The sequence below is a fragment of the Heteronotia binoei genome, chromosome 15, assembly GCF_032191835.1.
Source record: "Heteronotia binoei isolate CCM8104 ecotype False Entrance Well chromosome 15, APGP_CSIRO_Hbin_v1, whole genome shotgun sequence".
Taxonomy (NCBI): Eukaryota; Metazoa; Chordata; class Lepidosauria; order Squamata; family Gekkonidae; genus Heteronotia; species Heteronotia binoei.
The window spans coordinates 24,468,271-24,579,082 of record NC_083237.1 but is presented as its reverse complement, the minus strand read 5'-3'; the positions used below and the strand labels follow the sequence as shown (position 1 = coordinate 24,579,082).

Here is a 110,812-nt window from a genome sequence, read left to right as displayed (position 1 = left end):
TCTGTACTCTGGAGACGAGCTGTAATTCTGGGAAGCTAGCAACCCTAAGCACACCACTGTGGTTTGGTAGAAGAACCATGTGGACAGTGCACATGACTTAATTCCTTCTAATGTCAGTACCCCCTTCCTGGATGGTGGGGGCTTTTGTGGAATGGAGCCTGCCCTGAAAACCCTATGGGTCACCATAAGTCAGCTGTGATTTGATGGAACTTTACATACACACACGTTGATCCTCGATCCAACGCAAATGGGAGTAGTGTGGAACTGGACCATCAGAATGTGGCTCTCATGTTGCACTGCAGGGCACAGGCAATCAGTGGTGTGGAGCGACTGCAGTTAAGATTTACATTTTTAATTTGAACCTCCTTGAAGAAATCAGACTGAATTAAACTGTATCTTTTCAGGGATCAGACGTCCAAGTCCAAAAGTCGACTGAAAAACGCACTGAGCTCAGGTAAGGGAAGATTCAGGCTATGTTATTTATGTAATTGCTCACTCCTTGAATTCCCTGTGCAGATTTCTGGTGCCAGCAGTAGTTGGCACCAACTGTATGTACCTTGTGTTAGGTGCCTGGGACAAGCTAGGACTTCTGTTCACTTGCTATGTACTTAGTTTACTAGCTAAATTGGAAATGGTGGTCTCTAGATAGTGGTCTGCTAGGATGATTATCTTGGAGGAATTTATCATTCATGTGGAGGCCCCTTGTCTGGCCAAGTTCAGCTGTTCATACCTGGCATGGCAACTCAGGGATTGTTCCAGGTTATAATGGCAGCCATTTATAACATCACTCCTCAAACATCCCCTCTCCCTTCAAGCAACCTGTGACCAACCGGTTTGCTGAGGGAACTAAAGAGGGTGAGGAGACATTGTAAGTGCTACTAACAGATGACTCAAACCAGATCAGACAATGCCAGAGAGTTCGTTGGAAAACTTATAAGGGTGGATTTGAAAGCAGTGAAGAATCCCTCCCCCCTCCTTTACCACTACAACTGCAGAAACTGCTGTAATTAAATCATTCAGAATTGCACAGTTTATTATTTTTTGTTTTGTTGAGTATTGTGTGTGTGTGTGTGTGTGTGTGTGGGAGTGTGTGCATGGTTGACTTCTAGTGATCCCTAGTGGGGCTTGTACATTTCAGAGGGGTGGCATGCTACTGCCTGCCCCAAATCCTGGCCTTGGTATTCCTTAGAGGTCTCCCATCCAAGTTCTTGCCAGGTTTGACCCTGCTCAGCTACCGAAATCTGGCTTGCCTGGGCTATTCAGGTCAGAGCAGGATGGTGCACTGTTTATTGACAACTAGGATGGAATTACCTGGAGGCAGTGATTTGACAAAACACTGACATTTTTGCAAGGTTATCTGCAGTTTTAAACAGAAATCCCTCTCTGATCTGACTTGGAAGTTATCTGAGTGTAGAGGTGTTGATAAGGATAGATTCAGACTGATTCTCTGAAATGATTTTGAGAATGTCTTGGGGATATTAGACCTTTGTTAAAATCCTACCTTATTAGGTCAATATCAAACTTACCATGCCGGGGGGTAGGGGGAGGGATATTCTAGTTTCTATTTTTTACTTATTAATGAAAATATTTGTATCTCTTCCTTCTTGATGACTCAAGGCAGCTTGCAATACATAATTTAAAACAAGCCAGGGCTCTTTCCATCCCTACTTTGTGGGGATGGAGCCCTTTTGTTCTTTGCAAGTACTAAGGCCGGGAAAATAAGAGAGCAGAGGAGGGGCACGCAGTTTGTTTAGGGGCCTGTAGAATTTACCCCTTGGTTCAATTTTGTTTGAAACCTGGAGGTTCATTAACGGACAGGTAGAAGTCCTCCTGCTACAATTTTGGTGTCAGTTTGGTTAAAAAACAGCCACACCAGTCCCACAAGAATGCCCCCAATGAATAATGACAGACCAATGGGAAGGGACTGGGGACTGAGCAAAGGAAGCTACTTTTACTTTGTGAAGGGACACAAACAGGCTACAACAAGGAATGACAACAGCAGGTAATTTTTTAAAATTATACATTAGTCACCGCAAGAGTAGGAAGATGAAATGAATGCAGTCAGGGTTTTGTTGTTTTGTTTTTAATGCTGTGGTGGTCAGCTAGACCACTCCTGCTAGGCCGCTGCTTGACCATCACCTTAGGAATCAGTAGAAAGAAGTGAAGCTACACAGAAGGTCACTTACTTGGGGGGGGGGTCTATAAAATCAAGCCTCTTTGTTTGATTTGTTTGAAATTTAGGGGGTTTTAGATTAGAGGGAGAGCTGTGTTCTACGCAAACCTGGTGCCACATTTATAAACAGATGCCTTGGAACTTCATACACATTCCCCATTGAAAACAATGGTCCTGAACTATGGAACCTGAAAAACCGCATGGATTTTAGTCCTGAGCCAGTAAGATCCTACCTAAAGATAAGCAATCATGGTCAAAAGCCCTCCCCCCCCCCAAGCCTGGATCCAAAATTATAACACTCCCTCTCTTGATGTATACCTCAACTATAGTCAATGTCATACAATCTATTTTTATAGGTAAACAGACGTGGTGCCTCTCTGCTGATTTTGTTAGAGCTAATGGGTGGCTTTTGACATGATGTGTTGCTTTATTAAACTGTTGGAGGAGATAAGGGTGATAGAAGTGATACTTTGATAGCTTCAGCAGTTTTGTCTGTTGGACTCAAAGAGCTGTCATCAGAGAAACCAATGAGCTTTGAGCTTCCTGGAAAATGAGTTGAAAGATGTCTTGAGGCTTTGGTCCTCTCACCTACGTTGCTTAATATTTACATGAGACTACTAAATGAGATTATCACTAGCTTTGTGGTTAGGTGCCATCAATACACTGATGACCGCCCCCCCAGGTCTATATTTAATTAACAAAGCCTCTAGAAGCAGCCATCTCTGTCTCAGGCCATTCCTTGGATGCCATGGTCAGCTGGCTAGGGGAGAATAAACAAGCTCAATACAGATAAAATAGAGGTGATGCTGGTCGGAAAGGTTAATGGTGTGGAGAGGCTTTTACAGCTAGCTTTGGATGGGGTTGCTCTACATTGGCAGAATATTTCATCTATTTATTGAAAGACTTTTAACTTGCCTTGTTCTCAGGATCTAAGGCCCACTTCAGAGCAGAAAGCAAGTAGGACACATATTTTGGAATACCAAGAATTTGTCTAAAGAATGAGGCTTGAATGTCCTCCACTTTCCTAGTAAATGCTGAGATCAATATAGGGATACCATAGAGAATTTGGGCTAGCGTTTTAGATCTGAATACTTTAATTGCTGCTGGGACTAATTAGTTGCCCCCTGCAAAGAAAAATTGTTTGATTTGAGCAACCGAACATTTAGCCAAGTTGATGGTCTTGTTACGATGTGATACCCATCTTAGCTTGTGGTTAAAAGTGATCCCCAAGTATTTAAAAAAAAATTGTTTGCTCAATTGTTGAGTTGCCAATAAACCATCTCTGTGGGCGCCAGCAACTTGAAAAGACAACTACTTTAGATTTGGCATAATTAATAGAGAGTGAATTACAGTTACAGTAGTCCTAGAAGGCATTCAGATACCTTTGCAGGCCTTGTACAAGAGAGGATGGTAGTGTCATCGGCTGGCATAAAGTAATAAGGGGACCTCTCGGCCTGCTAGTTTAGGCGGATGACCATTAATAGGGTTAAAAAATTGTGCCAGATCAGTTAAAAATAAATTTAAAAGATGCAGGGCCAGCACGCAACCTTGTTTAACCCCCTTTAACACTGGGATTTTACTAGTCAGGTCACCACTAGAAAAAATTTGCAAAAAGTATTGGAATGAAGTTTCTTCAAGAGAAACAGCAAACAAGGGTCCATTCCCAGGTTTACTAGCTTAATCCATAGTTGGTCTCTATCTATTGTTTAAATTTGTATATTCTGTGTATTCAATTGCAACTGTTATGTTTGGTATGGGGGTATGGCGATCTAAAGCAGTTTATAAAACAAGCTTCCAACCCAACCATATTATATCAAAATACATTTTAAAAAATCAGAGCAGTGTCAGACATTTCAAAAGCAGCACAGCTACGGACACACAGTATACAACTATGACATCCCCTGGCTCCGCTTATGAATCTAACTCTGCTGATGGAAAGGAAGGTTGGTGCTATTGCTAAATACTCTGTTCCAGTGCATAAAGGCTTTCTGCACCAGGTTTTTGATGCAGCTTGGCTTCTTAACTGCATTTCTTATGAACTGTACTCCTCTCATTGCTCACCCATTTTGTCTTTGATGTTTCCCCATTTTTTGAAGCAGCTTCAGGGTGATAGCCAGGATTTAATGTTTTGTTTGGTGGGGGGGGGCACAGCAGCATTTATTATTGGGAGGGGGGCAAGGAGCCACTCACTTTGGCCTTAAACCATTTCTCTGCTTCTCAAGTAAAGTGACAGCCCCCCTCCCCCATTTGCCTAACTAAACCTTCCGGACTCGGAGGGGGCGGGATCCGGCTGCAAGTAGGCTTCTCTCTCTACCCCATGCTGATCTGAAGCCCCTCCCTGCTGGTTTCTCTGGCCAGGCAAAAGCGAAGCCTTTTCCCCACCCTCCTGGAAGGAACTGACCCCTCTCGGATTCCAAGGCCCCCACTGCCTCTGGCCACCGAGGATCCAGCCAACAGGAAGGCTTCCTTCCCCAGCACTTGGAGGGTCTCTCTTTCCTGGCATTCTTCTGCATCAGCATGGCATGGTGATCCCAGGAGTGAGTCCTGACCCTGGGGCATGAGCACTGGGGAGGGCCAGCTGCCATAGCAGCCACAACAGATGCAGTGGCCTGGTCGGAGCATGTCCAGAGTGCAAGCCAGGAAGAAAGTGCTTTTTGATCAGAGCAGTAGTAGCAGCGGCAGAAAGGAGACCGGCAGCAATGCTACAGTAGCAAAGCTACACTTATCCTGAGCAGTGGTGACTGGCGATGAGCAAAGGGGGCAGATTGCAGGCCATACAGATGGAAGGGGGGTTTGAATGGAGTGGTTTGCCCCCCTGGGCCTCACTGTAGCTATGAACCTGAACAGCTTTGCAGTGGTCTGATAAAACACAGAAAAAACTTGAGATGGGAGAAGGAGAGCAACAACCAGCAAATGGCCCAGTGTATTAGGGAGGGGAAGAACAATTCAGCTAAGAAGCTAAACTGCAGCGGAAACTTGGCACAGAAAAGCCCCATCTCACTTCTAAGATTCATGGATCTGTGGTACCAGAGGCCCCCGGAGGGCTATCAGGCCCCTGAGCAACTGGCTGTCATCTACTTCCTTCACCCTATATCTTGCTTCCTTCTGCATAACAGCTTGCTTTGCAAGGCTTGCTCAACTGTATGGGAGCTACAGAGCAAAACCTCTATTTTCTCCATTGGCTGAGGCTCCTCCCTTGGGGAGGAACGGGGGGAGGAATAGCTTGCTTTGCTAGGCTCTTTCAATTGCACAGTGGAGCTACTGAGCCAAGCCTCCCTTCCTTTTATTGGCTAAGGCTCCCCCCCCCCTCCCAGTCCCCTGGAGAAGGAAGGAAAAAGTCAGAACTTCCTTTGCCCAGTTCCCTGGATCCCATGGGAGAAATACAAAGAAGGAAGAAATACAAAGAAAGACCAATGAGTAATAACGTTGTAAGCATGTTTTAAGTTTTTAAAAAATGTATTTGTGTTTTGTGTTCTTTATAAAATTTGTATCTCTGCTACCTTGTCTTAAACACATGGCCCGGCCCAACAAGGTCTCATTTATGTCAGATCTGTCCCTCATAACAAAGGAGTTCAACACTCCTGGTCTAGAGGTATTTTAATGTATCAGTCAAATATTCCCCAAATGCCTCCTGCTGGTGCTAGCTTTGTTGGGAACCATGTGCCTTACAATTTCTCCATTTATCTTACAGCCAAACAAAGGAGCAGCCTGACTTTTGTCACCATCTATAGTGTTCTGTCCTCATCCATGGAGAGAATGAGACACTCAAAAAGCAAGGAAGATGCTAAGGTATAAGACAGAGTGAAATCAGAGCTAGCCTAATTGCTATCACTAGTACTAATGACTATCACTTGATGAACAATGGCTGAACATGTATCTTTGAGGGGATGCTGGGGCCATGGAATTTCTGCCTTTGTTGTGAGATCTGTGGCCCATGTATGTGTGCAATTCAATGCTGTGGTCATATATGAACTTGGAATAGGACTCCTTATTTATTTATTCACAAGATTTATATTCCAACTTTTGTCCCAGTTTGGCAGCTAATAAATAAAAACAAAGAGTATAAAAACATATCATAAAACAAGTTAAAATCCTAGCTTTTGTAGAACCATCAATTAAAGCATAAGGCATTAAGGAGGGATTGTGGAGGGAATGGCAGACAAAACAGAAAAGTCATCACCAGCTTGTAGAAGACAGCTATTGAAGAGGACAGGCAAATATCCATGGGGAGGGAGTTCCACAACTTTGGCACCATAACTAAGAAGGACCAATCTTGGGTTGCCACCTGTCTAACCTCAGAAGACAAGGGAGGCACCCAAAGCAAGGCCACAGAAGATGACCATATTGGTCAGGTAGGTACGTATGAGAGTAGGCAGTCCTTACGTTATGCTGGTCTAGACAGTACTGGGCTATTAAGTGTCAAAGGCAGCACCATAAATTGGGTCTATAAACAAAGTGGGAGCCAATGTAGAGATAGGCCAAGAACGGAGTGATAATGTTCCTACAACCCACTCCAGTCACATCACAAGAAGACATTTTCCAGGAGTTTCTTCCTGCATTTCTGCATGAGTGGCAAACCAGTACAGGCTTCTGGGCTAGGCCTCTTGTCTGAGTCCTTCTTTCTCTCTCTTCCCTGCCCCCTCAGCTCCAAGAAGAGCAGCTGGAAAATATAACTCCAAAGCCCTCCAAACGTGTAACTATTTCAGGAGTGATTGGACCCTCTGGGAAAAGTTTCCAGACAGATGAGCCCTTCTTCTCTTCTGAGATGATGGCAGATGGAGCCTTCAGTACCACAGCTACACTGGGGTCGGAACCAGGAAGCCTATCAACTCCACATTCCTACACAGGAACCTCTCAGCCGACTGTAGTTGCCAGCAATATGGAATACTCTGCTTCTCCTTCTAATTTAGACAGGCCCACATCCAGTCAGATACCGCCTAGTTCTGGACTCTCTGAAAAATCTGCATTTAGCAAAGAAGCTCCTGTAGGCAACGAGGTGCTTCGCCCCGAATCCAACAAATCTATAGGCATGGGGACTTCAACAGCAGATGCAAAACCTACACTTGCTGGTTCCTCCACTTCACCCAACTGGAGAGAGCAAGGGCAACCCAGTGTGCAATCCCAGCAACAGAGCAAAATGCAGGATGGCTGGATTCCAAATCCCCAGCCTTCTGCAACAGCCGGACCTCCAGACAGATCCCAAGTTTCAGTAGGGGTGGGAAGTGCTATAGCAGACGTTAAATCTGAAGCAGTTGGTCCCTCTGTCAGAGGCAGCTTGAGGGATGCAGCGGCAGGTCCCTCCGCCACAGGCAACTTGAAGCAGCAAGGGGAATCCCGCATCCAATCCCGGCAACAGAGCAAAATGGGGGATGCCTCGAGGCCAAGTTCCATGCCCTCTGCACTAACCAGGCCACCTGACAGATCCCGCAATTCCATAGGGGTGGGTCATTCTGCAGTAGAAACTAGATCGGCAGCTGTTGGCCCCTCAGTCATAGGTGGCTGGAAGGAGCAAAGGGGATGCAAACTGCATTCCCAACCACAGAGTCAATGGGGGGATGCCTCGAGGCCAAGTTCCATGCCCTCTGCACTAACCAGGCAACCTGACAGATCCCGCAATTCCATAGGGGTGGGTCATTCTGCAGTAGAAACTAGATCGGCAGCTGTTGGCCCCTCGGTCACAGGTGGCTGGAAGGAGCAAAGGGGATGCAAACTGCATTCCCAACCACAGAGTCAAATGGATGACAACTGGAGAGTGTGTTCAAGCCCCTTTTCACCACCTGGACCACCTGACAAATTCTGTAAATCAGTGGGTGTGGGTTGCTCAACCAAATCGGTAGGTGTGGGACGCTCACAGAGGAAAACAGTTTCTGAAGGCATTGGTCCTTCAATACCAGGCAGCAAAATCACTGCAAGAAATTCCCGAGAACCAGACACAAGATTACAGGAGCATGATATATTCCAGCCACAGGGATGGCTTGGTACTGTGGAGATAGAAGATACACCTGCATTAAGGACAACTGCTGCTACCACTCCTGGTCCCAGCAATCGTGCATCCAGAGTTACAACACCTTCTGGTGGATATGGCAGTCAGGTAACCAAAGATGCCTCAGCCAGGTTTGAATTATAGGAGACTTGGAGAGGGCAAGGGGAAGACAGACTAACACTAGGGGTGACATGAAATTTGCCTGTGTTTGAGAGGCACCAATATATCTGAATTGGAAACCTTTTCGAATGTCATTTTTGAGGGGTGTGTTAAAAACAAAAATAACCAATAAACCCTAAATTGCAAACGGAGCTGCTGAACATTACAGCAATAATGTTAACTATGAACTTGTCAAAATGCAGTATCTTTTTTGTCAGAAGCTTAAAAGAAAAACGCTAAACCCAATGTAAAAATATGGAAAATATACATTTGCAGTTTTTACAAGCAAATTTGAGTTTACAAGCTCAAGATTCTCTGTCCTCTTCAAAAAAACAAAACACCATTTGAACTCTACACAACTCTATCTTTCCAGGTATATGAATGTAGAGATGGCAGGAGGCAAACAGAAGTGATCAGAAGATCAGTTATAGGAAAGTTAAAGCCCGAGAACTGAGATTTAAGAGTTTTTGGCTGCTTAATTCTGTATCCCGCATGGGAAACCTGCACTTGCTTGGAACTGCAGAATCAAGAATCCCTGATTGTGATGTGTCTGTACACAGAGATATGAAAGAGGGCAAGAATGTGGGGAAGGGGGGATGTAGTGCTGGGAGGGAAAATATTATCTAGAAAGGAACGAATCCGAGACCAAGCACTGAATAGCAGAAGGACACAGGATCCAGGGGGATTCTTGCTAAGCAGTCATCTCTTCCATAATGGCTGTGACTACAGCACCTCTTGGAAGGCCAAGGATAATCAATGGCATTCCATATCCAGCTGAAAGGTGGTCTCCATCTCTCTTGTTCCGAAAATGAAAGTAGTCCTGACCTCCCATCAGACAGATTTCACATATCATCTAACCCTATTAGGTTAAAACTGTAGATGTCAGCTGCTGGAAATCCCGAGCTCTTTTGAGAAGACTAATTTCATCAAGTTAAGAACCAAAACTTCTGGCTTGATTGTAGTGGAATGGAGGGAAATCTATTGAACTGCAGCTGGGAATGTTTGTTTAACATATTTCTCTGCCACCTTTGCACCAAAAAAGGGTTCCCAAGATGGCAAACATTAAAATATCTGAGGCATTAAAATATTGTTTAAAATAAAGTATATACAAAATTGAAGAGCCCCATGGCACAGAGTGATAAAGCTGCAACTGCAGTCCAAGTGTAGATGACTGGGGAAGGCAATGGCAAACCACCCCATAGAAAGTCTGCCATGAAAATGTTGTGATGCAACATCACCCCAAAGTCAGAAATGACTGGTACTTACACAGGGGACTACCTTTACCTTAATATATACAAAATATTTAAATAATTCGGTAAAACACACACACACACACGAGACAGCAGTGAGGAGGGAAGTAGCAATTACTGGGGGAACATCAGACAAAACAAAAAAGTCTTCATCAGCTGATGAAAGACAGTGACAGAGGGAGACTAATAAGGAAACTAATGAATGCCCCGGGGAGAGGGGAGAATGCCAGAGTTTTGGTGCCACAACCAAGAAGGCCCTTTCTTGAGTTGCCACAGCCTCAGATGGAAGAGGTACGTTACAGGCACCTAAAGCAGGGCTTCTGAAGATGGCCAGTGTAGATGGGTAGGTTCATATGGGAGTGGGTGGTCCTTCAGGTATGCTGGCCCCAAGCTGTGTAGTTTAAAGGTCAATATCAGCACCAGGAATTAGGTTCAGAAGCAACCTGGGAGTCAGAGTAGATGGAACAAGAGTGGAGTGATATGATGGTCTCTATGACCCACTTCAGCCAACTTTCTGGCAGCCACATTTTGTACTGACTGTAACTTCTGGACAAACTTCATAGGCAGATGGTGGTAGACTGGCAAGTTATTTTCTCAGAGGTAGCAGAATCAAGGACTTGTGCGGTTGTTGTTGTTACTTACTCTTTGGGAGAAAAATTGGGTTAGAAAGTCCTAAGGGAACAGTGAAGTGGAATACACAACCAGGTTCATATGCAGCTCATTTGTCTTTCAATGGGAAATGAGATTGTGCTGGAATGTGCCCTACATCCATATCCTGTTGGGATGATGGGCAGCTTAGGTCCCAGGGCAAGGGAAGTAATAGGACAGAGCTACAAAACACAAGCCTGCATCTGAAGGGATTTCAAGATGCCCAGTAATCCGAAAGCCTCACGGTGGTGGTTTTACTGTATCTGGATTATGTTTAAAGGACTTTCTCCTCTACACTGTAAAATACCTTTTTTTTTGCTTTTGTTTTTAGAAGTTACAACTGAGCCAGATTTGAAAGGACCCTGTCTAGATGAAGTCTGCACCACTTTTGCTTGCAGTTAATTCACAGCCCGTGTTGTGAAGCAAGCCAAGTTTCAAAATAACCAGGAATCGCATGTTGAGAGGAATAGGAGCAAATGGATGGTTTGGATATGTGGAGGATCAAAGGGCATTCTTAATAAAAAAAATTTCACTAAAATAGTGTCTCTTTTTTGTCTTCTCTGGCTGGGCCAAACATAATAATCAGAAAACACAGATTGTTGGCAGAAGGCTTTTATACCTGTGACTTTGGGCTGGATGTTTCTGCTTCCACACTTTAACCTTACAGGCTAGCTCAGGGGTGGCCAAACTTGCTTAAAGTAAGAGCCACTTAGAATAAACGTCAGATGTTTGAGAGCCGCAAGTCATGAATGTCACATGTTTGACAGCTGCAAGACAGAAAGGAAGGAGAGAGGGAGGGAAGGAAGGAAGAAAGGAAAAAAGGAGGGTGGGTGGATTTGTGGGTGGGTGGGAAGAAAGATGGAAAGAAAACAGATGGGGAGAGGTGAAAAGAAAGCAACTTCAAATGCATTCTCCAAGCTGGTTTGGCTTGGAGAAGTGATTTAAAGAGACAAATGCCTTCTTCAAGACAGCCAACTGGGCAGTGGAGGCTTTGAGAGCCACACAATATGTGTGAAAGAGCCACATGTGGCATGGCTCCTGAGCCACAGTTTGGCAACCCCTGGGCTAGCTGACGTGCAGTCTGTGATGTCTTTAGATAGCATCAGCACAGCCTTGAAGATGGGGATCCCTCCAGTAGGTGAACATGTGTACAAGTCCTTCTGTTATTTTTACAATGGAGCCAACAGCCATATTTTGAGGACATGGAAACATAGAGGTCCCTCCCCTTCCCTGGATCCAGTCCCAATTTCCAGGAATTTTCCAGTTTGGAGCTAGCAACCCTAGACTGAATGGGAACAGTGGAGCTGTGAGAGAGAGAGGGTGTTGTGCCATTTTGCCTATGAAATTTCCATTCACAGCTCTTGTTGGCTTTACTGGCTCTCCCTTCACACCCTGTAGGTGAACTATCAGCTTGGGAGGTGGTGAAAACGGAGTAGTGGAAGAATTACATTCTTTTCCTCTCAGTGTTGCATTCTGTGAGGCCCAGCTACAATTTATACAGGTTTATGTGAAAAGATCCCTAGTTTTATCTCTCCACCTCCAGTTAATGCATCAGGGCTAGCTAGTTTAGGAAAGACCTTTCTCTGACAAAATAGATAGCCCAACAGCCTCATCCAGTATAAGGTAAGATCTATATATTCACAATGAGACACATTTTCAGTCGGAAATACATTGTGATATCCAGTCAGGTATCCTCCATAGGTTCCATAAAATATGCAGTTTAGCTATTATGCCTTACTCATGATTTATTAGACAATAATATTAAGTATCAATGAGCCAGATTTACTGTTTTACGTATCTTGGATCAGCAATATCTGTTACTGGGAATGTTGGGGGGGGGGGGGAGGGAACCCACAGCCTGATGAAGAAAGGGGAAAAAATGCACACAACCCCTTCCCCCCTTCTTGTCAGCGGTAGTATTTTCTTTGGTTGTTTTGTTGATAGATATAATTTACACACAGAGAAATAGAATAAATAACAGAATACATGTGGAAATGCACACTGACCTGTTTTCTCTGTTACCCTGGAAGAGGTAGAAACTCCTGGTCCTGATTGGCTCATGGTTTCAAACAGCCCCTTCTAGGGTTGCCAGGTCTGTGTTGGAAAATACCTGGAGACTTTGGGTGTGGAGATAGGAGGGGGAGGGGGTTTGGGGGAGCAGAGGGGAGGGGCCTCAGCATGGTACAATGCCACAGAGTCCACCCTTCAAAACAGACATTTTCTTCAGGGGAGCTGCTCTCTGCCAGCTGGTGATCAGTTGCATAAGCGGGAGATCTCCAGGCCCCACCTGGAGGCTGGCAACTATAGACCCTTCCCTCCCTGACCTCTCCAGAAAATTCCAAGGCAGTTATTCCCAGCACTTAAGCGCCAGGGTTGTATCTGCAAGCTGATTGGCTGAAGGGCAATTCTTCCAAGCAGGAAGGGGAAATGCCAGCACTAACCCCCTGCCTAGAAAAATCTGTGACAGTTCATCTCGAAGTTCATTGGCTGGCAGTTTACTCTAGTGACTGTTCACCCAATCAGAGGCTGAGGAAGTGCCACATTTCCCTGCCCCCATCCTCCTCCTCCTCCTCTGAAGTGGCTTTTGGGATCCAGTCAGACCAACTGAGTGACAAAAGTAATGACCTTGAGAGGGGGGGGGTGTGGTGAGGGGGGTGAGTCTGATGATGATTCCCTGCTAAAGCCTTTCCTCTCCCAAAATTATGCCCTCCACAGGCTCCACCCCCAAATCCAAGCATTTTCAATCTACAATTGGCAAACCTAGGTTGCCAACTAGGCTTCCCAATCCCCAGGTCCCAGCAGAGGATTCCCTGGTTTTACAGGCTTCCCCTGCCCCAGCCAACTGGCCGTTGGGGAAAACCCCGCCCCCACAGCCACCATGCAGCTCTAGAGCTCTGGCAGGTTTAGAAACCTGCAAACAGGTCCGTTTCAAAATGTGTGTGTGTGCCTTTAAAACTGAGCAGAAAGTACTTCATGGGAAGGGTCAGCAACACAGTCCCTCCATTTGTTTTGCTTTTGTTTAAGAGCAACTAAGTGTGTGTGTGTGTGTGAGAGAGAGAGAGCAGCTTAGCCCCTGTTCTTTTCATATGTCGTTGTGGAGGAACCAGATCCAGTAAGTGTGTGTGTGTGAAAGAGAGGGTTGCCAATCCCCAGGTTTGGAGGCCCTCCCGCTGCTTTAGGGTCATCAGAAAGCAGGGGAGGGAGGGAAAAGTCTACTGGGAAATTATTCCCTATGGAGAACAATTCCCATAGGAAATAATGGGGAATTGATCCGCAGGTATCGGGGGCTCTGGGGCGGGGCTCTTTTTTGAGGTAGAGGAACCAAATTTGGGGCAAAGATCTGGTGCCTCTCCCCAAAATACCCCCCAAGTTTCAAAATGATTGGACCAGGGGGTCCAATTCTATGAACCCCAAAAGAAGATGCCCCTATCCTTCATTATTTCCTATGGAAGGATTTTAAAAGGTGTGCTGTCCCTTTAAATGTGATGGCCAGAACTCCCTTGGAGTTCAATTATGCTTGTAATACCCTTGCTCTTGGCTCCACCCCCAATGTCTCCTGGCTCCATCCCCAAAGTCCCCAGGTATTTCTTGAATTGGACTTGGCAACCCTATTGCCAACATTTGAACTGGGCTCTTTAGGGTCTTTAACAGGCATTTAGCCTACAGGAATTAATGGATGGGGGGAGTATGTGTATCTCCATGCTGCATCAAAAGTCCTTAGAGTAGAGAAGATGCCAGCTTCCAGGTGGGACCTGGGGATCCCCCAGGTTTACAGCTTAACTCCAGACTACAGTGATCAGTTTCCCTGGAGGAGATGGATGCTTTGGAGGGTGGACTCTATGCCATTGTACCCTTCTGAGGTCCCTAGCTGCATCCCCAAATCTTCAGGGTTTTCCCAGCCTGAATCTGTTTTCCCTACACCCCCATCCCCCGTCAGTGGACAGGGGAACCTTGCAACCCTAAACACCTGATTATTTCTGCATATCAAGTGCTAGAGCAGGCCAGGTTACGTTTTCCAGTCAGTTGTTAGTGCTAGTTTAGCCACCCAATAGGATCCCCAACTCCAGATTGGGAAATTCCTGGAGATTTGGTAATAGAGCCTGGAGAGGGCAGGCAATCCTATCTGAGAGTTATGAGGTTGGCAGGCAGCCATGAAAGACTGAAGGGGAAGCCTTGACTGTGACCAAACTAGGGTTGCCAGCGTTCATATGGAACCTGGAAATCTCCCAGAGTTACAGTGATCAGTTCCCTGAAAACATGACCGCTTTGGAGGGTGGACTCTGTGACATCAAATTGCTGCTGAGCTCCATCCCCTTCTTAACTCCTGCCCTTTCAATGCTCCCCCCTCCCAAATCTCCAGGATTTCCCAAGCCTGCATGCTACCACCAGCTGGATCCAAAGGCACCAGGAGCACCCAGGGAGGTGATGGGTGAGCCTATGCTAGGAGGGTGAGTGGGTGGGTGGGGGTCATCATTGTCCATTGCAAGCAGAGCAGTCCCTGCCAGCATTGCAGGGGGTTACTCAGCTTCCGCTTACTTCTGGGCAGCTTTCTTCCATCTTGTCCTGATACAAAGATCACCTCCACAAGGTTAAAGGTAAAGGTTGGATTGGGTGGATGGCAAGGCTGAAGCAAGAGCAAAGATTTATTAGCTTTGCAGAGTCTCTTGGGCCATTGAGAAACCGGAACTGGGATAGAAGCTCTTGGGGTGGTGATTCTGTATGAGCTAGCACCCCCATGACCCCTCGGAAGAAAGCTGGAGGCTGGGGTGGGTGTTTGTGCTGGAGTACGGCAGGTCACCTTTCCGCACTTATTCCTCCCTTTCAGAAATGCAGAATTTTTCAGCTGCCTCGTCGTTGGAGGAGTTCAGCAAGACCAGGAGACAAAAGGGAGACAATTATGTCACAGCCCCATTTGACCCACGCTTCCCAAATGCCAACCAGACCCGCAACTGCTACCAGAATTACTTGGGTTGGTGAAGGAGAGCATGCAGTTCCATGGGGGTGGGGGCAGAGAGAGTTTGGGTTGGTTCTTATTTGCTGTTGAATTGCTCCTGAGTGGGATTGCCAATCTCCAGGTGGTGGCTGGAGATCTTCCAGAATTACAGCTGACCTCCAGAGTCCCAACTACAGAGATCAGTTTCCCTGGAGAAACTGGCAGCTTTGAAGGATGGACTGGATGGCTTCATGTCCCAGCTGAGCTCCCTGGCCTCCTCAGATTCCAGCTTCCCCTGGCCCTACCCCCAAATCTCCAGGAATCTCCCATCCTGGAGGTGGCATCCATACTCCTGAAGTACTGTAAGGTGTGGGAGGCCAAAAATATAAGTTTATTTTCTTTTTAAACTTCTGCACATTATATATATAGTGTAAAGGTAGTCCCCTGTGCAAGCACCAGTCATTTCCGACTCTGGGGTGACGTTGCTTTCACAATGTTTTCACAGCAGACTTTTTTATGGGGTGGTTTGCCATTGCCTTCCCCAGTCATCTACACTTTCCCCCCAGCAAGCTGGGTACTCATTTTACCGACCTCAGAAGGATGGAAGGCTGAGTCAACCTGAGCTGGCTACCTGAAACCAGCTTCCGCCAGGATTGAACTCAGGTCGTGAGCAGAGAGTTCAGACTGCGGTACTGCAGCTTTTTTAATATATATATATATATCTTAAATCTTCGTTCGCGAAGTCAAGCCGAGATATATATATATATATATATATATATATATATATATATATATATATATATATATATATATAGCTGCAGTACTGTTAATATCTAGTTAATAAATCTAGTTAATAAAATTATATATATCTACTTAATAAAATCTAGTTAATAAAATTATATATTAACTAGATTTTTACCTGGCTTTTCTGCCTCTATAGGGTCATCAAGTTGGCTAATGAAAGATACAAATTAAAACATTGTCTTAAAAGCCATTAGAACTATTATTTTAAATGGGTTTTTTAAACGTTCAGATGTTTCAGTGTTTACTGCCTTGGAGACCCTATTTTGGTAGAAAGGCAGCATTAAAATGTTTTATATAAATAAGCTCTGTTACTCTATGAATAAAGGGGAGGAGGAATTGCTGTGAGTGTGAACCAGTTTAAAAAAATGCTCCCTCGGGTGCTTCACTTTGACATCCTTTGAATAAAAAGGAAAGAATAAATACAGAGCAGCAGCAGAAGATGAAACTGCTGCAGCAGGTAACTGGAATGAAAATTTTGCCCTTGTTTCTGATCCCTGTCTGAAGGTTATGCCATGACAGTAGAGCAGTGCTTCCCGTTTGCAGGGTCATGACCCGATACCAGGCCACGGAAGCCTCACTACCAGATCACAAGAAAAGCCAAAGCTAGCCCTGCCCCCAGCAAAGCTAGCCCCGCCCCATTTCTGTATTGTGCAGAGAGGAGCTGGGCTGCCTCTCCTTCCTTCTCTTCCGCTCCCAGTGTTTGACAGAAAAGCTGGCATCCACTGGCACTTTAGACTCATGAAGTGTTCTTCAAGGTATGAGCTTTCATGTGCCTTGTAGTATGTTCTTTTGGGGAGATTTCCCCGGGAGGCCTGGGCGGCAAAGAAGGGTGTGTATGTTTTTTTTCAGTTGGGAGGGGCAGGGAGTGGGCATTCCAATAGCTGGGTTTTTTTACCAAATGACCCCTGGGCAGAATTTTTGCTGGCTGGGGTCATCTGATGGTGAGGAAGGCTTTTTTTTTCCTTTGCCCCCCCCCTTCTTTCTTTCTTTCCCTGCAAGTGATGCTCTGTCTGTATTCTTGGTGCTGGGGGGTGGGGGGGAAGCAACAGTGGGAGAGCTCCTAGTGCCCTGGCCCCACTGCTGGACATTCTGGTGCTTTTTGGGCATTGTATGAGGGAATTTTGGACTGGATAGTCCACTGGTCTGATCCAACATGGCTCCTATTATGTTTATGTTCTCTCTTTCCATGTCTTTCTTTTCTTTTCCTTACCTTCCATTTCATTATTTCCCTTTCTTTCCCTTTCTCTTTCTTTCTTTCCTTCCATTTTTGCTGGATGAAACTTTTCTGTTCATCATACTGTTGTTGCAGACATAGGAGCTCTGCCAATGAAAAGCTGGCACCCCCAGCTGTAGCCAGGTGGCCTTCTATGAGATTTCTGTGTGAGTGAGTGAGAGTAAGAGGTGTGGGGCAGAAAGAGATTATTGGAGATTACTGTGGTATATCTCAACAGCACTGGAAGAGATGGTACTATGAATTTGGTACCATTTTACTGGTCCTGCTTTTAACAGCTGTCTGACACCAAAACTAAACACCTCCTGTAGATATTAAAAAGGATGAAACTAGTTCACTGGCTAAGTATCTGCACAACAGGTTGCTTTTAAAGGCATGGGAAACACAGCCAGTAAAAAGCTGCAAGCCCCTCATAAATATCCTTTTTGGGATAACTGCAGAAAAGCTTGTATGAACTTCATGTAACTTGAAATTAATTCATTTGTTGCATACAATTCTGTGCTACCTTTCACAGCAATTTCCCAGTGTTTCAACCAAAGAAAAGCATGAAAAATAGCTGTCAAAAGATTTTCTTGAAACCAAGCAAGCTTGGTTGTAGCTCGAGGCAGGCTTCCAGTAGTAGCAGCTGAAGGAAGGGCCTACTAAATGTGTCAGCATATTTTGAGGTAGAGCAACTGCCAGGGCCCAGTGTGGGTGGTACACAGTGCTGGCATTCCTGATGGCAATGGCAACAGCACTTCCAACTGCATACATTGGCCAGTGCTGTTGAGGAAAGGATGTGTAGGTGGTGCAGGCAATTGAACATGGGCATTAGGAGTGCTTGCAAACTGGAAAAGAATACACAGATAGGTGCCTGCAGGTGTGGGGGTGAAAAGAGAGGACTGCCCACTCTCCACCCCCATTTTGGCTCAGCATGAGTTTCAGAGAGATTTTTCTGAAAATGAATTTACTTCCGAAGAAGAGGCAGGTTTGGGGGAGTGCCCTGGAAGTGACATCACAGGAAAAGGTGGAGTTTTGGTTCAGTGTGCCCCGGAAGTGACATCACTTGGTCCTTGACACCACAGGAAATGACATAATTCCTGTCTCCTAGCTCCACTCCCAAATGTTAGTGGGTCACAAAGGAGAAGTGTAAAAATAACCGGGCCATGGGAAAGAAAAGTTTGGGAAACCCTGCAGTAGAGGGATAGCTTAGAACAAGGGTGTCAAACATGCAGCCCGGGGGCTGAATCAGGCCCTCAGAGGGCTCCTATCAGGCTCCCAAGCAACTGGCTGTCATCTGCTTCCTTCTCCCTCTCTCACTTTCTTCTGCATTACAGCTTGCTTTGCCAGGCTTGCTCAATAGCACAGAAGCTACAGAGCAAAGTCTCTATTTTCTCCGCTGGCTGAGGCTCCTCCCTTGGGGAGGAAGGAGGGAGAGGGAGAGCTTGCTTTGCCAGGCTCTCTCAATTGCACAACAGAACTACTGAACCAAGCATCTCTCCCTTCTATTGGCTGAGACTCTCCCCCTTCTGGAAGGAAGGAAAGAGCCAGAACTTCTTTTATCCAGTTCCCTGGATCCCATGGGAGAGATACAAAGAAAGCGCCTTTAAGACCAACGAGTGCTAATGTTTTAAGCATGTTTTATTTTAAGGGTTTAAAAAAACAAAACAAAAAAACCTTTGTGTTTGTCTGTGTCCTTGATAAAGTTTATATCTCTGCTACCTAATCTTAAATAGGTACACACATTGTCCGGCCCAACAAGGTCTCATTTATGTCAGATCCAGCCCTCAAAACACCCCTGGCTTAGAAGATGCTGAACCCCCAAGGTGTGCCCAAACTGGTAATTTCTGTGAAGTTACTGGGAAGGGCGAGGAGAAGTTGAGCTGTTGTTTCTCCTTCTTCCCTGCAGACTACTACCGCTGCACCAAGATCCTGTCAGCCAAAGGCAAGGACCCCAAGCTGTGTGAGTGGTACCGCAGGGTTTTCACATCCCTGTGTCCTGTTTCCTGGGTGAGTGTAAGCATCAGGTTTGCCGGGCAAACCCAGCTGGCCTGCTGCACATGTTCCCTTCAGACGGCAGACAATGAACTTTGTGGTTTCCATTTTAATTTTGCTTTTTTGAACATGGGCTCTTTTCCTGCTTTTTTGCCTTTCGTTTGAACCTTTCTTCCTCTACCTTCAGAAATAACCCTCAGGGGGAATAAGTTCTCCTGCTTAGTTCTCGTAGCCCTTTCTTTCATGCCCAGGGAAATGCTGATCGCCACTTTGGGGTCAGGAAACAATTTTTCTCCAGGCCAGTTTGGCAAGGGATCCTGGTAGGCTTGCCAATCCCCAGGTCCCAGTGGGGGTTGTCCTGCTTTCCCAGGCTCCTTCCCACCCTCAGTCAGGTGGCCAGCGGGGGGAAGCCCCGCCCCCACAGCCCCCATGTGCCTTTCCACCTCCGGAGGCTTCCTCTTGGGATAGTGTGTCTGTGTTACTTTAAAGTAGTAGGCAGCAACTCATGAGTAGAGATGCCACTTCAGAGTCACCAGAAACGGAGGGCGGGGAAGGAAGGGAAATGTCTGCTGGGCACTTCATTATTCCCTATGTGGAGATCGATTCTTATAGGGTATAGTGGGGAATTGATCTGGAGGTATCGGGGGCTCTGGGGGAGGTATCGGGAGCTCTGGGGAGAGGTACCAAATTTTCAGTATAGTATCTAGTGCCTCTCCCCAAAGTACCCCCCAAGTTTCAAAATGATTGAACCAGGGGGTCCAATTCTATGAGCCCCAAAAGAAGGTGCCCCTATCCTTCATTATTTCCTATGAAAGAAAGGCATTTAAAAGGGTGTGCTGTCCCTTTAAATGTGATGGCCAGAACTCCCTTGGAGTTCAGTTATGCTTGTCACACCCTTGCTCCTGACTCCGCCCCAATGTCTCCTGGCTCCACCCCTAAAGTCTTCTGGCTCCATCCCCAAAGTTCCCAGATATTTCTTGAATTGGACTTGGCAACCCTAGATCCTGGAGGTTTTTGTCATCTTCTGGGCATGAAGCAGGGGTCACTGGGGATGTGTGGGTGGGTAGGGGGAGGAATTTGTGAAGCTCCTGCATTGTGCAGAGGTTTGGACTAGGTGAGCCTGGAGGTCCCTTTCACCTCTATTCTATTCTATTCTATTCTATTCTATTCTATTCTATTCTATTCTATTCTATTCTATTCTATTCTATTCTAGCCAGCAGCTGTTCAAAGTTACAGGCAGGACTGGAAACCACAACATTTTGTCATGATCCTAACCACAGCCAACACCTTGCTTCTTTCCAGTGCCTCCCTCAGGGGACTGTTCCCTTTATGTCTGAGACCCATTTTGGAATCCTGTAGTACATATTGGTGTCATACCAGCAGAATGTAATCTGCACCAGTCCCGTCTGCCAAATAGGGTTGCCAGCATCCAGGTGAGGCCTGGAGATCACCCAGAATTACAACTCATTTCCAGGCAACTGAATTCAGTTCTTCTTGAGAGAGTGGCTGTTTTGGAGGGTGGACTCTGTGGTGTTATACCACACCAAGGTCCCTCCCCATAGCCTGGCCTCTTCTAGGCTCCACTCCTCCATAATATTCATCACAAAAGATATTTTGGTGGCAAGAGATGGTCCCAAGAGCATAACTGGAAGAGAGCAACATCCAGTTAATTGTTTGTGGGGAGGGTTCACTTAGATGTGTTGTTTCAAGAACCTTCTCTGAATGTCCTTCTTACTCTCCCCTCCTCAGATTAAGCGCTGGGATGATCAGCGAGCAGATGGAACTTTTCCTGGCAAGATATGAGCTTCTACTTTGGCTTACATGAAAAGACCCCCCGCACAGCTTTTCCAGCCCATCCCAAGTCAGCCAGATCCATTGCTGGATACTTCAGCAGGTGTAACTTTGAATTATTCAGTTGTTGTGTGTTTACAAATTGCAGGGCGGGGAAGTTAATTCTTTCTAAAAAGGAAAATGTTTCCTAATAAATTTTTCCTGGAAACAGAAATCATTGTCTCGTTTTTCTTTACTGGTTGGGCCAGTGCTTGTTAATTTCCATTGAATTTTTAAAAATTCAGAATGTTCACTGATCTAAACAGCAGTCCTGTGCCATAAGATGAGATCTGTCCGATTATTTCCCACCAGCTTTTGAAAATCCTCCCCCCTTTGTTTCCCCTACTACATTTTTAACTTACCCTCCGTCCAAGGATCTCAGAGCGGGAAACAAGGTGTTCCCCTACATTTTATCCTCACCCTCAGAGTAAAATTAGGGTGGGAGGCAGCAACAGGTTCATAGCACACGGTGAGATTCATGTGGGGAGGGGGAATCCCTGGTCTTCAAGTACTAGCATGGCACTCTTACAGTTAATTCCTGCTTAGGGCTGCCAACTCCGGGTTGTGAAATACCTGGAGATTTTGGGGGTGCAGCCTAATGAAGGCAGGGTTTGGGGAGGGGAGGGACTTCAATGGGGTATAATGCCATGGAGCCTACCTTCCAAAAGGGGCCATTTTCACCAGGTGAACTGCTCTCTTGCCTGGAGATCAGATGTAATCCCAGGAGATCTGCAGCCACCATCTGTAGTTTGACAACCATATTCATGCTGGCTCTCATTTCCCACCCTCCTCTGAGTCTAAACACATAAAAACAGAACTCCCCATCTGAACTCTCCCATTCTTTAATATATCTGCCAGTGAGGACATGTTCAGATCCTGTCTCAAGTGGATGCTGGATGATGCATATGAAGAGCAGGGCCTTTTCACTTGTTGCCCCAACATGATTTCTCTTAAAGGTATGCTTTCCTTTGTCTCTAGACCCCAAGGCAGGCAAAGACTTTCTTCTGTCCCTCACATTTGATATGAGACCTTAGATCTGTTTCAAAAGTATGCTGACTGATCATATTTGCAGGAGGCTTTAGAAAATGTTGTTTTAGGGTTGGGATCCCCAACATGGTGCCCACTGACATCTTTCCTGGCATCTGCCAAGTGTTTTTAGAAAGTCGGTGGACCAAGTGGGGCTTTTGCCCAGCAAGGCTTCTGATTGGCCATTGAAGTTTTTTTTAAATGTGGTTTTTTAATGTTGCATCGGCAGCAGCTGTCAGCACAAAAAAGATCTACAGCTGGCTCCACCTTCCCTGGCAGCCATTTTGTGCTACACCCGCCATGCTGTGCAAGAATTCCAAAGGTGCTTGCAGGCTCAGAAAGGGCAGGGTTCTCTGTGTTAGGGCTTTCGTTTTGCATTGTCAGCTGCTTTTAGGATAAAAGTTTGTATAAAAATGTGATATAAATTACTCACACCTCTCTCAAAGGTAGGTAAGATCATTTCCAAGGAGATCAATGAGATTAAAGTTCTTAATTAGGTCTTGTGGCACAGGGAAGATCCCGCCCCATATGGGATGCATTATTCATCATGTGGAACATACTGGACTTGTAGAATCACAACGTTCAAAGATCAGCTAGTTCTTTGTTTTAAGAATGGATCCTATAGGCATGTGCTGAATGCATACCTAGCAGGCACTGGAAATAATTAGTGAGGGAGGTGTGGAGTCAAGGTGTAGATGCCGCTACTTTACACACCCACACCCAGGCAAAGCTAAGTGAGGGGAAAGGGTGTAGGGGAAGTACAGGTTCACATACTGAGCGAGCTCACACCCAAAGTGATGAAAAGGTGGATCAGATTATACACACCCTGCCAAGGAAACCCAAAAAACTGCCTGCGAAAGGGAATATGGCACAGGGACAACAAGCATCCGCCCAAAATAATGACTAAGGAAACAGGTGTAGGAAGCGTACATAGGCGGGCATGTAACATTCAGGGGCCTGGCTGCATCCTTCTGGCTACTCTTCAGCTGCACTTCACCCACACTGGGCTGTTGCACGCAGTCACCCTGCCAAAGAGGCACAAGTGTGTTGCCTGCCAAAGGCGTATGCATCCCAGGCCAGGCACAAGCTCTGAATGCTGACAGTGTGTTCCTGCCTCCCAGCTTTTGCATTTATGGAGACCTGCCTTTTTGACAGCTCCAGTCCTGAAGGCAGCTTACAATAAGTGCACAAACAATGAAAGTGGCAATGGAAAATGTGGTCAAGTCACAGCTGACTTATGGCAATACTCTGGGGTTTTTGAGGTAAGACAAGAATGGAGGTGGCTTGCCATTGCCTGCCTCTGTGTAGCAACTCTGGACTTCCTTGGTGGTCTCCCATCCAAGTTTTAACCAGGGCTGAACCTGCTTAACATCTGAGGAGATCAGGCTAGACTGGACCATCTAGGTCAAGGCGCAATGGAATTAGCACCCCTCAAACTACAAAAAGTAAAACATCCCATATAATGAAAGGAAACCACAGTATATCATCAGCACCGTATTTTACAAATTTTGACACACATCCCAAAGTGTGCCACAACAGCTACTATCTCTGCTTGCCTCCTGTACTGGTAGGGGTGGGGAGATAATACCACTGGCCTACCTTACAAGGTCATCAGAAGGATTACTGAGTATATATGAAGCATTTGGAACACTTTAGGTCACTCTAAATATGCTCATTAATATTTTCTAGACTATGCAATTTTTTTTAGGAGGGGAGGTTGGGAAGTTGCTCCAGTCTGAGCATTCAGAGCTAGTAGCAATCTATTTACCTGGGATAGCCCAGGTAAGCCAAATCTCAAGGTCGACCCCAACAAATACTTGGATGGGAGACCTTCTTGAAATACCAGCAGTCAGGAGAACAGGGGCAGGCTTTATTCAGCCACCTCTCTGACTATCCTCCAGGCCCCCAGTAGAAGTCAGCGACCAGAGGGCACCATGACTTCCAAGTGCAGACACACACACACACACATATACAATACAAAAAAAAAATCCACCCTCAAAATAAAAATGTAATGAAGCCAACCATTATGATAAAACAAATGTAGAGTAAGTGTAATAAATAGTAAATCTAAACCTTGGGCTGCAAGCTATAGAACATAAGAAAAATCCCACTGGATCACACCAAAAGACCCTTACAAATCCAGCATCCTGTTTCCCACAATGGCCAGTCCGGCATAGCCAGAAAGCCCACCAAGCAGGGAATGAAGGAAACTGCCTCTGCGAGCTTTTGCCCCTCCCCCAATCTCATGGCACTGAATCCCGTAAATTAATCTTACATTTTTATGAATAAGTCCTTCCTTTACACTTTCTTGAATTGACTGCCCATCAGCTTCATTGCGTGAACCCAAGTTTTAATGATGGGAAAGGGAGAAAAAGTTCTCTTTGATTAAGGTGCAATCAATTAAGCAATGCCATCAATTAAGTAGTGGGACCATCCCCTGGAAAGTACTTTTACACAAATCCTGTTGAGTAGGAACTGCAAGTAGTGAATTGCAAGTAGTGAACTGCAGATAATGGTCATTCTTATATCTTCATCTGTTCAGCTGAATGTGTGTTAAATGCCATCAAATTGCTTTGGAGTTGTGGTCACCCTATGAATTAATAAATAGCTTTACTCAGGGCTTTTTTTCCTGCAAAAAGAGGTGCTGGAACTCTCAAGAGGGAAATGAAGGAGAAAGGCACTGCAGCCCCTCATGAGCTTTTAAACACTTTTTGAGAATTTTGTTTCCACAAAGAGATTCCAGAACTCTGTTCTGCTGTGTTCCCCCAGAAAAAAACCCTTGGTTTTACTGGATGAAATCAGTGCAATTAATCAGCTACAAGAGGTGCAATTAAACTGGAGCACAATTCCTGCACAAGCCCTACTCAGTCCAATGTGGTTTGTGCAAACTCCTTGCAGATATTTTTATTTAAATATTAAAACTGACCCCCCTGGTTATTGTCCATTGGGGAAGGGGGCAACAAGTCACTATTATTTAATTCCTTTATACTCTGCCTTTCTCTCCAGTAGGACCCAAACCAGCTTATATGATTCTGTTCCCCTCCATTTCATCCTCACAACAACCCTGTGAGGTAGGTTAAACTGGATCAAGGTTACCTAGCGAGCTTCCATGGCAGAGTGGGAATTTGAACCTGGGTCTCGCAAATACTGGTCAGACACTAACCACTGCACCACGCTGATTGTCGTTTTCAAACTGTTGCTTTTTTAAAAGTATATTGTTATGCTGGTTGCAGACATGTGCTGACTTCTTCCTCTATTCCACATTTTAGGGTTGTCCTCTGACCTGGAGAAAAGCATTCTGTCCCTTTAAGAGAGATTTACTGGGTGGAAATGGGCAGTTGAAGCTTTTCATAACATCACCTGAGACATAACATTTTGTTAAGTCTCTGTTAAAGGGATAGGACATTTTTCTCTGAACCAGGCCCACTAGGGTTGCCAAGTCCGTGTTGGAAAAAACCTGGAGACTTTGGGGGTGGATATAGGAGAGCGTGGGGTTTGGAGAGGGGAGGCGCCTCAGCATAGGGTTGCCAATCCCCAGTTGGGGGCAGGGGATCCCCTAGTTTGGAGGCCCTCCCTTCCTTCAAAGTAATCAGAAAGTGGTGGGGGGGAGGGAAATGTCTGATGGGAACTCTATTATTCCCTATGGATACTTATTCCCATAGAAAATAATAGAGAATTCATCTGTAGGTATCTAGGGCTCTGGGGCAGGGGCTGGTGTTTGAGGTAGAGGCACCAAATTTTTAGTATAGCATCCAGTGCCTCTCCCCAAAATACCTCCCAAGTTTCAAAATGATTGGGCCAGGGGGTCCAATTCTATGAGCCCCAAGAGAAGGCGCCCCTATCCATTATTTCCTATGGAAGGAAGGCATTTAAAAGGTGTGCAGTCCCTTTAAATGTGATGGCCAGAACTCTCTTTGGAGTTCAGTTATGCTTATCACACCCTTGCTCCTGGCTCCACCCCCAATGCCTCCTGGCTCCACCCCCAAAGTCCCCAGATATTTCTTGAATTGGACTTGACATCCCTACCTCAGCATTGTATAGTGCCATAGAGTCCACCCTTCAAAGCAGCCATTTTCACTTGAACACTGTGCAGCTGTAGGCACATCATCGCAAATCCAGTTTGTGGAGTGTTTGAAGAAGCATTCAAGCTGGCGTCTGACAAAAGAAATGCCCTGGCCCACTTCTGTGTCTTTAATGGCAGCCTGGCCAATAGAAATCATCCAGTATAAGCATGATCATTGACTAATGTTTGCAACCCATGCTCATGGTTATGGTGGCTGTATAAAAAGCTAGTCATCCGAGAAGAAGAAGGGATTGGATTTATATCTGCCCTTCACTACCCAAAAGAGTCAAAGCGGCTTACAATCTCCTTTCCCTTCCTCTCCCCATAACTAGTCACACAAACCCAAAATGCTGAATCCTATACAAGGCGGTGGCTCATTATCTGGGGTGGGGGCTGGTGTTTGAGGTAGAGGCACCAAATTTTTAGTATAGCATCCAGTGCCTCTCCCCAAAATACCTCTCAAGTTTCAAAAAGATTGGACCAGGGGGTCCAATTCTATGAGCCCCAAAAGAAGGTGCCCCTATCCTTCATTATTTCCTATGGAAGGAAGGCTGGCTTGTCTCCTGTCCACATCAAATCACTATCCCATCTGTGGGCTTTGCTCTTTGGCAACCATCACTGAGCATGGGGGATGAATCCGTGGGGTGGGGTGGCATGGGATACTCTCTGATTGTCCACCCCTTTATTTTACTGCCTTGGTTTTCCTGCCCTTGCTAGCTGAGAGGCACGAACCAGCCTGTTCCACTCCCTAGTTCTTGGGAGAGGCCCTACTTCCCAGCCAGTTTCCTGCCCCCCCTCCTGCCATCTCCTTTTCCTGCCGCACCTCCTGTGTGTGAATGACCAGAGGCACGGGAAATCCTTGCGCAGTCATCGCTGGACTAAGTCACAGCACACACAGAAGCCCCAGACAGTGCGTGCTGGACTCCAGAATTGAAGATGGCGCCTGCCCTGTGTGGTGCTTGAGAGTGGAGCAGGGAGCCTGCAGCCCCTGGGGCACCCGTTGGAGCAGGTAAGAATGCTCTCCCAGTGCTACAGCATCCTGTAGATTCCAAGTACAGAATCTAAAAATGGGAAGAGATGGTATGCAGGTAGGAACTCATGGAGGGTGGGGTGGCATTGCTCCCCAGGGGCTCTGCCCCACCACATTCCACCCAAAGAAGATCCAAGGAGATCTGGCATCAGGTCTTCTCTTGTCCACTTGACCATCCTTCCAGAGAACTGAGGTGACCTGGTTCCTGGCTTGCCCTGTTTGTTAGCTCTCCTTGACAGACGTTGATGCTTTTTAGGGTTGCTAACTCTGGGTTAGGAAATTCCTGGAGATTTTGGAGGTGGAATCTGGGGAGGACAGAGTTTGGGGAAGGGAAAGAGCTCTGTTGGATATAATGTCCTGGTGTCCACCCTCCAAATCAACCATATTGTCTAGGAGAACTGATTTCTGTATCTGGACATCGGTCATAATTCCAGATCTCAAGAAACCACTTGGACATTGGCAACCTGCATCCGTTCACTGGTTTATTAGGTCTCAAAGAATTATTCTCTGAGAAGGACCTGCAAAAGAGAAGTCACATTCATTAGGCAGGAGTGAAGCAGGTGGCAGGTACAATTTAAAAAGCCCTATGTTGCCATTCATGGGTTTTATTTTATTGTGGAGTTGTTGGGTGGGGAGGCACAATTTGGATTTTCTTGCTCAGGCCTTCTGTGGTTACAGTGTATGGTACTGGGAACCAGAACCCCAGAGTTTTCTGAAAAAGAGAGTACTGTGTTATGAGGGGCAGAAAAGAGCCAAGAAACAGAGATCTAGCAGCTTAAAGAACGAGGACTCAATATTTAGGGCTTCTGGAATGAGATCTGGTGGTTCAGGCAGACCTAGTGTCTGGAGAGGGGGTGGGTGAGGGAATCCAGATTGCAACTTTCTATTTTGTACTGTTTTCCTGATTTATTTCCCCAAGAACCAAGCAGCATGTGGGGTGTGGCTCCAGCTATCGGGACCCCAGAGCTTGTGAGACCTTTTCTTTTCCTGTTGACGTAACTGTTTGATTCAAGGCCTCTGACTCACCCTCCTGGCTGGAACAGAAGTGCAGGCTTAAGTGTCCCTGCCTCTCTGGTCTGGGTTTGAATCCCATCTAGCAGTTAATCACCTGTGAAGAACCGCAATCAAGCTTGGATTCAACAGGCATGGGAATCTGTTGGTTTAAGTGAGGACATGAATTAGAGCAATGGAGAGTCTAATAGGGTTATCAGCTCTGTTTGGGAAATTCCTGGAGAATTGGGGTGGAGCCTGGGGAGGGTGGAGTTTGGGAAGGGACCTCAGCAGGGGATAATGGCATAGAATCTGCTCCTGAAGGCAGCCATTTTCTCAAGGGAAACTGATCTGTGTCACCTAGAGATAAGTTATACAGTCCAGGAAATCTCCAGGCTCCACCTCAAAGTTGGCACAGTCCTATAATCAAGGCTTTTCTGGGTAGGATGTGTCTACAGGTATACAAATCTCTGTATCTTCAATTCTATTCTGCTCCATGTCATACAGACTAATTTACAAACTGTAAGGATGTTTGGATAGTGTTGCATTTACCCTTTACTGAGAGACTCTGCTTCAATGTTTGTTGGTGTTTTGGACCTATGTTCAGAAGAGGTGTGAGATATGGACCACAGCATGGAGGTATTTCAAAGCTTTTCTGCTCAGCTGCTGTTCCTGCCATGTCATCACATAGGGTTGCCAATCCCCAGGTGGGGGCAGGGGATCCCCGGTTTGGAGACCCTCCCCCTGCTTCAGGGTCGTCAGAAAGAGGGGGGAGGGAAATGTCTGCTGGGAACTCTGTTATTCCCTATGGAGATTTATTCCCATAGAAAATCATGGAGAATTGATCGGCGGGTATCTGGGGCTCTTGGGGGGCCCCTGTTTTTTGAGGTAGAGGCACCAAATTTTCAGTATAGCATCTAGTGCCTCTCCCCAAAATACCCCCCAAGTTTCAAAAAGGTTGGAACAGGGGGTCCAATTCTATGAGCCCCAAAAGAAGGTGCCCCTATCCTTCATTATTTCCTGTTGAAGGAAGGCATTGAAAAGGTGTGCCATCCCTTTAAATGTGATGGCCAGAACTCCCTTGGGCATTCAATTATTCTTGTCACAGCCTTTATCTTGGCCCCACCCCCAATGTCTCCTGGCTCCACCCCCAAAGTCTCCTGGCTCTACCCCCAAAGTCCCCAGATATTTCTTGAATTGGACTTGGCAATCCTATCATCACAACTGAGGGGATGGGGAGGCTGGGTGTGGCTGCATAAGGCTGAAATGAGGCAGAGAGGCAAGTCTATGTCACCCCTGACCTGGAAATGCTTCTAGGCACCTGGCCTTATCGCACGTCCTGCTTGGGCCTATTGGAATTCAAGATGGCGAGGGTCCATTCTGAACATTCTGTAGTTTCTTCTTAGGCCGGTGGTGGTACGTTCATCCCTCCTCCTCATAGTCTTACCCATGCTGCTTCTTTAGAAAAAGGAATGCAAACTGAGATTCTCTGGAAGTTGAATTCTGTCTGTTGAATGGACTTGCGCACCACAATGCGGCCACAGTGGTGACTGTTGAAAGAAAGACACATTTTTAAATCTTTTAGTAAATCCCTATAATTGAATGCTTTTGAGTTTTAGTATCACAACATGTTTTTTGTAAACCTCTGTCATCTACTTCCTGTCACTTTTCTCTCTCCCTTCTCAAACACTTTCCTCGCTGGGAAGATATTCCAGCCCCTAGGCCTGGCCCATGTTGATTGCTCATTTCTACGCCATTCCCATCACTAATGTATCTTTGTTGAAATGGGGTGAGTAGTACTGTGTACAGCAGATTCTCCATATACTTATGAAAGGGTATTACTCTAGTGGTGTGGGATGACATGGGTCTGGGTCAATGTTCCTTCTAAACTGAGTTAGTGTGAGCGAGCTCACAGTTTTTTAACCTCCAGCTCACAAATTTTTGTCTTAGGTCAGGAAGGATGGCCCCAGAGCAAATTAATTTATGCAGTGGCCAAATTGTTGACTCACAACATTAATGCCAGTAGTTCACAAAGTAGAATTTTTGCTCACAAGACTCCACAGCTTAGAGGGAATATTGGACTGGGTCAGTGGTCCCTCTAAGCTGCGTTAGCGTGAGCTAGCTCAGTTTTTTAGCCTCTAGCTCACACATTTTTGTTTTAGTTTTAGAGCACAACAAGTTATGCAGTAGCTCACAACTTTAATGCCAGTAGCTCACAAAGTAGATTTTTTGCTCACAAGACTTTGCAGCTCAGAGGGAACATTGATCTGGGTGTAATGAAAGTCACCAGAGGTGGACGCCATTGGGTTGAGAATGGTCATGCTTGTTGAAGATCAGCCTTTAATGTTGTGTGTGTCTCTTTATATCCATCTCTCAAAAGTGCCGGATCCTTCTGACCATGTTCTCAGACGAACGAAAAGACGGGAGCCCCCGATTTGGGAAGCTTCACTTTCCTGTTGGCCTTTGGATCAACTCTCCAAAGAAACACTTTGCCAAGCTTGGCCGCAGGTGGCCCAGCGTGGGGTCTGTCAAGTAAGTGACTGTCTCATAGTAGGCCTGGCTAGGCTGGAATCAGCCCCGATTAGTTCTGCCTCTTTCACCCCTACCGGAAGTACAGCCCACTGGAATCCTTATCAGGTATCCCCCTTGATTCAGTTTAATAAGCCCATTGACCTAGCAGTATTTACTGCTGCCTTCAGTTTGGACCCACCATGTATGGTGTATCATCTCCCAATTAGGATCATATAAATGGGTTTTCCTTTCCCAGTGCTAAGCCTTCTTTGGGAACCGAATTAGGTCATCTCTGTCCAGCACTATCTGCCACTAAAATCTTCTGTTGTCATTCAGATCATGTGACACCTCTTATTAAATTGCCTACTCAGGTTTCCCATCCAGTCCTGAATTCTTAACCTGGGGAAACAGGTGTGCTGATAAGCATGTGCCTACTTGTAAGTTTCCCCAACAAGGCAAATGAATAGTGGCCACCTGGGGCTATTTCAGGGCAGAAAAGCAGCCAAGTGGGAAAGTTTCATCCTCTTCTCCCCATGTGCCATGATCTCAATCCAAATCAGACCCCAGCACCTGGGAATTAAATTTCAGCACAGAGTTTCCAGCACACATCTGATTGAAAGGACCCTGAGCAGGCCCTTAATCAATGTATTAAGAACATGATAGAAGCCATGTTGGATCAGGCCAGTGGCCCATCCAGTCTAACACACTGTGTTACACAGTGGCCAAAACCCAGGTGTCATCAGGAGGTCCACCTGTGGGGCCAGAACTCCAGAAGCCCTCCCCTCAAACACCAAGAACACAGAGTATCACTTGCGTAGTTGGCCCTTCTCCTGGCCTACTTCAGAGGGTTGTTGTAAGAATAAACTGGAGAAAGGGAGGGCCAGCTATGCCTCCCTGAACTGCTGGGATAAAAAGGTAATAAAAATTGGCATTTGCTCCACCGCCTCTACTAACTGGCAATCTGTGTTCCATGCTGGCAGTTAAAAAAATTGTACAGCCCCTAACAGACATTTGCTTCAGACCAAGCAGTGTGAATGTGCAGCAGCTATTGTCTGGTTCTGTAGCACTCTGGGAACCACGTGCTCTGAGCCACTGGCATTTGATGAGTGGCTCTTACTAAAACATTTTCCCCAAAAAACCTATGCAACCAGAAAGCATATAGGATATTTATTAAGCCAAATGGAAGTGTGAGACTGGTGCTAATGAAACTGCTTCGGAACACATCTGAGCCGGCAAAACAGAATGTGGGGAGACGAGGTTTTGATTAACATTTTGATTAAACAAGAAGTGCAAACAGGACTGCAGATTCTGGAGGGACTTACTTACTCATAGGTCACGTTTCCATGGGCATTCCCATGTGTGGTGGGCATCCATTTATAATCACTGTGTTCCTTAATTCATCTTATCTTCCTGGAATTTCTGTGAGGTCTGTGAATTTCTGTTCAGCTGAGAGGTTGTGACTTGTGGCTTCATGGCAGAGCAGATATTTGGCCATAGGTCTCCCACATCTGAACCCAGCAGTCTAGCAGCTGGTATCTTCCCTGCTGCCTCTCCCAGGCCTTTTGTCCTATTTCTAGGTCTACATCCTCAGATACTGCCAGCCGTGGCAGTGAACCTGTGGAGATGCGCCCAGCCACCAAGAACAAGGCCAGTCGACACAAGAGGCTCTCAACACTCTTTCAGCGAGGGGGAACTGGAGGGCCGACTGGTGGGAGTGGAGGACGCTGGGCCAGTGAGAAGAAACTGGCTGACTTCATTGAGCCCCTGCCTGAAGACCGAGTCCAGCCCCCGTTGCAGGGGGAAGTTCCAGGAGTCCTGAAAATCTACGGAGGGGACATCTCCACAGGTGCCAATTATAAGAGCGTGCTGGCAACCGTGCGCTCCACTGCTCGGCAGCTGGTGATCGAAGCACTAGAACGCTACGGTGTGACGCAGCCCAATGCGGAGGATGCCTATGTACTGTGTGATGTGGTGGGCAGCGTTCATGGTCCTGACAGCTCCTGGCAGGCCCAGTATCTTCGGGCGGTGGGCGACTCTGAACGTCCGCTTGTGCTGCAGGATGTGTGGAAGCCCAAGACCGGCTGCACTCGCCGTTTTGAGATCCGCCGGCGCTGTGATGTGGAGAAGATGGCAGAAGGCGAGGATGATGATGGTTCTGGTAAGTGAAGGGTATTGAGCAGTGGGCGGCACTTTCAGGGAACTGCCAGAGGAATTTGTTCTAGCAGTCTTTCCCTGCTGTGTCGAAGCTGGTTTTCTGAATGTCATGAGCTTTGCACATTCTCCAGAAGCTCTTTTGCTCAATTGAAAAATAAGTTCCCAGCCCTCATGACATTAAAAAAAATTGAAAAGTTCAGCAGTTGATTGATTGATATGAATTTTACTTTATTAATTAAATTTATCTAAATTTGCATATATTTCTGGAAAAGGGGCATACAGTTCCCTCCTTTTTACATCATGCTCATGCATGCCAAAAAGTCCCCTAGAAGAAGCAATCCACATGTATGTGAAAGGAGGAGGCCTGCTCTTCTAAGATAACACTGGCAACCCATACTTAAAATTAATGTTTTTAAAAAATCCATCACTCAATTAATCATGGCTCCCTTTTAATCAATTAAAATATTTTTAATCGATCAATCTAAACCTTTCCTTGGCTAATGGTAATCCTAAAATGCAAAAAAGCGAGTGATTGGTGAGTGATCATCGCATAGTGCACAGATTGTGGAATTCCTTTGCTTGAGTTGGAGTAAAGGCTGTTAAAATTTGCACGCTTTCATAAGAATTAGGCATCTTTATGGGGAAAAAGTGTCAATGCCTATTTGCCATGTGAGCTGAAAATGGAAGATCTGTGTTGAGAGGCAGGATACTGGATACTGAGAGCACACAGCAGGGGACAGTGCTGTCACATTCTGCTTGTGGCCTTCCCGAGGACACCTGTCCAACCACGGGCAGACACAACATTCCACCAGTCCATCTTTGATCTGGTCCAGTAAGACAACTGTTGCATTCATATGTGCAGGACGGTATTCTGCGAAGGCTGAAAACATAAGAAATGATTGCATAAATTCTTCACTCTGTCCTCTGTTTGCAGTATTTCCTATTCTGAAATTTTGGCATGCTAAGTGTCTCCTCCTGTTGCAAATACATCCAAGGTGGGTTGGCCTATGGTTGACAATCAGGGTCAATGGAATTCCCAAGATATCAAGAGGATGACAATTCCTCCTCTGGCAGGTGTAGCAAAGGCAACAGCCCAATCTGGGTGTAGCCCATTATGTCTTTCCTATCTATCCATCTATACATCCATCCATCTATCTATCCATCCATTTATCCATCTATCCATCCATCTATCTATCTATCCATCCATTTATCTATCTATCCATCCATCCATCCTATGGCAGAGTTACACACAGGAAGCATATAATATAAAATACATAACCAAGTTGATACGGTGGGTTTGCAGACCAACTGGGCAATCCCTCTAAATACTAATATCTAAATTTTCAGTCTGCAGCTAGGGAGAGTTCAAAGAGCTCGGTCACATCTCTCTGGAAAGCACGATGCTCATGTTCCTGTGACAGATGGAAAATAGTTTGGCAGGCTGCACCACAGTCACATTCGGGTCCTGGTATTTTGCCCCATTTAAACAACAGGTCTGCACAAGTGCCAAAGCCTGTTCATATTCGCCGCCTTCCATTCTTTACGTGGCAAATCCTGCAGGATTCTCATTGGTGTTTATCAAGTTATGGATATTGGGTGGAACTGATTGCACCCAAGTCTGCAACCATTCATTCCCTAGATTGAGATTTTGTGATTGCAGGATTTGGGCAAGTCATTGCTGGGTGCTGGGATCATAGTCTGGGCTGGCGTGTGTCAGCCATGTCTTTGTGGATAGGCAACTCTCTGTTTTCAATTACCTCTCTATATACATGCCTTTCCTTTCTTGCTTTTTATCATGCTAAAATGATCCTAACGAGCAAACAAAGATTTATGTAAGTCTATTCAGTTTCTCTCTTTTATTCATCAGTACTTACAGGGCTTTTTTTTTTGAGCAAGAACACACAGGAACGCAGTTCCGGCTGGATTGGTGTCAGGGGGTGTGGCCTAATATGCAAGCTAGTTCCTGCTGGGCTTTTTCTACAAAGACCCTTTGTGCTTACATAAATTAGGTTTTATGAGGGGTGTGGGGGGGGGTGTTAGGAGCATTTTGATATGAAATGACTCTCCTTTTAAGAGAACAGCAGCAGCTTACCTTCCTAAGCAGAGTCACCTTGACATCCATCTTGTTTCCCAACTCTTCCTGTCTTGCAGGAATCAACTCGCAGACCCGCCGGCAGCAATCTCGCCGTTCCCGTGCCGCTTCAGGAGGCCATGTAGCCCCCAAGGAGAGGGCAGACAACCTCTCACTCCGGCGCAGCATCAGTGAGATGAATCTCAGCACTAAACGCCGCAGGGAACGCAAAAATGTGCTCAGTATGGCGGCCGGTGAACCTGCTGAAGGAGGCCCAGCTGAGGAATCACGGGTCAAAGTTGCTGAGGGCACCGAGGGCCTGTTGGCTGCAGCCTCTGAAGAGACCACTGTGGATTCGTCCAATTTAGAGCAGCTCTCTCAGTGCCTCATACAACCGCCAACAGAGCACCCTTATTTTCTGCAGTTGTTGGGCTACAATGAAAAACAGGTAGGGATGATGGAAGTTAGGCAGCTCTACATCATTCTTTTCCCCCTTAAATGGAAAGGGGGAAGATTGACAGAAACCAAGGCTTGGAAGGCTCAGTAATACCGTTGTGGTTGCCTAGAAACTCTGAAAATGGCCACTGAGATCTCAATCTTACAGTGAGCAATTATCTCTTAAAATTACAGATGTTGCTTCTGTTATTTGGAGGGGGCTGCTCCCCAATGATTATTTGTTATATTTCACTTTTTTTTATCCTGCAAACCTGGGGCTTCCCTCAAGTTTGTGGAAAAGTCTTCCCTGTCTGTCCCTGATCCATTGTGTAGATCTAAGGCCCAATTCAGAAATAGAAAAAAATATGACATGTCATATAAATAGTAGTAACATTAAAAAAAAACCCTTTAAAACAGATTATACCAGTAGTGTGGTGGAAAGGTCACATCATTAACTGTTTTAAAGTAAATGAAAATAAGTAAATTAATTCTCAATAAGAGCCCTAAAATATGTCTTCCCGGCCTTTATGAGGCAAAGATTATCCCTTGAAGTTTCTCAGTTTCGTCCATGAGGCATCCTAGAGGAAAGGGAAAGAAAACCCCAACTCCACAGTTGACGTCAGATGGGAGAGGACTATATACCTGAGGTTTGTGTGAGGGATTAGAGATATGTTCAAATCCCAGCTCTCCTTTGTGGCTTTAACAGGACTGATACATCCTTTCATGCTCTGCTAGAATGCAGATTTTTTTTGAGATTATGAGGGATTACTATATTAAGCCTTTATTCAACCAATCATCCCCTCTCATACTCCAGAAACCCTGGCTCTTTTCCTCCACGATAAGGATCTTAAGATCACTCTTGCAATTGTGAAATATGTCTCAGTCCTTTTAGCCTTTGCATTAAAAAAAATGAGATAAACGTTTTCTGCTGCTCAAGATCTGTGAATCATTGAGTTTCTAAGGGTACAAAGTAAAGGAAATCCTGGCTCTGCCACAAAGCTCACTGGCCCTGAGCTAATTACCCTCTTCGAACTTCACCCACTTCACAGGGTTGCTGTGAGGGGGACATGGAGGAGGAAAGAACTGTGATTGCTGCTTGGTTCACCTGGAAGGAACGGGATGGGAGGATAAAAATGTAAGAGATGCCAGTATAAAAATCTCTCTCCTGGTGCCCTGGAGCTTTGTTACTGCATCAAGCACTTGTGGGCAAAACTGGCTATAGCAGCCTGAACTACTACTTTGTGGTCTCTGTGCCAGCCATGCACACAGCAGCTCCACCTTCACAGACCAACATTTGGAACTTTCTAGATGCAAGCCCCGCAACATGACGCTTTTAAGTCCTGCCCCTGCAAGGGACAAATTCATGCTCAGTGTATATGTCTCAAAGAGCAGGAAAAGCACCTCCCCGCTACTGCATCAGCCCAATGGATGTTTCGTTTACTCCTCAATCAACGAGCAAAATGGGCAGCTGCCTGGCTACAGCAGAGATGCGGAATGAGGCTGTTTATGGCTGATTAAAATGCCAGTGTGTGAGCCAAGCACCCCACTGGTTCCATGTATGAGTTCTAATTTAATTTTTAATGTTTGTATCCCACCTTTCTTCCCTCACAAGGGTGATCAAAGTGGCCAATGCATTAAAACATACAGAGTAAAGTCACATTTTAAAACCAACCAAAAAACCCATCATTAATTAATTAAACAGAACTAAAGCATTTGTTGCTGTTCAGTTGCACAATCGCATACAAAGACATTAAAAACAATAAAACAGTTGGTAGGAAAGAGGAATCACCAAAGGAAACAAAACCAAAAAAATCTGTACCTGAACCAGAGAACCGTAGTAGGATCATAGAGCTGGAAGGGGCCATACAGGCCATCTAGTCCAACCTCCTACTCCAGGGGTGGCCAACGGTAGCTCTCCAGATGTTTTTTACCTACAACTCCCATCAGCCCCAGCCAGCATGGCCAATGACTGGGGCTGATGGGAGTTGTAGGGAAAAAACATCTGGAGAGCTACCGTTGGCCACCCCTGTCCTATTCAATGCGGGATGATTGCAGGACCTGCTGGTGGAAGACAGCAACAGAAGGGGGACAATCTCCCTAAGGAGAAAGTCCTGGAATTTTGGTGCCATGACCAAGAAGGCCCCCTCCCGGGTTGCCACCTACCTAATTTCAGAAAGCAAAGCTTGGCCTCCGAAGCAGGACTTCCCAAGATGACCACAGTGGTTGGGTACATTCATAAGATAGTGAGTTGACCCCAATATGTCTGTTGTCCCTAGGAATCCTGGGTGCTGTTCTGTTGAAATCACTCCATTTGTTTTTCTCCTTGCAGGAGTTTGTGATCCATGTGATGACACGTCGCCGACACATTTTCGGACGCCCAGAACGCCGCCAAGCTGGAGACCAATCCAGCTATGTGGACACGTTCCTGAGTGCCCCAGACATCCTTCCACGCCACTGCTGCGTAGTGTCTTCAGTGCCCCCTGCAGACCCCAGCCAGCCCCGGGGCTCGGCTATGGTGCGGCCCTTCCGTGGGGCGTCCATAACCCACAACGGTGCCCCACTCCACCGCCAGGTGGAGTTGGCCCCTGGAGACTTGCTGGGGATGGGGCAGCATTTCCTCTTCATGTACAAGGACCCTCGAGCTGCACCTGCACCACCAGCATGGTTGCCCAAGGCATGGGTCTCCCCAGGGTTGGTGGGAGCTTTGGCATGCCAGGCCTGCGGTCGATCCCTGCAAGAGCGGCAGGAAGCGTTCCGGGCTTACCTCAAGAGCAGAGAACCTCAACTGCGCTACCGGCCCCAAGAGCAGGAGGCCCTCCTGACTGAGATTGTGCGGCTCCAGGAAGCCCCGGGCTGCCGGCTGGGTCCTGCCTTCCTCTTTGGGCTCTGCCTGGAACACGCTGCTCGGGAGCTAGAACCAGGTCATCTGCCCAGGTTGATCGCCAGGATTGCTCAGCTGGTCAAGGAGGCCGTTTGGGTAAATGACAAATGCAACTCTTTCCATGCAGCTCTTTTTATTTCAGTTTGGAGACAACAAACCACCACCACCCCCGGTCCTAGGATGGTCCTCTCACACACTAGGGTTGCCAGCCTCCAAGTGGGGCCTGGAGTTCTAGCTCCCTCCCCTTCCCAAAGTCTGCTTTCCAGCAGAGCCGGCCCTAGACTATCCAGCACCTTAGGCAAGGCTATCTTCTGATGCCCCCCCCCTGCACTGATAACGTCACCAAGTCTCATGGGGGGCACCCAATTTGGTACCCCCCAAAGGCCAGCGCCCTAGGCAGTTCCCTAGTTTGCCTAGTGGCAGGGCTGGCCCTGCCCTCCAGGCACCGTCCCCAAATCTCCAGGAAGTTCCCAGCATGGAGCTGGCAACCGTACAGCCTTGCTGATGCTCCAGATGCAAGACGATGTGCATGCATACAGTGTATGGATTTCACATTCAGCCATGCTCTGGAATTCAGTATTCTGAGCATCCCTTCTCTCTTTAAAAAAAGAAGCAGCAGCATTTGAGCCCTTAGGAAAGGAGGAAAGCTTGGAAGCTTCTCCATCCCCTTCCCCTTCTTTTGCTCCTCGCTGCTACCTACTTCCTTAATCATGACAGGAGCAGATTAAATGAAAAGAGTGATTATTTTAAAAAGGTACTTACTTTGCTGTGGTAAACCATGTAGGTTTCTGTGATGCAGGGTTTGAAATTTGCACCAGGGAAGACTGCCATCTAAGCTAATGTACTTGCTTGGATCAGACCCAGGAGGACCTATTCTTGGGCAAATTTCAGATTGGTGCAGCACTGATTGGCTGGTGCTTGTTCGTGGCTGGAGCACCAGACCAGGATATGGGTGACCTAGGTTCAGATCTCGCCTCTGCCAGGGAACCATGAGCCAGTCACGTGCGTTTAGCCTTAAACTGTCTCACAGGGTTGTGGTGAGGATAAAACAGAGGAGAGGAGAATAATGCCAATCTCTTTGGGGAGAAAGGTGGGGTATCCGTGAAGTAAATAAACTTTTCAGCAGGGCTGTGCAGTGCGCTGATGGGTGGTCGAACTTCCACCTCTCAATGAACAGCTTCTAAAGTGTTTGAAACCTTTAAAAAAAAAAAGCTGTACCCCCCCCCTTAAAGAAACCCAGTTTTTTAAAAGTATGCTTAATGCAGCAAGCAAACATGATGAAGTCAACATGCCAAGAACGTGAAGGGAATAAAAGAAAATGGGACAGTGGGAGGAAAGCAGAGTGGGAGTCAGTTCAGAGACTGTGGATATATCTTGCAAAAGTAAAGGGAGGGGGAATGCAGGGTTCACCCCAAAGCCAAAAACTCTCGTATCCACTTCTGCCTATGGACAGCAGACAAGTGAATAGATTTCCCTCATTAGCTCTTCCAAGTCTTATTTTTCTGTAACTGAGGTCTGGCAAGGATGTAAAGATGCTATGTTGGTTCCAATTTGCCCAGTTAATATTTTTTCCCCTTGATATCCTTCCTAGGACAAGATAAAGGAGATTGGAGATCGGCAGCCAGAAAAGTGAGTGAGAGATGAAAACTTGCCTTTGGAGGCGGTGCTGTTCTGCAGTGCACAGCATCATAAGTAGGATTGCCAGCTCCAGGTTGGGAAGTCTCTGGAGATTTTGGGGGTGGAGCCTGAGGACAGGGTTTTTTTGGGGAGGGGAAGGACTTCAGTGGTGTATAATGCAACAGAGTCCACCTTCAAAGCAACCATTTTCTCACACTGAACTGTTCTGTGTTGCCTGGAGATCAGTTGTAATAGCGGGAGATCTTCAGCCACTACGTGGAGGTTGGCAAACCTATGAGGAGACGCTGTCTTTTTAGAGTATACATCACTTCCAGTTCAGTCCTAAGCAGAATTACACCCTGGAGTCAATGGGCTTAGAAGGTGGTGATTCTGTTGGCCTTGACTTGGATAGATCTTGGAAACTAAGCAGGGTCAGTACTTTGTTAGTACTTGGATGGGAGACCACCAAGGAAGTCCTGGATTGCTACACAGAGAAAATGGCTGACCGCCTTTGAATGCTTCTTGCCCTGAAAAAGCTATGAGAGGTCACCATAAGTTGGCTGTAACTTGTCACTTTCCACCACCAATTCTGCTTAGGGTTGCACTGTTTCTGCCCAGCTGCAGAGAAACAGCGCAGTACTATGGAAGTCCTTACCAGCACACTGCTGGTGTGAAACTGAACATGTGGCCACCCTCATTGCCAATGTCAGGTATATTGGGGTTTTCACCATGCAGCTGTGGGCTAGAGCAATTCCCCTGTCAAAATCCACAGATGGCTGCCATTTTCTTTGCTGCTCTTGTCTGTGCCTGGGGAGCATCTCCCACCTTTCTGCATGCGCATGGGAAGACCAGCAGGTCTCTGAGGCAAGCAGCTCTGCTATAGAGATGCTTTGTTTCTAGCATGGGTAGGTTCAGAGACTGCCCTCCCTGCAAAAGCCCTTTCATGCCTTCTCTCTCCACATGGCCATTGCCAGTTAGTCCTCCAGTGTGCCACACAGGCTTGCAGGGCCGGACCACCACTCTACCAATGAGATCATAACTGTGGCTCTTCCTTTGTCATGTGCTTGCAACTCATTGGCTGTGATGGTACTGAATAACAGATTATCCTTACAGGAGAGAAGGACATTCTGGAATGGGTTAACTCCCCCCTTTCTCTCCCCAAGACTGGACTATGTAAGCCCCTTTGGTGTAGTGGTTAAGTGTGCAGAATCTTATTTGGGAAAACCGGGTTTGATTCCCCACTCTTCCACTTACAGCTGCTGGAATGGCCTTGGGTCAGCCATAGCTATCGCAGGAGTTGTCCTTGAAAGGACAGCTGCCGTGAGAGCCCTCTTAGCCTCACCCACCTCACAGGATGTCTGTTGTGGGGGGAGAAGATATAGGAGATTGTAAGCCTCTCTGATTCAGAGAGAAGGGCAAGGTATAAATCTGCAGTCTTCTTCTCAATACAGACATAACACAACACTGTGGTTTATTTTAACAATGGTTAATTTGTGAAACTGGGATTTGACCCACAGACAATCATTAAAGCCCTCTGTTGCCTCCAGAAAAGCTGGTTTCACTGATTTCAGTTGTTCTCCTGCCTCTCCCATAGAGACCCATCAGGTATCGGAGCTTGGATTGCAGGGAGGACAGCACCAGGAATTAAATCTAGATGTCCAAGTTTGCATGTCACAAGAAACTGTAGTTTAAGACCATGTAGTTAAGACAGTTAGGAGCCCAGTGGTGCAGAGTGGTAAGCTGCAGTATGTACTGCAGACCTGAGTTCGATCCCGGTGGAAGCTGGGTTCAAGTAGCCGGCTCAAGGTTGACTCAGCTTTCCATCTTTCTGAGGTCAGTAAAATGAGTACCCAGCTTGCTGGGGGTGAAGTGTAGATGACTGGGGAAGGCAATGGCAAACTACCTCATAAATAGTCTGCCAAGAAAATGTCCTGATGGGACATCACCCTATGGATCAGTAACTTTACCTTTTATTTTAATTTTAGCATATTCACAAGTAACAACAACAACAACAAAATTTTATTTATATCCCGCCCTCCCCGCCGGGGCAGGGGAAAAAAAAGCAAAAAGCAATTCTGCAATGTCCTTTGGAAACAAAGTTCACAAAAGTCAAGAAACTCTGAACTCTGTGTGAACTCTGAAAATGTGTGGAATGGATAGAATTCCAAATATCCAGCCCAGCTGTCATTGTTACACCCCAGCCGAGAGGCAGCTGCTTCTCAGGGGCAGGTGGGAGCACCCCCCTGTCACTCGCGCCTAATCCTCCTTCCTTCTGTCTGATCCTCATAGCCAGCAAGACAAAGACGAGGCAGGCAACCTCAGCATCGAGGAAGTGGCTGCTGACTTGCGCCCCCTAATGCTCTGGATGGCCAATTCCATGGAGCTGCTCAACCTGGTACAGAAGAGGGTCTTGGACATTGAAAAGGACCTAGACTTGGAGGGTGAGCCCAGGCTTCCTGCATTCTGTAGGGTCATAGCAGGGTAGAAGGGCACTGGGCCATAGGGTTGCAACTCTAGACTGGAGAATTCCTGGAGGTGGCACCTGGGGATAGAAGTGTTTGGGGAGGAGCAGCCATTTTTTCCAGGGGGACTGAACTTTGTAGTCTGGGGATCAGTTTTAATTCCAAGAGATCTCCAGGCCCACCTAGAGGCTGTAGGGCCAGTATGCCATTAAGAGAGAACACAAAAGATGTTTTTTAGTTTCTCCAGAAGATAATGGAAGTAAAGGGTTAGGATTCTTGAGTTTTCTGGAAAGGACAGAAGAGCAAGGGAGCTTGTGGGCTCCCTACAGAATGGGGGACTGGAAAGAAGGCTGCTCTAAGGGCATCTGTACAATATTTTCAATTCTATGTCAGTTTTATAGCACTGTGGCTTTCCCTAAGAATCCTGGAGATCGTAGTTTGATGCAGATGTTCATCATTCTTCTAGCAATCCTTAGCCCAGCTTATAGAACTGAAGTTCTCAGAGTTTCCCGTTGAAAAAGAATGAATGTCAAACCAGTTTGAAGTGAAAATATCCCTTTGGATTCTCTCTGCTATTGTTCCTGCAGGAGTTTCCCACAATGCTTTACTCTCCAGTGACCTGGAGACATGTGATGAGGCGATGGCTGTCTTGGACGAAGTCATCATGTCCACATTCCAGCAGTCTGTGTACTACCTCACTAAGGTGAGTGGTGTCCCGATGATAACTGGAATCCCACCTTCTCCTCCCAACTCACCCACTGGCCTGCCTTTTGCCACAGTCTGCATTTCTAATCTTTTTCTCCCCCTGCAGACTCTGTATTCCGCTCTCCCTGCATTGTTGGACAGTAACCCCTTCACAGCCACAACTGACTTGTCCCACGTGCTGGAGCTCAGCAGCATGCCGGACGGGATCCGTGGGACTCTTGCCATCTACCAGGCGACGCTTGAGTTGACCCGCGATTGTGACCTGCATCCTGACCTCGTCTCGCAGACTTTCGGATACCTCTTCTTTTTCTCCAATGCCTCGCTCTTCAACACCCTCATGGAGAGAGGTAGACCTAGATCACAGTCTTCCTGGGATGAGGGCAAAATTGGGACGAACAACTTGGCAGTGAGACACCTCAGTTCTTTGAAAATAGACCAGTTTTTAATGAGACAGAGATCATAGAGTAAGTGGAACCAGGATTCCCAGGTGATTATGGGTAGTACTGGGGCCTAGAGAGATGGAGAGCTTTGTGAAGTGAAAACGTCTGCTGGGATAGAGCAAGGAATTATGAAAGTCAGGACTCCTGGGTTCCCCATATGTGGAATGAGGTATAATATGCCTGGATGGAGATAGCAGTTTCATTAGGCTTTTGAGAGATGCCTTAAATTTTTAAAAAAGCAGGAGAAAGATCATTGGAAAGATCATTCTGGGCCACAGAGGTTTGACAGCTCCATTAGAACCCAGCAGAAGCAAGATTGACTTTAAGCCTCTTGTGCAAAAATGGCTAGAGAATTAGAAGGATCGGATTCTGTTCTTTGCTCCTGTCCAGTGGAAGAACAAGAACCTCTCAGCATCCCTCCTCCCTTCCACAAACACACACTCACTCACACACACACTTCCTCCTATTTTCTGTTCTGGTCTCTGGCGGAAGCAGGCGGCTTCCTGCTTGTCCCAGAGTTCAGGGCTGCCCTGAGCAGGACAGGAAATCGCCAGGCGGAGCTGGCTTCTCATCCAGCAGTTAGTGAACTGGTGGGGGTGGGAGCCCAGGACCCAGAGAGTCACTGGCAGGAAAGAATTGGGGAGGGGGGGCAGTAAGAAGTTGGAACTAAGAAGCATAGCTCAGGATTTGTTCTCAGAACTTTCCTTCCCTTTTTTCCAGGCAGTTCCCAGTCCCTGTTCCAATGGGCCAAGGCAGTGCAAATCCGAACTAACCTGGACCTGGTCCTGGACTGGCTGCAGGGAGTGGGCCTGGGGGACATCGCCACCGAGTTCTTCCGCAAGCTGAGCACCACGGCCAACCTGCTGTGCGTGCCCAAAAGCAGCCTGCTGCAGGTGAACAATAGGTCTTGGCCTTCCTGGGCCTTGAAGGGAATGGGAGCCCAGATGTGGAAACAGCTGGCTTGAGCAAGAACATAGGTCGTGGGTGTTTGCTGCCCTTTTTCCTCCTGAAGCACACAGTTCAAGGGTCTGATGAAAGGAGACTGTGTTGGCAACCCTTATTATTTATTCTTTCATTCATCCTTTTATTTGACACTTTGCCTTTTTGGCACCAGGGCCCAGCTATGGAAAGGAAATAAAGTGGGACCTGGAGAGCTCCCAGAATTACAGTTGATTTCCAGATGACAAGGATCAGTTTCCCTGGAGAAAATGGCAGCTTTAGGGGATGGACTGTATGGTATTATACCCCACTGAAGTCCTTCCCCTCCGCAAACCCCACATCCCCCAAGCTCCACCCCTTCAGTAATTTTCCAAACTGGAGTTGGCAACCCTAGAACCAAAACAGGTTCACTTTACTAGAGGTGGTAAGGGGAATGTGATCTTATTCCCTATAAAAAGTAAATTAGATCCCCTGCCCCCTTTCCGGGCAGAAGCTAGGCAGTTAGCTGCCCTGATTGTTGTTGGAAGTGAAGGGGGAATCCCCTGCCTCAGCCTCCCAAGTGCGTGGCAAGCGAGAACAGATAGCTAGATGGACACACTGACCTTTCCTTCCTGTGTTTACTCTTCTGCCCCTGAACCCTTTGAAATGTAGATGGTGCTCTCAGGGACAACTTCCTTCCTTCCGTTCACCCCTTCTCCCGGCACACACCAAGAGGGACGACATGCTGTCCTCTCTTAGCACCATCTGCTTCCATCCTTAACTAGTAAGTTAGTACTCTATCCTATCTGTCCTCTTTTCTATCTAAAGCATACTTCTAAAATAGAGAAACATTTCTCTTTTAAACTTGCAACGTCGCTCTGTGTAGCTTCGTAAGCTGAGTAACCTGGTGAAGTCTCATGCCTAAGACCGCCCCTGCTCAAGTAAAAACTCACATGCTTAATCCAGTATGTTCTTTTAATTGGGCGTCAGCCCTGCTTTCTACTTCTGGGGCAGAAAGTACAGCATCTGGACATTTCAGCTTGAAGGGCTGGGTTAGGAGGGGCATTTTTGCTAACCGCTGTTCTGTTGTGTTCTGCTTGTGCACAGGCATCTTGGTCCCGCCTGAGAAATGACTATCCTGTCCTGCTACCAGCCCAGCTCCAGCACGTGCTCAGGAATTACCAGCTGGGGCCAGGCCGCCTGGCCCCCGAGTGCTGGGACCCACCGAAAGAGGAGAGAGATGAGATCGCACACAGTGAGTGTTCCCAAACCCACACGAACTTTGTCACCCCGCCACTTATAGTTGCCATTGGTTTTATTTCTGGCAGGGAATCTGTGCCTTTTATGGCAGACAGGTGAAATTTTCCTTCTGTAGGGATTCTAGGGAAACAGTCTCACAAGTACTTGTTTGTGCCCACATGGGAGTGAGAAAGTTCTGTAGCCATCCCTAGTCACCTGTCCAGTGAGGCTTCTCTTTCTCTGCTCCCTAGTTTCTCACACACTCTGGGTATCACCACTGCCAACTAACCAGTTCTTTCCTGCCTGAAGGTTAGCCCTGCCGCTTTGCTGATTAGCTCTGAGTTCGAGTCTCCTTCTCTTTTACAGTTGTTGCAGAGGAGCCTAACAGGCTTAGTTGCACATTTTAGGAGGGTAGGGTAACTGTCTTTCCTCCCCCTTCTCTCCTGGCAAGTATGGACTGGACATGAGTTTTCAGAAGCATCACAGGGATCAGACCAGCTACATTAAAAATGTCAAGAAGTCTAATAGGAAAATTAAAAATACGCGCAGTGTAAGCAAACACAATGGACTGAGCAAAGATCAAAGAAAAGGGGATATAAATTGCTCTCGATCATAAATATTCCTGACATTGGTAAATAAGGATATATTCTTGAACTTGCAATTGATTAGAGCTCATCCATTACCTTAGTGTTAGCCTCTGAGGTTTCCCACTTTTTGATTTCAGCACCATGTAATGTAGCACTATGTGGTAAGGACAGGCTGTTCCCTTCTTGAACTTGCAGTTAATTGAACTCATCCTTTTACTTGGTGTTGGCCTCTGAGGTTTCCCACTCTTCAGTTTTAGAACCATGTAGTAGCAATGGCTGCTTTCTGTGGACAATGGATTCCTTCCTTCCTTCCTTCTTCTTGTCTAAAACAGTCAAGAGAAAATGAACCCTTTCTTCCACGTGCTTAGAGGTTTTATCATCCCCCTTATGTCCCCTTCCTTGCAGACCCCTTCCTGTCTGCATGTCTACACTTTGGCTTCCTTCAACTTTCTATAGATTTAGGTGTGATATTGCCTGCCTTTTGTCCTTCACTAGCCAGGGTCATCTGTGTTTCTGTGTCACTGCATGATTCTGTGCCTGAATAGTGACCCTAACCCTCCCCAGCCAGCAAAAGGTACTTCCAAAATATCCCTTTTAGATTGTGAACCTTGGCATCAGTCTTGAGGTGTAAGGATTTTACCACATTTCCCATCATCATTGTATTCTTCCCTGCTGGGAAAGAATCCCTTCTATTCTAATCCAGTTCCCCTGCTTTCTCTTTTGAGCTCCCCTATCTCTCTCCCACCCCAACAAATGTAACAGAATATGAAAGCATTTGGTACCTCTTGCAAAAATGGGCTCCTAATGCCTCCTGTAGTACTTACCGGAGGGTGCAGCTAGGGTCAAATGAGGGTAGAACTACTGGCACAGCTGCCCAGGACAGCAAAGTCTGAGAAAATGGAGTTTTGGAATTTATTTTATTTTTTAAATTTTGCAACAGGAACAATTGTTTAAGTCTGCTCAGAATGTCAAAACATCTAATTGTGACTCTGGCTTTATATGTATAAACCAAGAGCTGGCTCTCTGGTTCTCTCCTACACCCCAGGCGATATATTTGAGAGCTTCACCGACCACCCACCCCTGATTCTTCCCTGTGATGGTTTCCGCTTGCGTCTCTCAGAGTCCGTGTCCGACGATGGCCTCCATCGACAACTTGTACGTCTGCGTCGGTTCCTGTGGGAACTGGAACGTGAATCTCTCCCAGCCAACCAGAGGGCAGTCTATGGTCTGGATTCCAGCCAATGAGAAGGAGGGAATGGCACCAACATTCAAGTTGGCTTCGGATCCTCAGAAAGCCCTTGTCAGAACATTTCCCCCCTGTTGATTCTGGAAGAGGCAGAAGAACCTCAAACCATTCAGTTTACCTGTTAATAGGGCTGCCCTGAAGTTCAAAGGTCATTTACCATGTCCAAGGTAAAAGAAACCCGACTGCTGTTTGCTGTTTCCACAACAACTCTTTGTGACTTGATGTCAGCTGCTTATTTGAGAGACTGCAGTGTTTTTCCACCTCACACTCGGCTGCCCTTTCAGGCCCCAGTTCACAGTTTGTCACAAAACTATGTATTCTTTTCCTCACACCAATAAAATTATTCGTTGAGACCAAGACCGGGAATCTCACTGTAAAGGGAGCTTCCAAATTCTACACATAATTCTCAGAAAGGTGGAGCAGCTGCCAGAAGACAGGACAAGAGTCTCTTGGAGAAGAGGGATAGAACTGGCTAAATTTGTCTCTGTAGCATGCACTAATTTGGTGTACATTGCCCGTATGTGGCTCTGAAATACCAGATTGTATGGGGGTTGGGAGCCGGGACTACTGGTGTCTTCCATACAGGCCTTTAGTGTCTCTGGGACGTGCCTCTTTCCATTGTCCCAGACCACAAGTGCTATCTTTGTCGACAGCGTCAAGCCCACGGCTGCTCCTGGAATTAATCTTTGAAATCTGAGCCTGGGAAAGACCTATGAGCTCATTCAGCCCACTACTTACCACCACTGCTGTGTAGAGCTCCCAGCAAAAGGGATCAGACCCAGAGGCTGGTTTTGGAGCAGTCCAGGGGGTTTTGCAGCCAGGCCACAAGAATCCAGGACTTGGGAGACTGCAGAGGGGCAAGGAAAACATCCCTAAGAGACATGAATCGCAAGCCTCCTCTTCCCTGACAAATGTATTGCATGCATACCCAAGTTCCTGGAGTGATAAGCTAGGCACCCAGAGATTACCATTTTTCACTTTAAAGTGGAAACAAGCCATGAGCAGGAATGATCAGGGCCTCACTTGTGTGAACTTTAGAGGAGGAAAAGTAGGGATTTATGAGTGTGCATATCTGTGACTACAAAAATTCTCACGAGACGTAGCCTTGTGTCTCATAGAAAGCTGGTGATTTAAAAATTGGCACATTGGAAACAATCTCTGGCATTCACACACCAATGACACTACATGCTAATTCTGCTTAGCTCACTTTCACAGCCCTGCCAATATCCCAGTGGTGGGAGGGGGGTAAGTAAGTATTTCTCCCACCCACCAGGAGGGGTCAGTGTTGCTTGTCTAGTGACACTTAATCCGCTTCTTCACGCAGACTGAAGCGCAGTTTAGGACACGTCTGCATTTTCAGTCTCTCTCACACACACCCATTTTGCTCTGGTTGGGCTCCAGATGAAGGTGGGATGGGGGGTGGTGCCAAGGGGCAGGGCTCAAAGCAGGGGGCAGGGCAAGGGAGCATGTCTGACTTTAAATACCCTGGTCAGAACCTGATCCGCCGCGTCAGTGAAATCCAGCGCGGGCCTTGGACGGCTGGCAACAGGTGACACCTGTTGTGCGAAGAAACGCTCCCTGTGGCCCGACAGCAGCCGCAGGGAAAGGGCAAAGGGGACCCAGCGAGTGCCCACCTCAGTCTCTCAGGGTCTCTGTCATGTCTGGCACGAGAAGGCATCTCGCATTGAGCACTAGGGACCGTGGACTGGCCAGTTGGCCTTTCAACCTAGGACAATGACACAGGCTGAGAATGCCTGTGCTCAGCCAGGATAACATTTCCTGACCAACAAATATAACCAGAGACTTCTGGTGAGGCCCCAGGCAGCAAAGACAAAAGAGAGTGCCTCTGGGCATGTGCTGACAAGAACAGGTGGCCTTCAACCCTCACCCCAGGCAGAGGAACTGCCTGTATCCAAACAGCTGGTTCAGAGGGCTCAGACCAGTGTTTCTCCAGAGCCACATGGGATTTGCTGAAACCTGGTACCCAGGGCACTCTTTCAAGGGATACTAACCCACCCTATTGGGACACCCTCAGGGGTGGAATTCTAGCAGGAGCTCCTTTGCATATTAGGCCACACATCCCTGATGTAGCCGATCTTGGAGGAATGGCTACATCGGGGGTGTGTGGCCTAATATGCAAAGAAGCTCCTGCTAGAATTCCACCCCTGGACCCCCTCATCAGTTTTTAAGCCAGTACGGAACAGTAAAAAGTGTTGGACTGCTGGAGATTATATCCCCACACCTACCACACAAAGTTTGGGCCAGTCAGGCTTTCTCAGCTTAACCTACCTCACAGAGTTGTTGTGATGATAAAAATGAAGGGGTGGAGAATGACATAAGTCACTGAGTCCCTATTGGGGAGAAATGCTGGGTACAAATGAATACAATAAAATAAATTTTAAAGTTCCCTCCCCATATTTCTGTCCCCCCCCCCCCACCTCAGCAGCTGTATGCTTCTGAGCGTGCCTTGGGACTCACCACCACCCCATTAAGGGTCTAGCAACAGCCAGGGCTAGAACTAAAGAGAAAAAATCCCGAGAAAAGGTCTAGTAAAGGCCCATCGCAGTGCCTCCGAGGGTAGGTTGTTTTCCCAGTCCAGGCGCTCAGTCTCTAAGCCTTTACCAAGCAATTTCCTAAATCTCTACAGGCAATGCGATTTAAATTCCAGTTTGAGCTGCAGGGCAACAAGACGCTGCGGAGTGCGCCTCGGATGTGGATCGCAGACCCCTTCTAAAACCTCTGCCCAAGGGGCCTTCTCAGAGAACGAATGGAGTCGTGGCCCCGGGAAGGCAGAGGGGGGTGGGCTGGGGGCATTAGGGTGCTGAAAAGTGGGGCAGAAGTTGCCTCCCCATGGAAAGCGGTTGGGGGCAGAAGTTGCTGTGCCGGAAGAGGAGTGGCGTCTCCCCGAAGAAATGGCGGGAGCTGGAGATCAGGAAGTTGGGGGTCAGGCTCTGGGGTGGGGGTGCTGGAAGCTAGGATTCCTGAATTCCCCAGGGGAGGAGGCAGAGGCTAGAGAGCCGGGCTTCCCTGGGGAAAGCGTGAGATCTAGCGCCGGGGGTGGGGTGGGGTGGGGAAGGATGCCATCCAGGGCTTCTTGGAGCCAGGAGCCCTCCTGGGTTCCCCGGGAAGGGCGTGGGGGTGCGGCGGGCCAGCAGGAGGAGCTCTGGGTCCTGCAGTGGGGAGGGCGGGGGGCTGCCCTGCTGAGCCAGCAGCGCGTTCCGGGTGTCGGGTGTCGCGGCAGGTGGCACCCGTGGGGAGGGGCGGCGAGCATGGCAGAGGCGCAGGGACATCCCAGCTGCCCGGGGCCGGGGAGGGGGGCACGGTGGCGTCTGACCCCCAGGCGGGGGGCACAGCCCTCGGCCCAACCCTCTCCGGAGCTCCGTGCGCTCGTCTCCTCCGGCTGCCCTCCTCACCTGGGCACAGGCAGCTAGGGAAAGAAGGACAGCCCTCCCCTTCGGAGAGGCGGGCACACCCTCCCAGAGAAGCCGTCGGGGGAACCAGCGGGGCTTCGGACGGGCGGCCAGGGCAGCGATTGCCAGAGCCCAGCGGCCAGGGGAGCTCTCTCTCGCTTCCATTCCGGTGAGCAGGATTGCCTGGGTTCTTTGAGGGGGAAGGGTTGGCGGCGTCTGGGCAGGGGGGTGCAGCTCCGGGAGGACAAAAGGCAACGCAGATGGGGAGCAGCTAGGGACCTTTGGAGGAGCTGCGGTGTGTTGATGGAGGAAGGCAATGCATACTGGATAGTTGCCCTCCCTAGCAGTGTTCCTGTGCTTATAACAGCGGCCCGACAGGCAGGCATTCAGCGGGTCCTACCTTCCCACCTTCGCTCACATTTTATCCTGCCCCCCCCCCAACAAAAAAAGAGTGTAACAGAGTGCGAGGCAAGTTACTCAGAGAGTGTCTGGGCCCAGGTCACCTAGTCAGCTGGATGAAACTAAAGAGGGAGGAAGGGCCCCTTTAGACCACCAAAAATGCTATGCCAAGAGTTATGGAACCTGTGGGAATAAAAGCCACACAAAGGAGGTGGGTGGGTTGACAGTTAGGAAAAGGTGTCACATAAGATAGAGCAGAAAAGGTGGCAGGAGCCACCCCGAGGTCTCCCAGGCCCTAGTCCAGTCCTCTAACAATAATCTACTATCCTTCCACTTAAGTTTATATTCTTCCTGATATGTGCTCTACCTGTTGAATGTCTGCCTGACATGTAGCTCTTAAAAGCCTAGGAGTGCTGCCAGAAAGGAATTCCTTCTGGATTCTTTTAGAAAAAAGCAGGGAATCTGGCGGGGGTGGGGAGGGGGCACAGTTCCCACTTCTTTTGCACTTTTGTTTCTTTTCCCCCCTGTTGAATGTAAATAGAGCCTCCCTCAGATTTGGGTTTGAAACCAAAGACACTTCGAAGATGACGCTCCTTGCTTCTGAGCGATCAATGCTTATCCGGAGCAAATTCCGCTCTGGTAAGTAGAAGCTCAGCATAGGGTGGGGGTTGTACTGTTTCACATAACTTGTAATGAGATGATGATGATGATGATTAGAATTGTCACAGTCATATATATGACTAGTAGATGGTGTTCTGCAATTCAAGATTTATCCAAGTTCTTGGTAACTGCAGATGTATCTCTTGCTGTTCCAAGCAACACTGTCTTCTGGAGCTGAGCTTATGTTATTTGCTGAATGCCCAGAATGTCCAGGTGTTTCTTGAAACTTCTAGGCACTGCTCCAAGGGTTCCAGTGACAACTGGCACAATGGTAACCTTCTTCTTTCAAAGACAATCTAACTCTGAAGGGCTTGGTATTTGTGATCTTCTCTTGTTCTTTCTTTTCTGTTCTGCTGGTTCCTGGGATTGCAATGTCAATGATCTAAGCCCTATTTCTCATTTTTTTGACAATTGTGATATCATGGAATAATAATAATAATCAGACCTCGGATTCAGTGGGAGCTCACAGGAGTTAAGCTCCTGGACCTTTCTGAGAGTTCCACCTCCTTCTGAGAATTCCACCTCCTTGTCCATTGAATAGTATGTGCAGCTGCATAACAATCCCTGGATGAGCTCCACCACCTATTTTTCTACAACATGACTCCTAATAATAATAATAATAACAACACTATTTCTAGAATAAAAACCAACTAGATGAACTATTAAAGCATTGTTCACATTTATAGACCTTACCTAAGGTTGTCAAAATTTATAAGAACTTGTCACTTTTTTATAAAGCTAATTTCATCATGAACGCTAGCAGCTCCATAATTTGTTTTGCAGTTAGTATAAATATCAGACCTCCCAATGATTACATTATGTTTTGTTTTAATAAATACCTTAAAATGTGATTATTTGATGGACAATTGTCAGCCTGACTGTCCTCTCCATAAGAAAACAATTCAGTAATAACTATGCATAAATGAACAAAAATCTGTAGCAAAGAAAACCGGATTATATGAATAAGCACATCTATGTCAATTTACTTAATTGCATATGCAATTATGCAAATTATATTGATTGTCTTGTATTGTTTTAATTTGGGTAATTCTCTCTGCTTCTGCCAGATGTGTGGAAGGTCAAAGGGGCATGTAGGGTCATGCTCTTTGACCTGTGTGAGAGATCTTTACAGCGGATTGTGTCCCAAGGGCTTCATGGCTGCTACCCTCCATAGTAGCCAGAAGTCACTGTTGTAGGATGCTGTGACCTTGCTTGATAGCAAGATGGTTTCCCTTTGTGCAGGAAAACCTTCTTCACATTCTTTTGGATCATGTACGGAGTGCATTTCTCACACCACTGTTTGTTGGGGTTAAGGAGTAGGGCCTAAAAATCAGAAGGAGGGGTTTCCATATGGGCCATCTTAAGCATATTAACTTTTGCAGATCTGCCACAGGAAAAACCCTCCCTCCCCACCCCTGCAAATCTGCAGCCTGCCTGAGACAGCCAATTCCTGTTGCGTCATGTTAAATGCTGGCCTTGACAACTTGTCCTTTGATGAATCAGCTATGCATTCATTCACCACCACATTAGGCTATATGGACCTAGCTGCTATGCAGGGCTGAATGCAACTGACAGCTTTTGTGTTTAAATGGGGAGAAGATATCAGGTCAGTTTCTTGGGCATTATGAACACCCCTTTGAAGATACTTTGAAATAATGGGTCATGTAAGGGGATAGGTTTGCACACACACACACACTCCTCCATTTTTCAAAAGTTCCAGCACCTTTAGCTGAACACTTCTGACCACATGCAGAGTTCAGTTCTGACAATTGGCCCCAAATGTGGCTTCCTTTGCAGTAGGTTTCTTCAGCCCCAGCAGAACAGGGAGTGGATCAGCCCTGTTTCTTGTGCTTTTGAATTAGGAGGCTGAAAAAATTGTACCTTGGAGGTTGGCTTTGGAGCTTGCAAAGCCAAGCAATTTGCAGCTTCCCTGCCTACTGGCAGCCCGAGAGAAACATTATCTGGCTCTAAAGTGACAGCGCATGTGCGTTTTCTCTCTCTCTCTCTCTGTCACTCACACACACATCCCAGCATGCATATGCCAGGCTTATGAAATGGTACTGCTGCCTTTCTCTGATAGGAAAGGTATTGGTGGTAGGAGATAGCAGGAAAAGGCAGGCTGGATGTGAAATGGAAGCAGCAGGAAGGGAAGGCCACTAATTTGGGAAGGAGAGGGTCAGTGAGAGATCTCTGCAGATACTGCCACTCTCTAAAAACCTGGTCTGGCCAGCTGTTTTGCTGTGGCCCAATCTGTTGACCAGGCTGCCCATACTGTCCTACGATGTAACAGGCATTCCTTGGAGGCTATTGGGGTGGTCCAGAGCATGACCTCCCTCAGCAATAAATGTAACATCTCCCTTCAACTATAAAGCGAAGGTTACCTGATGAAAATGTCCTCCTAAGCCTGTTTTGCCCTCTAGTCCCCTAGTGGAGGCAAGCTTCAGCTTAAATAGTAGGAGTGTCTAACATGTGATTTGTCATAGTGATCAGTTGTTTGAAGTAGTCAGTTGGGAAATATGTCCTCTTTTTTGCTTTTCAAAATATAGTAACCCTAATAAAGCTGAGTGATTTTTGGCCAGTCATTTGTCAGCCTAACCTTCCTCACAGGGTTGTTGGATGAATAAAATGGAGGAATAATAAACCTTATATGCCACCCCTGGAGGATAGAAATGTAACAGACAGATAAATCTGCCATGCATTACACTTTTTAATTTTTAAGCTGCCTTATAACATGTTTCACGTGCAGGGCTTTTTTTGAGCAAGAACGCACAGGAACGCAGTTCCCGCTGACTTGGCAACAGGGGTGCGGTCTAATAATTAAATGAGTTCCTGCTGGGCTTTTCCTACAAAAAAAGCCCTGTGTGAAACAATGGTGATGTCAGGGGATGTGCCCTAATATGCATATAAGTTCCTATTGGTTTTTTCCTACAAAAAAAGCCCTGTTCACATGTAGGTCTAAAAATTAGACCTGCCAAGAAAATCATTATCAATGATTAAATGAGGAGAGGGTGTTTTTAGTGGCAAATCTAACTGAAAAGCTACAGGTATCCCTGTTTAATTTTTGTGGATATTTCAGTTCTGCTGGGCTCCTGTAAACCTTTGTTTTTTAAAACCTGTTTTAAAAACCTGTTCCCTGGTAAAGGCCCTCTGAAGTTTGGAAGCGAATGTATTTATATTCAATGACTGAAATAAATCTGTATCAGAAAAGCATCTGAAATTAACTGATGTATCAATTGAAAAGCAACTGTTTTAATCAACAGAGCATCCTTTTAGTGCAGTCCTAAGAATGTTTTCCTGGGAGTAAGTTCCACTGAATAGACCTGAGAAAGAGTCTGAGTAGACCTGCTTATGATTGCTGTCTTAGCTGACAGTCTTTGCAAAAATGTTATATATTCTTATGATAGGTACGGGCACCCAGAACCTGCGAAAGGCTACAATTCCCCCCAAGGTGTCTGCAGCAGAATTCATGTGTGAAAAAAGCCTCCATCTTGTATATCCAAAGGGCTCTTGCAGCCACTGGCCTGGGAGTTGGGGGCATCTTGTATTTCCATCTCTCCAAATAAATAGCTAATGGCGTCACCCCAGCTGCTGCTGACAACGGGACAAATGCCCAGGCAGGCGGGCAGGCAGGAGAAAAGGGGGCACAGGAATAGAAACGCTTGGTGCAGTCCCACCCTCCAAAGGTATGACGTGCTTGCTTTGGGATGGCAGTGAGGGCCCACCCCATCTTGCTCTTCCTTAGACAAGGTGACTCCAGGGAGCCATTGTTAGGCCTGCTCTGCACACAATACATTCTGAGAGCTCTCAGACTGGTTTTTTTTCAGAGCAGCACAACAAAGCAAATGGAGGCTCCTGGCACAGTGAGGGGCCTTTGTCACCAATTCCACCCCTTCAGATAAGGCCTCTTCCCTCCCTGTGTGCTCATGGGAAGAGGTCCCTCATTGTTTCGGGCCTAGTTCAGCCAGCCCACGTTTCATTCCAGAACTAGCAGTAAGTGAGAACTGTGAGGCCCAGCCAGTTGTCATCATTCTTAGGCCAAAAACATAAATGAGTGTGACTGCCATGGCTTCTGCCTCCCTCACAGCTAACCTTTGCCATTATAGTTTTTTATGTATGCTGAGAATTCTGTTTCAGGTTTGACCCTTTAGACCTCTTCAGGGATTCAAAGATTACTTGGCCTCTGGAGGACAGGCTGTGGCCTAGTAAAATGAACTGAAATTTGTTGCCTGAATGTATTCATAGACCAAGCAAAGAAGATTCACAACTCACTTTCCCAGGGGACAGTGACCTTCTTAGCACTGTTATAAATATACAGTTACAGAATTCTCTGCTTGGGTGTGAAAGGCAGGGAATACCAATTAAATCGGTTTACAGTGCATGAGTGCCTTAAAGGTTGTTGTTAATGTCTTTTGACTCTGGATCCGGTCAATAGTTAACCATCCTGATTGTTAAACGGTTTGTTCCATCTGGGTCACTCCTAGTTCAAGATCAGATTACAGATCATTAAACCTCAGCTTCTTTCTTAGTGATTTTGTGATCTGTCTTAGTTATTTCTAATTTTTGTTTTAGCTTGCTGTTTTCTGTCAGGTGATGTTTTGGTTTTAATCTCAAATTGGACATTTATTCCTATACTTTACTGGTGAAGATGAAGAAGAAGATGTGTGTGTGAGAAAGAGAGAGAGCGAGAGAGTTTGCGGATTCTGATTTTGGAACTGACAAGCAGTATTTTTCTTCCTGTTTTTTTAAATGTCTGGTTACTGATAGGAAAAAATCCACTAGCCTTAACCTAACCTTATCCCCCTCTTCATAGTTCTCCAGCTCCGAATGCAACACCGAAGATCCCAAGAGCAACTCTCTGAACGCCACCTCCTTCCAGGTGATGTATGTCTATGCTGGCAGCCAGAGCTGGGGGTTTTTTCACACCTGCTGCTGAATTTCAGACATGTCATTCTTTTTACTATTGCAGCCAGCTCCCATGTTGTATCAGAGCTATACTGCCTTTGACAGATTTGTCTGCACCCCACAATATTTAGTAAACAGCCTCTGCTGCAGTATTAGTACTTTGTCATGACATTTCTTGGGAATGTTACTCTAAATATAAGTAAGTAGACAGCAGTTTGGGAGCCTGAAGGCAACTGAATATTTAATGTATATAAAATGGCATTGTTTGCCATCTTCTAGTCTGGCTAAGCTGCTCCAGAACCAAAAACACAGACCTTATGACACACCCACCATATTTAGGGAGGGGGGGAAAATCAGTTCTCACTTTATGGCAATGCCAGAAAAGTCAGGGATAGATTTGAAGCAGGATTGCCTCCTCCTTTACAGAACTTTGACTTCAGAGTAACAGGCCCAGATCCTCAGCTAAAGGATGTCCATGTAGGGAGAAAGTCTGTTGCATTTTGCAAAAACCGAACGCATGGAGAATTCTTCTTTTTATATAGAGTGAGTTCTGTGGCTGCCCTTTTTGAGGGTGCGAAAGAGACAGACTACAGAGATCTAATAAGGAGAAGCGTGTTCAGCTAATGGTTGTGTTTTTAATAGGAAGTGTATACTCCAATATTTGGTTTTATGCCCGTGAGGATATTAAAAGATGCCTTAGTCAGGGATGCAGCCCACTCCATTGCTTCCCATGCTAGCAGAGGCTATATTCCTGTGCTCTTCAGGGGCTGCATGCAATGACAAATGGCCACACGGCTCTGTGCTAGAGCACATGGTTTGCCTGAAAGTTTAATTCCAGGCACGTCCAGGTAAAGATCAGGCAGCAAGTACCGGTACTGGGAGAGAGCTCTGACCAGGGAGTTTTCCTGCACTATTGCTCAAGAGCTATTAATCAGAGAGGTTGTCCTATGCAGACAAACATTGTTCTCTATCACTGAGCCATGATAGCCCTCTCCATAATACATGAAGGCAAGTATCCACAGTCAGGTAGTGGAGATGCGGTGTAAGTGAGCCACTGGAACAAATTTTTGTGGAGCACTCCACTGGATCTATTAAAAGAGATTTTGTCAGGCCTACATATTTCTAAGTTTTTCTCAACCATTGTAAAGGGCTAGAAATGTAAGTCTTTTAGAAAGAACACAGAGAACCTCAGGGATATTGAACTCTGTGTGTTTCTGAGGTACCAAATTCCTCATAAAAGGGAAGAAATGGTAGACATTTGGGATATAGCCAGCCTTCATTTTGTAGAATTGAAGGTGAGACTCAGTGACTTTCCTCAGGCTACCTGGTGGATGATATAATCCACAATCTGATGGGAAACCACTTCTTTATCAGTGTGAGGTGGTTCCTTGGGGGTTTCTTACATATGTTCTGCCAGAGAATACATCTGCAGAAGTTGATGGAAAAAATGCTCCAGTGATCATGCTAACAAATGTCCTGTGTTGCTCCTCCAGCGCTCAGCAAACCCCTTGTGACTTTCTCGCATCCCAATGAGCCACAGAGCCAGAACAAGGTGAGTACCAATGGAATGTGGTATAAATATTGGCAATGTTTCCCTCCACTCACAGTGACTTACCTCATCATGTCCCCCTTGTCCATTTTATCCCCACAACAACAACCCTGTTGTGTAGGTTAGGCTGAGAGACAGTAACTGGTCCAAGGTCAGTATATGAGACATTGCAGGGACAAGACTTTCCCCAACATGGCTTTTTTAAAATGAGTCATTCACAGAGAGAGGCTTTTTAACAGGGCATCCTCTTCTGCACCAGCTGCCACCTCTGACTGCCATCCGACCTGCTGTCTGTGCATAGTTCTTGTAATGCCACCCCTTTCCCACTGTCCAGAGGAAAAACTGGGTAATATTCCTGCTGTAACCCTCTAGTATCAGATGAAGCTGCTTTCTACTGAGTCAGGCCACTGGTGCAAAGCAGCACAGCCTGCTCTGGCTGGCAGCAGCTCTATAGGGTGAAGAAAGGCCCCACTATCTGAGATCCTTGTAAGTGGGGGTTGATCTCAACAAAGGCAAAGTACATGTTCTAACACTAAGCCTCCATTCCATGTCTCCCAGCTGGTATTTTAAACTTTATCTATCTGGGGATGCTTGTTTTCTTGTGGGGGTGGGGGAATTTGAGTGTGTCCCAATCAGTGGCCACAACATCCATCCTTTCTAACTAAAGCCAAACTCTGCTTCCTTTCCAGGGAACTAGAAGTCCTGACTTCAGCATGACTTTTCATTTCCCCCAGTGATAACGCTGTAGGCTATTTCACTCATGATGTTAAAAAAAAAAATCCCCCCCCTTTTTTGAAAAAAGTTCCCACATCTTCAATAAAAAAGCTGTATTGAGCAGAATGCAGATCTAATTTCAAAATATCTTCCTCTTGCTTAACGTACAGTATCAGTGACATTTACAAGCGCTGCATTCGAAGTTCAACAGCTCTGTCCAATGTTACTGGTAGAAATGCTGTAAGGGCCTGTCTAGGCAGCAGGTCCTTGAACTCCATGGTTGGGTTCTTCTGTAGGAGGCTCTGGGGAAATGGTGATTTCTTTCACCCACCTGAAGATCCTTGTCTGTGGCTTAGGAGCATTGGCCATTCTTATTATGTTATACTAACAAAGGGCTTCTTTCATACCCTCTGCTTCTCCTCAGGCCAACGATTTGGTAAAGCTGAAAGCCTCTCCCCGTCCCCACAAGACCAGCACTGCCAAGGGCCAGGTGACAGAAGGTAAGATGCACCTTCTGAACCCCCTATTGAAGGGCAACAGAGCTCCTTAAAATACAGTTATAAATCCCAGACACTCTGGATCCTGGCGTCTACTGTTCTGCCTCTCTTCAGTCAGGCCTATTGGGCTTCGACCATTTATTTAGTCCCTAAATTCCCTCCTAAATGCCCAGGTGGTCCTGGCTCCCTTCATCTTTGCCCCACAGATAAAGCAGATGATGCAAGAACATAAGATGAGTTTGCTGGATCACATCAGTGGCCTATCTTGTTTAGCATCCTGTTTCACACAGTGGTTAACAGGTTAGCCTGGTAGGCCAAGAAAGAGGGCATAGAGGCCGAAGCCTTCGCCTGATGTTGGGTGTGGGTTGGGTGAATCCTGCCCCTATCCTACCATACCACTGAGCTAAGTTCATTCATTTATTTAAATATTTATACCCTACTTTTCCTTTTGGCTCAGGGTTGAAGTCTTCCTCCAATGTGTTTTTTCCTCGAGGGACATTTAAGTTAGAGAAAGGTTTGGAGGAAGGTTAGCTCTATCAGGGTATCTGGATCTCCCACACTGTTATGCCAGATCTCCAAGCTTAGGAGTGAATGTTGCTGGAAATGCAGGGTTTTTTTAAAAATTCCATCATCTTATTCTGGTACTGAGCAATGGCTTGTTCCTGCCAGTTGTCTTTGGGCTTAGTTAAGATTGAGTTATCAGGGGCTTGTAAGCATTCATCTTCCCAGTTGATTTGCTTCAGGGAAGCCTGAAAGAAGATTTTCTCTTTTGGGGTTCCCTTGATCTGGATCCCTCTACCAGAACTGCGGAGGAAAGCCTCATCCCTCCCTTTGTTTAAGAGGGGCTGTAGAACTTCCTTGCTTAGAAGGACCTTTGGGGAAAACCAAATTGTCCCTGCAAATGGGGAAGGTACCTTCTCTTTGGAGCTCATTGGCTAATGTAATGTACATAAATAGAGGCTTGTAGTCTGAGGATTGTTTGTTGATTGTTTTATTCTGGTTATTGGATTAGGAGGATGGAATATGCTTAAGAAAAACTGCCTTGAGCAAATGGGGAGAGTAATATATAAGTAGTTGCCTTGATAACAAACAGTCTGGTTGAGAAAGGCACTTCTGTTCCCTGTCTCTTCCACTCCAGCACCTCCCGGAAACCCTACTGAGCTGCAGGACAAAAAGGCTCGCCTGGCCGAAGACCTGAGCGAGAAGATCCTACACCGCCCTGGACCACTTGAGCTGGTGAAGAAGAACATCCTCCCCCTGGATCCGGGCATCAAGGATGCTGTGACGGGTAATGGCCTGGGATGCTTCAGCACACCAGAAAGGGGAATGTTGCCCAATAGGACACAAGCAGGGACCTGTAGGGAGAGAAGGATCCTCCTAATGGGCCTTTTACTCTGGAAGGTTGACACAGAAGGACAAAGCAAGTCCAAACAGGGACGAAAGAGTTTAGTGTGGATAACTGGGTCTGGCCCCCACCTGGATGGCCCAGGCTAGTCTGATCTCATCAGATATCAGAAGCTAAGCAGGGTCGGCCCTGGTTAGTAACTGAGTGGGGAACTACCAACAAAGTCCAGGATTGCTGTGCAGAGTTATGCAACGGGCTCTGTACATCTCTTGTCTTGAAAATCCCATGAAGGGCAACATGATGGCATTTTCCACCACCGCCACCAACTAGGTATGAGTCTCACCTTTGTCCTAGACTTGTCATGTGGTCTTGCCATCTGCAAAATGAGAACATCAGGAACCAGTGCGTCAATAGGGTAGCTGGCTGGGGTCACTTGGGCTTGGTGAGCTTTTGGCAAGAGATTCTTGGGTTCAGGTCCCTGTTCTGTTAAAAAGGTAAAGTGTGCCCAGGGCAGGCCCTGCCACTAGGCAAACTGGGTGATTGCCTAGGGTGCCGGCCTTCTGGGGGCACCAAATTGGGCACCCCCGGGCCTCGGATTCAGTGGGAGCTCACAGGAGCGCAGCTCTTGAACCTTTCTGAGAGTTCCGCCTCCTCCTTCTGAGAGTTCCACCTCCTTGTCCATTGAATAGTATGTGCAGCTGCATAACAATTCCTGGATGAGCTCTACCACCTATTTTTCTACAAAACTATCCCTGGGCACCCCCCATGTGACTTGGTGACATTATCGGGGGGGGGGGGGAAGCAGAAGTTAGCCTTGCCTAGGTGCCAGACAATCTAGGGACAGCCCTGAGTGTGCCATTGAGCAACAACCATTTTAAGGCAATTCCATGAAGTTCTGGCTCATGGGGTTTTCAAGGCAAGAGATGAACAAGGATGGTTTGCCATTGCCTTCCTCTGCTTAGCGGCCCCTGTTGTCTTTGGTGGCCTTGCAGCCTAAGTACTAACCCTGCTTAGTTTCTTGAGGTCTGACAAGATCAGGCTTATTAGGACTGCTACCCTGTCCTGTTAACAGTCATCAAATTGCATTCTCTCTCTCCCTCACTCTGATCTTCCAGTCTAATCCCAATTATGCAGATGACACCCAGCTCTATCTATTGATGGGCGGCCAGTCCGAATGTACCCCAGAAAATCTAGACCTGGCCCTTCAAGCCGTGGCTTCATGGCTGAGGTTGAGCCGACTGAAATTGAATCCGACAAAGACGGAGGTTCTTTATCTGAGCCGGGGTGGTCCGGGGGGAGGGGTTCATCTGCCGGCTCTTGACGGGGTGCCATTAATACCGGCCCCTAAGGTCAGGAGCTTGGGCATGCTCCTTGAGTCCTCCCTTACAATGGAGGCCCAGGTAGCAGCCACAGTTAGATCCGCCTTTTTCCACCTTCGGTGGGCATGGCAGCTGGCCCTGTTCCTGGAGCACGACTTAGCAATGGTGATCCATGCTACGGTCACCTCAAGAATAGATCTCTGTAACGCTCTCTACATGGGGCTACCCTTGACGCTATCCCAGAGACTACAGCTAGTGCAGAACGCTGTGGCGCGGCTGTTAATGAGACTCCCTCGATGGGAGAACATTCAGCCAGTGCGAAAGAGCTGCACTGGCTTCCTGTTGTGTTCCGAGTTCGTTTCAAGGTGTTGGTGTTGACCTTTAAAGCCCTTTATGGTCAGGGACCTGTCTATCTGTGGGACCGCCTTTCTCCGCATATTCCCCAGAGAGCACTGCGTTCAGGGTCGAAAAATCTATTGTCCATCCCTGGACCAAAAGAAGCCAGGTTGCGTACGACACGAGCCGGGGCCTTCTCGGTGGCAGCACCAGAACTCTGGAACGCTCTCCCGGAGGCCATAAGGGCCCTGTGGGATTTGTCTACATTCCGCAGGACCTGTAAGACTGAATTGTTCCAACAGGCCTTCGACATTTAACTGAGAGAGAGCTGCCACTGGACATCATTGGAGAGCCAGTTTGGTGTAGTGGTGAAGTGTGCGGACTCTTATCTGGGAGAACCGGGTTTGATTCCCCACTCCTCCACTTGCACCTGCTAGCATGGCCTTGGGTCAGCCATAGCCCTGGCAGAGGTTGTCCTTGAAAGGGCAGCTGCTGTGAGAGCCCTCTCCAGCCCCACCCACCTCACAGGGTGTCTGTTGTGGGGGAGGAAGGTAAAGGAGATTGTGAGCCACTCTGAGACTCTTCGGAGTGGAGGGCGGGATATAAATCCAATATCATATAGAACTCCATGCAGAGTACCGATGGTCACCATCGAACTTTCAGAACCACTATACTGTACTGTATTAATACAGCACCATGAAATGTTTTAAATAATTTAAATATGTAATTATGTTTTATATGTTTTATTGGTTTTTAATGGAAGTAATGTGATGTTGTGAGCCACCCTGAGTCTGCTTGCGGAGAGGGCGGGATATAAACTTAACATAATAAATAAATAAATCTTCCATAGCTCAGTGGTAGATTTGAATGGAGGTGAGTCCAGGTTTGATCTCCAGTTAATAAAAGCTCTTAGGTAATTGGACTTGGAAACTTTGCCTGAAACCTTGGAGAGCCATCCCCAGTTGCAGAACCAAAGGCATCTTTGTATCTCTGCCAGGGGTATTCTAAAGATTAGACGTATCCCATGACCCTTGTATCTTCTATTAAAAATCCAGACATTTTTTTTCTCTGTTTCCTTTCCAGAGGCAGTTCCGGCTGCACCTGATTCCTTCACCTTTGAGGAAGATCTCAGTAGCTCCTCTTCCTCTTCCTCCCCGTGTTTTGCACTGTCCCCAGGAAATGCCCTTGGGAACCTGCCCACGGCCTCATCAGGGGCAGCCTTACAGGTAAGTAGTTGTGGATAAGCGTTAGTCTTTGTAGATTAAGTAATGTGAAGGAGGGGAAAGTACCACAACTGGAGATGCCAGGAACTGAACCTGCAACTTTCTGCATGAGACGCATGTGCTTTCCCCCTAAGCTGTGACTTCTTTCAAAGCAGAGATAGTCATTGGGCAAGAATATAGTAAGCAGGGTTACCAACCTCCTGATAGGGCCCAGAGATCACCTGAAATTCCAACTGATCTCCAGAGTACAGATATCAGTTCCCCTGGAGGAAATGGATGTTTTGGAGGGTGGCAGCACATCTCCAATGAGCTCCTTCTCCCAAACTCACCCTCCCCTGGCTCCACTTCTAAATGGTGCTGGCACCAGTCCCTCTCCCCCAGTACAGTCTCCTCTGACTGGCAGCGATTTTCCATGGCCTCAGGAAAGAAAGTCTTTCCTTTCTTTTTTTGTTTTCTTTTGGTATTCATGTATTTATGTGTGTGTGCATGCATGCCCAGAAGACATAGTGGCTTACGGCGACCACTGCTGGGGCATGGAGGACATTCAGAGAAGTGGCTTGATACAGCCTGCCCCTGCCTCCAGGTCCTGGTATTCCAAGGAGGTCTCCCATTCAAGTATTCACCAGAGTCAGCCCTGCTTAGCTTCCGATATCTGACGGCATTGGGCTTGCCTGGGCTATCCAGGTCAGCCCTCAGACTGAACTAGCAGCTCTTCCCAAAAGATCTCATAATATCCCCAAATGTCTTGGCTTAAAAGATATCCATACATACAACTCAGCAGGAAATACTTCTGAGATCTCTCCTCTCAAATGATAACTCAGCAGGGATATGATGCTTGGAGTCCACCCTCTGAAGCTGCTGTTTCATCCAGGGGAACATCCCTGAGGATCAGTAGCAATACAGGGAAAACCCCAGCCCTCACCTTGAGGTTGGCAACCCCAAGCAAAGCTCCCAATCATCTCAAGGGAGCTTGTGGGGAAGAATTTTTGGAAGCATAATACGTGCATTTATCAACCACCAAGACAAAGGGAAATGCAACTGAGAAAGAAAGTGCATTCACAGGAAATAGAAAAGAAATACAACTTGGAAAGAAAGCGCATTCACGGGAGGATGATTGGGACAGGATCCAAACTTCATTCGTGGTGTTTGAGTTCCAGCAGATGCATCTGTTTAATTAATGCATTTGTTTGTTTATTTTTTTAAAAAAAAACTGTGCTGCCTTTCCACCCACCTTAGGGTCCCCGAGGCAGTGAACCATCCAAACAGTGTTTAAAATAGAAAGAGAAAAATGTTTAAGCAATTAAATAAAACATATAAATACACAAAAACACAGTTGGAGCATCTGCTGCCTAGGCAAGAGATATGCAGAAGGGGTTTGCCCTTGCCTGCCTGTCCGTAGCCAACCTGGACTTCCTTGGTGGTTTCCCATCCAAGTTCTGACCAGGGCTGATGCTGCTTAGCAGCTGAGGTTTGACCAGATGGGGCTAGCCTGCACCACCCAAGTCAAGGCCACTGTATGTTGTTGGTGGAGGAAGCGCCATCAAGTCACAGCTCTCCTCTGGCAACCTGGTAGGGTTTTCAAGGCAAGAGATGTTCAGAGGTGGCTTGCCATTGCCTGCCTCTGCGCAGTGACTCTGGACTTCTTTGATGGTCTCTCATCCAAGTACCATCAAGGGCTGACCTGGCTTAGCTTCTGAGAGCTGACAACATCGGGCTAGCCTTGGACCATCCTGTACGTTAGCCAGTATTTAAAGGCAGAACTAGCAGTTCCTTAACTTAGGAGGTGCAAGGCCCCTTTGAAAATGGGCCATCTTCAGGAGCTGATGAAAGGCTATCTGGGCTGGTGCCACCTGGGAAGGTAGTCCAGAAACCCTGCGGAGTATGTAGGACTAGAAATCTTGGAGAAACAAAAGTGATCTTGTGTTGGGTGTTAGTGCGAGTACAAAATAATTGTGTGTGATCTTGCTGCCCTCTTCTGGTTAATGTGAACATAGCAGGCCGAAGATTCAGGGAGATGAACTTTCCTGGGCACTGTTATACGATATGTCACAGGGTTGCCTGTTTCAGGTTGGGAAATTCCTCCTGGATAGTTTAGAAGCAGGTGGAACTTTGGGAGGGCAAAGTTTGAGAAGGAGAGGGACTCCATTGAGGTACAGTGTTCACACAGTCCAACATCCAAGCAGGGTTGCCAGCTCCAAATTGGCAAATACCTGGAGATTTTGGGGGTGGAGCCTGAGCTTTGGGGATGGAGAAGGACTTCATTGGAGCATAATGGCCATTTCTCCAGGTGAACTATTCTGTCGGGAGATCTCCAGCCACCACCTGGAGGTTGGCAACCGTACATTTAAAGCAGCTATTTTCTCCAGCAGCAGGGATCTCTATGGTCTGGAGATCAGTTGTATCCTGGGAAATCTCCAGGCCCCACCTGAAGGCTGGCAACCCTATCTGCAACCTTTAATCAATCAGCTGATTTTACAAATCATCATTAGCTCAGAAACTTAATCTCCATTTACCAGACGGCATAGTTTTAATTTGTAAAAATTACTTCTTTTTTTTAATGCAGCCACATCAAAAGATGCATGACCTCTCGGGTGAGCAGTAGGAATGTGCATCTTCTAAGAGGGTGAAGGTGACTAGTCTGGGGCAGAGGTGCCTGAGAAGCCTGAACATCTGAAATGAATGAGGCTTGGGTTGAAAAATACAGACACACACACATACACAAAGCAGTTTAGGCCCTTCTAGATGAGAGCAGCAGTGCAGGGGCTGGGCGCCAGGGTAACTGGGTCCTGTTTTCCGCTTGCTCTCCCTGCAGCTGGAGCTACCCCCGCTCCTAGCAGATCAGCAGCCCGCCAGGTCGACGTCCACCGCTGAGTCCGAGTTCCCTCTCCCAGGGGAGAGCTCCCTTGCCAAGCCCTCGGTCTCGCTTCTCAAGGTAGGGATGGCTGCTGGCAGGGTGGAGCAGCGAAGGGCCTGGTGGGAAAGGCTGCTCTTTGGTAGGGAGGGGGGAAGAAGTCCTTTCCGCCATTTTCAGGAGAGCCAGTGTAGAGGAGTGATGAGAATGTTGGCTTGGCTAGTTCTTGACAGTTTTTTTAGGTCAAGTCTCAGACACGTTTCAGAGCTCTGTGCTTCCCAGGTGTGCGTGGGCCTGAATTGGATTGGGCACCCAAAGGGAGAGGACTTACCCACTCCTCCTGCACCATTTTTCTTGATCCTAAATGGCCCTGGGGAGCCCCTGTCTGCCGCCTGGGAGGTTTGTATATTGAAGTGGTTACATGTCAGATTTTTCCAGTCACGCAAATACTACTCCCAAACCCTGAACTGTTTTAGGTGAGGAAAATGAAGCGAAGCAGAGGAGGGCCAGAGGAGAATCTCCGTGTGTGCTGAGGTCAAGGTCTGAACCGGGCCCACGTGTGCCTGGGAAACACAGCATTGTGTCTGTGACTTGACCTGAGGTGTAACTGAATAAAATGTAATTTGCAGCCAAGGTGTCAGAAACCCAGATTCAGATCTCTCTTTTTTTTTTTGCTACGTCTGGTCACAGCCAACTGACAGCTGCACTGCAGGGTTTTCAAGGCAAGAAACTTCGCAACCCAGGACATCCTTAGTGGTCTCCCATCTACAAACTAACCAAAGTTGGCCCTCTTTAGCTTCCGAGATCTGACTAATCTGGGCTGTCCAGGTCAAATCCCTGTTCTGCCGTAAAGTCTCGTCACCCTCAACCTCACGGGGTGGTTATGGGGGGGGGGGGGTAAATAATGGATGAGGGGTGAACCACATGAACCCCCGTGCTCCTTTTATTTATTATTATTAAATTTTTATTGATTAAATTGAATTTTTAAAACTCCCTCCCCTATAAAGGTGGACTCAGCCTTCCATCCTTCCGAGGTCAGTAAAATGAGTCCCCAGCTTGCTGGGGGGGGGGGGGTGTGGGAAGTGTAGATGACTGGGGAAGGCAATGGCAAACCACCCCCTAAAAAGTCTGCTGTGAAAACGTTGTGAAAGCAATGTCACCCCAGAGTCAGAAATGACTGGTGCTTGCACAGGGGACTACCTTTACCACTATAAAGACAGGACTCCAGGCAGTGTACAATAGAATATAATAAATACGTAATTTAAAAAATAGGAATACAGTTTGAAAAAAACATAACTATCAGCCTAAACAGATGATGCTCAGAACTCCCAGTTGTTCCACTGCCTGAAAAGGGGAAAGGCAGGGTGGTGGGAGTGCCAGGAAGATGGAACTGTTGCTGTCCTCAATAAACGCCTGGTGGAACATCTCTGTCTTACAAGCTCTGCAGAACTTCATAAGGTCCCTCAAGACCAATGTCCCCTCTAAGCTTGTGAGCCGAAATTCTACTTAGTGAGCTACTGGCATTAAAGTTGTGAGCTACTGCATAGATTCGTTTGCTCTGGGGCCATTTTTCCTGAGCTGTGTGTGAGCTGTGTGAGCTGGAGGCTAAAAATCTGTGAGCTAGCTCACGCTAACTCACCTTAGAGGGAACACTGCTCAGAACATGGATGTTGTTTGGCAAAGAGTCCCACCAGGTTGGAGCCAGGCCAGAAAATGCCTTGGCTCTAGTTGAGGGCAGGCAGATATCTCTCAGGCTGGGACCACCTTGGAGAAAAGACAGGATAAAAATGTGACAGGTATATAGAAAAGTAGCGGTCATTCTCTCTAACCCTAACCATCTTCACAGGGTTATTGGGGGATCAGGCAGAAGTAGAGAACAATGTTGTAATGTGCTTTGGGTGCCATGGGGGAGAAATGCAGGGTATAAATCAGACTGAGCACCATGCCCAAGGCAGTAGGAACCCTTGCCATCAATGAGCTTCCTGTACTGTCTTACTGAGCGGTCTCTGCCCTTTGTTTCCCAGGCCTCACCCAAGGTTCCCGAGGCCAGGAAACCGCCACGGCCCAAGAAGGTGAAGGAGCCCCGGCCCAAAGTGAAGAAGCTGAAGTATCACCAGTATATGCCGCCGGACCAGAAAGGGGAGCAGGCCCCGGTGCCCATGGATGCGGCCTACGCTCGCCTCCTGCAACAGCAGCAGGTCTTCCTGCAGCTCCAGATCCTGAACCAGCAGCAGCAGCCAACGCCGACATCACCAGCAACCTTCTGTGTTCAGGCCCTCCATACTGTCCCCGCCAGGTAACTCCCCACTGGTAATCACAGTGTCTTTGTACTGACCATTTCCCAGTGTGCTGTGCCTCTACCACTGGATGCTGGGTATTCCTCTACCACTGACTGGTATGCCTCTGCTATGAATGGGTTGACCCGTGATAGTCTGACATTAATGACCAGCTTTACTGCACTGTTATTGTTAATATTTAAGTGCAAGAAAGGCCAGCCGCTTGTAAACTGGGTAATTGCTTTTGAAACACCCAAGGAGGTATTGCCTTGAAGCCTGAACAAGCTTCATCTCTCACAAAATGTCAAAAGCCAATTTTGTTCACCTTTAAAGTGAGATGGTGGACAGAGCTTCTGCAGCTATCTTGATTAGATTTGGGATAAAACCCTGATAAAAGTACTTCTTGGATCCTGTCTGGTTTATGAGCCACCAGTTGGGCACCCTGGTTTAGGAGAAGAATTTTCTCACACTGCGTCAACCCAGAGGACCCTCTAGCTGAACTATAGGAAGAAGGTGGACCAGGGTTCCTTGGTGGACTGCTTTTCAGTGTCTGGTGGAGCACTCATGCAGTGTTTGAATATCCGAAGAGTATTGTTGGATCAGAAAATCAGTCCATCTACCAGCATCCTGTTTCATATAGTGACCAACCAGTTCCTCTGACAGTCCAACACCAGGGCATAGTGGCTGAGGCCTTCCCCTGGTGTTGCCTCCTGGCCCTGGGAGGTCTACTACCTCTGTAGATGGAGGCTACTATGGCTGGTAGCCATTGAGGGACCTGCTGGATATTGACAGACTTCAAAGAATGCTGGACAAGATGGTTGTTGATTTGATCCAGCCTAGCTACAGTCCACACTCGGGATCTCTTGACGCAGAGCACTAACATTCCTCCTGCAGCAGCTGGACGACTACAACACCATCCAAGGTGCCCAGATTGGACCACCTCGGCCATCTCCTGCTTCTCCTCCATGGTGAAGCGCAGCCAACATTGGGATTCTTGATGGCTCAGGATGGAAAGGGCAAGCAGACATTCCTCACTCTCTCTTTCTCTCCCCCACCCCCCATGTACAGCAATGCCCCAGAACAGCTGCTCAGTTTCTCCGGGACTTCCACCCCACCAAGTGGGCCCCCTCCTCCTCCTCCGCTCCCTCTTCCATCTCCAGCCACACCAACCTCCCCTTCGCCTCCCAAGCCGGAGCTGTTGCCTGCCAACCTGGAGGAGCTCACGGTGAGTTGGGGCTGGTGCCACCACATTCCAGATTCTGCATCAAGACAACTGAAACACTGCAACTTGAATGGATGGTGCAAAATCAGGGCCATTTGCACGCAGCTGCTTCTTTTCTTTTCTTTTGCATTATTTATTCTGCTTCTGTGTTCAGAGAACCCAGAATTATACGGCAAGGTCTAGGAGAGAAAAGATAGGTTGAAGGATCTGAAGAGAAGAGGATAGATGGGGGCCATGAAGGATAAGGGAATGGCAAAGTAGCAAAATAGCACAAAAATAAAGGGTGGCCTATGCTGATTCCTGAGCTGATGTGATCCAGTTGTGGAATTACAGAATTCCTATGCCCCTGCCCATCATCTCTTGGCATTGATTTATTTTTGGGGGGAGATTGTAAATTTTCTAACTTGTGTTTGAAGCAGCTTACAAGAACAGAAAAGGAGGGGAGTTAAAGTTCCAGTCTTAAAATAAGCTAAAAACCCAAATGAACAAATATATAACAACAGGGCTTTTTTTGTGGCAGGAACTCCTTTGCATATGAGGCCACACACCCCTGATGTAGCCAATCCTCCTGGAGCTTACAGGGCTCTTAGTGCAGGGCCTGCTGTAAGCTCTTGGGGGATTGGCTACATCAGGGGTGTGTGGCCTCACATGCAAAGGAGTTTCTGCTACAAAAAAAGCCCTGTATACCAAAATAAGTTTTAAAAAAACAAATATAATCAACCTGTTGAGAAGATGGGGCTAGTGATTTGCAAATGGTTTTGGATGTGCGCCTGGTTTCTTAGAGGGGATGCTATTTGTGGAGTGTTTGGGGATGCTTTCCTCTCTGTCCTTAATTGCGGCTGTTGGTTCCCAGGTCTCAGAACTCCGCCAGCAGCTCCGTAAACGGGGCCTCCCTGTTTCAGGCACCAAGCCGGCCTTGCTAGAGCGCCTCAAGCCTTACCAGGTGGCCCGAAGCAAGCCCCCACCAGTCCCGCTCTCCAGCACCCGCTTGGCATCTCCAGACCTGGAAGAAGAGGCCCAGGCCTTGCGGGAGAAGCAGCGGGTGGCTGAGAACCTGGCCCTGAAGCTCCACCGGGAGCCAAAGCAGCACGACCATGATGACCTCCGGGTGGAGCTGGAGATGCACAAGCGGATCAAGAATCGCCGCAAGGGAGCGTTGCAGTCGCCTGGCCAGCCGGGAGCGCCACCACCTTATATGCCAAAGAGGGAGTGCGCCAAGGAAGGGGGAGGCCAAGAAGACAACTTCATGGTGAGCAAGTTGATGTTCTTGGTTCACCCGAAAAGGGGTGGGGGGAGTCACCCTTGTTAAGTTGAAGGGAAGAAGCTGTGCACCTACATCTGTTGGGTGTCGGCACAATCTGGGAGAGGGGTGCATGTAGCCCACCTAGATGCTGACCAGTGAACACAAAGCCTGTTAAGAAGTAGCCAGTCTGCCTTGGGGAAGGAACCGCAGTGGGCCAAGAGCAACATATCAGAGAATCTCTGGGAACTGCTGGAGGCAGAAGAAGCTTGAGAGCCAGTTTGGTGCAGTGGTTAAGTGTGTGGACTCTTATCTGAGAGAACTGGGTTTGATTCCCCACTCCTCCACTTGAAAGGGCAGCTTCTGGGAGAGCTCTCTCAGCCCCACCTATGTCACAGGGTGTCTGTTGTGGGGTGGAAGGAGATAAAGGAGATTGCAACTGCTCTGAGACTCTGAGATTCAGAGTGAAGGGCAGGATATAAATCCAATATCATCATCTTCTTCACCTCCTCCCTGCATTTCTCCCATCCTCCCACCAGGTCTTGTGCCCTCCATCTTGCGAGCCGATTAATTCTGATATGGAGCTGCCCCTTGAAATCACAGCGAGCCCCGTCGACCCGGCCCCAGGGACCCGCTCCCTCGAGGAGGAGCTCCAAGAGGCCATCCAGAAAGCTCAGGTATTTTTTTTTTGTGGGCGGGGGGCAGCATGCCAGATGACTGACTACTTTTTCTTTCTCCGAATGATTTTTGACTGCGTTTATAGAAACAGCGTCTTCAAAAGCTGTTTCGTACATTTAAAAGTTTATGTGATATATATGTGGCCACCATGAGGGCTTCAGCTCAGACATGTGCCTGGAGTTCTGTACTGGGAGCAGCTCAGTTCCCGGGTGTGCAGGGGCTTGCTTCAGATTGGGACTGCAGTGTGTGGGGAAAACAGGCGAGCCCTCCTCTGCGCTGGCATTTTTCTGCCCTGAAGCAGCTCTAGAGAGCCACCGTTTGCCTTGTTGGGGAGGAGGGAGGGTTACACGTCAATCCTGAAGAATGACAACTTAAGCATCCCAAATTTTAAGAAGTATAGCAAGCTGTCCTCCAAACAGCAAGAACAAGTTCAAAGCATGGGTGATGAGTTACCAGAATCAGGGACAGGGCAAAGTATGTGAAATAAGCAAACAACAACAACAGTGGTTCTTTTCCCTTCTCTTTGGGTAGTTGGTGCCAAGCCAATCCATTGAAGAAATCTTAGAAGAGCCTCTGGTGTGTTCAGGTGAGAAAATGAGCTTTGGGACCTCAGCGTGCCATTGGAGCGGGGGGCGCCCTTCCACCAGGATTAGCTGAAGGCGAAACTCATTAGCAGATCCAGTTGGGAGAGGTACCCGGAGTTTCCAAATTGGTAGGTAGGCACTGGGGCTGACCTGCTCCTAATGGCTCTGCCTTAGCAGCATCGCACATAGAGACACTGACGGGTAAATGACTCATTAACATGACGGATCCATCATGGGATCTCTCAGTGAGTGCTTTAATTATGAAAAGAGGCAGCAGGGAGTAGGATTTAAATTCTGGCAGTGGTGGTAGAGCATGAAAGAGTTCCTGCTTTTCTCCCCATGCTGTTTTCCTCCCATAGAAACTGTCTTCCTGTTAGGTCCAGTGTGGGGGGGAGGAGAGGTACAACACAGGTGCCTGCCTGTTTCCTTTCCAAAGTGTAATAGCAGCTTAGGAAGGCCTTGTTTTTACTGGGGAGATGGTACAGGATGAAGATGTAAGTGACCCGACACCCCTGCACTGCAGCCTTGTGCTATACCTCCCCCTGTGGCTGCTTCTTAAGATTACAGTAGATATTGGAAGACCCAATCATGGATTCCCAGCATCACCTGTCATTTGGCTCTGAGAGCCGTGGGGTGTGCATGCTCCAGAGCACTGTCTTTACATTCACATGGTCCACTGTTAAGTCCTTCCATTGAAATCAGGTTGTGTGCCTAAGCTGAGAGAGCCCCGGAGCAAAATGGAGCTCTTGGTTGGGATTAGGGTTGCCAACTTTCAGGTGGCTGGAGATCTTCTGGGATTACAACTGGAGAAAATGGCATCTTTGGAAGCACCAGGGCTTTCTTTGGCGAAACAGCCCAGCAGGAACTTATTTACATATTAGGCCACACCCCCTGACAGCACCATTGTTTCACACAGGCTTTTTGTGGGGAAAGCCCAGCAGGAACTCATTTGCATATTAGGCCACACACCCCTGACGGCACCATTGTTTCACACAGACTTTGTAGAAAAAGCCCAGCAGGAACTTATTTGCATATGAGGCCACCCCCCTGACACCAAGCCAGCCCAAACTGCGTTCTTGTGTGTTCCTGTTCAAAAGAAGCCCTGAGATTCACTATGGCACTGTACCCCGTTTAAGTCCCTCCTGTCCCCAAACCCTGCCTTCCTCAGGGTCCACCCCCAAAATCTCTAGGTATTTCCCCCCCTGAAGCTAGCAACCCTAGTTAAGGTCCAGTAGATGGGGATAGTGTGTTAAGAATACAACCTCTGTTTTCTATTCCTTTGCTTCTAGGTGACCTTCTCCAAGCACCTGCCTTGACTCCAGAGGTCCCCTCCAATCATGTCGCTCCATCACCCCTCATCCACCAAGAAGCATCGCCACCAAAGAAGCCCCGCCCCAGCAGCGAACCTTCTTTGGTGTCCTCCGCCATCTTTGATTTCCCTGGACCATACGATTTCCTCTCAACCGCTTCTTCCTCATCAGCATCTCTGGACTCATTGTCCTCGGTTTTCTCCCCTGACTCTCTGGAGATGCCACCGTCTCCTCCAGACGCCTGGCAAGGGAGCAGGGCCCGTACAGGATTCGACGCTGTCGATTGGCTGGAGGCCTTGACCTCAGGCTCTGCCTCGGGTCTAGGCTCCACCAGTCCCGTTGGCAGCAGCATCTTCTGCACGGACTTCTTCGATTCACCAGACCTCAGTGTCAACCACATGATAGACCTAATGGTGGAGCAGTGGTAGTCGAGGCACCAGGAAGCTGTCTGCATAGCCAAGGCCTGAAGGGAAAAGGGGGAAAATCCTCCTTCTGTCCTGCAAGGTCATGGCAACACTGGGCAACTGTGTTGCATGGGCAAGAATGACAGTGTTTTTGGGTGGTCAACATCATGCTTCACCTGGATGGTCTTGTTTCCATTGATGCCAAATCCAAATGCTCCCTTAAGAAGAATTAAATCACTGGCCTTTGGGTTGGGCCAATGCCATGCCTTATCTTGAATGGCCGGGCAATCCCAGAAACCTTTGTGGTTCTCAATGATGTGGCTATCCGGAGATAGATTAAGCTAACATTTGGGAGGACAAGAATTAGCCAGCTGCATTGGATGGGTAAAATCATGATTCAGGACAGCATTGTCTTCAGTGGGCCCTCATAGATAAAAAAAACATGGCATTTCCTGTGATGGCAGTTCTTGACATCAGTAAAAAAAGGCAAAGGTTGTCCCCTGTGCAAGCACCAGTCATTTCTGTATGAAGCATCTAAACCTAAAGTATGTAGCAGCACCAGTTCTGGAAACTATCTGGGAGGGAATCAACAGTTGACATCTGAATTCTTAACAGCTTTAGATGCTATCATGGATTAAAGCATTGACCGATGGGTTGTGCTGGTTCTACTTTCTACTTTGAGCATTCGATGTCTGCACCACGTCAACTGGAGAACTCATGAACAGACTGGGAAACACAGTGGTCAAAGATCTTGGTTTGGTGGAACAATGAAGACTGCACCCGCTAGGCAAACATCTGGGCTCTCCCCCTTGACGTGCTGCCACTGAAGACAAAAGGTGGAGATTCTTACCTTGCTTGAGGCATGTCCTCTTGTTTAATCAAGCCAGACTGAAGAAGGGAAGTGATAGCACTAAAACCCGTTTGGATTGTACCATCTCAAAACCCTAGGGGGACAAGAGGAGGAGCTACAGTTTCCTGAGCCACCCTGAACCTTCTGTGGTAACCTCTTGTTATGTTGTGTACAGAGGAACGCTTGCTGTATTTGGGACTGTACCATCTTTCATAGCTGGCCAGAAAAGAAATGCGGTTCAAAGAGAGGTGCCACCTTTGAAGACTCTTAATTTGACTCTTAATTTTTTTCTTATTCTTTTTACTTGGTGTTACAATGGAGGGAATGTATGGGCATGCCAAATGCATATACATACGGCTGCAAACCATTCTTTGGACTAGGGGTGCGACAGCTTCCTAAGGGAGCTGGACTGGGGGAGGGGTGGCACGTTCACTGGGCAATAGCCATGGTGGGTCATGTCCAAGCAACCAAAGGTTGCTGGGAGATTTAGACCAGTAGAGTTACAGGTGGTTTGGGACACACCTCTGGGAACTCCAGGGGGTTTTTTGTAGCAGGAACTCTTTTGCATATTAGGCCACACACCCCCTGATGTAGCCAATCCTCCAAGAGCTTACAGGGCTCTTACTAAAGGGCCTACTGTAAGCTCCAAGATGATTGGCTACATTAGGGGTGTGTGGCCTAATATGGAAATGAGTTCCTGCTACAAAAAAAGGCCCTGTGTAACTCCATCACTCAGACTATGTAAAGACCTGGGCTTGCAAAGGTTTCATCACAGTTCTCACACCACCCCCTGAGAACTGTAGTTAGAGCAGATGGGGACCTCTAGTAGAGAATTTCTGTCTCGTTACCATGACTACAATTCTGGGGGTTCATTAGGAGAAGCTAACAGTGAAAGTGACTTATAAAAACTACAGAAGTCTGGTAGTATAGATATGCTCATATACTTTCTTTAGTACGTGTGCTCTCAAATTAATGGACAGTTTGGACATACATAAATACAGAAGCCACTCAGCGTTGGAAACAATATTTGCCCTGTTTTTGTCCCACATAGAGACCAATTTCACACTAGACCTTTAATTCTAGTTTAGCCCTGTCCCCAAGCTGACATTCTACACAAAAATCATAGAATCATAGTTGGTATCTCTGATTCTAGTGTAGAATGTCAGCTTGGGGATAGGGCTAAACCAGAATTAAAGGTCTAGTGTGAAATTGGTCATAGTTTTCCCTGGAGGACTGCTCACAGAGGAAACAAACGTGAGCAGGACTGCCCAGAGCACCTTATTCGCTGGCTGGGTGCCTCTGTCATCACGAAACATCTTCCCTCCTCCCCAGATCAGTTTTTCAAACTGGAGATACAATTCTTTTGAAGAGAAAAATCAGACACATAGGATTTCCTCAATGTATAATCAATCAAAGAGCATTTTAAACAAAGATAAAAAGGGGGAGGGGGGTGGAGGATAGTTTTGTTTTGGCCTCTTCCTTCATGCTTCTGGTGAGCTATTCACCCTTGGAGTGCCGGGGGGGGGGGGGGGGAGTTGTCTGTATGTCATTTGAAGAGCAAATACAGCTGTGCTCAATCTACAGGAGCAAAAAAGGGGGCAATTCCTGATTTTTCCCTCCTTGTATGTCTGTCCAAACTGTTTACAGTAGAAAAGAGCAGGACCAGATCTACATATTTTTGAGTGGGGGCAAAACCAAAAAATGGTATCCCCACACAAAAAATAAGCCACGGGCAATCTGACTTCCCTCCATTTAAACACCCCACCGGGCTCTCTGACTTCTGTTTTGACCTTTGCAAGCAAGGAGCTGCCTTAGAAAGAATCAGTGGATGGACATTGCACCAAGGGGTGGTGGTGTCCTGTCCCAGCAGTGTACCAATCGTCAGGTCCACTCACCACTCCGTACCATCATCTTCACATCTCCTGTCCACTCCGAATAAACATCCTTTCTCACTGCCTCAAGCACAGGTGCTGGTGGTGGTTTTTCTTTTTCTTCATGTTGGTCAGAGGCACAGCACAGGCCCCGTGGCTGAAGGAAGTTCAGTATTCCCTAAGAAATCTATGCTAGGATCAGACATGATTCTAAGCAAGAACATCTTGCTCTGTAGCCCCTCTGCTGCTATGGTGAGCCACAGAAGAGGAGGATAGAAGGGATTGTATTATCCTCCCAGGTCCCCGCATAGCTTGGGCCCCTCTACAGGGTCTTCTTAACTGGGTCTCAGCTATAAAAGTGTCCAGGTCTGGCCCAGGTAACAGCAATGGGGCTCCCGCGCTAGGTATCTTACCCTGCCTCCTTTTCCTCCTCCCTCATCCCAGTCTCCTGCACCCTGTAGTCTGCCTGCAGCCTGTTTTCAGCTGCCATGTTTGATGTAGTGGTTAAGAACACGGACTCTAAACTGGGAGAACCGGGTCTGATTCCCCCCTCCCCCCCCACATGCAGCTACTGGTGTGACCTTGGGTCAGTCATAAGATCTCTCAGAGCTGTTCTCTCAAGAGCAGCTCTCTCAGCCCCACTTACCTCACAGTGTGTCTGTTGGGAGGGGAAGGGGAAGGAGATTGTAAGCCACTCTGAGTGAAGGGTGGGTTATAAATCCAGTTTCTCCTCTGAGCTTTGGCCTGCACTCCTCTGGAGCTCTCCACCCACCTCCAGTCTCAGTCCTCACTGCTCAGCTCCCTTCTGAGGCCTAATGCTGATGCCCTGCCCCTTAACCCTTCACAGCTTTCCCTTTTCAAAGATCCTGGCTCCCCATCCCCAGGGCTTTTCTTGAGCAGGAGCACACAGGAATGCAGCTCTCGCTGGGGAGGCATCAGGGGGTGTGGCCTAATAGGCAAATGTGTTCCTGCTGGGCTTTTTCTACAAAAAAAGTCCTACCCATCCTCTGCTCCAAAATACAGCCCACCATGACTTGTTCCCCACTTCCAGAGAATGCAGAAGCACATGACACATACACACATAATACAGCCCCAACAGCTGCTGTTTCTGAAGACAATACATTGTGTGTGGGGGGGGGGGGGTTGTTTTGAACTGAGAAGTGACAGGTGAGTGTGTCACTCGTTACATGCCAGTTCTTTCCTGCTCTGTTCCTACTGGCATTTTTCTACATCTGAAAAGCCACAGAAGGAAGCTCTATATGTGTTTGTGTGTGAGAGGGAGAGAGATTGGAAGCAAAATGTGCTAGAGCAGAAAAGTTTGCTTTGTTGCCTCACTACTCAAGCTGTGGTCCCTTCTGAAGCTATTTGTCTTCAGAAAGGCCCACTAGGAGGCTTGGTATCCTACACATTTGCCTGAGCCCTGGGTAGTGCTTGGATGGGAGACCATGCAAGTCCAGGGTTGCAATGCAGAGGCAAGCAATGGCAACTCACCTCTGTTCATCTATTTCCTTGAAAACCCTACAGGGCTGCTCTAAGTCAGCTGCAACTTGACCACACCTTCCACTGCTACCTGTTTGCCCCATCAGGGTCTCCCTGCTCCCCATTTTACCTAATTGAGCTCTCCCCACAGGGCTTTTTTTGAAGCAGGAACTCCTTTGCACATTAGGCCACATTCCCCTGATGTAGTCAATCCTCCCAAGAGTTTACAGGGCTGTTCTTACAGGGTCTACTGTAAGCTCTTGGAGCATTGGCTACATTGGGGCGGGGTGTGTGTGTAGCTTAATATGCAAAGGAGTTCCTGTTACAAAAAAATGCCCTGCCTCCCCAAAAAACACATTGAGTGCTCTGACTGCTAACTTCCGCTGTAATCTCCTGCATCTCTCCCACAGACCTCAAGAGCTTTTATATAATAAAGAATATCCACTATATGTTTATTGCTTTTTAAAAAAACTAAAGGTTAGACAAGAGTGTAGAAGATAAGGAGGGTCCGGGGGGGGGGGCAGGATTCTTGACAAGGAGGAACAAGAGAAGCTTCATTTCTCCGCCTAGTCTGACGACTCACTTTCCTCTTCGTCCTCTTGCTCATCCTCACCTGATTCCTCCTCCTTCTCCTCCTTTTCATTCTGGTGACGATAATAGCACAAGCTAGAAGAGAAAGGGGTCATGATCAATGTTCCCTCTAAGCTGCAGAGTCTTGTGAGCAAAAATCCTACTTTGTGAGCTCCTGGCATTAAAGTTGTGAGCTCCTGCATCAATTAGTGTGCTCTGGGGCCATTTTTCCTGAGCTAAGATAAAAATGCGTGAGTCGGAGGCTTAAAAACTGAGAGGTAGTTCACACAAATTCAGCTTAAAGGGAACACTGGTCATGAAGCAGAGGCTCCATGGGCACTTGTCCAACTTGTGACCTTCAGGGAACCCCTTTTTGCCTTGACACCGGCCAAGGAAGCCGTTGATGTAGAGCACCCAAGCAGACAAGATGCTAGGAAGTCTCAGAAGAATCCCCAGCCCTTTTTTAAAAGCAGCCACACAGGACCCTGATTTCAGCGGGAGCTTATATGGAGCAAGACACAGAGGGTTTCCTGCTCCCCCCTCCCCATGTGGTTTGTCAACTGAACCCCTCCCCTCATCAGTCACTAGCCCTGCAAGTAAGGGGAAAAAGCCAGACCCCTGCCCTTTGGCGTTGGTGTTTTCCACAGGGGGAGCAGGCTTGTCTGGTTTCCCTGTTGCTGCTGTGACTGCTTATGCAGCAACGGGTCTTTCACAGAGCACATTTTCCCTGCCCCCCCGCAGGGTGGCCATTCTACCCCACACCCCTAAGGGATGTTTTAGTCTCTTTTTTTTAAGTGGCATACTATTTATAGAATTATAACATGGTAACAATCTGTGTATCAGGTTCTCTTTGTTCTCATTCATACATACATATTTTAGAAAATAAGTCTCTAGCTCCTTTCATTGTGGAGTTATAAGGGGAAAGACAGCAAAAGCCAAGCAACTAACTTTTTCTCTAGTCCCTTTCCCCTCCAGGCAATGGAAGAGAGGGCAAAAGAGGTCTTAACAGCTGTGGAGAGCCCACATAAACTGAGCTTACTCTTTATTATTAGTTGATTTCTATTCTGCCCCTTCCCCCTTTTGGTGGGCTCAGAGCGGAGTACAACAATTTAAATTAAAACCACAATAAAATCATAATTAAAACAAGTTCCAATATTCAGTAAGTGCAGTAAGTTAGTTCAGCAAGGTAATATGAAGCAAGATAGTATAGCTCCACAATACACAGTGATGCAGCAGGCTGTAAGGGTGTAGGGGGACATCATGTTCTTTTCAGACTTAAGTTCACACTTAGGAGGAGGAAGGTCTGTTGGGACAGAAGAAAGGAGCACTAGTTGTGGTGAGCAAAGGGAACCTCCGTATATGGAGGGAGTAAACCTCTGGATGCCAATGCTAGGAGGCAGCAACAAGGTAAGTCCTGGGCCTCTATGCCGTTCTGGTTGAGCCTCCAGGGCAACCAGTAGACTCTGTGAAACAGGATTCTGGACTAGATTGAGTTTGACCACTGGTCTGATCGAGCAGCCTCTGCTTATGTTCTTCAGTGGGTGACGTGTTCCTAGACACTGCCAGGGCAAACAACTCTAAGTGTGGACACTCCTCCCCCAACCCCACGCAACTCACAAAGCAGCAACAATGATGAAGAGCAGCCCTCCTGTGGACCCAATCACTATCCAGACGGTCCAGTCTGGTTGGGGAAGCGGAGCCCTGGAAGAGATCCCCAGAGCGATGGGCCCTTCCGGAGTGGTCTGCGGTCGCGGGAACCAGGTGGTCTTCCCAACAGATGAAACCACTGAGGGACAAAGAGAACAGGCAACTAGAAAGGGAAAGGACACCGGTGGAGGAGAGGAAACGGGAAGAAGACTTATTTCTGGAGGTGGACGCAAGAGGCAGGAATGATCATACAGTGGCTTGTAAGTCAGGCGTGGCCAGTGTTGCTCCCAGGCTCTGCTACCTCGATGGGCAGGCTCACCAGCAGCTCCCAGGCTCTGTCATTGCCATGCCTGCTGGAGCTGCAGCAGCAGGGCGTTTTTTGAGCAGGAACACACAGGAAAGCAGTTCCCACTGGTTTGGCATCAGGGGGTCTGGCCTAATATGCAAATGAGTTCCTGCTGGGCTTTTTCTGCTAAAAAAAGCCCTGGGCCGTAGCAACCACCAGCTGCTCTCCAGCCGTGCAATGGTAAGTGTGTTGTCTGTGCATACAATACCTTATTCAGTTTCAGGCAATTTACCACCCCTCCCCTCCAATGGATTTGTTGACTTTTCAGGTTTTGGGGTTTGGGTTTGTTTGTTATGCAAACCTAGGAGGTCCCCCAAGTTTGTAGAAAAATCTGTCTGAGTGTGGCCCTGATCTGCAGATTTAGCTACATAGATACTGTATATAAAGGTAAAGGTAGTCCCCTTTGCAAGCACCAGTTGTTTCCAACTCTGGGATGACGTTGCATCATAATATATAGCTTTTTTTTAAAACCCAAAAACCCATTTCCATCCTCAAGAACTTGTCAGCCAATTGATCAGCTAAAGGCTGTGTTGTGACAGGCAAGGGTGGCCACAGTACAAATTGTTCCCAGGCAAATCAATCAGGGTGGCTTTGGGCCAACTGGGAGAACATCAGTCTCTTTTTTGGTCACTGTCCAGGCTTCTGCTGTGCCCACGTGACCCAACCAGCCAGCAGGGTGTGTTGCTTCAAGGACTGCAGCAGGACTTGAGGGCGACCCAAGTTTCAGTCCCTGCTCAGCCATGTCTCAGGGACTCTGGGTCAGTCAGTTTCTCTCTGCCTCACCTGCCTCTTCGGTTGCCAGCTCTGGGTTGGGAAATTCCTGGAGATTTGAGAAAGGAGCCAAAGGTGGGTGCAGTTTAGGGAGGACTTCCCTGGGGTCTAATAGAGCCCACCCACCAAAGCAGCTGTTTTCTCCAGAGGAACTGGTTTCTTTAGTCTGGAGTTCAGCTGAAATTCTGGGGGATAAACAGGCCCCAACTGGCAGTTGGCAACCTGACCTCATAAGGTTGTGGTGAGCATCAAATGGAGGAGAGAGGGAGAACCAGGCAGGACACAGATCGGTGAATCACCCCCAGCCCTGTTCCTTTCACTCACCTGTCACTTGGAAGTCAAGCATGCTACTAAGGTATCCATTGGCACTGAAAAGTTTGCAACGGTATTTCCCAGCGTCATTTGCATTTGCCTCCTTCTTCACCAAGAAGGAATCCATCGTGGTGGTCATCTCCTGTTCTTTGCCTTTCACAATCTGGAAAGGGGAACAAGGTGCAACTGGAATAGGAGCTTAAACCGCCTTCTCTTTAAGCAGGGCATGGTATGGGCTGGGTCGCTTCCCCTCAAGTGGTTTAAGTGTTGATATGTATTATCTTGCTTTGACACAAGAGCTCCCAGGAGTCTCCTGTCCAGATTCCTACCAGGCCCACTGCCTAGAATCAGTGTCTGGTACTCCTGGACTGTCCACTGGAATCCATTTTGTGAGCTATCCTTTGCATATTAGGCCACACCTCACTGATGTAGTTAATCCCCCAAGAGCTTACAGGGCTCTTCTTACAGGCCCTACTGGAAGCTCCAGGAGGATTGGCTACATCAGGGGTGTGTGGCCTAATATGCAAAGGAGTTCCTGCTACAAAAAAAGCCCTGGCTATCTGTACTAAGAGCAGTGTTGGAATCACAGAGGAGCAGAATGGACCCACAGCCCTTTAGCTTTTGGGATGGCCCTTATAAATTTTTCAAAGGCTATTGGGGAGGGGCAAGTGTTACTGATGTAACAAACACGAATTTGAGCAGACTCCGGAGGACAGTGGAAGACAGGAGGGCCTGGCGTGACTTTGTCCATGGGGTCACAAAGAGTCGGACTCAACTGTGCAACTGAACAACAACAAAGAGTTCAAAAACTCTCTCCCCTCACTATAATCAGAGACTGGAATAAGACGATGTAGCTTTCAGGCCGATTTGAATCCTGTTTCTTGTCTTTTTTTAAAAGGGGCTACAGATGAGAAAACAGAGACAGTGGCAGGAATTTTGGAGAAGGCTGGTGTGGTGTGTTAATTAGAGTTTATTTTTTAAAAGAATTGTTTAGGAAGTTTGTATGTCTTCTCTCCAGACCAGCTCTGGAAGACCCACAGCCAAACAATGAAATAAAATGTGATCAAGATAATAAAAGAAGTGGGCAAAATAAATCCGCCAATCAAATAAGTAAAGCCAATACAATAAATAAACACAAGCCAGTTTTTTTAAAAAGATATAGGCAATAGGGTTGCCAGGTCTGTGTTGGAAAACACCTGGAGACTTTGGGGATGGATCCAGGAGAGGGCGGGGTTTGGGGAGGGGAGGGGAGGGGCCTCAGCATGGCATAATGCCATAGAGTCCACTCTTTAAAGCAGCCATTTTCTCCAGAGGACGGATCGAAGCCACCAAGTAATACACCGTCTTTCAGTTTGCAAAAATATATTATAAGGATTGTGTGCAACATATAATAAACAATACAATAATGATAGAGGCCGGCAGTGCTGGGGCTTTTTAAAATAACAGAAACCCCAAATACTAGCCAGGGCCGACCCTGCTTAGCTTCTGAGATCTGACAGGATCAGGCTAGCCTGGGCTATTCAAGTCAGGGTGGCGGTCCTGATAATATACCCCAAACCTGAGTCTCAGGGCCAAAGCCATGACACTGGTAGCAGAATGTGGCTAGTTAGGGGGTGCTACTTACTCGATAAAAGGCATATTTCTTTGCCCCGTGGTTGTACCGGTGCCATCTCATAGCACAGTCCAGAATCAAGTCTTCATCCATTTCCACTTTGAGCTTCCTTTCTGCAAAATCCAAGATCTATTCCACTTTGGGGACTTGTCTTCCCTAAACTGAATCTGCCCACCTAGCCCGACAGCAGGCTTCGTTTCTTGCCACCTATGGGGATGCCAGCCTCCAGCTGGGACCCAGGGATCCCACAGAATTACAACTCATTGCCAGGTTACAGAGATCAATTCTCATAGAGAAAATTGATGCTTTGGAGGATGGGGTCTATCTATGGTCTCGTACCCCACTGAGGTCCCTGTTCTCTCTGCGCTCCACCCCAGGGTTGCAAATCCCCAGGTGGGGGTAGGGGATCCCCCCATTTGAAGGCCCTCCCTCCACTTCAGGGTCATCAGAAAGCGGGGGGAGGGAGGGAAATGTCTGCTGGGCACTCCATTATTCCCTATGGAGACTGATTCCCATAGGGTATAATGGAGAATTGATCTGTGGGTATCTGAGGCTATGGGAGGTAGATGCACCAAATTTTCAGCATAGCATCCAATGCCTCTCTTCAAAACACCCTCCAAGTTTCAAAAAGATTGGACCAGGGGGTCCAGTTCTATGAGCCCCCCAAAAAGGTTCCCCTATCCTTCATTATTCCAAATGGAAGGAAGGCATTTAAAAGGTGTGTGGTCCCTTTAAATGTGATGGCCAGAACTCCCTTCGGAATTCAGTTATGCTTGTCACAACTTTGCTCCTGGCTCCACCCCCAAAGTCCCCAGATATTTCTTGAATTGGACTTGGCAACCTGACTCCATCCCCATATCTCTAGGAGTTTCCCAACCTGGATCTGGCAACCCTAAACCTCCCCCCCCATCCCCTGCTGGTGGCCAGGGGGAACCTGGCAACCCTACCCACTTGCCTGGCACTAGGCCTCTCCCAGAAGGGCCCATGACCACCGTGGCCATTAGACACACAGGGCCATTTAGAGCCCAGCTCCAGCGTCTCACCTCCACAGTAGATGTTCTTCGAGCACGAATAGATCTGTGTCTTGCACGTGAAGCAGTTCAAAAACATATAGTCCATGTTGCCTGCGGATGAGGAGTTTCGTCAGAAGAAGAGCAGGGATTCTGATCAGGGGATGCAGAAGGGGAAGACGATGAAGTGGACTGAATGGGCAATAACAAGATTGCCAGCCTCCAGGTGGGGCCTGGAGATCTCCCACTTTTACAACTGATCTCCAGCTGGCAGAGATCAGCTCCCCTGGAGAAAATGGCTGCTTGGAAGGGTGGACTCTAGGGCATCGTCATACCATGCTGAGGCCCTTCCACTCAGCAAATTCCACCCTCTCCTGGATCTACCACCCAAGTCTCCAGGTATTTTCCAGCACAGCCCTGGCAATCCTAGGCAATAAGAAGTTGTTGCTTCAGGTGATCTAATCCCTGGATAGCTAATTTACTGAGCACACTTTGCTAAAAAGGTCTTATGCAAGGGACACTGAAATTGACTCTCATTCTCCCAAACAGGTCCTCTTCATTTCAAAGAGGCTTGGGCCCCAGAGTTAGGGTTGCCAGGTCCCCTAGGAGAATAGGACCGATTTCCCACTAGCCTTATGCCGCTCTCACTCTCCTCTTTTCCGTGGGGCCGCTGCTGGATTTCGCACAAATTGTCCCGGACCAGTGAGTTGTCTCACCTCTCTTCAAGTTCCCTCCGCAGCAGGCAGCATCCTCTGAAAACCGGTTTCTGTCTCCCATGGAGGGAACTTGAAAAGGGGCCAGGCAACTCTCTGGCTCGGAGCAACTTGTGTGAAATCCAGCAGCAGACCTGCAGAGAAAAGGAGCAACGAGACCGGAACAAATACTTCTTTCTCTACCTTCTCTATCCCATGCATTATCTTGTAAACCTCTACCATGTCACCCCCTCAGTCATTGTTTCTCTAAGTTAAAGAACCCTAAGCGCTTTAAGCTTTCCTCATAGGGAAAGTATTCCAACCCTTTAATCATTCTAGTTGCTCTTTTCTGCACTTTTCCCAATATTATACCTTTTTTTGAGGTGCGGTGACCAGAATTGTACACAGTATTCCAAATGAGGTCGCATCATCAATTTATACAGGGGCATTCGAATACTAGCTGATTTGTTTTCAATTCCCTCCCTAATAATCTCCAGCATAGTGTTGGCCTTTTTTTTTTAATTGCAGTCACGCACTGTCTCAACATTCTTATTCTTAGCCAGTGGAAGTTTTCCTTCCTTTAATAACAGAGGCCAGCTGGGAGAAGCTGACAAGGGTGTGCTTTGAAATCTCACATTTGCTTATTTCAGCCAATAGCCAAAAAATTCCATATCCAAACAAAGTCCTGAAGAACCCGCAATGGAGGCTGGAACCAAGTGTTCATCTGAGATTTCTAGTTCTGGTCCTGTGAGCGGTCTAGACTGAGGATTGATGATACAGCTCAAAAATGTATTTGCACAAGGAAGCTGAACCATCCCTTCTGTAAGGTTTGCAGGCTACTTGCTGAAAAGGCCAGCCAGACATTCTTCTCTTTCTAACTTGCCTCACAAGGTTGTTGTGAGGATAAAAGAGAGAAGAGAAGAATAGGCTTCATCCGGAGCTCCTTATGGGAAGAGTAAAAAAGTCATAGATGGAGAGGTGACCAAAAGCAGATAATTAAACCATTGCTGAGGCTTGATCTGTGTTATGTATGAGAATCAATGTTATGTGTCATCAGTGGTGTTCCTGCCTGGCTCACTGGAGCCTGAAGGACTGAGCTTAGGGACTTAGGAACAATGGGCAGGAGGATCGAAATCCAAACTGCCCTGCTCCAATCACAGGCCCCTGCCAGTTTGAATGACCCAATAACGTGCTTGCGCGGAAACCCAGTATTGTATATAATTGGCCCAGCAGGCCCCCTTCTTCAGTTTTGCTAGTGCAGCCACCTACCATGCTGTACTTAATAAATAAATAATAATATATAATACATATATAATTAAATTAGTTGGTCTTAAAGGTGCAATTATCTACTGCTTTGTTTTAATAAAGAGCTTGTTATCACTACCACCTCGCCTCGTCAATGCCTAAGAACCCACTATATTATAATCTCAAATTGCACACCTGTGGTACTGAAATCCTGACTTTCATTTACCTTTGAGGTACACAAGCTCTTGTACGGTCTGTATCTGACAATCCCTACTCATTTGTGAGGTCAGGGAGAAGGATGTGGTGTGCAAAACAGTGACAGATGTCCTCTGGTGCCTCTCAGCCAGTGCACCCCAGAGACCCTCCCCCCCATTGACACTCACCGCATTCATTGTTGCAATAGACTGAAACAGAAAAATGAAGCATGTTAGAAATCATGGGTGTAGGGAATCCCCAATAATTAGTAATCAAGAGAGGGGTTGGCAACTTTTGAACTGGCCCATCTAAGCTTTTTTTTTTAATAGTAGCTTAATCTGGAATAGTTCGCATTCAGAGGAGGCACACCGAGTAAAAAAATGGAAGTTTGAATGTTACAAGAAGAAGAAGACTGCAGATTTATACCCCGCCCTTCTCTCTGGATCAGAGTCTCAGAGCGATTTACAATCTCCAACATCTCCTCCCCCCACAACAGACACCCTGTGAGGTAGATGGGGCTGACAGGGCTCCCACAGCTGCTGCCCTTTTAAGGACAACTCCTACAAGAGCTATGGCTGACCCAAGGCCATTCCAGCAGCTGCAAGTGGAGGAGTGGGGAATCAAACTCAGTTCTCCCAGATAAGAGTCCACACGCTTAACCACTACACCAAACTGGCTTTCACTTTTGTACAAGCCCCTTTGGTCTTTCAAGTATGGAGTTTGGACTTTAAGAGAATTAATTGGGACACTGAATATTTAATATTTGTGGCACTTTGTATTGTTATGAATTATGTGGCTTTTGATTAATAATATGAATTGTGAGATGTGAGCAGACTCAAGCTTTATAAATAGTATATAAAAATTTGTAAGAGAGTGGCACTTTGGTTTAATCATGGTATTGTGTAGTACATTTTTCTCCTGTCTGTGATTCTCCTGTATTGCTTAGTTAAAGGCACAAGAGCAGACCAGCTGTTTCCAGGGGTAGTTGGCAACTGTGTTAACCCTAATTTTAAGGAAGAGGTCAGTGCAGCATCTGTTGTACTGAGGCAGAGGAACAAAAGTTTTGGTGGGAAGCAATGGATGCGGAATCAAACGAAAGTTATTGGATCTAGAAGAGATGGCTTCTGCACTTGTAAGCATTAGACAGGAAAACTCCATTCTCCAAATGGTGAATGTGGTCCCCTACTCTCCTGAGCAGCAACTCTTTACAAATATAGCTACCATCTCAGAGGAAGGATCCGGACCATGGGACACCAACAACAAGCCACTCAGTCTTAGCTTGTAGGCTTAATCCAGTTTGGTGGACTGAAGCACTGGATTTGGGGGAGAGGAGCCCTGAGTTCAAATTCCTGCACAGCATCTGGTTGACCTTGGAGTAGCCAAATTTAAAACGTTCTAAATAAATAAATAAAAGATCCCACTACAAGCTAAAGTATACATGAGGCTGGGTTTATGAGAACAAGTCCACTCCACGTGTAATTTGATGACTGGGGGTGGGGGAGTGTTTCCATCTGAAAATAGTAGAAGGAAGAATGACTCTTTCTTTCCCCAATATTGTGATCCTGATCCACTCTCTACCCGATTTCTTCGCAGTGTGGTTGTGGGGATAAAAGAGGAGAATGAGCCACATTTTCTGTGCTGACCTTCCTGCAGAAAGGGTGGGATAATTATATATATATATATATATATATATAAAAATTAAGCTGCACCAGATCTTGTCCTAGTATCTCACTGGAAAAGTGCCTCTGAGCATGTGACCAGGGCTTTTCTCTCACCGCTGAGGTAACCAGGGCTTGTCCCGCACAGAGCAAACTTCAGAAAGACTTACCCTTCTGAAAAGCTTTCAGCAGTTTCTGAAAAGCTACCAGGAGGTCTTGGAGGCTCCATGTGATTTCATTGAAAAGCTGCCCGCCTACAAGGGGAAAGCAGGAAGACGAGGGGAAGTTGAGCAGTGTGGAAACAAGGCCTCCTCAGGCCCGATGCCAGCTAGACCAAGCAAGACATTTTATTCTAGCACACTGAAATGCTGATTGGGCAGATTGTGATGGAAGCAGAACTCTGTCCCAATATTCTGGTTTCAAATACATGAGGATTTTTTGCCAAGGAACTGGGCTTCATTTGAATTCTAGTCTAGTAGGGTTACCCACAGGCCTGGGGAAAATGTACTTCTGTCCGTTTAAAGGATGAATGTACAGAAATGGGCCACTGATGCTTTTCAGGGCATGGAGGTGAATCACATCGCCTGGCAAAGAGCACCCCATTAAGGCTCTGCTAAAGAGACAAGACATTCTTTCTCCCCTGGGGAGTTGGCAACCTCCTGCACGATAGCCACCATTCTCTGTTTATTATATTCTGGAGTAGTATAATTACATAAACTTAGAATCTAGTTCTTTTTTTCCCATTCAACTTTCTGAATAAAAGAAATATTCAAAACAGAAAACAGAGAGTCCAAACGCGTAATTTGCGGGGTGTGGGTGTGCTATTTCAGAAGTGCCACAAGATGGCGCTGCCCAGCTGCCTGGGAAAAACAAAGTGAGCGGCTTGTTCAATGCTGTGCGTGTAAATGGCTGGGTATGGAGAGCTGAGTAAGACCACTTTGGCAAAGAAGTGGCCGGTCAAAGCAAGGCTAAGAAGGTGGCTGGCTGGCCTACCGTCGAACTGGTTTTCCATGATCCGGTTCATGGAGCGCTTGAAGTGGCCTGTGAGCTCCTGTAGCGTGATCTCATCTGCAGAGCATGGAATAGAGGAGAAACAGTCAAGGAGGGAAGCAGCGGTTTGCTTTTTTCCTTCCCACAAACAATGCCCTTTATCTTTTTAATGCAATTCCTTCATCTATTCTGATTCTCAGATAGGTCCTCCATCCACCTTATGGGTTGACAGTTTTCTTTTAGCTGAGAAGGGAGTGGAGGAATAGGATCCTGAAAACGGTGCAATACCTGGAGATTTCGGGGGTGGAGCCTAAGGGAAGGGGAGGGGCCTCAGGGGAGGGGAGGGTTGGAGTTGGGGAGGGGAGGGGCTTCAGCAGGGTATAATACCATAAAGTCCACCTTCCAAAGCAGCCATGTTCTCCAGGGGATCTGATTTCTGTCGCCCAGGAGATCAGGCAATCCCAACAGATCTCCAGCCAACAACTGGAGGCTGGCAAACCTAATCCTAAAAGACCCAGGTTTGAAAGCCCAATTATATTAGGGAAGCTTCCTTGGACCCATCACAAAAATTTCAGTCTTTTCTGCTTCGTGGGGTGGTGGTTGTGAGGAAATGGAGGAGGAGGAGGAGAGCTGGTCTTATACCCTGCTCTTTACTACCCCTCAACAGGCACCCTGTGAGGCAGGTGGGATTGAGAGAGCTCTGAGAGAACTGTGACTAATCTAAAGTCAGCCAACTGGCTGAATGTCCAGATTAGAGTCCACCACTCTTAACCACTTCACCACAGCTGGTTCTCACTGAGAATAATAATAATAATAATAATAATAATAATAATAATAATAATAATAATAATAATAATAATAATAATAATAATAATACTTTTTATTTATATCCCGCCCTCCCCGCCAGGGCAGGCTCAGGGCGGCTTTGTGTATCAATGTTGCCCTGCTCGAAGACCTTCTATGACAGAGGTGGCCAACGGTAGCTCTCCAGAAGTTTTTTGCCTACAACTCCCATCAGCCCCAGGCATTGGCCATGCTGGCTGGGGCTGATGGGAGTTGTAGGCAAAAAGCATCTGGAGAGCTGCCGTTGGCCACCCCTGTTCTAGGAGAATCCAGCTGGCAACTGTGTGAATCACTGCAGTCAACCGAAGGTCTCTGAAACATCAAAGGGGTGCCCAGGGTGACTTCCTAGACCAGGAGTACCCAATAAGAACATAACAGAAGCCATGTTGGATCTGGCCAATGGCTCATCCGTCCAACACTCTGTGTCACACAGTGGCCAAAAAAAGCCAAGTGCCATCAGGAGGTCCACCAGTGGGGCCAGGACACTAAAAGCTCTCCCACTGTGCCCCCCTCCAAAGCACCAAGAATACCACAGTGCCCGTCAACACTTTTCCTGGAATCTGCCAAGGGTTCTAAGAAAGTGGGTGGGGCCGGGGAGGGGGGGCTTTTGAATGGCCTTTGGAGATTAGCTGTGCTGATTTTTTAAAAAAATGTTGCTTTGGCAACATTTGCCTCCAAAGCTCAAAGGTAAACTATGCGTATGAAAGAACGTATTTCAAAACAACGTGTTCACTTTAAAAGGCATCCTGTTACACAAAGTGTCTACCTGAAATGTTGAAGAGTTCAGCTTGACTCCACTCCCTGACTTTTGATGTTTGACTCTGCCTTCAAGAGGGGTTTAGATAAAAATATGGAGCAGAGGTCCATCAGTGGCTATTAGCCACAGTGTGTGTGTGTGTATATATAATTTTTTTTTGCCACTGTGTGACACAGAGTGTTGGACTGGATGGGCCATTGGCCTGATCTAACATGGCTTCTCTTATGTTCTTCCAAGAGCTTAGGGACTCCTGATGTAGACAATGCTGGAAGAGATACTGGAGGGAGCAGAACTCTAACCCTTTTGTGGCAGCATCAGCTGAGCTTCAAGAAACCCAAAATGTCCCATCAGAGCCAGCTTCAGGTTTAGTGGGGCCCAGTCAGACATTGTTCAGAGACCTCATCTGCCCCACTCGTGCCTCCCTTTCCTCCCCTGCCTGCCTGTGCCTCCTTCTCCCACTCACTCACAAGTCCTCCCACCACCCCTGCTGGGTTGTCTGCCCCACCTGAGCACCCTTTCCCCAAAAGCACACGCCTGGCAGGCAGCTGGGAGTGCTGATGCCACTGGGCACCACCCACCCACATGCCCTTCCCCAACCATGCTGATCCACTGAGAGCATCGGTGGAGGGGCACTTCAAGCCAACAGATGGGAAAGGGCATAAAGACAGGTGGCAGGGGTGGGTGGGGATCAAGATGCAGCCTCCAGGTGGGGCCTGGAGATCTCCCACTTTTACAACTGATCCCCAGTTGGCAGAGATCAGCTCTCTTGGAGAAAATGGCTGCTTGGAAGAGTGGGCTCTATGGCCTTGTACCATGCTGAGGTCCTTCCACTCCTCAAACCTTGCCCGCTTCTGGGTCCACCCCCAAAGTCTCCAGGGGCTTTCTAACCCAGACCTGGCAACCCTAGTTCCCGTGGAATTACAACTCATCTTCAGACCACACTGATCACTTCTGCTGGGGAAAATGGATGCTTTGGAGGGTGGACTCTATGACATTGTCCCCCACTGACGTCCCTGTCCTTCCCTGGCGCCATCCCTCAAATCTCTAGTTTTCCAATCTGGATCTGGCAACCCTACCACCCCATCCCTTGCCAGTGGTCAGGTGGGATCTGGCAATCTTGGGTAGGGGTCAGCAGCAGTTCTGGGTCCTGGTGATTGCCCCACCTCCCCACATATGGGCTGCACCCTTGCATCATAATCTGAAGAAGAAGAATTGCAGATTTATACCCCGCCCTTCTCTCTGAATCAGAGTCTCAGAGCGGCTTACAATCTTCTTTACCTTCCTCCCCCACAACAGACACCCTGTGAGGAGGGTGGGGCTGAGAGGACTCTCACAGCAGCTGCCCTTTCAAGGACAACCTCTGCCAGAGCTATGGCTAACCCAAGGCCATTCCAGCAGGTGCAAGTGGAGGACTGGGGAATCAAACCTGGTTCTCCCAGATAAGAGGCCAGGCACTTAACCACTACACCAAACTGTTCCATCATCTTGGGGTCCTTCCTATCAGGAAAAGAGAGATTGTCCCAGAGACCCTGAAACCCCCTTCCCAGTTCTTGGTTGGAGCAGAAGGCTAAGACTCTGTGATTCTGGCTGGTAGTGGCAAGGCCCGCCCTGCCACTTGGCAAACTAGGCAATTGCCTAGGGTGGCAACATTCTTTGGGGCGCTGAATTGGACACCTCCCACATGACTCAAAGTTGGCCCTGCTCAGCTTCCGATATCTGACAAGATCAGGCTTGCCTGGGCTACCCCGATCAGGGAGCAATTTCATATTATGTGCTTTTCATTTTCCCCACAATTCATCTGTTTTTGAAAATTGGTTATCAGTGCAGGGAGGGAGGACCCCAGAAGTTAGCCTTGCCTAGGGTGCCAGATAGTCTAGGGCCGCCCCTGGGCTGTGGGCTCTCTCCTAGCCCACAGGTGTGCAACTATGCCACCTCTGATTCTGGTCTTCCAGCCAGGTGCCCAGGTAGCCTCTAGCTTGATTCTCTGCTTCATTGGGTAGCAGCTAGAAAGTGACCCTGACTAGATTGCTAGGATGCTTTTAAAAAAACAAAACAAAACAAGGTCTCAAAACAGGACACAGTATCTTATTCCAAGACACTGTAATGCTGGACAACACATCCAATTACCATGTTAGATTACACAGAGAAGCCTTTGAAATCCATAAACATTAAAACAATTTCAACAGGAAGGAAGGAAGGAAGGAAGGAAGGAAGGAAGGAAGGAAGGAAGGAAGGAAGGAAGGAAGGAAGGAAGGAAGGAAGGAAGGAAGGAAGGAAGGAAGGAAGGAAGGAAATTTAAAAATGAATAGGGCATGGCTTCCAGTCCTGAAAAACACAAAATGCCCTTACAACTTACAACAGCACAACAGATAAGAATAGAAGTTCAATAGCCAATCCATATACCAAAGAACTCCCTCAGGAAAGCTTCTCCATTAGCATGTCACAGCCCAGGAAGCTCCCACAAGATAATGACTCAGCAATACCCCACCTGCTTAATATAAATTACCTGCCTACCAACTTCTTCTTAATTTGACCCCTCTGAGGATGCCAGTCACAGTTGCTGGTGAAACGTCAGGTCTCACAATGCCAAAACCACAGCCACACAGCCCGAAAAATCTACAACAGCCAATGGACTCCTGCGGCGAAAGCCTTCAACAACATATTCTCAAAACATTCCTAACAGTACTGTAATGCAAAGTACTGCCTTCCGCCCCTATTTATATAATGAACACTGAAGTACTTTAAAACGTTTGCCATTCTTATCATTGGGCATGGAGGCCAGGATTGGTTCCTTGGGGCCTGGAACAGTTAAAATCCACCCCAAAAGTTCTGAGTTCTTTGGCAATGGCACTTGGACAGGTGCATCCGTACCAATAACACCCATGTACGAGCTCTTTCCTATGGGCTGCTGCGATAGGCCTTCCACGTTACTCTGCAGGAGGTTCTGCAGTTTTTCCCGGAGTGTAGGGTCTCCGCGGAGCTTGCTGTCCAGGTAGGGACCTTTCACTTCATCCAGAATCCGGATGGCCTCTGGACTACATTTCAGGCACCCCTGAGATCCTGTTATGATCACGGCAGAGAGCCAGATTGCCAGCCAAGACATCACACTGGGCTGCGGTTGCCAAAAGGGAACCTCAGAATGCCTGGAGGATGGGTGGAGCTTTGATGTCACAAAACCTGCATGGTGCACAGCCAATCAGAAGCACAGAACGGCAGGGCCAGATCTTGGGGGGGGCAGAGGGGGGGTGCTTGCCCTGGGCGCCAACGGAAGGGGGGAGCGTACAAGGTGGAAAATTCTCTGTTGAAACTCAATGGGAGTTTCAACAGGGACTTGTCTGCTTTTGCTGCCAACTTTGGGTTGGGAGATATCTGGAAATTTGAGGGTGGAGCCTGGGGGGGCAGGGTTTGGGGAGGGACCTTGGCAGGGTTATAATGCCATGGAGTCCACTGCTCAAAGCAGCCATTTTCTCCAGGGGAACTGATCTTTGTTATCTGGAGATCAACTGTCATAGCGGGAGATCTCCAGGTGTCTCTTGGAAGTTGGCAACCAGAGGTGTGCAAGAAGGGACATGCAAAATCACCTGGATGCCATAGTAAAATATATAGGTAAACTCAGGAGGGGGGGCAGAAGAGTAAAGAGGACTGCTTATATACAGGAATTTTTAAAAGGCCCATCTTGTTGCTTTAGAGTAGATCTTGTAAGGCAGAAGTCCCTAACCCCTGGCCCGTGGACCAGTACCGGTCTGTGGCCTGTTAGCAACCGGGCCACAGTGCAAGGCAGAGGCGCCACACCGCCCCTTTTGCCCACCGGGACCCAGGTGGATGAAAGAGGTAGTGTAGCTTCACTCCAAGGGGAGGCAGCCTTGGAATGAGGCAGAGCAGCCCTGTCACCCCTTACGCCCACCCAGGACCCAGGCGCCTGTATCTCAGGGAATTCGAAGAAATGCCATCGCCACTGAAATAGCACTAAATTAATATTCTGCTTTTAACTGTCTAATGTGTGATTATTGATATTTATTGATTTTAATTGTATGTGGTGATTTTATGTTGTGAGCCGCCCTGAGCCTGCTTTGGCGGTTGCTGACTTGCCGCCTTGCCGACGCGGGGATTCAGGGGTTGGCCTTGCAGTGGCTTTCCTCTTTCCTTGAAGGTCGGGGACAAAGGGTCGCGATTGGGGGGGAACTATACCAGAGGCGTTCACTTAACTGTGGGGTGCCCCAGGGAGCGGTTCTCTCCCCGATGTTATTTAACATCTATATGCGACCTCTTGCCCAGATTGCCCGAAGGTATGGGCTGGGGTGTCACCAGTATGCTGATGACACCCAGCTCTATCTACTTATGGACGGCCGACCAGTCTGCGCCCCAGAAAACCTGGATCAGGCATTACAGGCCGTGGCTGAGTGGCTCAGACTGAGTGGACTGACACTGAATCCTGCGAAGACAGAGGTCCTTTGTTTGGGCCGTCGGGGGCCGGGGGAGGGAAATCCCCCTGCCAGCTTTTGGCGGTGTACCGCTGAGGCCAGCGGACAGGGTCAAGAGCCTGGGGGTGCTATTGGAGCCGTCCCTAAAGATGGAGGCTCAGATAGCGGCCACTGCCAAGTCCGCGTTTTTTCATCTTAGACGGGCAAGGCAGCTGGCCCCCTTCCTGGACCCCGACGACCTAGAAACAGTGATCCATGCTACGGTCACCTCGAGGTTGGATTACTGCAATGCCCTCTACATGGGGCTGCCCCTGTGCCGGACCCGGAAATTGCAGCTGGTGCAGAATGCTGCGGCCCGGCTGCTATTGGGCCTCCCAAGGTGGGGGCACATCCGGCCGGGCCTTCGGGCTCTGCACTGGCTTCCAATAATATACCGAGTCCGGTACAAGGTGCTGGTCATTACCTTTAAAGCCCTATATGGCCTGGGACCTGCCTACCTGAGGGACCGTCTCTCCCCACACGTTCCCCAGAGAGTACTGAGGTCTGGGACTCAAAATCTGCTCACCATCCCCGGGCCTAAGGAAGTGCGTCTCAAGGCAACTAGAGACAGGGCCTTTTCTACAATGGCCCCTATGTGGTGGAACCAGCTACCGGAAGAGGTGAGGGCCCTGCGGGATCTTGCTCAGTTCCGCAGGGCCTGTAAGACAACCCTCTTCCGGTTAGCCTATGCCTGATTAGATAAATGTAGCTGCCAGATTTCTGTGATTATACTGTATAGTTCTAATGTTAAATATTTTAAGGTTTTTTAGGTTTTAAATGTCTGATTTTAAATATAATAACTTTGTTCTGATTTTATTGTTTTATTGTTTGTTGTAAGCCGCCCTGAGCCACTTGTGGGAAGGGCGGGATATAAGTTACCAAATAAATAAATAAATAAATAAATATAAATCAAATAAATAAATAAATAAAGAGGCAGTGTGGCCTCGCTCTGAGGCATCACCCGCCCAGGTCCTGGGTGAGCGGAGGGAGTAGCACTGCAATGACCTTCGCCTACCCCTCGTTTAAAGACCCCCATGGGGGGCAGGGGGGCAGCCTGAGGCAGCAAAAACCCCAGCAGCACCACCACCACCACCGGTCCATGGAAAAATTGTCTTCCATGAAACCGGTCCCTGGTGCCAAAAAGGTTGGGAGCCACTGTTGTAAGGATCATTCCAGCGAATGAAACCAGCAGAACAAAGTTGGAGTCCAGAGGCACCTTTAAGGCCAGCAAAGTTTTATTCAAGGTATAAGCTTTTGTGTGCATGCGCACTTCTTCAGATATGATGAAACTGAAATTACCATTCCATACATTTAGGTAGAAGGCAAGCAGTAGATTAGCACACAGCATAATCATGTTAACAGATTCAAAGACCAAACAGGAATAACAAGCTCAGTTTATATGGTTACCATTTGTGTGGGTTTAATTTAGGGGGAAACATTGTGAAGGAAATAAATATGCCAAAATTGGAGATGGATGGGGGGATGTATCCCTAATTCTGGAATGCTGAGAGTAATTAACTGAGACCTTGCCATGACACTCCATCTGTCTCCTCTCAAGCATGGAGGTGGGCTTTGCAGAATCATAGAATCACTGAGTTGGAAGGGGCCAAACAGGCCATCTAGTCCAACCCCCTGCTTGATGCAGGATCAGCCTAGAGCAGGGGTGGCCAACGGTAGCTCTCCAGATGTTTTTGCCTACAACTCCCATCAGTCCCAGCCATTGACCATGCTGGCTGGGGCTGATGGGAGTTGTAGGCAAAAACATCTGGAGAGCTACCGTTGGCCACCCCTGGCCTAGAGCATCCTTGACAAGTGTTTTGCTTAAAGACTGCCAGTGAGGGGGAGCTCACCACCTCTCTAGGCAGCTGATTCAACTGTTGAACAACTCTTCCTGTAAAAAAGTTTTTCCTAATATCCAGCCGGTACCTTCCCTTCCCATCCTTAATTTAAACCCATTATTATAACCTCTGCTGCCAACAGGAACAGCTCCCTGCCCTCCTCTGAGTGACAGCCCTTCGGATACTTAAAGAGAGTAATTCTGTCCCCCTTCAACCTTCTCTTCTACATTCATGACCCTCAGCCTCATAGGGCTTGGTCTCTAGGCCCCTGATCATCCTTGTTGCTCTCTTCTGAACCTGCTCCATTCTGTCCACAACCTTTTTGATGTGAGGCCTCCAGAACTGCACACAGTACTCCATGTACAGCCTGACCAATGCAGTGTACAGAGAGACTATGATGAAAGAATCATAGAATCGTAGAGTTGGAAGGGACCTCCAGGGTCATTGAGTCCAAACCCCTGCACAATGCAGGAAACTCACAAATATCTCCCCCTAAATTCACAGGATCTTCATTGCTGTCAGATGACCATCTAGCCTTTGTTTAAAAACCTCCAAGGAAGGAGAGCCCACCACCTCCCAAGGAAGCCTGTTCCACTGAGGAATCACTCTAACGGTCAGGAAGTTCTTCCTAATGTTGAGCCAGAAACTCTTTTGATTAATTTCAACCCACTGGTTCAGGTCCTACCTTCTGGGGCCACAGAAAACAATTCCACACCATCCTGTATATGACAGCCCTTCAGGTACTTGACAGCCCTTCAAGTTCATATCAGCTCTCAGCCGCCGCCTCTCCAGGCTAAACATGCCCAGCTCCTTCAACCTTTCTTCATAGGACTTGGTCTCCAGACCCCTCACCATCTTTGTCGCCCTCCTCTGGACCCATTCCAGTTTGTCTATATCCTTCTTAAAATGTGGTGCCCAAAACTGAACACAATACTCCAGGTGAGGTCTCACCAGAGCAGAGTAAAGTGATACCATCACTTCACGTGATCTGGACACTATACTTCTGTTGATAACAGCCCAAAATTGCATTTGCCTTTTTAGCCACCGCATCACACTGTTGACTCATGTTCAGTGTATGATCCACTAAGACCCTTTGATCCTTTTCGCACATACTACTGCTAAAACAAGTCTCCCCCATCCTATAACCATGCATTGGATTTTTCCTACCTAAATGCAAAACTTTACATTTATCCCTGTTAAAATTCATTTTATTGGTTTTAGCCCATTTTTCCAGCCTGTCAAGGTCATCCTGTATCCTGTTTCTGTCTCTGTTATGCCTCTGTTGATATACAGCATCAAGGTCTTCTCCATTGAGTGCTCCCTTCTCATTTGGTGGCCAAAGTATTTGAGCTTCAGCTTCAGCATCTGACCTTCCAGGGAACAGTCAGTGTTGATTTCCCCTAGGACTGACTGATTTGATCATCTTGCACTCCAAGGGACTCTCAAGATTCTTCTTCAGCACCACAGCTTGAAAGCATCTATTCTTCTGTGCCCGGCCTTCCTTATGGTCCAACTCTCACAGCCATACATTACTACTGGGAATACCATAGTGATGGGAAATATACGTTAAATTCAGAGGCGTGGAGTGGCAATAATTGGAGTCGAGGCTTAAGCTTATCAAATGAAATAAAGTTTACTAGAAAACATCGGGATAGGGTACTTGGGATATGAAAGAAAAACAATTTAGCATACCAGCTAGTCTAACTATGTCTGTTATCTACATGGCTACATTATACAACCCTTTGTCTAACAGTTCTTCTTCCCAAATAGCATTTTGCCAGGAAGAAGAGCAATTCAGCTTGCATACAAGATCAAAGCATTTCACACCTGTCCTTTCTGACCAATGTTAGGTTTACATCTTCCTGGGCAAAGAAGACTCTGCACATAATTGGGTTTAGGTTACAATACATCATTTCCTCTTTCAGGTAAACAGTTAACTCTATAATGGCTGGAATGTGCATAGCTTGTATTCCAACAAACCCCTTCTCAAGTTATGTAACCTTTCAGTCATTAGCAATTTCAATCAAGTTCATACTTTCACATAGTCGTTCAAACTTCAGTCTGTCAAGCGGCTTCGTCATGATGACAGTGATCATTTCTTCAGTAGGGCAGTATTGTAATTCAATCAGTCCTTCTTTAATCATCTCTTGCACAAGTAAACACTTGATGACAATATGTTTGTTGTCTAGTTTTATGTTCTCAGCTTTGCAGATGCTTATGCATGCTTGATTGTTTTCATACATGAGCACTGGTTTAGGTTCCTCTATTCCAGATTCCTTAAAAAGAAAAATAATCCATTCCAGTTCATTGCATGCCTTTTGGGCAGACACACATTCAGCTTCAGCAGTAGGTTGAGCTACAATCTTTTGTTTCTTAGTGTTCCAGTCAATCACACTATCTCCATAGAAGAATACATTTCCACTTGTTGATTTTCCATCTCCTTCATTTCTCCCAAAGTTGGCATCCATGTAGACTACTAGTCTTGAGTTGTCACGTGCTGAAATTAGTAATTTGTAATCAGCTGTTTTAGATAGGTATCTTGCCAGTCTTTTTATGGCATTCCAATCATGGTAATATGGTGACCTTGTCTTTCTACTCAATATTCCAACAGTAGTAGAAATATCAAGATTCTGCTTAAGTACAATAGTTTTCCATTGCTTCTCTATACTCACAATTGTTTTCAAGCAATTTTCCTTCTTTCAAAGTTAAGTATGCTGGATTAAGTGGTGTACTAATGTTTCCATGTTTCTTTATTCCCATGGATTCAACAAAGTCCATAATTTTGTGTTTTTGGTTCAGCACAAAACTTCCGTCTTCAGCTTTTTCAATTTGTATTCCAAGGTAATGTTTTATGTCTCCCAGTTGTTTGACTTCCACATCTTTATTTAGCTCATCAGCAATTTCTTTGATGTCCTCCTTGTTGTAACAACATAAAATCAGATCGTCAACATAAGTCTATATGTACTGGTATTGTCCATTTTTGAGTCTTGTAAACAAACAGGGTTCTGATTTTCCTTGTTGAAATCCTTGCTTCTTTAGTAGTTCTGTCAGTTTATCTGACCAACCTCTTGCAGCTTGTTTTAATCCATAAATTCCTTTTTGAAGTTTACACACAAGTTTTTCCTTTCCAACTTCTTCAGATCCTTCAGGTTGTTCCATGTAGATTTCCTCTGTTAAGTCTCCATTGAGGAAAGCGGTTTTAATGTCCACGTGTTCAACTTGCATGCCTTTGGAGGCTGCAATTGTTAGAAGTATTCTGAACGCAACATGACTTATGACAGGTGCAAAAATCACTGTATAGTCAATTCCTTGTTCTTGCTTGTATCCTTTTGCTACTAAACATGCATTGTATCAATCCACACTTCCATCAGGATTGTATTTTACTTTGAGTATCCATTTACAACCAATACCTGTTCTCTCAGGAGGTAAGTTTGCAAGTGTCCAGGCTTGCTTGTTATCTAAAGACTTTATTTCATCATTCATTGCATCCATCCATTTCTTTCTTTCTGGATCAGGTAGTTGATTTATTTCTTTCCAAGTTTAGGGTTATTTGACAGGTTGTACTGTTGCACAAATTCCAAGTCTTGGCGGTGATACGTCTTTGTTGCTCCTTGCTGACTTTCTCACAGTAACTGTGGTTGTCTCTGCTTCTCTTGGACTTCCTGCTTCCCCTTCTGATTCATTGTTTTCTTGTGAAGGTGGACCTGCTTGCTCACAGGTGGTCCCTGCAGACTGCCAAATAGCAAATTCACTGAAGGTAAGATCCTCTATAGGATTCTGTACTGTGGATTCAGCTTGCATAGGAGCTTGCAAAACATTGTTGCCATCTATATATACCACACTGCATTCTTTGACATTACATGCATTAGGGTCTAGGATTCTGTATCCTCTTCCACCATAAGCATAGCCCACAAGTATACCAAGTTCTGCTCTGGGGCCTAGTTTTCCCCTTTTCTTCTTAGGCACAAATGTGTATGCTTTGCAACCAAAAGGTCTTAAATATTTCAAACCGAGTCGTTTGCCATACCAAATCTCAAACTGCAATTTATTAGTCACTTTGGATGGAATTCTGTTATGCAAATAAACTGCAGTATTTACGGCTTCACCCCACATATAATCTGGCAGTCCAGATTGCATTAGCATTGATCTGGCCATTTCCATAATTGTTCGGTTCAGTCTCTCGGCTGCACCATTCTGTTGTGGTGAATAGGGTGTAATAGTTTTATGTTGAATGCCTTGTTGTTCCATAAACCCTGCTACTATATTCAGTTCCATTGTCTATGAACAATACTTCTGGAACTTTGCCAAATTTATTTCTCACAGCAGCAACATAGAATTTAAATTTGTCAAATACTTGATCTTTGCTTTTAATTAAGTAGACATAGACATATCTTGACTTAGCTTCTATAAATGTCAAAAAGTACCTGCTTGCACCAGCCGATTCTTTGATTGGCCCTGCAATATCTGAGAATACCATCTCTAGAAATTGTTCATTGTGTACAGTATTTTTGCCCATGTATCTTGGGGCAGTACCTTTTGCCTTTAAACATATATCACAACCAGACTGCATTTGATCACAATAACATCAACATTACATTCTTTCAACAATTTTTGCACACTTTGCACACTACAGTGCCCCATAGTTATGTGCACTTTGATTTTGTTTAATTTCTTTCTACACGAATATTGATAGTGCCCTTTCAAGTTGCAGAAATTACATATAATTTTCTTTTTCCCGGGATGCACTCTAAGTACAGACATCTTATTCTAGGTTTCAAAAAGTTCCCTCCTTCTGGCCTCATCTCTCAAGTATTCCAGAATGTAGTCAAGTTCCTGTTTCTCTTTCATCCTCAACAAGGATGCAGTACTTTTATAGCTTTTAGGAAGAGATTTAAATAAAGCAGCTATTACTTCTTCATCTTCCACTATGGCTCAAATTCTCTTAAGCTCTGAAACCACTTCCATTATCTGATTCAGATAGGTAGCCCTTGAATCTGTATCATTCATCTTAAAATTGCACAGCTTTTCTCTGAGAAATATTCTGAGTCATAGAAGGCTTAAATGATTGCTTTTCTAAGAATTTCCATATCTCTGCACTTGTCTTACAGTCCAGGACTAGAATGGACTCTTTCTCTGACATGGCATTCAGAATGATTAATTTTGCCCTATTGTCTTTAAAATCAAAATCTGGGATTTCATCCTTATTTTCATTGAAAACTGCTTCAAAGCAATTTTTTTCATGAAGGAGCGTTGCATTTTAATCAACCAAAATCTAAAATTGCTTGCATTTAAGCATGGAATTTTAACATTGATTGGATCAGTACTCACAACGTGTGCCATTGTTGCATTTGCTTGGGCATCGTTTCTCACCACAACCCTGATGTTTTGGGAGGTAGAGGGATTCTCCTCTTGTGTGTCAGACATTCTTGAATTCAGGCTGCAGCAGGTCAGCAGGAGAAAGTGCGCTGAGGAATCCAGTGTTTCCAGCTTCTAATTGAAATGCAGATTCTCACTCAGTGGCATCAAGCAAGGGAATTAGGCCCCTGGCGGGTCCTTTGTTCCTCTCGATTGTTCCGGTAGTGGAAAATACAGCTTTTCAAACAGCTTCTGGTCATTCAAAAATATTTTAACTTTCTGCCTGTTCGAACTTTTAAAAAATCACTTTCCAATATGCCAAACTCCAATATAAACCATGCTATCTGCTACCAATTTGATGGGAAATATACGTTAAATTCAGAGGCGTGGAGTGGCAATAATTGGAGTCGAGGCTTAAGCTTATCAAAAGAAATAGTTTACTAGAAAACATCGGGATAGGGTACTTGGGATATGAATGAAAAACAATTTAGCATACCAGCTAGTCTAACTATGTCTGTCGTCTACATGGCTACATTATACAACCCTTTGTCTAATAGTTCTTCTTCCCAAATAGCATTTTGCCAGGAAGAAGAGCAATTCAGCTTGCATACAAGATCAAAGCATTTCACACCTAATGTCCTTTCTGACCAATGTTAGGTTTACATCTTTCGCAGGCAAAGAAGACTCTGCACATAATTGGGTTTAGGTTACAATACATCATTTCCTCTTTTGGGTAAACAGTTAACTCTATAATGGCTGGAATGTGCATAGCTTGTATTCCAACACATAGCTTTGACTATACGGACTTTTGTTGGCAGGGTGATGTCTCTACTTTTTATTATACTGCAGATTAGATGACTGGACAGCATTACTGATGTAACTAACACAAATTTGAGTAGACTTCAGAGTATGGTAGAAGACAGGAGGGCCTGGCGTGACTTTGTCCATGGGGTAGCAAAGAGTTGGACTTGACTGTGCAACTGAACAACAAAAAAGGTCGCATTAGCCTTTTTTGCCATTGCATCACACTGGAGTCATTTCCCCTGTCCCCAGACCAGAGAAATACATTCCAAATTACATTACATTCTACTATTCGTTATGTTACATTACAATCTACTATTAAAATCTATTATTACACATAAGAAATAAAATACAGAGGACGTAAGGCCCTTCTGGGGGTTTGATGAAAATAAGATGTCTGGGCTGAATGAGGTTAGCATATGTAGTGAAATCCCTGTTAAGTCCAGGAGATTCCATTGTTGTGAGTGCTGTAATAACTTACAGCTCAGCAATTTCCCTTTCTAGTCTGTTCCTGAAGTTCCTTTGCAATAATACTTTGCAAAAAAAACCCCAAACCCTACTTTGAGGTCACCACTGAATGTTCTGGAAGGCTGAAGTGTTCTCCTACAGGTTTCTCAGTCTTGTTTTTCTTGATGTCAGATTTGTGTCCATCTGGCGTAGGGCACTGTTGCCATTTGAACAGTAATAAATGGTAGAATGTATGTATAACTTGAATAACACTCTGTTGCTCATAGATTGGGTGGACTACAACTAGGATATACATGTATTTTTGTGATTTACCTAGATTTGCAGAAACACCATTTGGCAGGGAACTTGATTACCTTTTACTATCCAGACCAAATGGCCAAGACACACTGTTTTATGTGACCATGTGATCAGTTCGTTTGCCCTCTTAATCAACAAATTGCATGTATTCCAGCCCACAATACCTGATCCCCTCATCTGATGAAGTGTGCTTAGACAGCACACACATCACGTTCTAAATAAAACTTGGTTAGTCTTAAAGGTGCCACTTGACTCCTGCTTTGTTCAATTGGACTCAAAGTTTGCTTTGCTTGTGGTCGTTTCAGAAGGGAACCCTCACTGTGGTCTGCAGAAAGACTGGAGGGAGTCCACCAGCACCTTGAGACTAACAAGATTTTCACTCAAGCGCCCTTGGTCAAAAGCTGCTTAGCTTTGGGCATCCCCCTTCCTTCTCGTCCCCCACCTCCCCGCCCCCCACAAGCCGACCCCCTGGGGGTCAGCCCCTCCCGCCTTTGCCCTCCCCACCCGCCACGGCTCATAATCGTGTAAATTCCCGGGCCGTGTCCCCCTTTCATCGCAGCTTGTATATCGGGGCTGTGGGACCACCTGGCCCTGCGGGGTCAGAATAACTGCGGTCACGGTCTGCTCCGCATTAATTAACCTTTGATCCTTGACGGGCCCCCGGGGGGGGAGGAGGGGAGGGGAGGGGCCCTCGTAAAAACAACAAGGAGATTAATCGCCGACAGGCCCTTCTGGGCCAGAGGCTTTGGGACAGCTGGGGAAAGAGCGAGAAGCCCAGAAGGTGCGTTGGGGGGGGGGGGGAGGAGAGGTGATACGAAGGCGGAGGGGAGGGCAGAGTCACCCCAGGGCTGTGAGTAGCGTTGCTAAATGGCCGGGAGAAAGAGAGAAGAAAAGCTCTTTCCTTCCACTGCATGGCCAGAAATCAGCCAGCGAAGCTTTTCAGTGCATAGAGCAGGAGTGGTCAAACTGTGGCTCAGGAGCCACATGTGGCTCTTTCACACATATTGTTTGGCTCTCAAAGCCCCCACTGCCCCATTGGCTGGCTTTGAAAAGGCATTTCTCTCTTTGAATCAATTCTCCAAGCCGAGCCAGCCAACAGCTTGGAGAATGCATTTAAAGTTAAAGTTGCTTTCTTTCCATCTCTCCCTCCCTCCTCCCATCTATTTGCCTGCCTGTTGTGTGGCTCTCAAACCTCTGATGTTTATGTCTTCTGGCTCAAACATCTGATGTTTATTCTATGTGGCTCTTATGTTAAGCAAGTTTGGCCACCCCTGGCATAGAGCAATGTTGCTATCTGCTCAGGCCTGCAGAGGAAGCTGGGCGACAAGGGGCAGATCCAGAGGGGGGCTGAGACATTGGCTTTTGGTGCTCTGAGTCCAGATGGCAGCCAGGTGGCCCATTAGGACCTTTTGCAAACTGAGAGTGTTCTGTGAGTGTCCCAAGCTTTGGGAGAGACAGCATGACATCAAAACAGGACTTGTGATTTAACATAGTCCTATTCCAGTTAGTAGATATGTAAATATATATTTTTGTCATTAAAAATAATTTAAAATTCCTTTTACAGATTTCATAGATAGTGGTAAAGAGCTCTGTGCTGCTGCCCTTCCCAACCATATTTGAAGTATCTGCTGATTTTTAAAAAAGCATTGGATAGCACATTATGTCAATCTCAGATTTTATCCAGTGCGTCTGTATTCCTGCTTTTGATCCTACTTGGGAGGGACCAAAATAACTAACTTTTCTAATATTTTTCCCCAGAGCATATCCAGTACTGTCTTTGAGTAAAAATAATGTTGATTAATTACATGATAATTGGTTGCAAAACATTCTATACAAAATTTTAAAATATATAGTAAGCCGCCCTGAGCCACTTGTGGGAAGGGCGGGATATAAGTTACGGAATGAATAAATAAATAAATAAATAAATAAATAAATAAATAAATAAATAAATAAATAAAATAAAAGACAAACTTGCATAGTATCAAAAACTGGTCTTTCTTTCAAGTTTGAAAAAAAAGGAGAATTACTGACCTTTGGATAAATAAAAGCTTATTGGAAGAAAAGTCCAGATGATGGTGGTGATGAGGCCATCATTGTGTCTGGTCCCTGCCCCAAGGAGTTAATCTAAAACGTGACCCAGAGCAGGGAAGAAAAGGTTGGGCAGGAGCATCAGTTTGAGATTAAGCGGTGGAAGAACACACTTTTCTTTTGCAGTTATTCAGATCTGCAATTCGATCTTAAATGAAGTTATACCCTTCTAACTCCGTGGAAGCTTAGAAAAAGGTAACTCTTTAGGATCATGCTGTTAGTTCACTAGGTGAAGGAGACAAAGGGGTTGTGAGCCTGTGCTACAGGCTTCATGGAAAAGGCATGTTTTGAGAAAAGGTTTGGAAGAGAGGTGACAGCATGCAGGTCCTCTCTGGGACACAGTTTTGGGCATGGGACAGCCAAGGAGAAAGGGCAGAGTAATAGAAAGGAGCATGGGGAGGCACTGGAGTTGGTGAGAGAGGTGGGCCAAATGACACATTGGATACATCACGGGTGTTAACAGAGGTAAGGAGGGGAAAGATCATAAAGGACTCAGAAGGTAAAAATGAGTTAGCACTAGATGCAGGATAATCTGACAGGATATAATAACTATTTTCTTTTTCATCAATTTGGGAATACGGGCAATAGATTATTCCCTTACAGTCCTACTCTTGAGCCAAGAATTTATCCTGCCAGTATTATGGAAGATCCAGATTTAAATGATATATTGACTTCCATGTCAGGTAAGTATTATCAGCTTAACTCGCCCATGAATGTTGTGACTACAAGAAGAGTTCAAGTGGTTGGACTCTGAAATGAAATGAAGCCTGAACACTGGCTGAGAGGGAAAGCTATCTGTAAATTAATTTTTTCAGTATATTTGGCATAGGTTATAGGGAAGGGATGTGTCTGTATGAACGGCACGCTTGCCGTTTGACAGGCTCCGTGATTAATCGGAAGTGAATCCATGACTCAAGCTTCAGTTAATCTTTTGATTTTAATCAAGTACAACTTGCAGCATCGATTGTCACTAGTGCTAGTTCATGTTTCAGAAATTTTGGGAGCTTCTTAATGAGTGCAGTAGTCAAGATTTCAGCTCAATAATATAATTGAAGAATGTGATTGAATAGCTTAAGAAATAGTTTACAGTTGCCTCTCTGTTTTTAGTTATAAATGTTTCCATTATGGGAAAAAACCCCTGATTTCCACAGTGAAATGCTGATAATTCAATAGGATTATATATTTTATGATTCAGCAGCCAAATGAGCAATAATCTGAGATCCTGGTAATTTATAGGAATTGTATTGTAATGTTCCAAATATTGACCAACATTTGTGTGGTAGTGTAACATTGGACAAGTTGCTTGAAGATATTTGATGTCTGGTCTGAAATGCCAGAGATTGTTTTTGGGCCTTCTCATGGGAAGGGTTTATAGAGACAAGGATCATGCTTCAGACTGAAGAAGACCCTGGGCTATCCTCACTCCATGCATCCTTCCTCTGGAAAAACAGGACCAACATCATTGGGGTAATTTGGGCCCACATACATCACATTAATTAAAAAACAGGGATCCATAACCTTCTGGACCTTACAGATGAAATCAGAGAAGTGCCAGTGTCCTCTCTATTCTCCTAGCAAGGATCTCCGTTTAATCCCCCAGTGTTAGACACTGCCAAAAGTCTGACTCCTGCTACTATACGTAGAATTAATTTACTGTGTAGGGTCTAATCAGCACTGTTTTTAAAAATCAGGAAGGTGCTTGTCGGGTTATTTTGTAGAAAAAGTGGTGCTGGAGCTCATTTGCATGTGCCTCACACCCCTGACATCACCGAAAGATGTACTAAATTATATCAGCTCAGCATCTATCTTAAAATGGTTCTGGAATTGTCATAATAAAACCTTACTCCCATCATACTTTTTAAATGACTTTCTCCTATAATAATAATAAGAAGATATTGGCTTTGTATCCCGCCCTATACGCTGAGTCTCAGAGTGGTCACGATCTCCTGTGCCTCCCCCCCCCACCAGACACCTTGTGAGGTAGGTGGGGCTGAGAGAGCTCTTACAGCAGCTGCCCTTTCAAGGACGACTCCTACAAGAGCTGTGGCATTCCAGGAGCTACATTCCAGGAGCTACAAGTGGAGGAGTGGGGAATCAAACCCGGTTCTCCTAGATAAGAATCTGCGCACTTAACCACTACACCAAACCTGCTCTCTATGTGGCCACAGTGGCATGATGAAGATTTCCATCTTTCTGCTTTATATATTTTAGTTATTTCCCCATTTTTTGTTGGGAAAAATATTAAAAAATTTGTCAAATTTTAGAGTTTAGCAAAATTCTCACGGGGTTTGAACAATGGAGCCCAGAAACAAATCTTTTTTTTTTTGGGGGGGGGGGGTTAAGAAAGACCACAATACAATTTAGAGGTTCCGGAGCTTTGCTCCTGTGAACTCCTGCTCAAAATGAGGCCTGGTGCTTGTTCTTTAGGTTGAAAGATGCTAGGAAATGACATTGTTTTAATTCCAGAGAGGGGAAAGCTGTGCTAGTCTTGCTGCAAAAATTAAGCAAGAGTCCAGTGGCACCCACAAAATATATTCCAGCATAAGCTTTTGTGAAATGGAGCTCCTTTCATTAGACGTAACACACTTTGTTAGCCTTTAAGGTGTCTCTGGACTTGTGTTTAAAACTGTTTTATGATCTCTTTCCAGTGCCAGTTGAGCTTCCACGGCCTGTGAAAGAACTTGGTTTTCTCAAATCTGAAAAGATGTGTTTTCTTCTGATGAGTTATGATGGTTCACCATTAATTATGAATGTAGTGGACAGGCTTTGATTTCATCCTGCAGAGTAGAATTTCAAAGACAGATGTTAAGCTCTTCTCACTTAATAGGAGTGCAGCTTTGGTAAAGTATGGCAGTTAGAAATCTGAGTGTAGAAACCATAATGACCTGTCCCTAGAAAATCACAATCCTTATTTTTGCCATTTACAGAATGTTTAAAAAGATGCTAGCAAAAGCATTATCTTTTTTCAGGGTTCAGGTCTCTCCCTGCTGCTTCTAGAAGTTAAATTTTGGGGTGGGGGAGAGAGAGGAGTGGATGCATCCTGCATGTAAATAGATGCATGAAAGTAGATGCAAATACGTAAGCATCCGGTGATTGTCAATCTTGGCTATACTAAAGAAAAAACCTTCTGTCTTCTGGTTTTGACATATACACTATCCATCATTCAACAAAGAAAATGGGTATGTGTGATGTTAAGAAATACAATGGCAAGCAAAAAGAGGCCAACTGTTACTCTAGTACTCTGTTATTTTAAAATTAAATAATTAATTAAAAGATTTCTGAGATGTTCACTGTAGCTAGGAGAATTTGCTTGAGAACTCTTCCAGTGCTAGCACCAGCCGTTCAGTTTCAAGCTCTGCACCAAACTCATGATGTTGAATTGGAGCCCAATAGGTGTGGCTGAAATACTGGAGGGGGGGCAACTATAAATTTTGCAACTTATAGAAATAAAGACAGGATATCCTTCCAGCCTAGAATTCAGCAAGAACACAACTTTACCCCTTCCCCTTTGCACAGCTTCTATTTCCTGTTCCATGAGAGGAGTGCAGAAGTGACCCTACTCCTACAGCAAAATGGGGAGGGATTGCTGCATCATGTCCTCCCCTCCATTAGCTTTTTAAAGTTTTCAGTTTATTACCAATTACGTATTATAGAAATTCAGAACATAAACATAAGACACAAAGTAAATTAATAAAATATACTATTACAGAAACACTCAATCCCAAACATCCACACCACTTCTGAGGATACTGGGTTGGAGCCAACAATTCCTTTGCACTAAAGGAGTTTTCCCTCTAACAGTGCCATTAGATCTGATTCATTGGTTTAATCCAGTAATGAACAAATGTTTTCCATTGTTCAACATACAAATTTGCTTCCTGTCTAACTTCTTCTGTTTGTATAAAGCAGATAACTGTGGCCATGGTTGCCTATTGAAACGTGTTTCTTTTCTACTCTTGAAGACCTGGAACAATATCTCCAACATTTGTGTGCAGTGTGCAGGCAGCCCATTCCCCAAATTATCACTGCTGTCTGGTAGTCTTGAACAGTTTTCCTTTGTATCTCCTAGTATTTGCGTTTCTAGTTCTCTGCATTTAAAATCTCCTACTTCTTGGTCCTAAACTGTGACCTTATTCACACAACCATAAACCTACGGGATTATAGTTTTAGTTTAAAATGTGTGACTATACTTTGAAAGGCAATACCCTTCTCTGGGTGAAGAGGTCAGAACGAGACAAGGAAACTGGTTTCGAAGGGCCTTTTGGGGGCTGCCTGTAATGTCTGTCATATGGAAATGCCTGATAGTAGGGAAGATTCCACAGAGTAGAACCAAGGCTTGACCTTGGCTCACTAGGCGTATTCTGTGGCCTTGTTGCTG

The 110,812-nt window shown here is 46.7% G+C and overlaps 4 protein-coding genes across 5 annotated transcripts; 3 read left to right on the top strand and 1 right to left on the bottom strand.

Annotated features, from left to right (window-relative positions):
* Positions 1 to 12,640: 12,640 nt before the first annotated feature.
* LOC132583319 (cytochrome c oxidase subunit 6B1) lies at positions 12,641 to 21,160 on the top strand. Its single transcript, XM_060254982.1, has 4 exons — positions 12,641 to 12,830; positions 15,039 to 15,182; positions 19,070 to 19,176; positions 20,911 to 21,160. Exons 1-4 carry the CDS (start codon positions 12,641 to 12,643, stop codon positions 20,956 to 20,958), a joined length of 489 nt encoding a protein of 162 aa, XP_060110965.1. The 3' UTR covers positions 20,959 to 21,160.
* A 5,768-nt stretch (positions 21,161 to 26,928) lies between these two features.
* On the top strand, positions 26,929 to 47,717 carry RASIP1 (Ras interacting protein 1). 2 transcript variants are annotated; one of them, XM_060255975.1, is made up of 12 exons: positions 26,929 to 27,083; positions 30,475 to 30,626; positions 32,183 to 32,763; positions 34,911 to 35,278; positions 37,595 to 38,242; positions 39,738 to 39,775; positions 42,053 to 42,204; positions 42,813 to 42,928; positions 43,037 to 43,277; positions 44,091 to 44,263; positions 45,396 to 45,543; positions 47,160 to 47,717. In XM_060255975.1, the coding sequence occupies exons 2-12, from the start codon at positions 30,493 to 30,495 to the stop codon at positions 47,357 to 47,359; spliced, it is 2,799 nt and encodes a 932-aa protein (XP_060111958.1). In that variant the 5' UTR covers positions 26,929 to 27,083; positions 30,475 to 30,492; the 3' UTR covers positions 47,360 to 47,717. The 2 variants fall into 2 exon arrangements, with proteins under 2 accessions (XP_060111958.1, XP_060111956.1); XM_060255973.1 differs by lacking the exon at positions 26,929 to 27,083 and adding an exon at positions 28,388 to 28,552.
* Positions 47,718 to 50,630: 2,913 nt separating this feature from the next.
* Positions 50,631 to 74,699, top strand: LOC132584477 (myocardin-like). The gene is made up of 14 exons (XM_060256369.1): positions 50,631 to 50,939; positions 51,723 to 51,808; positions 56,640 to 56,705; positions 58,225 to 58,283; positions 59,419 to 59,494; positions 60,630 to 60,779; positions 63,575 to 63,717; positions 66,527 to 66,646; positions 68,590 to 68,861; positions 69,910 to 70,066; positions 70,917 to 71,312; positions 71,843 to 71,980; positions 72,513 to 72,567; positions 73,855 to 74,699. Exons 2-14 carry the CDS (start codon positions 51,754 to 51,756, stop codon positions 74,301 to 74,303), a joined length of 2,136 nt encoding a protein of 711 aa, XP_060112352.1. The 5' UTR covers positions 50,631 to 50,939; positions 51,723 to 51,753; the 3' UTR covers positions 74,304 to 74,699.
* A 4,211-nt stretch (positions 74,700 to 78,910) lies between these two features.
* Positions 78,911 to 94,230, bottom strand: IZUMO1 (izumo sperm-oocyte fusion 1). Its single transcript, XM_060255291.1, has 9 exons — positions 93,999 to 94,230; positions 89,531 to 89,605; positions 88,708 to 88,791; positions 87,068 to 87,088; positions 84,781 to 84,861; positions 83,750 to 83,850; positions 82,138 to 82,288; positions 80,667 to 80,835; positions 78,911 to 79,145 (listed from the first exon to the last, which is right to left on the bottom strand). The coding sequence occupies exons 1-9, from the start codon at positions 94,228 to 94,230 to the stop codon at positions 79,046 to 79,048; spliced, it is 1,014 nt and encodes a 337-aa protein (XP_060111274.1). The 3' UTR covers positions 78,911 to 79,045.
* Between the last annotated feature and the right edge of the window lie 16,582 nt (positions 94,231 to 110,812).

What these genes read in the sequence shown, in the direction of transcription:
- IZUMO1 (XM_060255291.1), bottom strand. Translation starts at nt 94,230, where the DNA reads ATGTCTTGGCTGGCAATCTGGCTCTCTGCCGTGATCATAACAGGATCT. An exon ending in CATGGAAAACCAGTTCGACG is followed by an intron (nt 88,792 to 89,530) that starts GTAGGCCAGCCA and finishes TTCCCCTTGTAG; the next exon opens with GCGGGCAGCTTTTCAATGAA. An exon ending in AGAAATATGCCTTTTATCGA is followed by an intron (nt 82,289 to 83,749) that starts GTAAGTAGCACC and finishes TCCCCTTTCCAG; the next exon opens with ATTGTGAAAGGCAAAGAACA.
- LOC132583319 (XM_060254982.1), top strand. Translation starts at nt 12,641, where the DNA reads ATGCCAGCACTAACCCCCTGCCTAGAAAAATCTGTGACAGTTCATCTC. An exon ending in AGACCAACTGAGTGACAAAA is followed by an intron (nt 12,831 to 15,038) that starts GTAATGACCTTG and finishes CCTCCCTTTCAG; the next exon opens with AAATGCAGAATTTTTCAGCT. An exon ending in CTGCTACCAGAATTACTTGG is followed by an intron (nt 15,183 to 19,069) that starts GTTGGTGAAGGA and finishes TCTTCCCTGCAG; the next exon opens with ACTACTACCGCTGCACCAAG.
- RASIP1 (XM_060255973.1), top strand. An exon ending in TGGGCTACAATGAAAAACAG is followed by an intron (nt 35,279 to 37,594) that starts GTAGGGATGATG and finishes TTCTCCTTGCAG; the next exon opens with GAGTTTGTGATCCATGTGAT. An exon ending in CAACACCCTCATGGAGAGAG is followed by an intron (nt 43,278 to 44,090) that starts GTAGACCTAGAT and finishes CCTTTTTTCCAG; the next exon opens with GCAGTTCCCAGTCCCTGTTC.
- LOC132584477 (XM_060256369.1), top strand. Translation starts at nt 51,754, where the DNA reads ATGACGCTCCTTGCTTCTGAGCGATCAATGCTTATCCGGAGCAAATTC. An exon ending in CCGGAGCAAATTCCGCTCTG is followed by an intron (nt 51,809 to 56,639) that starts GTAAGTAGAAGC and finishes CCCTCTTCATAG; the next exon opens with TTCTCCAGCTCCGAATGCAA. An exon ending in CTCCATACTGTCCCCGCCAG is followed by an intron (nt 68,862 to 69,909) that starts GTAACTCCCCAC and finishes CCCCATGTACAG; the next exon opens with CAATGCCCCAGAACAGCTGC.